The 144,179-nt window shown below is 45.1% G+C and overlaps 1 protein-coding gene across 1 annotated transcript; it reads left to right on the top strand.

Annotated features, from left to right (window-relative positions):
* Window positions 1-3,939: 3,939 nt before the first annotated feature.
* On the top strand, window positions 3,940-117,747 carry LOC309559853 (torsin-1A-like; the record flags this gene model as incomplete). The annotated part of the gene is made up of 6 exons (XM_082263279.1): window positions 3,940-3,961; window positions 4,076-4,318; window positions 17,400-17,665; window positions 41,960-42,135; window positions 72,491-72,609; window positions 117,455-117,747. 6 exons carry the CDS (start codon window positions 3,940-3,942, stop codon window positions 117,709-117,711), a joined length of 1,083 nt encoding a protein of 360 aa, XP_082119405.1. The 3' UTR covers window positions 117,712-117,747.
* Window positions 117,748-144,179: the final 26,432 nt, after the last annotated feature.

A 144,179-nucleotide genomic window follows, 5' to 3' on the forward strand; every position in this document is an offset into this window, starting at 1 on the left:
CCAGTCCTGATCCCTTCCCGGCCCTGCTGACATCCTTCTTTGCTCAAAACCTCCATTCTGTTGATATTAGGGTTGTGTGGGATGCTGCTAAGGCATTTTTGAGGGGGCATTTTATTGATACTATCAATGGGATAAAAACTAAGACGAAGGCATGGGAGGATGCAGTTCTGGCTGAGGTCACGAGGTCTGAGGCTGTTTATGTCGCAGATCCCTCCAAGGCTGCTCGGAGGTCTTGGTCGGCCGCAAACTGATTGCGAGACACTGGATTTCTCCTAGGGTCCCGTCTGTGAAACAGTGGATCACCCAGGTTAACAGTACCTTACTTCGAGAAAAGTTGACCTACCAGCATATAAAGGCACAGAAAAAGTTTTATTCATTATGGCAGCCTTGGTTGGATGATCCGGCCTTGGCTCCCCCTCAATTGGTTATGCAGAGGTTGTTTGAAGTGTAAATATATCTGACTGTATGGTTGCGGGTGATTGTGGATGGTGAAACGCCCCCTTATTTCCCCCCCCCCTTCCCGCCTTCTCCTCCTCCTCCTCCCTCTGTTGTCTATCTCCCTGCTCTCCCTTCCCTTTTGTTCCCTTGCTTTTACCTTACTCCTGAGCTATTGATTACCACTCAGCTCTTTACTAGAGTCCCGGTTATAGTGTCTTGATTTCAGATGTGATGTTTAATGCTTTGTGGTTCTTTTGCAATCATTGTACCACCATTTGTTATCTTATACGTGCCCTTTTTTGTACTTTCCTAGTTGCTTATGGTACAATTTATACTGTTTGTACAATGTTTGCCCTTTTTCCTTGAAAGAAAAAAAAAAAATTTATTCACGAGACATGCAATCACGATAAATGATCAAACTTGAGATGACACAAAAAAATAACTTTACAAAAATACAAACTTCAAACAATAAATGCAATGTGATGTGTAGCTCAATAATGAAAGTGAAAATAAAGCAAGATTACGCTTTCTCCAGGTATAGTATAAACCATAAATGAATGTTCTATATAATCAGACCACAATTGTCTGCTCTGCGCAATGCGCAGCCTGATAGTTACTCCACTGCAGATGAAGCGAGAATAGGCTATGCAAAACATGAGACTAATACGCCAATATGCGCTAAATCTGATATTCATAAAAATGTTATAAAAACAAAAATCAGCTTTTTAGAGAAAAATCTACATATGGTTAATACGGCTGGGATTGTAATCTTGTTACCCTTGAATATGCAATGTAAAACATTTTAAGGAAATACATAAACAATATTGAATAATAATCAAATAATTAGCAAGGCATATTTACCATATTTAAAATGGCCGCTAGCTTAGAATGGTCGTTACCAGAGTCTTTAAGATGGCTGCTTTTCCAAGATGGTGGCCAGGTAGGAAGGAGTTTCGTTTGGCGTCCCTCAAAGGTTCATATACATGATGGAGCGAAATGGAGTCTGTGTAGATGAGTCTATGCATGGCTGTAGTAGCGTGTATGTTGTATGTGTGATGTATGTTGGGCAAATGTCATGTGTGTTGATGTGTGTCCCTCTCTCATCTGGGGTTGCCTTTTTATATGGTATAGAACAAAGGACTATTAAAATTACCATAAGTTAAACCCAGAAGGAGTGACATTATCCCCATTGGCTGGGACATCTTATTCATTAACTGGTGATGTCATTGGGTGACACCTCTTGGTTGACCAGTATATTGAATATTAAATAAAGATTTCTTTAAATTTAAGAATATCATAAAACAACATAAAATCTATCCATACTCTCATCTATTACATGTCCATTTAATAACTCCATATGTATCTAGGTAAGGATGGAATCTGGTAACATCATAATATAATTAATATATCTTATTTAATATATATATATATATATATATATATATTGAAAATAACTTTTTAACCTAAGACTTCAACTAGTAGCAGTCAGCCACCAGAGATGGCAGTATTGTGTTAGGTTCAGTATAACAGCATTATTTGCCTACAAATAAACTTTGAACCTTATATTGACAAAGAGCTTACAATCCAGACCTTCTAAATTAAACACCTGGCAAGGCCAGAACAGATTTATGATGCTTTCTCACTTACAAAGGATTAACATGAAGTCTTTCTTGACATGTAGTCATGAGTCATCAAAATCAGTAAAGTTAGAATTTAGCAAAATACATGAAACAATTATAATATATAACGGTATTCTACATATCTATGTATGTTAGATATATATATATATATATATATACAGGGCTTTTTTTCAGTGGGAACGCGGGGGAACGCAGTTCCGGCACCTCCAGAACTGAATGTATGTAATGGTAAGGGGTGCTGGGGTGTGCTGGAGGGTCTATTGATGCTGGCTAATAGGGAATCTATTGCTGCTTTTTTTGCAGAGGATGGGGGTCTGTTGTTGCTGGGGAGGTCTTCTGTTGCTCATGGGGATTTATTGTTGCTGGGGTGGATCTTTTGTTGCTGGGAGGGATTTATTGTTGAGGGAGGGATCTTTGTTTCTGGCTGCTGGAGGGTCTATTGATGCTGGTTACTGGGGAATCTAGAGTTGCTGGAGGGGATCTATTTGCTGCTGGAGGGGATCTATTGTTGCTGGGGAAGTCTGTTGTTGCTGGTGGGGTATCATGTTGCAGGGAATCAATCATTGCTGGGAGGGATCTACTGTTGATGGAGGAGTCTAATGCTGCTGGAGAGTCTATTGATGCTTGATGTTGGAAGTCCATTGTTGCAGGGGTGGATCTATTGTCGCTGGGGTATCCATTGTTTCTAGATCTTTTATATTGCCTTTCTTATTATCGTTAATTCTCTAAAAGGGGTGGTACTGGGAGGTGGGTAGGAGGTTAAACTAAGAAACGGTGCTCGGGGGTGGGTAGAGAACAGAGTCAAGGGGTGACTCAGAAGGGAGGAGTTCCTGCACCTATTCTCTGAGAAAAAAAGCCCTGTATATATATATTTCATTATTAATATTCTGTTATATAAAAGATTATAACGCATCTGTAAATCTTATTTTTAAATGGGTCTAAAACATAGAAAATACTGACTTGTGTTATGATCCCACACAAACAAGATTACCTTGGTATATCGTCAGCTAGTCTTTGTCTAAAGAAAGTCAACAGACTATTTATTTATTACCTTAGGTCAACACAGCATATCTGTTGAAACTTTTAAACATCTCCTGAAAAGACACATTTCGCCTAAAAGGAGGTTTGAACTTTTAGTGACCTTCTACAACATGGACGCCACTGCTCAAGATTTCTATATATGACATATTTCCATATTTCTTTTATTTAATATCCCCCAAATAATTCTGACATAATAATAATAATAATAAAAAAATTGAAAGTGGTCCTGTCCCCCTCGTGCTAGCGCACAAAGGCGAACACGTGCATCACTCCCGAACACACGCAAACCGCGATCGTCACACACATGTGAAGTTACACCACAGACGTCAGATCATGGGCAGTAATTCTAGTACTGGATCTCCTCTATATATCTAAAGTGGTAACCTGTAAAGGCTTTTAAAGCATCGCCTATGGATAGTAAAATTTATGTCGTTTGTCTCAATTTTGTGCGGGCATACACAATTTTAAAGTGTGACATGTTTGGTATCTAGTTACTCAGCGTCACACCATCTTTTATACTTTATATTATTTGGGTTATGAATTGTGTTTGTTTGCATTACATTTTTAAAAGGTATTTCTTTCCCCAAAAGCTACGTTTGAAAAACTGCTGCGCAAATATCGTGTGACATAAAAAAAATTGCAAACCCACCAATTTATTCTTTGGGGCCTCTGATTTGAAAAAATATATAATGTTTGGGAGTTCTAACTAATTTCCTAGCAAAAAAAACAGAGATTTTCACATGTAAACAAAAATTACCAGAAAATGCCTGGTCTTAAGGTGGTTAATAACAGGTTGGGGTGGATTTAGAAATGTATGGCAATGAGTCATTTCTCAGAAGAAAGTACAACCTGAACTCATAAACTGGGGAGAGTGTGTACTAAAATAAGAAAAAACACTCAGGGAGTGCCCCTATCAGAAGAGAGTTCTTTGCATGCTAAGCTCTTTGTGCAGACAGCCTTGAAGGCACATCAGCTGGTTGGAGCTCCCATGGCCAGAACTCGGCACTCTCTCCTGGGGTCATGGCTGTCTGTGGGGATATTGTTGGGTCCCCTGTTTTCGACTGTGTTGGCCCTGGAGCCCATCACCACAGCTGTCGCCATTGCCACCGCCTCTGCACTGACCGGATACTTTTCCTTCCCCCGCTTCTACTGCGGCCGTCTGGTGGAGTGCTGTGAGAAGAACGCCTATAACAGTACAGGTGAGGGGGGGGGACCTGACCGAGGAACTACACAGCCCAGCATGGGGGATTGATTATCAGCTGTCTCTGATTTCCTGTTATATCCAAGAATCTGATCGTTAATTGGAAGGTATGGACAGACAGAAGTTTTTTTTTACAGGCTGCCCGTACGGGCGGTTGGCAACACTGATGCCAGCCATAGATCTGTCATGTACCTGGTAGGTAGAGCCTGAATGTGTGGAGGAAGGCTTCTCTTACACCTCTAACTCAGAGCCCCTGATAGAGTAAACAGAAAGCACAGAGTGCAGAGTCGCACGAGTGCCGCATAGCTGCTTTCAAGTGCTAAGGGGGGATTTGGGGTCATATAGACCCCCAATCCCGCCATAAGGAGTACCTGTCACGTGCCTATTGCTGTCACATGGATTGTGACAGCAATAAAAGTGAAAAAAAAAATTAAAAGCAACAAATGAATAGTGATAAAAAAGAGAAATTAAAAGTCCCCCTGTCCCCCTCGTGCTAGCATGCAAAGGTGAACGCGTGCGTCACTCCCGAACACATGCAAACCGTGATCGTCCCAGACATGTGAGGTTACACCACAAACGTCCGATCATGGGCAGTAATTCTAGAACTAGACCTCCTCTATATATCTAAAGTGGTAACCTGTAAAGGCTTTTAAAGCGTCGCCTATGGATAGTAAAATTTATGTCGTTTGTCGCCATTGTGCGAGCGTACACAATTTTAAAGTGTGACATGTTTGGTATCTAGTTACTCGGCGTCACACCATCTTTTATACTTTATATTATTTGGGTTATGAATTGTGTTTTTTTGCATTCAAATTTTAAAAAGTCTATTTCTTTCCCCAAAAGCTACGTTTGAAAAACCGCTGCGCAAATATCGTGTGACATAAAAAAATTGCAAACCCACCAATTTATTCTTTGGGGTCTCTGATTTGAAAAAATATATAATGTTTGGGGGTTATAACTAATTTTCTAGCAAAAAAACAAAGAGATTTTCACATGTAAACAAAAAGTGCCAGAAAATGCCTGATCTTAAGGTGGGTAATAGCAGGTAGGGGTGGATTTAGAAATGTATGGCAATGAGTCATTTCTCAGAACAAAGTACTGTACAACCTGAACTCAGAAACGAAACTGGGGAGAGTGTCTTTTTTCAACCTCACTAGCTATGTAACTATGTAAGAGTGTGTACTAAAACAAGAAAAAACTCTCCGGGAGTGCCCCTATCAGAAGAAAGTTCTTTGCATGCTCAGCTCTCAGTGCATATAGTCTTGAAGGCACTTAGGCAGGTTGGAGCTCCCATGGCCAGAACTCGGCACTCTCTCCTGGGGTCATGGCTGTTTGTGGGGGTATTGTTGGGTCCCCTGTTTTCGGCTGTGTTGGCCCTGGAGCCCGTCAACACAGCTGTCACCATTGCCACCGCCTCTGTACTGACCGGATACTTTTCCTTCCCCCGCTTCTACTGCGGCCGTCTGGTGGAGTGCTGTGAGAAGAACGCCTATAATAGTAAAGGTGAGGGGGGGGGGTGGGGACCTGACCGAGGAACTTCACAGCCCAGCATGGGGGATTGATTAGTTATCAGATGTCTCTGATTTCCTGTTATATCCAAGAATCTGATCGTTAATTGGAAGGTATGGACAAACAGAAGTTTTTTTTACAGGCTGCCCGTAAGTCTACGGGCGGTTGGCAACACTGATGCCAGCGATAGATCTGTCGCGTACCTGGTAGGTAGAGCCTGAATGTGTGGAGGAAGGCCTCTCTTACACCTCTGCCTCAGAGCCCCTGATAGAGTAAACAGGAAGCGCAGAGTGCAGAGTCGCACGAGTGCCGCATAGCTGCCAACTGTCCCATTTTTGATGGGACAATTCCGCCAAATAGGACCTTGTCCTGTCTAATTTACTCTGCCGGGCCTTGTCCCGGCCAGTGGGGGAGGCAGGAGGGGCTATTGAGGACCCAGGCTATTCCCTAATGCCTGGGTCCTCAATAGGCGGAAGCCCTTAGATCTGGACCACGGCGATTCGCTGACTATTCCTTTTATCACTGGTTGCTAGATCACCGGCCGCCCGGCGTCTAGCAACCAGTGACGTCACACGCCCACCCGCTACAGTGAGAGAACGGAGCCACTACATCCTTTGTAGTCCCGGGTCATAGGCGGAGTGATATCAAATGCACTCTGCCTGTGAGAGGAGGAGCCGTACAGAGGGAGCAGCGGCTTTGCTCTCTACATCAGCCATCTGCTTTCTCTGTACGGCTCCTCCTCTCACAGGCAGAGTGCATTTGATATCACTCCGTCTGTGAGCCGGGACTATGAAGGAATTAGAGGCGCCATTTTCAGTGACAGCCGTAGCCTGCGGGATATCGCACAGGAGCCCAGCACCACAGAGCCAGCACCACAGATCCAGCACCACAGAGGCAAAACCAGCCAGCACCACAGGTCCAGCACCAGCCAGCACCACAGGTCCAGCACCAGCCAGCACCACAGGTCCAGCACCAGCCAGCACCACAGATCCAGCAGCAGTCAGCACCACAGATCCAGCAGCAGCCAGCACCAGCCACCACAGAAACAGCAGCAGCCAGCACCACAGATCCAGCACCAGCCAGCACCACAGATCCAGCACCAGCCTGCACCACAGAGCCAGCACCACAGATCCAGCACCAGCCAGAACCACAGAGCCAGCAACTGTCAGCACCACAGAGCCAGCACCTGCCAGCACCACAGAGCCAACACCAGCCAGCACCACAGAGCCAGCACCACAGCACAAAGCCCAGCACCACAGCCAACACCCGCCAGCACCACAGAGCCAGCACCAGCCAGCACCAGCCAGCACCACAGAGCCAGCACCAGCCAGCACCACAGAGCAAGCACCAGCCAGCACCACAGAACAAAGCCCAGCACCACAGAGCCAGCACCACAGCACAAAGCCCAGCACCACAGAGTCAGCACCAGCCAGCACCACACCACAGAGCCCAGCACCACCGACACCACAGAGCCATTACCACTGGCACCACGGAGCCCAGCACCACAGAGACCAGCAGCCCTGCCCCAGAAGCCAGACCCCAGGTGCAGCAGCCAGACAGTAACTTTTCCAGACCTCGGACTGAATGGAAAATTGGTAAGTGGACCTTTCAATTTTATATTTGAGTACCCCTGCCCTAATGTCTCTCTCTGCGCTCCAGCCGCCATGATCTTCATGCTCAGGATGGCCGGCGGGCGCCCTGTGATTGGGCGAACATGGCGGGGGCTGGCCTCTGTGCAATGTGGGTGGCGGTTTGGAGTCGGGCCCCACCCTTACAGTGTATCAGAGACCGTCACCAGCACGCACGCTCAGCACACAGCCTAACTTTTCAGCCGCCTGCTGCTCAGCTGCTCCGGACCAACCATTTTAACAGTGAGTTGTTTCCCAGCAGATATTACATTGAATTTACATGTCACCACGGATCATACAGTGTGCCAAAAGGAGGGACAAGGAGAGAGTCAATAGTACTGTTTATAAGAGTGGGGAACAAGATTATACTGGCAAAAATGAGGAGATGTCTGGGATGCTAGGGAGCAAAGTCTCAGCAGTGCCATAAAACAAAAATGATGTCTGGAAGAGAAAGATGGGGAACAGGGAGAGAATACAGAGGCTGCCTCTATTCTCTTTTTGTCCTGTCTTTTGCTGTCTCTGTATTCTCTCCCTGTTCCCTATCTTTCTCATCTAGACAGAATTTTAGTTTTATGGCACTGCTGAGACTATACTCCCTCTAGCATCCAAGGCATCCCCTCATTTTCTCCGATATCTGTCTTTTGTTCCCCACTCTTCTCTAATAAACAACACCCTGCTCTTTTCTTCTAGCAGTCACTTCTGTAAGGGTCCTTTCACGTGGTGCACTGTCCAACGGAGTCCGTTCTGCTCAGTGCGGGATCGATCCGCCAATTCCGGCTGAGCAGGCGGATGACAGCTCCTTCTCCACTCTGTGTGCGCAGACGGAGCTGTCAGATCCCCGCTGTTCTCTATGGGGAGATTGGATGTCCATTCTCATCCGATCCCATCCATCAGATGGATGGAAAATAGGGTTTCCATCTGTCGGATTTCATGAACAGGATCGGATCAAATAGCAGCCTTAAGTGTAAAATTCCCTTTTCAAATTCCTGTAATTCTCTCTTTATTGAGTAGACCCTACACTCTGATAAGTAGGCGGAGATTATGCAGAGTGGGTGGAGCTTTGTGGAAGTGGGTGTGGTAAGTAATTGATAGCTGTGCTGAAAAGTGTCCCTGGGAATTTTTTTCAAATGTTGGCAACTATGGTGCCAGTGGACGTGCAGGCAGCAGGACTGCTGGTAACGTAGAATTCCAGAAGGAGGCAGGTGTCCTGGGAGTAGTTGGACCAATGCAGCAACTAGGGAGCCTCGGGGAATACTGGAAGGTAAGCAGAGTCAGACAAGCCGGGTCATACACAGAGAGGTCAGAACAGGTACAAGTGGAGAGACTGGAGAATGGTCAAAGAACAGGATGGGGTCGGTGCAGGCAGAGAACTGGAGTAGTCAGAGGCAAGCCTGGTCAAGATTTCAGGAACAACACAGGTAACAGGAAGCAGGACTGGCACGGAACGCTGTAGACGAGACAGCACTGACCCTGGGAGCAGTTCCAGCTTAAATAGCCCTTTTGGCGCCTAAACTGTCATGAGGTGCGCCGCTCATATTCGCATCTTGGCGCTTCGCGTTTGCTAATTAGCCAAGTTAGCGAAGTGCACTTCTTCCTTGGGAGATTCGAGGGGCAGGACCTTGCCTGCGGTTGCCAACTTTTCTTCTGGCAGGACCTTCCTGACAAGATCAGTGTTGCCAACCGCCCGTAGATTTACGGGCAGCCCGTAAAAACCGGGGAACTTTTTTCATGCCCGTAAATGCCCTTAAGGTAAAAAGCCTGCCAGTTAAAAAAATAGCCTGTCAGCCTGTGACGCTTTTGTTTTGGAACTGCGCATGCGCAGTTCCGGAGCCTGCCGAGACAGGTCTACAATGATCTTTTTGAGTCAGAGTTCTAATGCTACTTGCACCCTCCCCCCTTCTCCAGCGCGCCTTATTTGACCTAAACCAGAAGAGATGCCGGTGTGGGGGAGAAGTGCACAGTCTGCAGTGGAGGACAGACTTGTTTAGCCCAGCAGATGGTAAGCTGGCTAAACTCAGCAACATGTAATGTCGGTGGCTTGTCTTAAACTGGATACACACTGTGCAACTTTTGTTGGTAGATTTCCTTTAGATTTACCTTCAACTATGTAGTGCAAGGGCCTGCCTGATTGCAAACAAATTAAAAGTGTTTAGATTTGACCTCATATTATATGGTTTTGGTATATCTAAAGGAAAAAATCTAAAGAGAATTGTATAGTGTGTAGGGCCCATTAGTGGGCAGGAGGAGGAGGGGGGGGGGGTGTTGAATGGGCTCTCTGTAGCAGGCTCCTGTCTGTTGGATCATTTTTCTTTTTTTTTTTGGGGGGGAGAACTACTCTGCTTCTGAAGGGAGGATATTTTCTAAATTCTACCCCCAATGTCTAATACACCTCCCTAGAATCCCTATCCATTACCTGCTCATCAGTCCAATTTAGGCACAGACTCCTCTCCTGCATTACCACCTCATGTGTCTGTGGCACTACAAATCCAAGCATGCCAGGAGAGGGGAGGCAGCAGAAATATGACAGATCAGACTGATTTTCAGAAGAAATGTGCATAGTGTATAGTGTGTATGTATGCTGTATGATCATTATATATTTATTTATTGTGCTTGGTGGTCTTAAAGCGGAGTTCCGGCCTCCGGGGTGAATTTTACATAAAAATACCCCCGGACAGTCAGGGCTAGTACATTCCACAATGGATAGCCTCTGAACTGTCCCGGGTCGCACTTACCTTTTAGAAGAAATTGTTACCTTGAAAATTTATTCTCCAGCGCTGCCATCTCAGGTGTGGGCAGCTGAAGCCAACGCGTCCTCTTCTGCGGCCTCTTCGGTGACGTCGGAGTCCCAGAATGCCCTTCACCGGCCCCGCTCGTCACTTCCGGTGCAGGCGCAGCATCCCTGCACAGCTTTTGGGCATGCCCAGAAGCTGTTTAGCAGGGAATGACGCGCCTGCACCGGAAGTGACGAGTGGGGCCGGTGCAGGCCCATTGACTCCTGGGAGTGATGACGTTCAGCTCCCAGGAGTCATGGCAAGCCGGAAGTGACGGCGCGGGCCGCGGCCGCAGAGAGAGGAAGTGGAAGGAAGGTGAGTATATTTTCTTCTATAACAAGGTAAGTGAACAAAAAAAAAATCGGGAGCATCCATTTCTTTTTCAGGTGACCCTTAGCAAGCGGATGGCCCAAAATCGATTTTTTTTTTATTTTGAGGCCGGAACTATGCTTTTAGGTGTTTACTATTCATATACATATCAGAGTAATGGAAGTGCTCTGGAGTATTTTTATTAGTGTATAATGGAAAGACAGAGTGGTGGAGTGATGGGGGAGGGAGATGGACAGAGAGATGGAAAGAGTGAGGAGTGAGTAAGGGATGGAGGTATAGATTGGGTGACAGAGAGACGGATAGATGAAGGGATGGAGCAAGGCATGGAGGGATAGCGAGAGACACAGAGAAATGGAACAATGGAGCAAAGGATATAGGGATGGATGGATGGAGTTATGGAAAGATAGAGTGAGTGACAGAATAATAGAAGGATAAAAGTGATGGTGGGTAGAAAAGGGGGAGGGATATAGGGCACAAGGATTTTTGGATGGACAGTATGATGGAGAGATGGAGCAAGGGGCCTACAAATGAAGCAAGGGACGGATGGAGTAAGAGATAAAACGATGGAGTTATGGAAAAATTAAAATAATGGAGGGTGAAGGGATGTTTGGATGGACAGTTTAATGAAGGGATGGAGACAGAGGGTGATGGAGGGATGGAGACAGAAGGTGATGGAGGGATGGAGACAGGAGGTCATGGAGGGATGGAGACAGGAGGTCATGGAGGGACGGAGACAGGGGGAGATGGAGGGACGGAGACAGGGGGAGATGGATGGACGGAGACAGGAGGTGATGGAGGGACGGAGACAGGAGGTGATGGAGGGACGGAGACAGGAGGTGATGGAGGGAAGGAGACAGAAGGTGATGGGGGGAAGGAGACAGAAGGTGATGGGGGGGATGGAGACAGGAGGTGATGGGGGGGGGATGGAGACAGGAGGTGATGGGGGGTGGGGGGTGGAGACAGGAGGTGATGGGGGGGATGGAGACAGGAGGTGATGGGGGGGATATAGACAGGAGGTGATGGGGGGGATGGAGACAGGAGGTGATTGGGGGGGGATGAAGACAAGAGGTGATGGGGAGATGGAGACAGGAGGTGATGGCGGGGTGGAGACAGGAGGTGATGGGGGGGGGGTGGAGACAGGAGGTGATGGGGAGATGGAGACAGGAGGTGATGGGGGGATGAAGACAGAAGGTGATGGGGGGGTGGAGACAGGAGGTGATGGGGGGGTGGAGACAGGAGGTGATGGGGGGATAGTGTGATGGAGTGATGGAAACAGGAGGTGATGGAGTGATGGAAACAGGAGGTGATGGAGTCAGAAGATGATGGAGTGATGGAGACATGCGGTCCTTAGAATTGGGGACATAATATTTGGGTGATCCTGGTGGCTTCCAGGGATTTCCCCTCACTTTCTGTGATGGCTATGGAACAGAAATTAAGGGGAAATCTCTCTAGTTTGACATAGGTGACAAAATCTGATGGGTTGCACCCAGTAGCGAACTATATCTCCCACAATCCAGTACTTCCACTTCCTGCAAGAAGCCGATCCTCCTTTGCTCGCAGCCATAAAGGGGCACTCTAGCAACATCAACAATAACGGCAGGCCCAAATATAAATACATATACACTTTATATGATGGTAATCCAGTACTGGCTACACTAAATACCTTGGACTATCTGCTTTCCAAAAGGTGGTCATTTCTACTGTCCTGGCATTTTAGAACTTCATGAAATGAGATAGGCAGTCAGTACTTCAGAATTGATCAGTTAAATACACAGATCAGCCATCACAATATGACCACCCACCGAATATCGAGTAGGGCCCCCTTTTGCTAACACAGCCCATCGACACCAAAGTAACATCCACATGAATGGCAGGATCCAAGGTTTTCAAGCAGAACATTGCCCAAAACTGCCTCTGCCGACTTGCCTTCTTATACCGCATCCTGGTGCCATCTCTTCCCCAGGTAAGTGACGCACGCACACCCGGCCATCCATATGATGTAAAATAAAAAGTGATTCATCAGACCAGGCCCCCTTATTCCATATCACCATGGGCTTCCCCTTACACAACAAACTGCAATGCCTATTTTTTTCTACTTTCACCACATCAACTTCATGGACAACATGTTCACTTGCTGCCTAATATATCCCACCAATTTTCAGATGCCATTGTAACGAAGTATTCTCTTTATCTGTCAGTGGTCATAATTTTTTAGCAGCTCGGTGTATACTGTACTTGAAGAGGAACTTCAGTTTGTTTTTCTTTTTTTTTTTTTTTTTGTCAGCATCTGTAAACTGTAGCTGTTGACTTTTAAAGATCAGGTACTTACCAATGCCTGGGGTCCAGCACTGTGTCCCTGCAGCTGGTTCTTCTTAGTGATGCGGGTCCCTGGAACTGCCATCTTGGAAATGGGAGCCAGCTGTGGCTTCCTGATTTCCTTTACCTGTCCGTGGTAATAATGTTATGGCTAATCGGTGTATATACCATAGTTTGTGGACTCTACAACTTTTGCAAAGACCTTCTACGATGAAGTGAGCTGCCACCTAGATAAAGGTAAGCCGGTGGATGTGGTGTATCTGGACTTTGCAAAGGCCTTTGACACCGTTCCCCACAAACGCTTACTGTACAAACTAAGGAAGGTAGGTATGGACCATAAGGTGAGTACCTGGATAGAGAACTGGCTCCAGGGGAGAGTACAGAGGGTGGTGATTAATGGGGAGTACTCTGAGTGGGCGGGTGTGGAAAGTGGGGTCCCCCAGGGTTCTGTCCTGGGACCAATCCTGTTTAATTTATTCATAAATGATCTAGAGGAGGGGATATCTAGTACAATCTCAGTATTTGCCGATGATACTAAACTAAGCATGCCAATATCTTCTATGCAGGATGTGGAAACCTTACAAGCAGACCTGAACAAAATAACGGGGTGGGCAACTACATGGCAGATGAGGTTTAATGTTGAAAAATGTAAAGTAATGCACTTGGGGGCCAGAAACCAGAAAGCAAGCTACTCACTAGGGGGGGGGGGACCTCTGGGTGAGTCTAGGATGGAAAAGGACTTGGGGGTACTGGTAGACTACAGGCTTGGCAGTGGCATGCAATGCCAAGCCGCAGCAAGCAAAGCCAACAGAATACTGGGTTGTATAAAAAAGGGGATTCACTCCAGAAATAAAGAGATTATTCTCCCACTCTACAAGACTCTGGTCCGGCCACATCTGGAGTATGCTGTCCAGTTCTGGGCACCGGTCCTCAGGAAGGATGTGCTGGAATTGGAAAGAGTCCAGAGAAGGGCAACAAAAATAATTAGGGGAATGGAGGACATCAGCTATGAGGAAAGACTACAAGCACTGAACTTATTCTCTCTGGAGAAGAGACGATTGAGGGGGGATATGATATCAATGTACAAATACTGTACTGGCGACCCTAGCATAAGTAAAAAACTATTCAGAGAGAGGAGATACAATAAGACACGTGGCCACTCACTAAAACTAGAGGAAAGGCGGTTTAACCTTAAAATGCGTAAGGGGTTCTTCACTGTAAGAGCGGTAAGGATGTGGAATTCTCTTCCACAAGCAGTCGTATCAGCTGGGAGCATTGATAGTTTCAAAAAACTATTAGATGGGCACCTTAAAGACCACAACATACAGGGGTACACAATGTACGGTTAAAAGCAAATACACACACATTATAGGTTGAACTGGATGGACTGATGTCTTTTTTCAACCTCACACACTATGTAACTATGTAAAGACTAAATAATATACACTGATTTGAGTTATTTTTACCAATGAAATGTATTAGAATACATTTTTGGCCTAAATTTATGAAGAAAGATTATTTATTTGAAAATTTTTATAACAGAAACTAAGAAAAATGCATGTTTTTTCAAAATTTCTGTCTTTTTTCGCTTATATAATAAAAATATGCCAGGCGGTTCATCACAGGCATAATTTACATTTGGGGGTGGTAAAAATAGGCAGACACAGTTTTACCGACCACCAAGCTTCAAATTAACCATATTAGTATACACTGATGTGCAGTGGATTGCTTTTCAGAAGCAAGTCTTATTTGCTTGGGTAATGTGGCGCACTCCACTCCTAACAGTTTTCTGTGCTGTTATAATAGATCAGGAAACTTAGTTATTTCCCTGGTGTGCATGCCAAGGGCTCATGGGAAATGTTGTACTGCAGGACACGCCTACATCAATGGGGGGGGGGCCACCCTGCAGGGTTCTATCTGTACTTTTAGAAGAAGAAAATGTATAAAGCCCAGTTAATCATGGTATGATGCAGAACTTTAGACCAGAACCTTTTTTTCCATCAGGGTGCCTTCTGAGTTCTACAGGGGTGCCTTTTAAAAATGGTTAAAAATTTGCCACAAATTTCCCAAAAATTGTCAACAAGCCAGCGAGTGGACCAAGCCTTTCTTTATGTTATACAAAACCACAGATTTTCACTGTACAGCGTTACAAATGTAGGCACCATGTGGGCCATCCACCGGCATCCATACAACCAATGACTTAATCAACTGAGAAGTAAAATGTCAGACACCTGCACCTGAGTTGTATAAAGTACTCAAAACCCATACTTGAGTACTCGATCAAAAAGTGACTTGAGTAGAAGTGGAAGTGCTCGATCAAAAAGTGACTTGAGTAGAAGTACTAAAGTATTCAACATTTTTTGTACTTAAGTATTGCAAGTAGTTTTTTTTAAAACTTTTGCTACTTAAGTACTGAAAGTAAAAGTACCAGTAGTTTTGAAAAAAAATTGCTACTCAAGTACTGAAAGTAAAAGTACTGTGTTATGTAGTTATTAAAGAAAGAAGTCAAAAGTTTGAACATCATATTGTTTTTTATTATTTCAAATGCAGCTTTTATTTATACATACAGTAGCATTTATTTTCGTATGCACTGATAATACACATGTTTTGAGCTTCATGAAACCTGCCATCTACTGTTCTGGCAGTGGTAATTTTTATAATAGTAACGAGTAACTATGCAGCACACAAAAAAAAATATCAGAGTAGAACTATTGAAATCATCGAAAAAATGTAGTGAAGTAAAAGTGGAAGTAGGAGAAAAAAATTCTACTCTAGGAAAGTACAGATACCGCCTTTCGGTACTTAAAGAGGAAGGTAAACCCTCCTCTGACACTTTTCCCTATAGGTAAGCCTATATTAAGGCTTACCTATAGGTACTGTAAATATCTCCTAAACATGTACCGTTTAGGAGATATTTACCTTACATGCAGCCAGTGACATCACTGGCGCATGCGCTCTGTAGGAACAGCCGCTCGTGCTTCAGAGACCCGTGCCATGACCATCGGGAGTGACGTCACCGCGGCTCCGGCCAATCAGATGGCCGGATGCTGCGATCCCGGAAGATGGGCGACTGGACATGTCGCCCGTCATAGAGGTAAGCGGATGGCACGGCGGGGGCTCATTCTGGTAAGTATTTCATAATGAGCTAGTATGCGGTGCATACTAGCTCATTATGTGTTTCTTTTTCAGGTTGCAAAAAGAAGAGAATTTTTTTTTTCAGGTTTACAACCTCTTTATGTACAGTAGTGAAGTAGTTCTACTTAGTTACTTTACTATACATCTCTGCCTGCACAGCATCCTTGTTTAGCTCTCCCCTGCCCCTCTGTGTCAGCTATAGGGTCAAATTAGCCTAGAGAATGAGGGAAACTGAGAACGACGAGAAATGCTGGAATATTATTAGTCAGTACCAGTTTGCAAAGGTGGAGAAATACATAGCCTCTTATGTTGGGTGGTCTATGTGTGTGAATGCTGGCATGATATGTAAAACTATTAGTTTTGTTTTTTACATTTTAGATTGGGGTGCCTCGAGATTGTGCATCATTTTAAAGGGTGCCTTGACTGATAAAAGGTAAGAAACACCGATCTAGAGGTTCTGTCAGGAAGGCACAAGCCATAGTACAGATGAATCCTCAAGACATACACAGATGTGCAGAAACAGATGAGGGTTGCCCTTTTTTCTGTGCATAACCGCATGCAGACGCGAATGTGTGCGCCCTCCGCTAATATTGGCGCCAATTTGACTATTTAAACTGCAGAAGTTCTATTAGCCACTGCTATTACGTGTACTCCTGTATCTGTTCCTGTGCTCAATTCTGTTATTGACCCGGCTTGCCCCGACCTTGCTTGAGTGCTACCTGCCCTGACCTTGGCCTGTCTCTAGGTTTGCTCTGCCTCCTGCTCATCTGTCTAATACTACGTTGCTGACTTCCGCTTGTATTCTGACCATTCTCTGCCTGCCGTTTATGCCTGTATCTAACCGTCTGTTGCTGACCTGGCATCCAGTTATCCACCTGTCTTGCTCTGCATGCTACCCAGTCCCTGCTGGTCCCTCATCTGCTGAGTGCTGCCAGTTCTTCCGCACCTGCTACCTGCCAGCTGCCTGTCAAGCATCTGCCGTCTGCTGTCTGCCCAATCCAGGGTCTGCTGTTTCTGTTGCCATCAGGTGTTCCAGCTATCTGACCCGTCTCTGACGACACACCTGCTACTCACTGCTGTGACTGACGGATATCATACAGGCACTCATACCTTGCCTCGCTCTTGCGCTCACTGTCGCATCAATAGTCTCAGAGCCAGGGCTGTACGAGGGGTCTCTCTCTACATGTCAGGCTCTGCCACAAGGTACGTGACAGTTTCCATACTGGAGGTAGTGAAAGGAAAGCGGAAAAAAAATCTAAAAAATTATCTTAATAGGTTGGAGGAAAGGGGATTTATAGGAACAAAGATTTACCTGGACTGTTTTCACAAATTATTATTATTGCTTTTAATTATCTTGGTCCTCCACTGTAACACTTCCTATTTTTATCAGCTTTCCAGGAAGACTTGAAAAATAAACTGTTTGGGCAGCACCTGGCCCATGATGTCATCCTCCGAGCAGTCACAGGGTTTATGAACAATAAAAACCCCCAGAAGCCCCTGGCTCTATCTCTGCATGGTTGGAGCGGCACCGGCAAGACCTTCGTTAGTAAACTCATCGCAGAGAACATTTATGAGAAGGGGATGAAGAGCGAAAATGTCCATATTTTCATATCAACTAGGCATTTCCCACACAACAAATACATTGATCTGTACAAGGTACTCTTACCTTTTGTAGAACTTACTCACAAAATATCCCAACTTGAAGAACTCCCCTCTAATAACACGCCTGGTCTTTATAGGGAAGCAGAATGAGTAGATTTGTTTTACATACAGAAGGTTAAAGAAGACATTGTGGCCATCTCTGTAACCTCAAACAACAAACAAACCCTAAATCGTTGTTTTTAAATTTGAGAAAGATAAAAATATCTTATTTGATACAACCAGTCCTGTTGAAAGACTGTTCCTATCACAAGGATAGGTCTGCCCCTGTGTCTAAAAAGCCCCGTACACACGAGTAGAAATTCGGCCGGGAAATTTCATCCGACGACCGATCTGCCGATTTTTGGCTTGTTAGTATGGTGCTTCCCACAACCAACTCCGACTTTTCGGCCAAAAAAATCCTGGTGTGCAGGCTATATAATTTTTGTCGACCGTCAAAACACGTCCGATTTACGTCTCATTAGTACAGATTTCAATGGGGAAAAATCTTATGAGCAAGACTAGGCATGATCAGAGATGAAAGAACACAAAGAAAGCAATCTAACACATGACATCACTTCTGAAGTAGAATTCTGTCGTGCAGGAAAATTCGTGTGCAGTCTAGAACACATTCCAACCAACAGACACGATTCTGGACAAAAGACGAACGACCGGTCGGCGGAAATTCGTTGCGTGTGTACGAGGCTTTAGGCAGATTTTACCATTCAACTGAATGTTCTATATGAGTCATTTTAAATATTTAACACAATAACATCTCCCTACATTCAACTTGAGAGCTAATTCCATTTTGAACCCTTTCCTCGATGAGCCATATTGATCTGCTTTACACCAATTGGTTTCACCACTTCCTTTATGGGATTTTCTGCCCAAAACCGAGTGGAATTTTCAAGATGAGGCTGTACTTACTGACTTCATTTAGTAAATAAGTTCACCTTTTTCTCTTATTTTTTTATTTATTATTATTTTATTTATTCAGTACCATCTTAGCCTCTATTTAGATCTCTAGTTTCCATGGTGCTGCACGTGGTCAGCTAGGACACCAGCTATTTGAGGGCATAGAAGATTGACATTAGCACAGTGACAGATATCACCAGAGGAATGCTTTGAACATAGCACATGCACTAGTAGGCAAAATGTAAATACTGCAGAAAACATTGGTATGTTTGATTGAGGATTTGACATGTATTAAAGTGGTTGTAAACATGGTGGTGATTGTGACATGAAATATGAACAAAGCATATCCGTCTATATTGTGTACTTCATCAGCCTCAATCCAATCAGTTTTGTGATCTGACGCTGAAATTTACTGGGCAAGATGGTCGCCACTCGTCTCTATGCCCTTGGGGGACTGGAGCGATGTCTGACGTCACTTCCGGTTCCCTGGCCATAACAAACTATATATATTTTTTTAGAAATAAAAGTTCAAATACATTTTTTTTCTTTTGCTTTTAAAGGTAAATGAGAGATCAGGGGTCTTTTTGACCCCATGTCTCTCAACATATTGGACCTGTCATCCTTATTTCCATTACAAAGGATGTTTCCATTCCCTTTAATAGGAATAAAAGTGATCAAAAAAAAGGACAGCGTAAAAATAAAAAGTAAAATAAATAAGAAAAAAAAAATTTAAAGAGAACGCATACCTAAGTCGTGCAAACATATGTTAAAAGTGTTGGCACCACACATGTGAGGTATCGCCACGATCGTTGGAGTGAGAGCAATAATTCTAGTGGTAGACCTCCTCTAGAACTCTAAACAGATAACCTATGAAATTTTTTCAAGCATCGCCTTTAGAGATTTTTAAGTATCGTAGTTTTCACCATTCCATGAGCGTGCGCAATTTTAAAACATGACAAGTTAGGTATCTATTTACTTGGCGTAATATCATCTTTCACATTATATAAAAACATTGAGAGTAACTATTGTGTTTTTTTTTTTATTAATTAAACTGTATTTATTGCAAAACAATTGCATACATTGCTGCGCAAATACTGTGTGACATAAAATATTGCAATGATCGCCATTTTATTCTCTAGAGTCTCAGCGAAAAAAAAATATATATAATGTTTGGGGGTTTACAGAAAAAAATACTAATTTAAACTTGTAAGTTAAAAGTTCCAGAAAAGGCCTGGTCTTTAAGCGGCTAGTAATTATGAACAGCTGCTGCTGCAAAGTGAGGAGAGAGACCTGGAGAACTGGAAAGACTTTCAGTTAACAGGGTTGGGCCACATACAGTGGGGATCGAAAGTTTGGGCACTTTGGTAAAAATTTGTATTAATGTGCATAAAGAAACCAAGTAGAGATGGACAAACATTGGCCGAGGCGGTTCGCGAACGTCAGCCGCAAATATTCTCAAAAGTCTGTGAACCGCAAGTTCGCGGTGTGCCCCATTGACTTTAATGGGAGGCGAACTTTAAAAACCTTTAGGTCATGTTTGCAGCCACAAAAGACGTACTAGCTGTGCACAAATAGTCCCAGCACATGGGCAATGTCATAACAGAAGTATTGCAATTGGAAAAGTTGCCCTAAATTTTTTTTTTTTTTTTACAGCAAAAAATATATATATTTTTTTTTTTTTTCATAAATCAGCCAGAATTGACAGCAGCCAGTAAATACATGTCTAATACATATAGGGTCCATTCACACATCTGTAAAATGGGTCCGCATCCGTTCCATAATTTGGCGGAACCTTTACAGACCCATTGATTTTCAATTCCAGTCTGAAAAATTAGGCATTCACAGGATAAAGAAGTAAGTGTTGGCCATTCCAGGCCCCAAAAATTAGCCCACATGCGTTTACTTGACAGCTAAGAACGTAGTATTGTGTGGCTGAAGGTACATTAGGCATTCACACAGGATACAGAAGTAAGTGTCGGCCTGTATAGGCTGCAAAAATTAGCTCACATGGGTTTACCTGACAGCTAAGAGCGTAGTATTCTGTGGCTGAAGGTACATTAGGCATTCACAGGATACAGAAGTAAGTGTCGGCCTGTATAGGCCCCAAAAATTAGCCCACATGGGTTTAACTGACAGCAAAGAATGTAGTATTTGATGGCTAGATGTACATTAGGCATTCACACAGGATACAGAAGTAAGTGTCGGCCTGTATAGGCTGCAAAAATTAGCTCACATGGGTTTACCTGACAGCTAAGAACATAGTATTCTGTGGCTGAAGGTACATTGGGCATTCACAGGATACAGAAGTAAGTGTCGGCCATAAAAGGCCCCAAAAATTAGCCCACATGGGTTTACCTGACAGCTAAGAACGTAGTATTCTGTGGCTGAAGGTACATTAGGCATTCATAGGATACAGAAGTAAGTGTTGGCCATAAAAGGCCCCAAAAATTAGCCCACATGGGTTTACCTGACATCTAAGAATGTAGTATTCTGTGGCTGAAGGTACATTAGGCATTTACAGGATACAGAAGTAAGTGTCGGCCTGTATAGGCTCCAAAAATTAGCTCACATGGGTTTACCTGACAGGTAAGAACGTAGTATTTGGTGGCTGGAGGTACATTAGGCATTCACAGAAAAAATAATTGTCGGCCCTGAAAGGCCCCAAAAATTTGCCATTCAATGGACATGAAATGCCTTTTTTGCCGCTGTATGTTGCGAAGCCAAGGACCAGGAATTGCTGTGGGTGGATGGCGGTCTGGCGGATATTTGTGGCCTGGCATGAGGAATTTCAATGAAACATGGTCTACTGGTCACATGTGTTGAATTCCTCAGAGATCCATGCCTCATTCATTTTTAAAAATGTGAGGTAGTCTACACTGTCATGAACTAGGCGAGTGCGCTTAACGGTCACGATCCCCCCTGCTGCGCTGAATGTCCTTTCGGACAGGACACTGGACGGGGCAAACCAACATTTCCATTGCAAATTGTGCAAGCTCTGGCCAGAGGTCAAGCCTGCCCACCCAGTAGTCCAGGGGTTCATCACTCCTCAGAGCATCCACATCGGCCGTTAACCCGATGTAGTCGGACACCTGTCAGTCTAGACCAGGGGTACTGAATTAAAATTCAAGGAGGTCGGGTCGCTAAAATTTTCTTTGGGCCGAGGTCCGAATCTCAAGTCTGTGCCCATCACAGTACTCCTTTACATCAGGTGTCCCCATGACAGTGCCACCTTTACTTCAGGCATTCCCGTCGGAGTTCCCCCTTACATCAGGTGTCCCCATGACAGTGCTCCTTTACATCAGGTGTCCCCATCACAGTTCCCCTTACATCAGGCATTCCAGTCAGAGTGCCCCCTTACACCAGGTGTCCCCATCACAGTGCTTCTTTACATCAGTTGTCCCCATCACAGTGCCACCTTACTTCAGGCATTCCCATCACAGTGCTTCTTTACATCAGGTGTCCCCATCACAGTGCTTCTTTACATCAGGTGTCCCATCACAGTGCCACCTTACGTCAGGCATTCCCGTCAGAGTGCCCCCTTACATCAGGTGTCCCCATCACAGTGCTCCTTTATGTCAGTTGTCCCCATCACAGTGCCACCTTACGTCAGGCATTACCATCAGAGTGCCCCGACCACCACATACCTTTGGGGCAGGAGTCAGGAGGCTGTGGGGGGCAGAAAATACTAGACATACCGCAATGTGTGAGACAGGAGCCGAGAACAGCAGGGGGCGGGGCGCACATGTCACGCCCCAATTTGCAGCCCGGCTGGGAGTGAGACCCGGGAGCCACAGTGAGGAGCAGGGGGGTGAGGCGGGGCGTGCACGAGACGTCACGCCCCTAACTCGCGGCCTGGCTGGGAGTGAGAGCCGGGAGCCGCAGTGAAGAGCAGGGGGGTGGGGCGTGCACGAGACGTCACGCCCCTAACTCGCGGCACGGCTGGGAGTGAGAGCCGTATACCGCGAGACACAGTCAGAAGCGGAGGGGCGTGGATGTCACTGGTTGCGGGCCGCCATTTAATGACGGCTGGTCTAGGCGTTCCCTCATGCTGGATCCGGAGTACAGCTGTCGATGGTTCGGCTGAAAGAAGGATCTCATATCTGAAGTGACAAAGACATCTTCAAACCGCCCTCTTCTTGCAGGCGCTGTTGGATTGATACCCGCAACTGTCTCTCTGTGACTGGAAATTCCTCTGCCAGAGCACGGAAAAGCAGAATGCAGCATTTCACGCAACAAGGGCTGGAAGCCCTGCATTCTGACCGCCCTCTGTGATTTTGGTAACATTTCCACCATTTTGTGTTTGTAATGGGGGTCTAAGTACGTTGCCACCCAGTACTGCTCCTTGGCCTTTATGTGTTTTATACGGGGGTCCCTCTTAAAACACTGGAGCATGAAGGCCCCCATTGGCACTAAACTGGAAGCGGTGTAGTGGCCTGGCTCCAGCTCATCATCCAGGATAATGTCGTCCTCGTTCTCCTCCCCCCATCCACGGATAACACCAGAGATCCCAGAAAAGTTTAAAGCATGCTCTTCTTGCTCCTCCTCATCCACCCCAGCACCATCCTCCTCTGACTCCTCTTCAGACTCCTGCTGTTGATTTGTCTCAGATGGAGTAGCACCCACTGGGAATTCATCCAACATTGCGACTTCCTCATCTTCCTGCTCCTCGACGGCTTGATCAATGACACGATGCAATGCACGCTCCAGAAAGAAGGCGTAAGGTATGATGTCACTTATGGCGCCCTGGCCGTGACTGACCAGTTTGGTGATCTCATCGAATGGTCGCAGAAGTCTGCATGCGTCCCGCATGAGCAGCCACTGGTGAGGTGAAAAAAAACCCAAGCTCCCTAGAACCTAGAACCTGTCCTGCCGCAGAGTTCGAACAGGTAATCATTAACTGCACGTTTCTGCTCGAGCAGCCTATCAAGCATATGCAGCGTTGAGTTCCATCGCATCGGGCAGTCACAAATAAGACGCCTGACGGGCAGGTTGTGTCGCCGTTGAATCTCAGCAAGGCGAGCCATGGCTGGGTAAGATCTTCGGAAATGGGCCGAGATTTTCCTGGCCTGCCGCAAGACGTCCTGGACCCCAGGGTATTTGCCAACGAATCGCTGCACCACCAAGTTCAGGACGTGTGCCATGCATGGCATGTGTGTTATTTTGCCCTGTTTCAGCGCGCTCAGCAGATTGGCACCATTGTTGCACACCATGTTACCAACTGTCAAATTCAGCGGTGTCAGCCACTGATCTGCCTGTGAACGCAAAGCTGAAAGGAGTGCAGGACCAGTGTGGCTCTTGGCTTCCAGGCACAACAGACACAGCACAGCATGGCAACGTCTCACCTGGCATGTGGAATAGCTTCTGGGGATCTTGGGCGGCACAGTGGAAGAGACGGTAGCAGCGGAAGAGGAGGAGTCAGCCGACGAGTAGAGGGAGGAGGAGGAGCAGAAGAAGAGGCAGGCCTGCTTGCAATCCGTGGCGGTACAACTAAATCTACACGGGTGCCACGGGTTACATGCTTGACGGCCGTCAGAAAGTTCACCCAGTGGGCAGTAAAAGTGATATACCTTCCCTGCCCATGTTTGCTAGACCATGTGTCTGTGGTCAGATGTATCTTGGCACCAACACTGTGTGCCAGAGATCTATTTACTTGCCGCTGAACATGGCCATACAGCTCTGGAATGCCCTTCTGCGAGAAATATTTCCTGCCTGGGACCTTCCATCGTGGTGTTCCAATGGCCACAAATTTACGAAAGGCCTCCAAGTCCACCAGTTGATATAGCAGTAGTTGGCGGGCTATCAGATTTTGCTCCTTGGCCGGCATCAGCACCAACTATACGGTAACTAGAGGAACTCTCTTCCTGCCCCGCATTTGTCCACATCTGCCGTTGCTATTACTGGAACATTATGCTGAACTGAAAGCTAGCCCTGCTTTCTTTATTAATGCCATATTGATTGGGTGCTATTTGATTTGATCTTGTTCCATACCAGTTTATTCTCATCAGATACTTGGATATGTCTTCATCATATTTTGATGTTATTTTTACTTGGGACATTGCTGGTTACGGTTTCTTTATGAACTCAACTTAGTCTCCGATTACACATATTTTGGGACTGAGTATCATCGGATATCCCTATATATCATTGGCCAATGTTATTTTTCTTTCAGCTTCCTTTAGCAATCCAGGAGGATGCTCTTCCATGTGTTACTGTTCAATTGTTTTTAAATTGTTTTATTGTACTTGATGTGTCACATTTTCTCACATGTATACATATATTGTTTTTTTCATGAGTGGCATATGTGCCTCAATAAAGTTTACCAAATTTTTTTTCCCTACTTTAAGCAGTGGTGCCCTTTGTTGATCTCTTTCGTAGAGGATCCTTTACTCTCTGCACAACCCCTTTTTTGGGCTATCCGTTCCGACAATCCAGCAGTCAAACGTTGGGCAAGAGGGTTATCCGGCGTCATGATTTTTTTCCGCTCCAACATTTGGACCACAGAAGCCTGCCCTTTTCCAGAACAATGTGACGATGGCATCATGGAAGGTGGAGAGGAGGGAAAATGTGAGGAAAGAGGAGAAGGAGAAGGGGCTGGACGGTGAGAGCCTGGAGTGTGGCTTTGTGGGTTCTGATGGTGTTGCTCCCACTGGCCTGGGGAAGGGAGTTCAGGTGCCTTCTTAAGGCGGTCGTCCCTAGGTGAGTGTTGGGCTTATCGCGACTTATGCGTTGACTGCAAAGGCTGCAGATGGCAACACTGCTGTCTGCAACGGACACATTGAAAAAAGCCCACACTGCGGAGCCATGTGCCGGCGTCCTGGGAGCGCCAGATGTGACTGTACATGGTTGATGGCTCGCTCCTGATACATTTGCAGTCTGCTTTGTACCTCTTGTGCAATGCAAGTTCTGCCTGCCTCTCCTCCCTATCTGGCGGTCCGTCTCTCCCTCTAAACTTCCTTCCTCTTCCTCTCTTGTGGCCACGTGACCTCCATAGACTCGTCATCATCCACGTCACCTTCCCCACCACTAACATTCGAGATCTCGGAGTAGGCAGCAACAGCGGGGACCAACCTACTTGGGCTGATCTGGGTACTGTCGTCAGACTGCTAAATGCCGGCTGTTGCTACCTCCTCCTGATCCGATTCCAACAATGGCTGCACATCGCAAATGTCTTGTGATGGATCGGAAAATAATTCCAGTGACTCAAGCGGAGGGTATGTGGTGGTGGTGGTGTGGGGGTGCACACAGCAGAGAGTGAAGAGGGTGCAGATAGAGAGGATGAGGAGGGTGCAGAAGAGGAAGGTTAAGTGAGCCACTCAACCAAGTCTGGTGCGTCCTTTGACGTAATTGCATGCGGCTTTTGAAAATTCACAGTTTGGCTCCGGCCTACTGCTCCTGCCCTACCCCACCACCCCTGCGTACGTGTCTGCCTCTTCCTCTGCCTGTCATGTTTTTAATTACCCTGTGACAAAAGTCTCTAGAGAATCGCAGTATATCTGGAAAAAGGTAGATAACACCCCGCTTCAATATGTGGTATTGGGGTGCCACAGGTTTATCACACCAGTTCTACAAATAATTGGCCAGTAACTGTTGTCACTGTGTGTAGCACAGTCAACACAGCAAGAGAGGCCATATTTTTGCAGGACTAAAATACATTCTTAGAAAAGAATACTTTTAAATAACACCCCATTTCAATATATGGTATTGGGGGGCCACTGGTTTATTACAACAGTTCTACAAATAATTGGCTAGTAACTGTTGTCACTGTGTGTAGCACAGTCAACACAGCAAGAGAGGCCAAATTTTTGCAGGACTAAAATACACTCTTAGAAAAGAATACTGTTAAATAACACCCCACTTCAATATGTGGTATTGGGGGGCCACTGGTCTATCACACAAGTTGTTGAAAAAATTGGCCAGGGAGTTTGGCACTGTGTGTATCAGACTTAACTCAGCAAAAGAGTCAATATTGTTGCAGGACACAAATACACTCGTAAAAGTATACTCAGATAACACCCCACTTCAATATGTGGTATTGGGGGGCCACTGGTCTATCACATCAGTTGTTGAAAAAATTGGCCAGGGAGTTTGGCACTGTTTGTTGTATTGCTGCAGCAATGCTCAGTTACCACACCTGTCACAGTGCTACACAGTGCACAATAATACTACTAATCCACTATAATATGCTTTCTACAAAGTATATTATACTGTGGATTATCCCCCCCCCCCTTTTTAGTGCACTGCACAGCAATACCAAAAAATTTGCAGCCCTTTAAATTACTTTTGTGGACATTAACAGAGCGATTTGTGTCACTGCAGATGCCGATCTCTAACTGCCCCTAAAGCACAGACTGGATACCTGACCCTATACTGAAGAGACTGTAATATACCTATACCGACATTGCAGCCCTTTAAATTACTTTTGTGGACATTAACAAAGCGATTTGTGTCACTGCAGATGCCGATTTCTAACTGCCCCTAAAGCACAGAATGGATACCTGCCCCTAACCTGAGAAGATACTAGTAGACCTATACCGAAATACCAGCCCTGAAAAGGACTTTTGTGGATCTTCACAGAGATATTTGTGTCTGGCAATCTCTCCCTGATAAGCACAGCAGACCTCTCCCTACACTGGCAAAAAGCGGAATGTGAAATGGCCGACAGCTCAGGTCTATTTATAGGGTAGGGGGACTGTCCATGTGCTGAAATGTTTTAATTGGCTGTCCCGTTTCACCTGACGGCTGTGTCATGGGTCAAAGTTCTCACCAATGTAAACTAATATGGCCACCGCGAAAAACACCATGTGTTCGCAAATTTGGCGGGTAGCGAATAAGCAAAATTTGCCGTGAACCGAGCGCTGGGCGAACCGCAAGGCCATCCCTAAAGCCAAGGAAAGATGGAAAAATCTCCAAAAGGCATCAAATTACAGATTAGACATTCTTATAATATGTCAACAAAAGTTAGATTTTATTTCCATCATTGACACTTTAAAAATTAGAGAGAAAACAAAAAAATTACATCTGCAAAAGTTTGGGCACCCTGCAGAATTTATAGCATGCACTGCCCCCTTTGCAAGGCTGAGACCTGCCAGTGTCATGGATTGTTCTCAATCATCGTCTGGGAAGACCAGGTGATGTCAATCTCAAAGGTTTTAAATGCCCAGACTCATCTGACCTTGCCCCAACAATCAGCACCATGGGATCTTCTAAGCAGTTGTCTAGAAAACTGAAACTGAAAATAGTTGACGCTCACAAAGCTGGAGAAGGCTATAAGAAGATAGCACAGCGTTTTCAGATGTCAATATCCTCTGTTCGGAATGTAATTAAGAAATGGCAGTCATCAGGAACAGTGGAAGTTAAAGCAAGATCTGGAAGACCAAGAAAAATATCAGACAGAACAGCTCGCAGGATTGTAAGAAAAACAATTCAAAACCCACAAAAACTCGGTCCAATCAACCACACAAACAGCGCTAACAGATGAATGGATAAATATTAGGATCTATATTCTCAACAGGCAAAGGTGTGATAAAACACAAATGTCCGTATAGCAGTCCAAATTGGTTACGGGAAAGGGTGTGAAGGAACTTGGATACACCACAATTCGACCAAACACCGGTGCTCCCCCCCTCTCCTCAGGAACTCACCAGATGATTGGTAAAACAGGGCTTCCTCATAAGTGAATTCAAATCACCAACAGAACCTCTTCACCTTCCACCAACTTGGATCTCCTCTCATATCCTATTAGCCTTCATATGTCACTCCATTCATGATGGCATGTAAAATGAAGAATGAGGGACATATAGTGTAATACCGCAAGGTTTATTGATTAAAAACACACCAATATGGCCCCACTCCCCTCCAGATGTCTACTTACAATTTCATATCTGAATGAAGGCATTCAAAATTTGCATATATAAACGCATGATGACTATTCCTTAATTTAGCCAGGCGTCAATATGTTCACAAGGCAACCGCGCACACATGCCCTGACGTTTCGTCACCAAGACTTCTTCCGAGAAGAAGTGCCTTCATTCAGATATGAAATTGTAAGTAGACATCTGGAGGGGAGTGGGGCCATATTGGTGTGTTTTTAATCAATAAACCTTGCGGTATTACACTATATGTCCCTCATTCTTCATTTTACATGCCATCATGAATGGAGTGACATATGAAGGCTAATAGGATATGAGAGGAGATCCAAGTTGGTGGAAGGTGAAGAGGTTCTGTTGGTGATTTGAATTCACTTATGAGGAAGCCTTGTTTTACCAATCATCTGGTGAGTTTCTGAGGAGAGGGGGGGAGCACCGGTGTTTGGTCGAATTGTGGTGTATCCAAGTTCCTTCACACCCTTTCCCGTAACCAATTTGGACTGCTATACGGACATTTGTGTTTTATCACACCTTTGCCTGTTGAGAATATAGATCCTAATATTTATCCATTCATCTGTTAGCGCTGTTTGTGTGGTTGATTGGACCGAGTTTTTTTGGTTTTTTGATTACACCTTTTATAAATCATTTTTACTAAAACAGCTGCTGAGACCTTTGAGGTCACATTTACTTATCTCCTATATTATCTTGAATTGTGAGTCTAGCGCGGGGTGAGTGTGTGTTTTGTAACCAAGTCGGTATTACAATTATTCTACGCTCCGTGTTATCAATTCAAAACCCACGTTTGACTGTTTGATCCCTGTTGACTGTTTGATCCCTCCAGAAAGATCTGGCAGACACTGGAGTTGTGGTACACTATTCCACTATAAAGAGATACTTTTACAAATATGGTCTTCATGGAAGAGTCATCAGAAGAAAACCTCTTCTACGTCCTCACCACAAAAATCAGCGTTTGAACTTTGCAAATGAACATATAGACAAGCCTGATGCATTTTGGAAACAAGTTCTGTGGATCGATGAGGTTAAAATTGAACTTTGTGACCGAAATGAGCAAAGGTACGTTTGGAGAAGAAGGGGCACAGAATTTAATGAAAAGAACCTCTGTCCAACTGTTAAGCATGGGGGTGGATCAATCATGCTTTGGGGTTGTATTGCAGCCAGTGGAACAGGGAACATCTCACGAGTAGAAGGAAAAATGGATTCAATAAAAATTCAGCAAATTTTGGATGGTAACTTGATGCCATCTGTGAAAAAGCTTAAGTTAAAGAGAGGATGGCTTCTACAAATGGATAATGATCCTAAACACACCTCGAAATCCACCGGGGATTACATCAATAGGCGTAAACTGAAGGTTTTGCCATGGCCTTCACAATCTCCTGACCTCAACATTATTGAAAATCTATGGATAGACCTTAAAAGAGCAGTGTGTGACAGACAGCCCAGAAATCTCAAAGAACTGGAAGACTTTTGTAAGGAAGAATGGGCAAAGATACCTCAAACAAACTCTTGGCTGGCTACAAAGTGTTTACAAGCTGTGATACTTGCCAAAGGGGGCAGTACAAGATATTAAATCTGCAGGGTGCCCAAACTTTTGCAGACACCATTTTTTTGTTTTCTGTTATTTTGAAAGTGTAAATGATGGAAATAAAATCTAACTTTTGTTGACATATTATAAGAATGTCTAATCTGTAATTTGATGCCTTTTGGAGATTTTTCCATTTTTCCTTGGCTTCTTTATGCACATTAATGCAAATTTTTACCTGGAGTGCCCAAACTTTCGATCCCCACTGTATATGTTAATAAAATGGATGCCATTGTCATAATTTTTTTATTTACTGCAAACTGTCCCTTTTGAATTGTCCCCAAGGCCAGGAGAGAGAGGGGGGCGGGGCTAAACGGCAGCTCCATATCTGAATGGACACAGGGAGCTGTGACTCAGCTCGGGTGCCCCCATAGCAAGCTGCTTGCTGTGGGGGAACTCCATAGGAGGGGCCAGGAGTAGAGAAGAGGGACCCGAGAAGAGGAAGATCCAGGACACTCTGTGCAAAACCAACTGCACAGAGGAGATAAGTATAACATAGAGGGTATATATACTTAATAGTATATCCCCCGTGCCAATGGGTTAAAATAGAAGGTATTCAAATTTAAATATACATCAAATGCAGCTGCTATAGAGAGGGTAGGGATATAATTGAATATAGCCACAAATACAGGGGCTAGCTATAGCGCTTGCTGTGAGTATAATTGAGGCTAGATAAAGGTGCAAGATTGCAATACCAAAAGGGTGGGTAGCAGTTGTAATAAATAAGCCTGAGTTACTGTACTGTAGATAATCCTAAAAGTGCTAATAGTGCATAGTTAGATAATTTATAAACACTCTAAAGTGCTGGGTGTGCTAATAGTGAGAAAAATCTATAAAATACAAAATAATCATATGAGATGGGTGCACCTAAACAATAACATGAAATGCAGCACATATGCAATAAATAATAATAGCACATTTTTGGATAACTCTATGGTTCTTGATAAGGTGTTGAATAATAATGAAAACAAGGTGCTCAATAAAACATAAAATTACTACAATAAATAAGGCTGAATAACATATCAGTGCATAGTTCAGAGAAATTCATAAAAAAAGGGCTTGTAAAAATCAAAAAAGCAAAGTTCATCAGTGATTGGAAGTGCAATTATTACTGTAATGAGTATTCAATCAGTGCTCAAAAAGAGTTCATGAAAATCCTCATAAAAATTAGGTTCATGGGTGACTTGAAGTGCAAATTAGGCAGGTATTTCTTGAGTGCAAATAAAGTGCAGGTGCTCTGTGCTCAACTTCCAAACGGTCAGGTGCTGATACTTGTTTCCACCGTGGAAGGTAGCAAAATAACACACTCACCAGATAGAATGGGTCTTATATACCATATAGTATTAAGACCGGGTACCGCTTCTTTGGCCACCTGGACCAGGATAGGTTCCGCTGAGGTAGGTTCAGTTGAGGGATGCAGTGCCCCAATACTCCGGACTGTCACCTCCTAGTTATACCCAGGGTGGGTACGGGGAAAAAATCAAGAGAGCAGCCTAAAAACATCAAAATTACGAGGCTTGTATACCAATGCCAGAAGCCTGGCCAACAAGATGGGAGAGCTGGAGCTGCTGATGTTTGAGGGGGACTTAGATTTTGTGGGGATAACTGAGACTTGGTTTGACAGCTCTCATGACTGGATGGCGACCATTCAGGGGTATTCCCTTTATCGCAGAGATAGAGAGGGTAAAAAAGGGGGAGGGGTATGTTTGTATATTAAGAACAGTATACAGGTAAATATGAGGGATGATATTAATAATGGAGCTATGGACGAGGCAGAATCCCTATGGGTAGAGCTTCAAAGGAAAGGCACGGTGGGGAAGGTAATATTGGGCGTATGCTATAGGCCCCCCAACCAGAGGGAGGAGGGTGAGGCGGACCTCATGTTACAGATAGGATTGGCAGCAAGGATGGGAAATGTCATTATAATGGGGGACTTTAATTATCCTGATATAGACTGGGCAGAAGGAACCGCGCATTCAGCCAAGGCTCGGCAGTTCCTAAATGTTTTGCAGGACAATTTCATGGGTCAGATGGTGAATGCACCGACAAGAAACAATGCGGTACTTGACCTACTGATTACCAACAATACAGACCTGCTCACGTATATAGAAATACGGGACAACTTAGGGAACAGTGACCATAGGTCAATTGGTTTCAGTATTAATTACAGTAATAGGAAACACAAGGGTAATATAAGGACACTGAATTTCAAAAGAGCCAATTTCCCTAAACTGCGCTCGCTGCTAGAAAATATCAAATGGGATAGAACCCTGGGAACAAAGAACACGGAGGAAAAATGGGAGTGCTTCAAGAGCATACTTAACAAGGGGGTGGGCCAGTGCATTCCACAGGGAAATACATTTAAAAGAGCAAAACTAAACCCTGGGTGGCTAAACTCCAACATAAAAATGTATATTAGAGCTAAAGAAAAGGCCTTCAAAAAATACAAGAGTGAGGGGTCATTGACAGCATTTAAGCACTACAAAGAGTGTAATAAGAAATGTAAAGACGAAATCAGGGCGGCTAAAATAGAACACGAGAGACATATAGCGGAGGAGAGTAAAAAGAACCCCAAGAAGTTCTTTAAGTATATAAACAGTAAGAAAGCGAGGCCAGAACACATTGGCCCCATAAAAGATGACAAAGGAAATATGGCCACTGAGGACAGAGAAAAGGCGGAAGTGTTAAATAATTTCTTTTCTTCAGTCTTCACAAAGGAATCGGGGGGCTACACGAACCCCGCTTGTAAGGCCGAACTAAATAATACACCTCAGGAAGTGCTGCCATGGCTAACAGAGGATAGACTTAGAGCTAAACTAGAGAAACTTAACATAAATAAATCCCCGGGACCGGATGGCTTGCACCCAAGGATTCTTAATGAGCTCAGCCAGGTGATTGCCAGACCATTATTCTTGATCTTTAAGGATAGTTTACAGACGGGTATGGTGCCAGCTGATTGGAAAAAAGCCAACGTGGTACCAATATTTAAAAAGGGGCCGAGATATATCCCGGGTAACTATAGGCCGGTCAGCCTAACATCAGTAGTCTGCAAAATTTTGGAGGGGATGATAAGGGACCACATACAAGACTTTAGTAATGAAAACGGTATTATAAGTAGTAATCAGCATGGATTCATGAAAAATCGTTCATGCCAAACCAATCTATTAACCTTCTACGATGAAGTGAGCTGCCACTTAGATAAAGGTAAGCCTGTGGATGTGGTGTATCTGGACTTTGCAAAGGCCTTTGACACCGTTCCCCACAAACGCTTACTGTACAAACTAAGGAAGATAGGTATGGACCATAAGGTGAGTACCTGGATAGAGAACTGGCTCCAGGGTAGAGTACAGAGGGTGGTGATTAATGGGGAGTACTCGGATTGGGTAGGTGTGGAAAGTGGGGTCCCCCAGGGTTCTGTCCTGGGACCAATCCTGTTTAATTTATTCATAAATGATCTTGAGGAGGGGATATCTAGTACAATCTCAGTATTTGCAGATGATACTAAATTAGGCATGCCAATATCTTCTATGCAGGATGTGGAAATCTTGCAAGCAGACCTGAACAAAATAACGGGGTGGGCAACTACATGGCAGATGAGATTTAATGTAGAAAAATGTGAAGTAATGCACTTGGGGGCCAGAAACCAGAAAGCAAGCTACTCACTAGGGGGGGAACCTCTGGGTGAGTCTAGGATGGAAAGGGACCTGGGGGTACTGGTAGACAACAGGCTTGGCAGTGGCATGCAATGCCAAGCCGCCGCAAGCAAAGCCAACAGAATACTGGGTTGTATAAAAAAGGGGATTCACTCCAGAAATAAAGAGATTATTCTTCCACTCTACAAGACTCTGGTCCGGCCACATCTGGAGTATGCTGTCCAGTTCTGGGCACCGGTCCTCAGGAAGGATGTGCTGGAACTGGAGAAAGTCCAGAGAAGGGCAACAAAAATAATTAGGGGAATGGAGGACATCAGCTATGAGGAAAGACTACAAGCACTGAACCTATTCTCTCTGGACAAGAGACGATTGAGGGGGGATATGATATCAATGTACAAATACTGTACTGGCGACCCTAGCATAAGGAACAAACTATTCAGAGAAAGGAGATACAATAAGACACGTGGCCACTCACTAAAACTTGAGGAAAGGCGGTTTAACCTTAAAGTGCGTAAGGGGTTCTTCACTGTAAGAGCGGTAAGTATGTGGAATTCTCTTCCGCAAGCAGTCGTATCAGCGGGGAGCATTGATAGTTTCAAAAAACTATTGGATGGACACCTTAAAGACCACAACATACAGGGGTATACAATGTACGGTTAAAAGCAAACACACACACACATCATAGGTTGAACTGGATGGACTTGTGTCTTTTTTCAGCCTCACTAACTATGTAACTATTGTAAGGGATTAGCTCGGTGGCGGGTGTGGATGACCCCTTGGGGGGTGCGTTTTCCCAGAGAGGTAGCCGACAAGTGCTTGCAAACAAACAGTGTGGTTTATTAAATGGTGTTTTCTTCACCAGGCTGTATGCAGCAAAACATCCAAAATAAAATAAAACAGAAAATAAATCCTTGCCTCTGTGGGCGGCTACCTTCTCACAACTGGAACCTGCCTAAGTGTCTGTCTCCAACCTACCGTCGGGCAGACTTCCTTGTCCTCCAGCGGACACTCAATAGTCCATTTATAATAGCTTCACAGGGCAACACAGTCCTTTGTTTCTTTCACATCAACAGTTCGTCTTCTCACCTTTGAGACGTATTCACCCTTGGTTACCGTCCCGGGCACACATCACTCCGGGGGGTCTTCTCCCAGGCCCACACATCCTGTCGGGAGGCACACGCTGACTGTCCTCCTGCTCCCAGCCCACATGGCTTCAGGACACAGCTTCTGGAGGCAGCAAGGAATAGGACTTTCTCTGAACAAATTATAGAGCCTTAACTCCCTCATTCTGAACAGGTGAAGGCCTTTCAACTTCCTGCTGGCTAGCTCTGTAGCCAACACCCTAAATTAATTAATGGACTTTCTAAGCAGGTGGGAATGTGTCTCCTCTCAGTGACTACATTCCCAGATTTACCTGACTTCCTGTCACACTATGTAACCTCCATCCGTGGGTTATAGAATAAAAGAAGGCTCCAGATGGTGTAATAAAGTTTTTAAGGCTTTGTTTAACTTTTAAAAATATACACGAGTATTAAAAAAACAATAAAACGGCGCATGCGAGGCGCGGGACGGATGGCGGCTTGAACTTGCTGCTCCACTCACTCTGGCCGTGATCCCGGCTACAGGGGCTATATACCACCGCCGAAACTCCTGCAAAGATCACCCCCTGGCAGCCACAGTTCCTGTGCATGTCTTCCTGCAAGAGGAAAAAACGCAAGACTCCTCAGAAGTCCCTCACCCACTACCTCCTAAGAGCCCGGGAGAAGTTTAACATGGAGCAAGATGGCGCTACCCCTCCTCCTCCTCCTGTGCATGTCGGCAGCAACATACAGACCTCAGCTCCTAAGACTTCCTTGACCCCTGCAAACTGTGAGTACCCTGCTCCCCTCACAAAACAAGACCTTGATAATAGCCTTGAAATTATGTGCACTAAGCTGATGGCAAAGTTCCAGGCTGAGCTCCACAAGACAGAGACCACCCTTACACAGGAGATCTCTGCCCTTGGAGGAAGAACAGACAGGCTGGAGGCAAAGCATGATGAGTTGTCCCTAGCTTACAGGGAGCTGAGCAGAGATCATGAGCTGTTAAGCTCAGAATTTAACCAGCTGCGGGCACATGTGGAGGATTTGGACAATCGCAACAGGCGTAATAATTTGAGGTTAAGGGGGATCCCTGAAACCTATACCGATCTCATACCCACAGTAAATCGCCTGTTTAAATCGCTTTTGCCTGAAGTAATGGAGTCCCAGTTCTCTTGTGATAGAATCCACCGTGCCCTCCGTCCAAAACCTCCTGCTGATAAACCACCAAGGGATATTATCTTATGTATGAAGGACTTCCTGACCAAGGAGGAAATCCTCAGGGCTGCGAGGAACACCCCAAATATCCTTATCGACGGCAATAAAATTCAGATTTTCCCGGATATCTCACAGGCTACACTGGAGAGAAGACGCAATCTAAAAGAAATCACGACAATCCTACAAGTTGCACGTATACGTTATAAATGGGGTTTCCCGTTTAAGCTTGTAATCCCTCACAATGGTTCCACGTACGTGGCTACTAATATCCCAGAGGGTCGTGAAGTCCTTATTAAGCTAGGACTGATGGATCCCTCTTCTAACCCCTCACCCCCCCCTGCTCCTAGACCTTCACCGCTTTGGCAAACCCCGGCTTCTAGAAGAGGAAACAGAAGACCACGTAATGACAGGATCTGAGGCTTTCTGCTATTTTTCACATCATCTGATTCTTAGGAATCAAGAATTTTGCGGAATTATACTTGGAGATTCCTCAAAAAAACATTAAGCATGAGATTTATCTGACGTACTTTCTTTATTTTAATCCCTCATATTTTCTCTTTTCTTCCCCGTCCTCTTTTCCCCATTTCCTTTTAATTTTTTCCCATGCAGTACCAATATACTCCACAGCACTATTCACTGTTCAGTGGACAAAGGGAGACACCTAATGGTCAAATCCTGAACTGCAAGGAATCCTCATCTGAAGATCATTGACTCCAATCAATCTTTGCTCCTAACATCTATCAAGATCTTTTGGTGTTCTCATCCTAATCCGCAAGTTATTTTTTCCATTTTTTTTCCTTCTTTTTTTTAATGCTCCTTATATTTTTCCACAAGATCTTGAATTCATATGAAGGAAATATAATTGTTATGGATTTATATACTACCAAAATGTATGCTTTTTGATCCTTTTCCCTCCTTCCCTCCCCCTCCCCCCCTCCCTTCCACACCCGCATCCCTCCCCCCCCAACCCTCTTATTCTCCCTATCTTTGTTGGATTTTTCTCGATGTTGCTCCCTTTAGGTTCTTTTAGAACCACCTATAACCAGACATTGCACTAATTTTGTTCCCTTCTTTCCTCGAAGGGATCCTTCAAGAGGCCTAAATGAGGTCCCGTGCTTGTACATGTTGTACCCACTCAGTCGACCGGTGGCCACTGGTGGTCGCGGGGAGGTCAGGCCCTTTCTGATTTCCGGTTATGGGCCGATTCTCCTTCTGCTCTGCTGCTGGCTCTCGGTCGCCTGTTTAGAAGGAGTTTATCCTTCATTTATGTTACTCTTTTATCAGTACCTTAACGGTTTACTGATCCATGGTTTATCTTACTTGTTAAACTTTGACCTTTATAGTTTTGCTTTTTTGAGTTTTTCATATTTATTAATGTATATCCACAGACATTTCAATACCTACAGTTATCCAGAATGCCTTTTATTAACATGTGCTTGGGTTAACCTTTTCCGGACACAGGATGTCCCTGAGTTACACATCCTAGACCTTCATCCCCCGGGTCCGCCCTCACTTACTCCACGGCCCTTCCAAATTTTGAACTCCACGGATGGGTTCTTAGACACCTCGATCACCCTAAAACCCCACCATAGCAAACTCCACTTTCTCGCCTCAAAATGACCATTAGAATAGTCTCACATAACGTGCAGGGATTTAATTCCCCTAATAAACGCAGGAAAGCTTTTCACCAGTTCAAGCGTTTGGACGCCAAAATCCTGTTGCTCCAAGAGACGCATTTTGCTGAACACAATCACCCCAAATACTTCCATAAGACATATAACCAGGCCTTTTATACCACACACTCCTCTAAAAGTAGAGGTGTAGCAATATTCGTTCATAATTCCTTCCCGCTGGATGTCCAAGAAGTATATAGAGACACAGAAAGTCGCTTTATAATAATTAAGGGACGCATTATGGGAAAGGAATTAACAATAGCTAATATATATGCCCCTAATGGAGCCACAGTTAAATTTTTCTCAGATTTTTTTAACATATTGGAAAGACATCACTCTTCCCACATTATCCTAGGCGGTGACTTCAATATGGTCTCTCATCCCACCATGGATAGGAGCAACCCAAACTCGACTTCCAAGACGTTCCCCAGATCCTTGGAGCGTAGACTCAATAACTTACAGTTAGTAGATACATGGAGGTGTCTTAATATGGGCTCCAAAGAGTTTACGTTCTACTCTAACCCGCACAATTCTTCAGCTAGGACTGACTACATTTATTGCTCACAAGTGGTCTTAGCCAATTCGATCTCTGCTAGCATTGTTCCATGCGTGTGGTCGGACCACCATATGGTACTATATGACACATCAGGAATAGGTCTCTCCCCTACTCCCTTCTCATGGAGACTTAATGACTCCCTATTAGCCAATCCGATAGACTCTCAGGAACTCTCCGATTCCATATCCGAATTTTTTAGATTAAACCCTACTGTGGACACCTCAATCCCAAACACATGGGTTACTCACAAGGCCTATATAAGAGGTAAATTAATCTCGTTAGCAGTTAGAAAAAACCGTGCACGTACCGCTAAGATTCAAGATCTCACCAAGGAATTACAATTATTGTATAGAAATCATATTACATTACATGATCAATCCACCAGGCTATTAATTGACCAAAAGAGAATAGAATTAAATAACATTCTCTCAGATAATGCAGAGAAATCCCTCAGACACTCAAGATCCAAATTCCTACTATATGGTAACACCGCTTCCACAATGCTGGCAAGGAAATTGAACCAAACGTTAAAACCTCCACACGTATATAAATTAAATACATCATCAGGAATGACCACTTCTCATCCTAAGGAGGTTTTGAGCATTTTTGAAAAATTTTATTCTACACTACTTTCCTCCCCCTCTGACGCCACACCAATACACTCTCAAATCTGGTTTGATGAAATCCCTATCCCATCACTCTCTCCCTTGGATATAGAGCAGTTAAATGCCCCCATTACAGAAGCTGAAGTAACTAATATGATTAAATCCCTTCGTAATTCATCTGCACCGGGCCCAGATGGCTTCAGTGCTTCATACTATAAAAAGTTTACTCCTATTCTATCCCCTAAACTTACAATACTCTTTAATCACATACTTAAGGGCAACGACTTCCCAGAAGAAATGTCCCTAGCAAACATGACTCTTCTCCCCAAACCGAACAAGGATCTTTCTAGCCCCCAAAACTTTAGGCCAATTTCGATTATTAATAACGACCTTAAATTATTCAGTAAAATCCTCGCTTCTAGATTATCCCAAATTATCCCAAAACTCATCTCATCATCGCAGTCAGGATTTATCCCCAACCGTCAAATTACGGATAACATTCGACTTGCATGCAACATTATACAAGATGCAAATTTATCTAAAAAACAATTGGTACTATTAGGACTGGACATACACAAAGCTTTTGACAGTGTCACTTGGAGCTATCTTGGAAAATTACTACCCAGATTCGGCTTCTCTAATGAGTTTCTAAATGGCTTTTCTGCTCTATATAAAAATCCTAAAACGAGAATTAAGATCCCGGGCTGTAACTCATCTTTCTTCCCTTTGGGCAGGGGCACAAGACAGGGCTGCCCCTTATCACCACTTCTATTTGCCCTTGCCATCGAACCGCTCTCGATTGCGATTAAAAGACATACTGGAATTTCAGGATATAAAAAGAACTCCGAGACATTCAAACTAAACTTATATGCTGATGACGCTCTCATGTACATACCAGACCCTTTCACCACATTACCCAATCTATTGAATACTTTAGAAAGCTTTGCAGGAATCTCAGGTCTTAGCATCAATTTATCCAAATCGGTAGCCCTACCAATTAACTTCTCAGAGTCCGACACCCTACATCTGAAGACCCTTTTCCCGTTTGTCTGGGCCTCCGAGAAGATTTCATATCTGGGAATACAACTTAATAAACATTACAATTCTATTTTTCAATCCAACTATCCTCCGTTGCTTGCCAAGATACGAGGTATGCTCCAAATGTGGTCCTCATACCAACTATCTTTTCTAGGTAAGATCACAGCGATCAAAATGACCATTCTTCCCAAATTTATATACCTGTTCCGTGCGCTTCCCATTTACCTTACCAAAGCATACATCACCAAGTTACAATCTATAATCAATAAATTCGTTTGGGGCAACAAAAAACCCAGGTATGCAGCGAGCATACTATATCATCACCAACGTACTGGAGGTCTGGGCCTTCCTAATATATGGTTTTACTATATTAGTAGTAGATTGGCCCAAATTGCCCATTGGCACGATCGTTCCTCAGATCTACCTTGGATTAACTTTGAGGAAAACTCAGTCGCTCCATACCACTTAGCAGGGCTACTATGGGACCACACAGTCCCTATACGCAAAATCTCCTCCCGTAATAAAATCGTTTCTGACGCTCTCAGGATGTGGAGACTTGTCATCAAAAAATGGTCCTTCGCATCTCATCCCCCTCTCGGCACCTCCTTTTTGGGAAACCCCAGATTTTCTGAAGCATTTATTTCCCCTGAGAGATTCGCATGGTGGTCCGGTAATAATTTGACTTCATTACTAGACTTATATGATGGTGGGACTTTCCTCTCTTTTGAGTCGTTACTACACACCAAAAATATCCCACTATCGGAAAAGCTCAATTATGACCTTATCAAAAACTTCTTTGAATCACACTACCCTAAGCCTTCAGGATCTCCTCTCAGCACATATGAACATATTTGTCTAAAAGATCTCTCAAGTAGGGGACATATCTCTACAATATATTCCTCACTTAACAATTGTGATCCAGATACAAAACTTGGTTACATGGTTAAATGGGAGTCGGAACTACAGACTGCTATATCAATAGCCGACTGGCGAGACATGTGGATAAATATGTGTAAGACAACCAAATCCCTAGGAGTGAGGGAAACGGCTATTAAAATATTCACAAGATGGTATTATACCCCCAAAAAATTGAATAAATTCTACCCCGAGATCTCCCCAAATTGTTTCAGAGGTTGTAATGAAGTGGGCTCTCTGATACATATTTTCTGGGAATGCCCCAAAATTAAAAATGTCTGGCAGGAAGTATTCAATCTAATAGAGAGAGTTACAGGATGTAAATTTCCACTCTTGCACCTGCAATGTCTACTTTTCAAAAATATTCCAGAAATTACCACAGACCTCACACGCCTAACACATACCATTTGCATCGCAATGCTATGGGTTATCTCCAAACACTGGAAGGAAACTTTCATACCCTTTGATCAGGTCATCAGTAGAATAGAAGATATAAGACTAATGGAACAATACCATCACACCATCACAAACACTAAGATCAAATTTGATCAAAAATGGACTCCTTGGTACATATACAAATGTTCCCTAACCACATGAATATCACATCAACTTAACCAATCAACATATGTTGTCTGTACAATTACTTGATGTCTCTGTTTTCCACCACACCATGTCCATGGTTTCTGTTAGTTGGACGCCTCTCACTGAGGCGAAAGAGGTAATCTACATATTGACGATTTCCCACATATTCTGATAACTTGCTCACTCTACTCTTGGATATTTTATCTTTCTTACAACGCTATATTACCATCAAGAACGGATATACATTTTATATTTTGTTTATTTATTGTTTCTTTTTTATCGTTTGTATGTTTTTTTTTCACATGCCTATTACTTGAAATATTTTATTGATGAAACACCTTTATGTAAATTTTACATTTACTATACTGCTTGTATTGAATATATTTTTCAATAAAAGTTTATAATCAAAAAAAAAACAATAAAACGCATGCAGGAAGGAGCCCATGAGTGGAGAGCGGTGAATGGTAGAACATGTTCGTTATTTTTTTTTTAAACAAGACTTTACAATCACTTTACGATATCTGTAATCCTTACCTATATAGAATTTATATGATACAGCTTTATGTTGATACAGTCCTATATTAATACCCAAGGTCTTTTTTATTCTTTCAGGATCAGATACAGTCATGGATTATTGGAAACGTCACCATCTGTCCTCGATCCATATTCATTTTTGACGAGATGGACAAGTTACATCCAGGACTTATTGACGCAATCAAGCCGTTCCTGGACTATTATGATCAGATTGATGGCGTGTCGTACCGTAAAGCTATCTTCATTTTCCTCAGGTACCAAAGAAAAAGAAAAAAATCTCTTCATACAGAGGATTCTTTTTCAATTTATTTATAATAAGCTACTTAAAGTGGAACTAAAGACACTTTACTTACCTCCTCTCTAACAGTCCGGGAGCTTTGCCGGCATCTTCTCCCTGCATTCTGGTCTTCCGGCATCTCTATTAGCCAGCACGGAATGATGTGATGTGCAGTAGTCCATCATGCTAGCACACAGGGACCGTGCCAGCAATGTAAACTGAACTGCACATGCACAGCTCAGTTTATATGCTACAGAAGACTGCGAGCAGGCAGTTAGTCAAGAAAAACAAAGAGATTTCCAGTCACAACTTACCAACCAGCCAGCTACCAACCGAATTGACCTGTCTAACAGTATGCGTTAAAAACAGGGGTTTGGTTGCACACATTTGCAAATACATGCCTAAGCTGCAGGCCCCGACAAGGCACCCTGTTGTCTGCAGTCCCTAACTCTACAATTTAAAGAGTCTCCGCAATGGGAGCACATGCATTCTAATGGGATAGATGGAGGACAGGTGATTAGAGGGAGCCCACCCCTCCTTAAAGGCACAGGATCACACTGAACACCGAGCACATTGCACAATGGCAGCAAAGGTGTCAGTGCGTTGCCAGGCAGTTAGGTATATTTTATCACAGAACAGACATTGCATGTCTCTTCTGCAATAATAGCCTGCCTGTTTGCAGTCTGTGGAAAAATATTTTAAGTTGCTCTTTAAAGCAGATCAAAAAGTCAAAGCCTAATTTTCGGTCCAACCTACTACCACAATGCTGTTTCAAAACATATATGGGATCGAAGGCATAAGGTAATGACTAGCAAACATGCATAGACTAAAACAACATTTTGGATTAAAACTGGCTATACTCAGCCCAGCCACTCAGATTCAAGATGATTCAGCATTGATCTTTAACCAATTCCTTTAATTTACTATATCAAAGAACCACCACATAAACTGGCCGCGACAGAGGGGGGCGAGGGAGGGGGGTAGGGAGCTCCTTGGGCTGTCTCTTCTCTGGCAACTGGCAGAAAGCCCTGGGAAAGCAGCTCCTTAAATAGGCCTAAAAGGCCTTCCAGATGGTTCTGAAATGTCATCTGACCCTAATTGTCCAATCCCTACCTGACCTACTGACCTTTCCAGAATCTTCTTTGTCACATGACCTTAACTGACCAATTAGAATAAGCCCCTGTAGCACTGCCCCTACAGGGGTTGCTGAGTATGTTCAGATCCTCCTCACTTTGTTGACCCTGAGTTCCTTCCAACCCAACTGACACTATGGGTTCTGACATACTGAGTAAATAGACACTTCCAAGTTTTAATAATAAAAGATCAGTTTTACTGTCTCTAGTTGAGTAAGCAATTGCAAATACAATATAACAAGAAATGTTAAAATTGCTGACGACGCGATCCCATGAGGTAAATGGGGGCCTCGAAAGGCTTCCCCCTTTTTTTCCCACATTCCTAAAGAAAACCTGTGATAAGGAAAACATAGAGATGCCACTGGTGTCACAAACCAGTATGTGAACCCCACTCCCTTCTGTGCAACTTCTTCCCATGTAAGTGGAGTTTTAGAGGTAACTGGTGGTCTGCCAGGGGACCCCTCCTTTGAGTTTGGGCTTAGCAGCTGGCTACCCCCAGGTCACCCAACAGGTACTTGTAAGAGGATTGGTGCCAAGGGGCAGAAGTGCATTTGAAGGATGCAAGTGGTTGAATGCAAGTTATTGGTTGAACTAGATGGACTTGTGTCTTTTCTAAACCAGACTAACTTTGTAACTATGTACGTGCAGGGATGGCTCAGTGGAGACTGGGGCTGCGGGTGCAGAGGTGGCACAGCCGAGGCTGTAATGCAGTGAGAGATGCGAAGGCAGTTGAGGCTGTGGGCACCATGGAGGCTGCAGGGCAGCTGAACAGAAATGGAGGCTCCAGGTGCAGTGGAGGTGCTTTGAAGATTGTGGATGGAGCCAAGGAGCAGCAGACGCTGTGGGTATAGTGGAAACTGAGGCTGTGGGAGTGGCAGTGTCTGTGCTGCAGTTGCTGTGGAGATCAGGCTGGGGTGCATTGCTAAGACAATAACCAAAACAACTTTGATAGCTCAGGGAGCTTATTAAGGCTATGTTTTAACTGTGACATTCTGTACTGTTCAAGTTTAAATAGAAGGAGCTGTTACATGACGTGGCCAAAAAAAGATAAAGGAGGCACTAGAAAGGCACTAGACGCTGGAAGCTGGCAGGTAAGTAACTAGTGAGCTCTATTTCTGAAAATTCTAAACGCTTGGCTGTCATACTTACCCTTTTGTTTGTGTATGAGCCTGTGACCCGGAGCATGTATGCAAATATAGACTTCGGATTACTCTGACTTCACTAATTTGCTTAATTGTTGCACTTCAGTGATTCAAATGGTATTAAAGCCAGTGCATCAGCATAAGAGCTATGGAACTAGAATTTTTAGAAAGAGCAGCTTATGTATATTTTTTATGAAGGGTTTACTTGACTAGCGTAGAACAGATGTCACTATGAACCTGGCTGAAAGGCCAACCCACAACCCACTTACACCCTTTCACCTTTACCTTATCCCAATAATCGAGACGACACCGTAAGTGGAATAAAATTGGCCATAGCAGCCCTTTTATTAACCAATTTCAAAATAAATTAACATAAATTAACATAAAGGAAAAAACATTCCTTAAAACAGAAACGTCAAAACAGTTAAAGCTTTTGTTGGTCTTTGAGGCCCCCCATTTTAATATTCAGATAAATACTACACTGCGGGCCCACTTAAACATACTAGGCCTCCAGCCGCAAAACTCCAGCTCTGAGACAACACTCTACCCGCAGTGTCCCCATTTTACCTTCCAGTCAAACTGAGCTCAACTCTAACGCACCAGAGGGAACCTACCACCAGTGGGTCCCGAACCATTATCTTGACTTAAAGGTTCTTGCAACTGCCAGCAAAGACCAACAAAAAGACGCCACAGCTGCCACGACATCCCAGGCAAACCCGTCAAAAAACAAAGAAAAGAACAAACCCCCACCAAGGACCCAACAAATAGAGTTCAAACAATAGGGAGGGAGGGACGCTTCTTCTGCCGAGTGAGGGGATTTTGGCGCCCCCCAGCAGATCCCACCTCTTCCTGCCTGCCAGCCCCACCTCCCCCTGACTCTAAACTCCACAACTTAGCTCCCCCCCCATGACCCCACTGTCTAACTTGTTCCTGACTTAACCCCTACCACTCCCCTGTCCACCTAGTCATGCTGGCCCTATGCTATTGCTCCACTCCTGCTCCGGGCCTCCCTTTAATAAGAGCCCTCAAATGTTTACCTTCTACACAGAGGTCATGGTCCTCTTCCAACCTCCTGCCACTTTGTTTTATTCTAGCTGTGGCTAGGGGTGGCAATAAATTGCAAAAATTATTTTTCTCTCAGTGTTTAGTTTCCAACATCCCTAAATTTCTCTATGATTAGTGATTATTTTATTTTTTCAAATCTAAATAGCATGAGGTGGGGGAAAGAAAAATGTTTTTGGAGGGCGCATGCGTGCAGTGGCTGCACAGTGTGCAGTACAGAGCAGCAGGCAGAATAGTCAGGTTCAGGCTGGCGTTGGGACTGGTAAGCAGAAGGATCAGGCAGGGATGTGGTCAAAGAGCAAGCTAGGGGTTGGTTCTGGCAGAGTTCAAGTGTGGTCAGATAGCAGGACAGCAAAAGGAGATGAAGCCCAGGAACAAGTAGCAGGTAGCAGAATGTTGTAGACCAGAATGTTGTAGACCAGAATGTTGTAGACCATAAGCCACTGTCCTAGTGCAGCAGAGGTGTTTATGACCTTCGGAAGATTACACTCCCTTCCTGACCAGAGCATTTTTTGCAATTAGGCACTGCGCTACTTTAGCTGGTAATTGCGTGGTCATGCAACTCTGTACCCAAACAAAATGTATGTCCTTTTTTTCCCACAAATAGAGCTTTTTTTTGGTGGTATTTGAGGACCACTGGGATTTTTTTTTTTTTTTTTTGCGAGATAAATGAAAAAAGACCGAAAATTTGAAAAAAAAAAACAATTTCTACTTTTTGTTATAAAAAATATACAATAAACTGAAATTTTGTCATATATGTAGACCAAAATGCTACCAGCTACATGTCTTTAGTAAAAAAAAATACCAATCATATATTTATTGGTTTGCGCAAGTTATAGCGAGTTATATACCAAACTATGGTATATATACTAGAATTTACGCAGCTTTTACTTTCTGACTGCCTATCTCATTTCTTGTGGTGCTAAAATGGCAAGGCAGTACAACCCCCCCCCCCAAAAAAAAATTACCCCTTTTTGGAAAATGGACATCTCAAGGAATTTGCTGAGAGGCATGTTGAGCCCACTGAATGTTTAATTTTTTCGTCACAAGTGTTTGAAAACACTATCAAATTTTCGGAGGCCCTGAAATGCCAAGATAGCACCAACCCCTCCAAATGACCCCTTTTTGGAATGTAGACACCCCAAGCTATTTTTCGAGAGGCATGTTGAGTATTTTGTAGATCTCGCTTGTTGTCACAAGGTTTTGAAAATTGAAAAAGAGAAGAGAAAAAATACATTTTCCTTTTCTTTCTTCATTTTCCCCAAAAAATTGCCAAAAACTGATATCTGCAAAATACTCACCATGCCTCTCAGCAAATATTTGGGGTGTCTACTTTCCGAAAAGGGGTAATTTAAGGAGGGGGGGGGGGGGTTGTGCCATCTTGACATTTCAGGGCCTCCGAAACTGTGATAGGTAGAAAGGAAGTGAAATAAGCAATTTATGCCCTTAGAAAGCCTGAAGGCGGTGATTGGTTTTCGGGGTCCTGTAACGCGGCTAGACTGCCCAAAAGTGGTATCCCCATAATTAGCAGAAGCCAGAGGCGTAATTTGAACCTTCAGAGCCCCAGTGCAAGAAACCATGAAGAGCCCCCCCGGACCTCTGGCTGGGGCCCTTCCCTTCAAGCCTGGGGCTCTTCCCCCTGATCCTGGGGCCCTTTACTCTCGTTGCGGGGCCCTTTATTACGGTCCCGCAATGGGACCCTTTCACAAGTTCTGCAGTGGGCCCAGCTTCCTGCCATCTTGGGGCCCCCCACAGCCAGGGCCCAGTCGCAAGTGTGACCTTTGCGATCCTGGAATTTCACCCACTGGTGTCAGTAGGTTTTATTTTTTGGTACTTTAATTGTATTATTTTTTATTTTATTTTTTTTACTATGTCACTGGCTAAGACTCTGTCCATTCAGAGCTGGTAAATTACATATTTAACGACCCCTTCCTGGTTCTCTATTGTGACACATCCCCTGCAGCAGCCGGCAGGAGAGGGAAGGGAGCACAGTGGGGAGGGGGGGGACCAGGGGAGCACACAGGGGCCCAGAGACAGCAGAACACAAGTGAACTGGATAGGAGGAGTGGTGGGGACAGCATACAGAAGAACCTCCTTCATTTTCCTGCTGCAGCTACAGGAGGAAAAAGGAGAACCGTGATTTCTCTATCTAGCAGACTTCCCAGCCATTGTGCTGGATGTGAGTCTGCCAGGGTTACCGCCAATAACAACAGCACATTTAAGCATGTTCTACAAGTGTGAACACTGAGACAAGAAACAGTCTGGCATCTTTGGTTTTTGTATTTATTTTTGGAACTTGGATGGGAGAAGGGAATGAGTGGGATACGCCTCTGGCTCGACTATACACAATAGAATGGGACTCTGAGAAAAATGCCTCTTGACGCTGACTTAACGCTGGCTGAATGCCGGTCAATGCCCCTTGGCGCAAGTTAACTCTAACTTGCTGTCTGTGGACTTGAACTGACTTCTGACACTTCCTTGTGACTCAAAAGTCCTTTGTACTGCTTCCTTTAGCCTTCCTGGCTGAGGTAGCTACTTGTAAACCTTGCTGCAACTCTTAATACTTCAGGGCCCGCACCGGCAGCCCCTCTCACAGAATTCTCTTCAGGGCTTAGACTCTGGCATCCCCTTTCTAAGCTTCCTCCCGGTTAGCTACCTTCCTGGAGTGGTCTCCTATCCTAGGCAGACCCCGGGGCAGTTTACAGTACTCACGACTCTGCTTTCTTGGAAACTCCGGCCCTAACAGCTCCGCACGGTCCTCAGCACACTGGATCCCTCTCTGCAGCTCAGCTCAACCTTCTGTCCTCTAGGCTGACCGCCAAGGAGGAGAGACAGATGTCACCTTCCTCCCGGGACTCTGCTTCCCGCCAAAACCCCCTGTCATGTGCTCCCCTCAGACTTATACCCCATCCCAGGATGCATTGCGGCATAATCTGCCCTCTGGGATAGATACAAGGCCTGGTGTGCTATTGGTTAGGTTTCCTCCACTGTCCAATGAGAGCCCTCATTGGACACAGTGGGGAGACTCCCAAGCTCAACATGCACACCTGAGAACACATGACAGCCTAGCTGAACAATTAAGGCTCCCCTGATAAGCAGTCAGGGCCACCCATATGCTTTTCACAGCACCCACCTAGGAGGGTGCTACATCTACATGTTGCCTCCGCCGCCCCTCCTATCCAGGTTACAGGGGAGCTGCACAGGCCCCCTGGAGCATGGAGCCCAGTTGCAATTGCAATTGCAACACCTATAGTTGCGCCCCTGGGAGAAGCAGCAGAATGTATTTTGGGTGTAATTCCACATACACCCATAACATGTGTGAGCAACATATCATTTAAGTGACAACTTTGTGTAAAAAGAAAAAAAAATGTTTTTTTCCAGAAACTTGTGGCTAAAGAAATAAATATTCCATGGACTCAAAATGCTTCTCAGCAAATAGCTTGCGGTGTCTACTTTCCTAAAAAGGGGTAATTTGGGGGTTGTTTGAACAGTCCTGGCATTTTATGCCCAACATTAGAAGCTTAAGCCACACATCACCCACTCTTCTAACCATTAGCCTTTTCTGACACTTTTTGTTTACATGAAAAAATTAATTTGTTTTGCTAGAAAATTATTTTGAACCCTGAAACAGTATTTATATTTTTAAAGCAGAGGCCCTGCAGAATAAAGTGGTGGATGTTGCAATTTTTTTTGTCATACGATATTTGCGCAGCGATTTTTTTAAACGCAATTTTTTGGGGAAAAAAAAACTTTTTTGAATTTTAATGCACAAAATCACAATATATTGCCCAATTGTTTGGTAACTTATAAAAGATGACCTTTTGCCAAGTTTTTGTAACTATAAAAACCTTTAAACGTTAAAGGTCTCTCAAAATGCGATAGTCAGTTTCCTAACTAACATCTTTCGAGACCCTATGTGAATGTGAACCCTAGGCTGTGCCCTGCTGTACCCTATACTAATACTTCACTAGTGTGTGGTAGGTAAGGATGGGCAGAACACCCCTTTTCTGGTTCGCAGCAGAACTCCCGAACAGGGGAAATGTTCTAACCTGCCCATAATTATTTAAACTATTGTTTTTGCAGGAGCAGTGATTATTATTATGCATAATGTGCAACAATAAAAATTAAAAATTCCTTTAAATATAGCGCCTGGGCAGTCCTCTTAGTCTGCCTGTAAAGTGACGCATTTGTAGCATGCAAAAAAACATGCTGCAGCAAAAATGAAATTTCCAAAGAAAAACAAAAAACAAGTCAAATCCCATTTAAAATGACTAGCGGGGGGGCTTGGCGCATGGAGCTATAGGACGTGTTCCTCTACAGCTTCCGGTACGGACAGCTTCCATGGGGCTTTACTCTTCTCCACCGGACTCCCAAACCACATAACATGGGCAGGATCCAACCCAAGGACCCGAAGAAGACTGGAGGGGGCCACCCTGGTACTTATCTGTGCTACTTCTTCATCCGATCCTCGGTCTCGGGCAGACAGCAGTCGACATCCAAAATGGCGCCGGAGCCTTCCTCTCTGGCCTGCTCTGACTCAGCAACCACACTACAGTGGAGCACCCGCGGCCGTTCTCCGTCTTCAGAGGGTGCAGCAGGGCTCACTTGCAGATCCCAGAGCCTAACCCAGACCTCACTATGCTCCGGGTAAGGATGGGACATAGAATCACACATGCGGTCCCTCCAGGCCTACATGAAGTCTCTACCTACAAAAGATGATTTTGAACACTATGTTAAAGGCATAGAAAAGACATATAAGCATAAAAAAGACCTGGGGGTCTGCATGGAGGATATTTAGAATACCACTGATGGTCTTTGTAATGCCATCCAATCAGATGAGGAGACTAAATTCCCACACTATCATATTACAACAACTCATGTACCAACAAGATGATATTGAGAATAGGACTCGCCGCAATAGCATAAGGATCCGAGGTATTTCAGAATCCATTGATCCAAAGATCTTACTGCGGCTGTTACCGCCATCTTCAGCCAAGTACTACAGCAACCCAAAGATGCTCCCATTGAGTTATATTGAGTGCATAGGACCTCGGGCCAGAGGAATACAGACTCCTCCTTTCTACGTGACACCCTGTGCAGGGCGCACTTCTACAAAATCAAGGAAAGTATCATGCGGGCGGCTTGCACCCAAGACACCATCATGCTAAACGACACCCCTGTCATGCTCAGGCCGGATCTTTCATGTCAAACACTGGCAATGCAGCGAGCTTTGAAACCGCTTACACAGATATTACAGGAATGACACATCAAATACCAGTGGCGGTTCCCCTTTCACTTGCGGGTCCACCATGAAGAGAAGACTGCAATAATCCACACACTAGGTGACCTACCGAATTTCCTTGGTGCATTGGAGTTACCCTAAGTGTCCCTGCCAGATTGGCCCTTCACACCGACGACTCCGGGTCTACCACTACTACCTCAGTGGCAATGCCAAGGCAAGAAAGAAGTGTTCCAGATCCTCCTCTCCGAATGATTGACTACCCCATACCCCACTTTCTTGTTTTACTATATCCCTTTGTTTGGACAGGAACATTCTTTGCCCTTAACTGGAGCTTGTGCCCCTTTATTGTGATTCTCTGGGGTCTCTTCATCCAGTTTTTGATGCTGATATAATTATTTGCTTTAATATTTCAAACTGACAGTTCATACTTATTGTTACGTTTATTGCTTACCCTTCTTCCAGTGTAGGCTATGGATTTAGGTCAGTTAGCTTTGCCACCAGCATTGCTCATTAGTCAACCACTGTTTTATCATTCTTACTATAGAGATTTTTTTTTCCTTCTTTCTGATGATCTGTGTTTTTTTTTTTTTTTACCAGGGTGACCTTTATCCATAGCCCATTGTGGTTTAGGGAGTTGACCCTACCTTGTTTGCTGGACTGGGGGCTGTCATATGTGCCTTTCACGACATCCCACCTAGGCCTCTCAGTGCTTTCTTATGCACTGCTTTCTATGTAGACAGTTAAGTAACTTCTGGATACACACATTTTTTGGTATTGCACTATTGCCACTTAGTGGCCTGACGTTTTTTTTTATTTTAGGGTGGATCGCCTCCTCCATGGCTGTGCTATCTCAGTCCTCCAGTGCATGGAGAGGGTGGCTCCACCTACTTGTCTTCTTATTGCTTCTCCCTTTCTCTTTCTACTTCTATACTTTATCCCCATCTCTTCTTTTTCTTCTCTCTTCTTTATAAACTCCTAACTTGAGTACCTCTATGACTAAACGTTGTGTAGCTTAGATTAACAACATACACTGAACAAAATTATAAACGCAACACTTTTGTTTTTGCCCCCATTTTTCATGAGCTGAACTCAAAGATCTAAGACTTTTTCTATGTACACAAAAGGCCTATTTATCTCAAATATTGTCCACAAATCTGTCTTAATCTGTGTTAGTGAGCACTTCTCCTTTGCTGAGATCCATCCACCTCACAGGTGTGGCATATCAAGATGCCGATTAGACAGCATGATTATTGCACGGGTGTGCCTTAGGCTGGCCACAATAAAAGGCCACTCTGAAATGTTCAGTTTTATCACACAGCACAATGCCACAAATGTCACAAGTTTTGAGGGAGAGTGCAAATGGCATGCTGACTGCAGGAATGTCCACCAGAGCTGTTGCCCGTGAATTAAATGTTCATTTCTCTACCATAAGCCATCTCCAAAGGTGTTTCAGAGAATTTGGCAGTACATCCAACCGGCCTCACAATCGCAGACCACGTGTAACCACAACAGCCCAGGACCTCCACATCCAACATCTTCACCTCCAAGATCGTCTGAGACCAGCCACCCGGACAGCTGCTGCAAAAATCGGTTTACATAACCTAAGAATTTCTGCACAAACTGTCAGAAATCGTCTCAGGGAAGCTCATCTACATGCTCGTCGTCCTCTTCGGAGTCTCGACCTGACTGCAGTTCGTTATAGTAAACCGACTTGAGTGGGCAAATGCTCAGGTTGAATGCCATCTGGCACTTTGGAGAGGTGTTCTCTTCATGGATGAATCCCGGTTTTCTTAGACCTTTGAGTTCAGCTCATGAAAAATGGGGGCAACAACAAGTGTTGCGTTTATAATTTTGTTCAGTATATATTACACTTTGCTCCTTTTTTTTATTGACATGATGATATCTGACCCAATAACACTATCCTCCTTTAGGGGCTTGTATATACCAGAAAAGTGGAGTCAGATACCGTATTACTTCCATAAACAGCGGACTAAGATTTTGCCCTTACAGGAAACCCACTTCCGCAGAGACAATGTCCCTGCTATCCATAATCAATACTACCGCTCCTGGTATCATAGTACAAACCCACAGGCTAAGTCCAGAGGGGTGTTTGTAGCATTTCACAAATCCTTTGACCCAGAGGTCTTGAGAACATTGATTGATTCCTCAGGTCATTTCATTTTTTTTTAAATTAAAATTGAAATCCTTTTTTCACAGTAGTGAACGTTTATGGCCCTAATCAAGACCAAGGCAGTTTTCTGTCTTCAGTCCTTGACAGATTGACATCTTTTGGTGGCCCCTGTATCATCTTGGGCAGCAACTTCAACATTGCTTTGACCCCATCCGCAGACACATCGTCTGGTAAGTCCTCTGTTCCACGCTCCACCCTAACAAAAATCAAAACACTTTTACACTCTACTCAGTTAGTGGATGCCTGGCCGACACTACACCCCACAAAGAGAGACTATAGCTATTATTCAGTTGCCCATAACTCTTACAGCCGTATTGATTATTTTTTTATATCCCAATCCCTTTTAGATTTGCCTAACCAATCTTCTTTGGGTAATCTAAGTCTTGCTTGTTTGCCCACACCCCGTAAGGGATTCCCTTGGCGACTGAATGATAACTTACTCAAGGATTCTTCCTGCATCTCTAAAGTCAAACAAGCCATTCAGAACTTTGTCCTGGATCATTGGTCTGATGACACAGGACCACTGACCCAATGGGAGGCTTTGAAATGCGTGATACGCAGGATTTTCATTAATCACGGTTCCCGCCTAAGGAAAGCCCGCACCTTAGAAATGAATAAGCTACTTTCTATCATAGCCGCTCTTAAAACCACACACAAAGTCTAAACACTTCTACTTATGTAAATCTCTCCAACGCAAGATGTGACTTACTTCAATTGCTTGACTCACGCTCCCTCATAGCTAGGGACAAGGCCCGCAACCATTACTATTCTCTTGCCATTAAATGTGGCCAACCCCTAGCAAGGGTTATCCACCCACGCCCACCCTGCTAGCCCATCTAACTCATTTATGACCCTCAGGACAATTGGATTTGTAACACCCAAGGCGTCTCAGCAGCCTTCCGGCAGTACTATTCCCAATTATATAACCTACCTTTAGCCCCCCCCCCACTGAAAACTTTGTCCCCACAATCAGACATGGTGTATATTTCGGAAATAGCGTTACCCACTCTTGAGTAGGGATGAGTTTTGAGTTCAAGTCCATGCCCCACACTATACAAAGACTGCTTAAATGGCAGCCGTGTGTAGTGTGTTAGGAGGAAAGATTCCGGGCTGACGGCATGCGTTCCACCTAAACCGACTCTGGTGGAACGCACGCTGTCAGCCCGGAAGTCACGTGGAACGCAATCCGGTAGCTACCGCTCTCCACGCTACAGACATCATAACAGCGGGCGCGGATATACTGAATTTTATCTTCATTTTGCAATTGTTTGATCAATAACTTCAATAAAAACCTTTTAAACGGTACTGCACCATCTGGAGCTTTATGTTCTTTTCCCTAACCGGACTTGGAGGACCTTATCTGTTCAGGAAGGGGATTTCGGTCTATGGGGAAAACAGCCCAGCAGTTACCACTCCTTTGACCTGGAAGGTCATAAAGCGTTATCAGTCTCTCTGCCGTAAGGTGATTGAGACCCACCATTTCTGGTGAGTTTACATCTTATCCTTTCTTGAAGTCACTTCTCGTGATTGGTTTTTTGGACCATTGGAGGATCCAACACTGAGCACCTGCACTTTCTCTCTGCACTCAAGTGGATTATTCGTCACTAAGTCACTCATTAACTTTTTATGGACTTTATTTGGCACTTATATGCACTTTTATGACACTTTTGTTATTTATTAATATATTCAACACTGTGTGTTTATTTTATGAGTTATAATTTACATAATTTATGCTAATAGCATTTTTAACTATATTCCATCACCGATTTTATATTCTTATATGATCCTGATCCTACCAGCAAGTGCTATTTAATCCCATCTACTTTGTTTTTTTTTTTATTCATTTCCTCTATATTCTATAGCAGCTGCTAACTTAATTTTAATTTTAATATTATATATATTTATTAGTGAATCTATCTGCTTAATTAGGCTTTCCTAGGCGCGAAGAATATATTCTTTTGAATATATATATATCTTTATTATCAGGTTCTGTTGCTGCAATATTAGTATTCCCCCCTGTTTTTTGCAGGTGGTAGTGCGTCCTGTGATAGCAGCGATTTTTTTTTTTTTTTTTTTTTGTGCAGCAACACTAATAATATTAAGGGCATAATTGCTGCTCCACTTGTGCATCTCAAACGCTCTTCCTTCATCTCCAGAAGTGGATGTTTCTCTATCGCTCATTGACAGACGTAGTCTTCTTGATTCTCAAGAGCTGGGTTATGTTGTCTCCGCAGGAGTAGGACTAGGCAGAAAGACAAAACGTTCTGGCTCCACCTTAGGGGCAGTCCCTGAGGGTATATCCTCCCTCTCTCTGCTACATGGAATCAGTTTTTTTCTGTCTAGTCAGGAGTAAGGACCTAAGTTCCTTGCTGGGATCTTTTGGTCCTGGCAAGATTTTTTTCTTTAGAAAAAACATTTTTTAGGTAGTTTTTCTCCAGTGTTTTTTTCCTGTGAGATCTTCAAGCAAAAACGCCGGACTGGGCGACACTTGTGGTCACCCCAGCCGGCCTACGAGCGCGCGCAGACCATTGCATTGCGCTTGGTCGGCCGCGACACATTCAAGTAAGTATGCGGGGCTGGGCGACGGGCTGGATGTTGAGATCCAGTGGTCACCCCGGTTTCTGCCTACGAGCGCGTGCAGACCAGAGCTCCGCGCTGGGTCGGCCGCGACGGAGTCCCAGTGGAGGGACTGACCTTGCGAGTTAAAAGTCTCGCTTGGACGCCAGGAACCAGAGAGTCGAGGCGTCCGGAGTGGTCCACAACCCCCCACCCCGGTGGAGAGGGTATTGTGAAGAGAGGGTGCCTGTCGGTTTGGTATGGTGAGTAAACGTTCCCTTTTTTCTTTCCTCGTTATGAGGCAGTATGAATTATGGGCCCCTCCATACATGGTCAGTATATATCTGACACTAAGAAGTCCCCCTTGTAAATACAGTATGTGTTTGTGGAAGTGGACTTGGTTTGAGAGCTAACACTCTACCCAGCAGACTGTAACATTACAGCAGACATAGGAGGTATAATCCTACCTTATTTGTAGTGTATCTCCTGTAGATCCATATATCGCCACTTAGCAGAGATGCAGGTGGATGTGCTGGGAAAACGATTTCGGCGGTCCGCCGCCATTTTGCCGTAGACCAAGTGCATGTATGTCCTCAGGTCACGCCGGCCTCCATGTTTTTGGAGTCTTATGTCTCTTGTATGGGGGCGGCCATGTTTCATGAGCCCAGCTACCTCGTGGAGAGCTGGGAACGCCGGAAGGCGTACACAGGGGGCGGAGCCACGTCCTTCTACCCGGGAAAAGCAAACAGCTCCTTCCAGTCTGTAAAAGACAGACGCTGACTGCAGTTGGTTGGAAACTTCACTGCATCGGTTGGTGAGCCTTGGGGGTCCCTCTCTCTCTCTGTGGGGATCGAGAAGCAGGTACTCTGAGGGGCGCTATTGCGCTAGGGGGAGACACATAAAAAAAAAAGTTTTTTTGTTTTTCTGGCAAAGGTGTCCTGAATTAACATGGACCCTGCCACTCATGTATCTCCTCCGGATCCCCTCGAGGGGTCTGCAGGATCCTCCAGCACCCCACTGACGATTGAATCATTGTCAGCTATTATGGAAACTTTTGTGTCCCGGGTGGAAGTGGCTTGTCAGGGACAGGGCGCAAGAAAGCGACCCCCGCCTAACCCCTTATTATCTGAAACCTCAGATTCAGACTCTGAGCCTATTTCTGCAGTTGCAGGTACTTCATCTGGGATTGGTGTCTCGGGTACTGTCTCTTCAGACAGTGAGGAGGATGTTTCGGCATCAGCCATAGCCAGAGAGGAAGCGTTGGTAAACGCACTCATTGTATCTGTTCAAGAAACTTTAAGATTACAGGGTATTCCGTCGGAAATAGCTGAAACTGAAATCCCTTTTGGGACTAAAAAACGCATCAAAGCGGCGAAGGTTTTTCCATTGCCCAAATGTTTTGGCAATCCAATCGAAGAAGAATGGCGTCTGCCAAAACGCACTTTTACTATTTCTAAACGCATTAACAGACGTTATCCGTTTGAGGAAACCCTCATTAAGAAATGGACAGAACCACCTGTGGTGGATTCACCAATTGCTAGATTGAATAAAGCCACGGTTATTCCTCTAGAAGACGCTCCGTCTTTTAAAGATCCAGTGGATCGCAAGATAGAAGCTATGTCTCGCACCATGTTTTCCTTGATTGGATCAGCTTTCAGACCTATAATAGCTATTGGTCTGGTTTCGCAGGCTGTAACTGAATGGACCAAGTGGTTACGCCGGGACTTAGAAGAGGTCCCTCAGGCGGTATCAGATTTGTTGGAACAAATGATACAGGGGTTACAGTTTGTGTGTGATGCGGCGTTAGACGCCACTCCATTATTGGCGGGAGCATCAGTCTCAGCAGTGGTTCTCAGGCGTACACTGTGGCTAAAAGGTTGGTTAGCCGACCAAGGTTCCAAAAAAGCATTGGCTAATATCCCCTTTTTAGGAGAGCGTCTATTTGGAGCCAACTTAGATGAGATCATTAAGGATCTCACGGGTGGAAAGAGCACCTTTTTACCGCAAAATTTTAAAGGTAAAGGAACTCGTCAAAGACGAGGGCCTTCTTTTTCTGCTCACAAGAGGTTTTTTCGTCCCGCGGGTGAAAAAATTAAGTCCTCCAAAGCTCCTTCAGGAGGCGTCAGGGGTCGTTGGTTGGGCAAGCAAAAGCCCGCCCCCGCCAGACCTGAAGATAAATCGTCCAAAGCCTGAAGGTGCGCCCCCACCCATAACTGGGGTGGGGGGACGTCTTCGCCGGTTCCCGGATCCATGGCTTTCCAGAATCCCGGACAAGTGGGTTTGCGAAGTCATAAGTTCAGGGTACAAGATCGAGTTTCGATCTCTCCCACCGGCGCGATTCTTCCCTTCCAATATTCGATTATCCCCGGATCGTTTAGAAGATCTGCGGAGAGCAGTCACGGATTTACTACAACAAGGAGTGGTAGTCCACGTTCCTTGGACAGAACGGTTTCAAGGGTTTTATTCAAACCTATTTACAATACCCAGGAAAGAGGGCAAAGTGCGTCCAATTCTGGACTTAAGGGCACTCAATTCTTTTGTCAACATAAGAAGATTCAGAATGGAGTCCATTCGCACAGTAGCAGCCTTCCTGCATCCAGGGGATGTCCTAGCGTCCATAGACATCAAGGACGCATATCTTCACATTCCCATTTTCGCAGGACATCAGCGGTTTCTACGCTTTTCCGTAGAAAAGAACCACTATCAGTTTGTGGCGTTACCTTTCGGTCTCGCCACGGCTCCTCGGGTCTTCACGAAGATGTTGGCCCCAATGTTGGCACTACTGCGCCAAAGAGGCATATCGATTCTTGGTTACCTAGACGATCTTCTGCTTCATGCAGAGTCTCCTCAGACCTTGCTACAAAACATAGAAATTACTATGATTTCTTTACAGGAATTCGGGTGGCTGGTGAACCAGCAAAAGTCATTTCTGGTTCCCACCCAGAGGCTCGAATATCTGGGTCTAATTCTAGACACAGTCAGGACAAGAGTTTTTCTTCCGGTAGGGAAACTCCGAAAGATTCAATCAGCAGTCCAGTTGTTACTATCCAACAGCTGGTCTTCCCTTCGGACTTGCATGAGGGTTCTGGGGTTGATGGTGGCTTCCTTCGAAGCAGTCCCATTTGCCCAGTCCCATACCCGAATTCTTCAGCAAGAGATTCTTCTCAGATGGAATCGGAATCCGGAATCCCTGGACAATCAGATCTGATTGAGCAAACAGACCAGAGAGTCTCTGGTCTGGTGGCTTCGGTCTCCGATGCTCAGCCAGGGAAAGTCATTTCTGCCAATATATTGGACGATAGTGACCACGGATGCCAGCCTATCCGGATGGGGAGGAATTCTCGGTCAGTTATCTGTCCAGGGACTTTGGTCCCCGGAAGAATCCAGGTTGCCGATAAATGTATTGGAACTGAGAGCGATCAGACTTTGTCTGATTCACTGGACCGAGCAGCTCCAGGGCAGCCCGGTTCGGATCCAGTCGGACAATGCCACGGCTGTGGCTTATGTCAATCACCAGGGGGGCACCAAGAGTGTCCGAGCGGCCAAAGAAGTGGCTTGCATTCTTCGCTGGGCGGAACGATTTGTTCCAGCGATCTCTGCGGTGTTCATTCCGGGGGTGGAGAATTGGCAGGCAGATTATCTCAGCCGTCAGACTCTGGATCAGGGGGAATGGTCCCTCCATCCAGACGTTTTCCACCAGTTGTGCCTACGGTGGGGCACCCCGGATGTGGATCTGTTGGCATCACGATTCAACAGGAAAGTTCAGAGATTCGTGGCTCGCTCCCGCGATCCTCTAGCAGAGACCGCAGATGCACTGATCGCCCCGTGGGGGCAATACCAGCTAATGTATGCATTCCCTCCTCTCGCGTTACTGCCAAGACTTCTTCGCAGGATAGAGGAGGAAGGAATTCCAGTAATTCTGGTAGCTCCGGACTGGCCTCGTCGAGCTTGGTACGCCGACGTGGTCAGACTGGTGGCAGACGTCCGGTGGAGACTTCCTCTCAGGGAGGACCTACTGTCTCAGGGACCGATCTTCCATCCTGCTTTACGGCCTGGCTATTGAGACCCAGGTGCTGAAGGACAAAGGTTTGTCAACTTCAGTTATTCCTACTCTAGTTGAAGCAAGGAAAGCGACTTCCAGAAAGATTTATCATCGTACATGGAAGTCCTACATTGCATGGTGTGAACCTCTGGGGTTCCGTCCACGGTCTTATTCGATTAGTCGAATATTAGCTTTTCTGCAACAAGGGGTTGAGCAGAAACTGGCCTTGAGTACTATCAAGGGTCAGGTCTCAGCATTAGCTATCTTCTTTCAGAAGCCTTTGGCTACTCATTCCTTGGTGCGGAATTTCATCCAGGGGGTGCGACATCTGGCTCCGCCAGTGCGCGCGCCGTTACCACCCTGGGATCTTAATTTAGTGTTGTCGGTTCTTCAGAAACCTCCCTTTGAAGATATTAGGGAGATTCCTCTACCTACGTTGTCCCAGAAGGTGGCCTTCTTGGTGGCTATTACTTCTGCACGCAGGGTGTCAGAACTGGCCGCATTATCTTGTCGTTCACCATATCTGGTGGTTCATAGAGATAAGGTGGTTCTTCGTCCGAATCCATCTTTCCTACCAAAAGTGGTTTCAGAATTTCATCTGAATGAAGAAATTGTATTACCTTCCCTGTGTCCTAAGCCCAGTCATCCTCGGGAGTTTGCTTTGCACTCCTTGGATGTGGTCCGGGCGATCAGGGTATACTTGAAAACGACAGACTCGTTTCGCAAGACGGATTCACTTTTTGTGATCCCGGATGGACCCAAAAAGGGGTTGCCTGCATCTGCCGCGACCATTTCCAAATGGATCAGACAGACGGTGGTACAGGCTTATTCTATTAAGGGTCGGGAGCCCCCGTTCCCTGTTAAGGCGCACTCCACTCGGGCGCTTAGTGCGTCATGGGCCTTTCGCCATCAGGCGTCAGTGGTCCAGGTGTGCAAGGCGGCTACCTGGTCGTCGGTGCATACCTTTACAAAACATTATAAAGTTGATGTAATGGCATCGTCTGATGCCTCGTTTGGCCGCAAGGTTTTGCAGGCCGCAATTTGAGGAGACCAGTGGTCTACCTCGAGGGTTTTTTCCGTTGGAAATTTTCATTTGAGTCTCATTCTTTGTTTATAATGAGCCTTTAAAACTTCTAGTTTGGCACCGGTTGGGCCTTCTAGTTTGGATTTTGATTTTTGTCAATCCCACCCCTCATTTGTGGCACTGCTTCTGGATGTCCCAGCTCTTGAGAATCAAGAAGACTACGTCTGTCAATGAGCGATAGAGAAAAATGGATTTTTGTAAGATCTTACCGTAAAATCCTTTTCTATTAAGCTCATTGACAGACGTAGTACCCGCCCCTCTATCATTGAGTTGGGTTGGGTTAAATTCTCTGTTACTGCTTTAGAACAGAACTGATTCCATGTAGCAGAGAGAGGGAGGATATACCCTCAGGGACTGCCCCTAAGGTGGAGCCAGAACGTTTTGTCTTTCTGCCTAGTCCTACTCCTGCGGAGACAACATAACCCAGCTCTTGAGAATCAAGAAGACTACGTCTGTCAATGAGCTTAAGAGAAAAGGATTTTACGGTAGGATCTTACAAAAATCCATTTTTTTTTTGGTGGTCGACCAGCAACAATAATATTAGGGCCATAATTGCTGTACCACCTTGTGCATCTCAGGTGCTCTTCCTTCTGCTCCAGACGTGGGTGTATTTTGGTGGGTGGTGAACCAGCAACAATAATATTAGGGCCATAATTGCTGTACCCCCTTGTGCATCTCAGACGCTCTTCCTTCTGCTCCAGAATTGGGTGTTTTTTGGTGAGTGGTTAACCAGCAACAATAATATTAGGGCCATAAATGCTGTACCCCCTTATGCATCTCAGGTGCTCTTCCTTCTGCTCCAGATGTGGGTGTTTATTTTGGTGGTGAACCAGCAACAATAATATTAGGGCCATAATTGCTGTACCCTCTTGTACATCTCAGATGCTCTTCCTTCTGCTCCAGACGTGGGTGTTTCTGTTGTTGGCGCACCAGCACCAATAATATTAAGGGCATAATTGCTATACCCCTTGTGCATCTCAGGCGCTATTCCTTCTGCCTCAGCAGGGGTTTTATTTTTTTGGGCTTTATAATTATTTTTTCTTTATTACTAAAAAAACTAGAATAAAACGGTTTATAGTGCACCAAGCACAAAAGTATTGCACCCAAGCATCATATTTCCATCACACATTCTATAATAATCAGTTATAAAAAACCACCCCAAAATCCACATCATGTCCGAAAGACCAAAAAGGAGAGGAAGATGCTCACAGGCCACTAAAAGAGGGTAAGCAGCCTCTGTGTCCACAGTGAAAAGTGGTGGCCATGGACATGGTGCATCCTCTGCAGGCAGGGCACTCTTGTCCTTTTTTCCTGGTGCAGGCCATGTTATTGAGCCACAACATGCAGAAGAGTTGGTGGAGTGGATAACTAAGCCGTCCTCATCCTCCTCTTGCTCTGTCACACAGGCTCATACTAGATTGAGTGCAAGTATCTGTGGCACTCATTGCTATACCATCATCCCTCTCAGTCAAGCATGTGGTGCCCAAGTGGCTGGTGTTCTAGCCACGCTTGATCCGCTTCAGACAGAGATTGCAAACAGCAACGCTGCGGTCTACTTCACGTGTTGAAAAGAGCCCACACCAATGAATTTTTGGAACTGGGAGTTTGCAGCGCCCTGCACCTGTGGAGCTCTGTGGCGTGATGCAATAGGGTGGCTGCCTTTAAGGCAGCCCCTGGAGCACATCCTGCCTCGTTGGATTTGTGCCACCTCCTCACTTTCCTCCTCTATTCTCTCAGGCACCCAAGTAAAGTCAGTGACCTCATCATCCCCTCCCTCCTCGTCACTAGAGCAAACTTGGCAGTATGCTGCAGCTGTAGGAACATGACTGCTAGTTTCTTATCCGTCATTGTCACCTTCTCTTTCTAAGCTCACGTTCTTCCTTTCCACAACCTGGGAACCAACATGGGAGCATTCATATTGCTGCACATCCTCCAGCATCATGTAACTGACACTATGATTAAATAATTCAGGTGACTCCTTCGTGCATGATGGTGAGGCTACAGAATGAGTAGCTGTAGACAAGGAGCCTGTGGAACAGGCAGAAAAGTCTGTGGCCTTTTCCGGCGGTCGTACAATGCCAATGCTCGGCTATCTGACATTCAACGGGAATTCAACCTGCCCACCAACCACCTCATTGTGACATGCCCACTAAGTGAACTCAGAGGACTAACATCAATGAGTACCTGTGTGAGTATGGCACAAGGACAGGCTCAGGGGAGCTTGGCTTCTTTTCGCCATGCCAGTGGCTGCTGATAAAGGATGCATGCACTGTCCTGTCACCATTTTAGGAGGCCACAAGGATGGTGAGCCAGGATGATGCATGCATCAGTGACACTATCCCTCTAGTCTTCCTGCTGGAGCACACGCTTCATGGAATCATGGACACGGCACTTGAGGCAGAACAGCGGGAGGAAGAGGAGGGCTTCCTTTCCTCACAAGGCCCCCTTTATGCAGATGTCATTCCTGTGGGGCGACAAAACACACAGGAGCAAGAGGAGGAGGATTGTGGCAGCATGGATGTAGAGGATAACATACAGAAGTCTTCAAGGGATGGTTGTCATTCCCCAGAAACCCAAGGAGTTGTATGTAGACGGGGAGAGGTTGCTCCTGACAATGTCATCCTTAGTGACCCAGAGGACTCAGAATCTCATGCCTCCTCAAAATTACGCTGCATGGGCTCCCTGGTTCTGCAAAGCCTGCGAAAGGACCAGAGGTTTCGTGGTATCAAGGAGAGGGATTATTACTGGTTGGCAACCCTTCTTGATCCACGTTACAAGGGTAAAGTTGCAGAGCTCATCCTGCCTTCACAGAGGGAGCAGTGGATGAAACATCTTGGGGACGCCTTGAAGAAAAATTTGTGTAACACCTTTCCAGACACTGGGAGGTTAACATTCTCTGGACATGTTTCTGAGGCATCGTTCAGCCAAAGGAGGAGAGGTGGAGAAGGCGACCAGCTGACCGATGCCTTTAACCAATTCTTTAGTCCTCAGCACCCAGGGCTGTTAGGTTTAAGCAACCACCGGCAGCGTCTCCATCATATGGTGCAGGATTATCTAGGGGCAAGAGCAGACTTGATGACCTTTCCAACTGAGCATCCACTGGGTTACTGGGTCACGAGGATGGACCACTGGCCAGGACTTGCTCAATATGCAATGGAGCTACTGGCCTGTCCTGCTTCCAGCATGCTTTCCGAATGGACATTCAGTGCTGCTGGAGGTTTTGTGACTGACAAAAGAGTGCGTCTGTCCACAGACTCCGTTGACCAGCTGACTTTTATTAAAATGAATCAGTCCTGGATCAACAGCAGCTATCAAGCACCTGATGCTGATGTAACTGATTGAATTTGCTAGGGGTCTGCCATCCCTTGAAAACTGCATATGCTGCCTATCCTATTCCTCAATCTTCGTAATGCTAGCTTCCGACAATGTTTTTGGTTTAGGGCACCACCAACACCCAAGGCCTAATTTTTCTGCACTTGTATGACAGGTGCATGCAATTTAAATTTTGTATCTGAGTTTTTAAAGCAGGGCTCGTTCCTGCGCCCAGCAAGAGTAACTTGAAATTAGGTAATTGCTCCGGCCAAGATGGCTTCACATCTAGATTCTATAAGACCTTTGCTCTACTTCTTGCCCCCTTACTGACTTCAGCTTTCAATTCAGTCGACAACTTCCACTTCGCCTCCATAGACCAATTATCCACCAATATCTCCATCATCTCAAAACCAGGGAAAGATCCCTCCCAATGTAGGAGCTATTGCCTGAACTCCCTCCTCAATTTAGACATGAAACTCTTTGCCAAAGTCTTGGCCAACCGCCTATCTCACCTCCTACCTACAATTATATACAAGAACCAGGTGGGGTTTGTCCCTGGATGGGAGGCCAGAGACAATACCATCAAATTCTCTACCTTATCTCTTATATTGAAAAACACAAACTGAAAGCATGCCTTCTCTCATTTGACGCTGAAAAGGCGTTTGACCAAGTGAACTGGCAGTTCTTTCGTCTATCCCTGGAACAGCTTGGCATTGAATAGACATTTATCACCAAGGTCATGTCACTCTATACTCGGCCCTCTGCGTCTGTTTTGGTCAATGGTACATCTTCTAAACCATTTTCCATTTCCAATGTGACATGACAGGGCTGCCCACTGTCTCCCTTACTTTTCGTTTTGGTTATGGAACACTTGGCTTGCGCTATAAGACAGAATGACTCCATTGTAGGTATACAAACTCCCTCCCTACATTAAAAACTTTCCCTATATGCAGATGATCTGTTTGTATATATACAACAGCCCCATACTTCCCTACCCTCCTTATTGCATGAATTCCGTAAGTTTGGGGAATTCAGCAATTTGAAATTAAACATTTAAAAAAGGGAGGCCCTTAATATATCCCTATGATTGTCCACTGTTGCTCATTTACACTCTATTTTGTCCTTCCAATGCAGCACTTAAAGGCATTTCTTATCTTGGTATTACCATTCCTTCCAATCTTTCTGATCTCTATGCTTTAAACGATACGCCCATGTTAACCTGCATTCGGAAGGATTTAGAATCCTGAAATTCATCCCAACTACTGTGGTTCGACTGCATAAATACTTTAAAGATGGACACCCTTCCTAAACTACTTTATCTGTTCCAGACAGTTCCTATTGCTGTCCCCAAACAATTTTTCGCCTCATTACCCTCCTTATCGATAGGCTTCGTATGGAATCGGGTTTTATCCCGCTTGAGATTTAAACTTCTTACTCTTCCTAAACTTCAAGGGGGTGTAGGGTTACCAGATTATGAACTGTATCACAAAGCAGCTGTGTTGGCATGTATGTTGGAATGGTTCCCTCATCCCTTTCAAAAGGCCTCTTCTATGGCTGAACAGGACCTTTCCCCTATAGATCCCAAAAGGGTTCCGTGGGGTCACAAACGAGATTTCCACAAACTTACCTCCGTTTCCCCTCTAACCCATGCTGCATTACATCTATGGAATAAACGAGGACTGGGTACCCTATTGTCCTCTTACATAGTTACATAGTTAGTGAGGTTGAAAAAAGACATCAGTCCATCCAGTTCAACCTATGATGTGTGTGTGTGTTTGCTTTTAACCGTACATTGTATACCCCTGTATGTTGTGGTCTTTAAGGTGTCCATCCAATAGTTTTTTGAAACTATCAATGCTTCCCGCTGATACGACTGCTTGTGGAAGAGAATTCCACATCCTTACCGCTCTTACAGTGAAGAACCCCTTACGCACTTTAAGGTTAAACCGCCTTTCCTCAAGTTTTAGTGAGTGGCCACGTGTCTTATTGTATCTCCTTTCTCTGAATAGTTTGTTCCTTATGCTAGGGTCGCCAGTACAGTATTTGTACATTGATATCATATCCCCCCTCAATCGTCTCTTCTCCAGAGAGAATAGGTTCAGTGCTTGTAGTCTTTCCTCATAGCTGATGTCCTCCATTCCCCTAATTATTTTTGTTGCCCTTTTTTGGACTTTCTCCAGTTCCAGCACATCCTTCCTGAGGACCGGTGCCCAGAACTGGACAGCATACTCCAGATGTGGCCGGACCAGAGTCTTGTAGAGTGGAAGAATAATCTCTTTATTTCTGGAGTGAATCCCCTTTTTTATACAACCCAGTATTCTGTTGGCTTTGCTTGCGGCGGCTTGGCATTGCATGCCACTGCCAAGCCTGTTGTCTACCAGTACCCCCAGGTCCCTTTCCATCCTAGACTCACCCAGAGGTTCCCCCCCTAGTGAGTAGCTTGCTTTCTGGTTTCTGGCCCCCAAGTGCATTACTTTACATTTTTCTACATTAAATCTCATCTGCCATGTAGTTGCCCACCCCGTTATTTTGTTCAGGTCTGCTTGCAAGATTTCCACATCCTGCATAGAAGATATTGGCATGCCTAATTTAGTATCATCTGCAAATACTGAGATTGTACTAGATATCCCCTCCTCTAGATCATTTATGAATAAATTAAACAGGATTGGTCCCAGGACAGAACCCTGGGGGACCCCACTTTCCACACCCGCCCAATCCGAGTACTCCCCATTAATCACCACCCTCTGTACTCTCCCCTGGAGCCAGTTCTCTATCCAGGTACTCACCTTATGGTCCATACCTACCTTCCTTAGTTTGTACAGTAAGCGTTTGTGGGGAACGGTGTCAAAGGCCTTTGCAAAGTCCAGATACACCACATCCACAGGCTTACCTTTATCTAAGTGGCAGCTCACTTCATCGTAGAAGGTTAATAGATTGGTTTGGCACGAACGATTTTTCATGAATCCATGCTGATTACTACTTATAATACCGTTTCATTACTAAAGTCTTGTATGTGGTCCCTTATCATCCCCTCCAAAATTTTGCAGACTACTGATGTTAGGCTGACCGGCCTATAGTTACCCGGGATATATCTCGGCCCCTTTTTAAATATTGGTACCACGTTGGCTTTTTTCCAATCAGCTGGCACCATACCCGTCTGTAAACTATCCTTAAAGATCAAGAATAATGGTCTGGCAATCACCTGGCTGAGCTCATTAAGAACAATTGGGTGCAAGCCATCCGGTCCCGGGGATTTATTTATGTTAAGTTTCTCTAGTTTAGCTCTAAGTCTATCCTCTGTTAGCCATGGCGGCACTTCCTGAGGTGTATTATTTAGTTCGGCCTTACAAGCGGGGTTCGTGTAGCCCCCCGATTCCTTTGTGAAGACTGAAGAAAAGAAATTATTTAACACTTCCGCCTTTTCTCTGTCCTCTGTGGCCATTTTTCCTTTATCATCTTTTATGGGGCCAATGTGCTCTGATCCATCACCCCTCACCGCCTTGTTTGACAACCCTTCCTTACCACAGGGTATGGGATCTCCCTCAGTGGTCCTTTTTCCTGCATCACTTGGCCTGTGGCACGCACTTTCATACATCCTCATTCTCATGATGGGAGGCCTGCTGTCCCTGTGGGTGGGAGTGACTGACTTACTTTGCTTCACCTGTCTTCTTTTTGTACCAACTTATTTACCTTTTCACATACCCTTAACTGAATATGAACGGCTATGCACCCAGACATTTACTCTTCTCAAGTTATAAATCACTACACACTTTATTACACTCAGCTACCTACTTACACTAGGCGGCGATCCGTGGATTTGGGCAGCTTTGAGGGTGTCACATGAGGAAACTAGTAGGGCGGGACTAGGAAGTTTGAACGTAATGCGCATGTCCGTTTCGAGCTCACAGCTGGGAACACAGTAGCCGGAGACAAACGATTTTAACACAGAGTGTCTACATAGATTGTTTCCTATTACAGTATCCATGCTGGAACCCTTAGTGTCGGGATGAATTGTGGAATGTGAGTTGTAATTCTACTAAATAAAAGTTTATGTATTGTACGGAATTACGCTATGTTAGTTCATCTTTTTTCCTAAAGACTGACTGACTACATGTAGTTGTCTGTCTGAGGAGGATCTATTGGAGTGAATTATTAACCTGCATATTGGATATAAAAAACAAGCTGAACTGCTGGTTTATAATCTTACCAGCTACTCCATCTGGTGAGTCAGTTTGGGGTGACTGGTGGAAGCAGCACATAGGGTGATTTTCGGCACACACCTTTCGTTCAGGATTTGTCACAACAGATATTTATTTGCACTTTTTTGCACATTTTCTTGCATCCTTTTTGCACTTTATTGGACTTTTCTTGGGATTTTTAATGATCACTAATGATTTATATTTGTGAGTTTTTTGTATGATTTTAGCATTGAATTTGTCACAGATATGAATTGTTGATAATTTATTTAGATTGTTTACATATATTTGCACATAGATTTTGGTCATATGGCATGAATATTTGATTGTGATTTAGTAGTGTCACATGTAAATTTTAGAAGTTATGCAGATTTAGTCACTTTCTTCAGCACTGTGCCTTTTTTATAATGAATATTATATTTTATTATATATTATATAATTGGTGATGCACATATCACTTTATGACACGCACTTTTTTATTTTTGCGCTAATTTTTTATCTGTTTTTCATCCTGCTGCTGCATCCATTTGCAGTTAATTGGCAGCAATTATACTCTTAATTGTTTTTTTTATACAGCCTTGGATTGTCCTGGTGCTAGATCATAATAATTTTATTTTTGAGAAATATAAACTCTTTTGGTTTACCTGGCTTGACTTTTCTAATGCTGATGTTTTGAAGACCATGTTATGCTCGGGATAGAATATTCCAATACAGTAACGTAGCTCATTACCAACGAGGCTCAAAGGTTATATCACCTGTGATGTATTTCAGTTTTCTTGCAAACCTGGCCTGTTATTGTGCCCTGAGGCCTGGAGTTGAGAAACACTGCAGTAATAGGACTCCCTCTTTTGAGCCCACCCTCTTTAGGGGAATTGAGGCACAGAAAAGAAACGGTGGGTACACTGATGGTTACTTCTTCTGTACTAATGCAAACAGATGTATGTTTTCCCAATGGACAATTCTTACGTGAATTAAATGTAATATGGTACATGCACATGGTACTGTCAATTATTATAGTGAGGACATATTGCATAATACACCCTGGTACAGATAGGGTTTGATGATTGTTCTTTTGTAAATTGGATCTCTGAATTACATACACATTTATGATGTCTGAAGGGCGGGACCGACCAGTGAGGGAGGTCCAGTATGCTGCTCTATAGATGTGTAGTGGGTCATTTGTGTCTTTGGCTCTGAGGAAGAGGGTTCTCCCTTTGAACGCGTCAGCCTTACCATTACTGACGCCATACAGGACTTCCGGCAGCACTGGAAGAATCCATGTCCTGGAGGTCACCTGTTCAGACCTTCTCAAACGTTAATTGTGTATCACACAGTTACACTAACGATTCTTTCATTAAGCATTATCTAGGTTGATTTACGCTTTATCAAACAGAGATCAACCACTGTGCCCTTCCAGGCAGTGGCTATCGTTATCTTAGCGACTAGAAACATATAGTAAATCAATGTCTGAGTATGCCAGGGAAGATTATCAACTAGTTCATTAGGAGCAAATATTACAAAGAGCGCTAGGGTTGCACAATAGTGACTTATTTTATTATTATACATAGCTTAGAAGGGAGAACAAGTTCAGGAGAGTAGTATGTGGGGAAGTAATAAATAGTAATAAGTCATCAGCAAACAAGATGCATTTGTGAAACCTATTCCCACTTACTACACCAAGAATAGTGGGATCAGAGTTGATAGCAATAGCTAGTCTCAGGAGCGATAATAAATAGGTGGTGGAAAGGGGCCACCCCTGTCTGGTTCCCGCCACAATGGTAAAAGAGCCGGATTTGTAGTCCCTCATCAATATTTGGGCTGTTGTAGGGGCATAGCTACAGGAGTCACAGGGGTCACCAACTCGACACCTGGTTACAATATAGGCCGACACATCGAACAGCAGTGGCCTGAACCCTGCTGAAAGCATTGATAACCAGGGCTTTTTTTCAGCCAGCCCTGTGCTAGCCGCTCGCTGCTGTCACTTTTAAACAAAGAAGCATGGCTTCTGTCTTCACATGACAGCGATCCTCTCCTGGTGTTCTACAGAAAACTCCAACTTGTCAAAATCTCCAACCACATCACTTCCAGTGACTTTACAGCAGGAATAATTGGAGATTTAGTCGGGTTGCTGTTTTCACAGACCATCGGCAGCCAATACACCCTGATACACGACCAGTTGCCTCTTTTCACAGAATATCGGGTAAGGAGTACAAAAGTTGTCTCCGCCTCGGAGGTGGCCATGTTGTTGGTTAATAGCGGCTGTTACTAACAATGTCCAAGCATTATAGCCACCGTCGGGGAGCCCCAAGACAGCAGGAAGGGGGCCCACTGCAGAACACATGAAAGGAGTCAGCTGTGGGACTGTAATAAATGGCCCCACAATGGGAGTAAAGGGCTGGGATCAGTGGGAAACGCCCTGGCTGCGGGTGAGGTGTCATAAGTGCCATAACAGTACATAGAAAAGAGAGGCATTTGGGACCAAAATTCCATCTGGAAAAACTTGCAAGACGTAGATCCAGGAAACTGTGTCAGACACTTTGCGTATATCTAATGATAATGATATCTAATGATAATAGCTCCTTGATAATACCTTTTCAGAGGCCTTTCCCCATCCCAGGAAGAATCAAATCTATAGACTAGGGATGGGCGAACTGCCGACCGAGCACTGGTTCGGCCCTGAACAGCACCCCTGTTCGGGTGTTTGCTGAACACCCGAATTTGCGGTGTGCTCGCTGGGATGTCCCCCCCCCCCCCCCCACCGAGTGTACAGCAGTGAATAGGTTAAGGAGCCAGCCGGGAAGCTGGCTGCCGCTTTCCCCACTGACAGCTGAGTGTAAAAAAAAAGAAAAAAAATGCCCAAAAAAAAAAATAAAAAATACACTTTGGGCCTGATACTGATTTTAAAGAGGAGTTTCAGTTTCCTGTTAAAAAAAATAAAAGTCAGTAGCTACAAAAACTGTAGCTGCTGTCTTTTAAAAAACACTTTCCTGTCACTTACCTGTCTCTAGATCCAGCGGTGTTCACCCGCTGTCTTCTTTCTTCAGCGCCGGCATCTTCATTATGGGCACCTGGCTCTGACAACTTGCGCAGTGCTGCGCATTGTGAATGGTAGATGCAGTCTTCTGGGACCTGTCAGTGTCCCAGAAGACTGCAGGGAGGAGGAGAGCTTCAGTTTCCGACCTTCCTAGGCAGTGGGAGCGGGTACCTGTCAAAATTGGGTACCTGGTTCCTCCCTGCTCCTCAAAAGTAACAGTTCTTCAAGAGGAGCAGGGGACGAGTTGACAACTTCCCCTTTTGGTTGGAGCTCCGCTTTAAGGGAAACCCAATGCCAAATTTTATTTCAAAACAGCGTAGGTTCTCTCCCAAAATCCATACCAGACCCTTAGGTCTGGTATGGATTTTAAGGGAAACCCCCCATGCCAAAATTAAAAAAAAAAAAATGGCATGGGGTCCCCTTGCAAATCTATACCAGACCCTTATCCTAGCATGCAGCCTGGCAGGCCAGAAAAGGAGGGGGGAACGAGAGAGCCTGGGCCACAGGCCTCAACATGCATGCTTGGTCGGTGACGTCACATGGGGGTGGTGCCACCAGGTGATGTCGCCAGGGTGTCCCGCCCCTTACCTATGTAAGAACTGTCAAATGGTGGAACAGGCAGTCGGTGGTTAGCCTTCGTCGCAGGAGGAGCTTTTTTTTTCTTTTTTCAGGTCCGGCAGTGCGGCAGGCGTCATGATTGAGGAGGGATCTACATCAGGGGACATTGTTTTTTTTTTTTTTTTTAAAAAAGGAATGTCTGTCTGTGTTTTTCTTTCTTTTTGAACTTTTTTGGTGAATGAGTAGGGGTACAATACCCCCCATACTTAGTTACATTAGGAACAGCAGAGATCTTGTTAAAAGGGGCTTCCAGATTCCAATAAGCCCCCACCCGCAGATCCACATAACCACTGCCCATTGTTGTGGAGACGAGGGCCTTGGTCCCATCAACATGGGGACAAGGTTCTTTGGAGTGGGGGGCGCAGAGTCCCCCTGCCCCAAAGCACCCCTCCTTGTTGAGGGCATGTGGTCTGGTTTTTTTCAGGAGGGGGGGGCACTCGCTCCCCCTCCCCCTTTTCCTGGCCTGCCAGGCTGCATGCTCAGATAAGATTCTGGAATGGATTTTAATGCAGTTCAGTCTGGTACCGTAAATTTTGGTTCGCAATTTTAGATTGCAGTTTTAAAGAGATCGGTCTATAATTTGTGATACCACCAGAGTTTTTATATGGCTTCTCCTGAAAAGAATCTGTTACTTTGTCTACTCGTCAGGTTTTATTTTCTAGCTTTGGCTGTGTTAGAATAAAAAACACTGCATCACATTATTTCCTTTGTTTCCATTAGCAATGCAGGGGGCAAATTGATCAACAGATTGGTGCTGGAATCCAAAAAGAGGAGAGAGGATCTGGAGCTGCAAGATCTGGAGTCTGTGCTTTTTGTTGAATTATTCAACAACAAAAAAAGTAAGTGCTATTGGGTCAGAGCTGAACATTGTAATGTAGAATTTGGTCAGTTCAGTCTGATTTGTATTGGTCACCTGTCTCCTGGGATTTGTTCTGTCCTGTGCTGGAGGCTGCAGGCAAAGCACATAATTCAGTAATAAATGAGTACGTTGTACGTTGGATAGCTATTTAGTACTTGCAGTTTTGAATTTTTGGGTGCTTTGTTTGAAATAAAAAGTGTTCCATAAGGAATGTGTGCATTAAAATGGTTAAGTCAACACAATAAAAACATGTGTCTGTGTTATATAAAAAAATCTGCCGATCTGTACCTATATCAAAGCGTCTCCCAGCACTCACGTGACTCCTCAGCTTTCTCCTCTCTCCGGACTGACAGCTATAGCGGGCAGGGCAGAGCACTCCCGCTGATATCAGCCAGGGAGGAGAGAGAAGAGAAAGCCAAGAAGTCACGTGAGCACCAGAAGACGCTATGATATAGGTGCAGATCAGTAACTTTTATATATAACATTGTTACAGAGGGGATGGGATTTTTTTATTGTACTTATCATAGCAGCAGGAGGGGAGGAGGCAAGCACTGACACAGAGCAGACTGGAAGGGAGGGAGGGAGAGGAGGACAGAGAAGGACAGAGCAGAGCTGCGGATGACGGAGGCACGTAGACTGACCATGGTTTTTGTGGTCAGCACCCATGATAAACCATGGTCAGTTTGCAGCGAGGAGGGTATAACCAGGCAGGATTAGCCAGGTATTTTAGGTGATACAAGGGGCCAAATTACACAGCACAAGCACTGTGCTGTTATTCATGCTTTAGGGGGAACAAGATCTGTTTTTTTTTTTTTTTGGTAACAAAAACAAACAGTTTAAGACAGGAAGTGTCCAAGGAGACACAGGCAACATATTCTGGAACATTGAGTTGCTTTTTGTTTCATGAGATGGTACGCGCTCCTTCCATTATGTCTCAGTTTTTTTCTAGTATCCTTAGGAAAACAGACATTTTCTCTATACCCTGAGGGAAGCAAACCATTTCCTATGTCAATTTTTGTTTTTATCAGTATTTTTTTCTCACATTCTTTGATCAAAATTCTTTGATGCGCAGCACATGAACACTGCCAGGAAGAAGAAGCAGGGCCCGCCTGTAATGTTGCCTTCTAAACACTGGACTCTGCGCTAGGTTCTCACCTAGGCAGGCAGTCAGACAACACCATAGCCGTGGCTTACATCAGCCACCAGGGAGGAACCAGATGTCTCTCCACTCAAAGAGAAGCAAATCTGATTCTGGTTTTGGTGAAACTACACATTCCAGCTCTGACTGCCATGTACATTCCTGGTGTTGAAAATTGGCAGGTGGACTTCCTTAGTCATCATGGTCTGAACTCCACAGAGTGGTCTTTTTCACCTCAAAGTGTTTCTGGACTTCGGTTGCAAATGGGGGGCATGGGACATGGACCTCTTTGGCTTCCTGGTTCAACAGCAACCAGAACAGGTTTGTCTCAAATTCCATTGATCCTTTAGCCTTTGCTGTAGATGGTCTGGTGTCTCTGTGGGATCAGGTAAAGTGGTATTGAACCCAAAAGCAAACCTTTATTATATTGCAATATGATCCAAAAAGCCTGTGTGTAAACATAAAAAGTGAAATAAAGTCAAATAAGGTAAACCTGATAGCTTATGCTCGTCAAACAATTCAGACTCGGGGCTAATTCAGACACAAGCTGGTATTCTACATTGTGGATAGAAATGTTAAGAGCCTACTAGGCTTACCAGACAGCATGCGCCTAAATCTAATCCAACTCAGTCCAGAAGTACATGCATTACAACAACAGGCTCCTGAGATGACCGATTTATGAGGACTTATTTCGAACAGACACTGTTGGTAAGCTTTCAGTCATGTATCACATGTGCTTAGATGAAATGGTACAGCCTATTGTGTGTGACCCTCTAAAGAATCCCACTAGCTATAAAAGACAAAGTCTTGCAAGAGTCGGCAAAGATGACTAGACTGGGCATTAATGCACCAGTGCAGGAGGCTACCCCCTGGTTTTCTGCCATGGCAGCAGTAGTCAAGAAAGATGGCACTGTCTGCATATGCATTGATCCTGTGGACCTCAATAAGGCTCTCCTGAGGCCTTATCACCCATTAAAGACTGTAGAGCAAGTGATCGCTGATATGCCACAGGCAAAGGTCTTTAGCATTCTAGATACAAAATGTAGATTCTGGCAAATCCCTCTGGATGAGGAATCCTCATTACTCACAACATTTATGACCCCATTTGGGAGATACAACTGCTTTTAGATGCCATATAGAAATTTCAACTGGAAACAAAGTCTTTCAGAAATGTATGGAACAGCTCTTTGCTGGACAGGCATGTGAAATAGTAGTTGATGATATCTTGATTTGGGGATCCTCCATTGAGGAACATGACGGACGACTTAAATGCGTACTAGACCGTGTCAGAGCCATCAGTATGAAGCTCAACCCTACCAAATATCACTTCAGGGTCTCAGAGGTGCAAGATGTTGGACACCTTCCCACGGAGAAAGGTGTCAAGCCTGACCCAGAAAAAACCAAAGCCATCTATCAAATGCCTGCTCCAGGCGACAAACATGGATGGCAAAGGTTTCTTGGCATGACCAATTATCTCTCGAAGTTCATTCATCACTACAGTGAGATAACATCTCCACTTCCTCAGCTTCTGCACCAAGATGCCAACCGGTGTTGGACTGAACAACATGCTGTTGCTGTGGACAATTAACTAGTCCACCTGTCGTACAGTATTTTGATGTGCATAATCCAGTGGTATTGTCTGCTGATGCTTCCCAGCATGGTCTTGGTGCAGTCTGTCTTCAAGTTGGGAGGTCTGTGGCTTTTGCATCAAGAGCCCTCACTGAGACTGAAGCATGCTATGCACAAATTGAGAAGGAATTATTGGGACCAGTTTTTGCCTGTGTAAAATTCTATGTTTATATCTATGGCCACCCTGTGACTGTGGAGACAGATCATCGGTCACTCATAATCATACTGAAAGAAACCGTGTACACAGCATCTGCACGCATCCAGCGAATGATGCTAAAGCTTCAATGCTACCACCTGAATGTAATCTATAAACGGGGCCGTAAACTGTTTGTTGCAGATGCTCTTTCACCCGCACATGTGCCCACTTCTGATAACTCTGGAGCTATTGAGGATTATGATGTGTTGGCTCTGGATGGGGTGTTGGGGTGATTCAAGAACTAAAGCAAGTAACACAGGCAGATGCCACCTGTCAGCGCCTCATGGACATTATTCTCAATGGGTGGCCTTGCTCCTTTAAGGAAATCCCCCATGATATCCGACCATTCTACTCTATTGGGGATGAATTGACAGTGGATGATGGATTAATCCTGCATGGTTAGAGATATCTAATATCTCACTCTCTCCAGAAATACTACTTGACACAGCTCCATCAAGGTCATCCTGGCATTCATTCCACTAAGCAAAGGGCACGTTAAACCATGTTTTGGCCCACTATATACACTGATATTGAAAGAGAAGTTTCCAGATGTGCCCCATGCAATGCTCTATGACCGCACCAGATGAGAGAACCTTTAACTCTTCACTAAATACCTGACAGACCATGGTCTATTACAGCAGCTGACATATTTGGGTGATCAAACAAGTATTACCTGTTCTTGGTAGATTCGTACTCTGGCTGGTGGGAATTTGATGTCCTCCCAAACACGTCCAGTAATATAGTGATAAGGACATTAAAGCGGATTTTCTCCACACATGGAATTCCCTATCAATTGATAACTGACAATGCAACATCATATTCAAGCAGATGATTCAAGACTTTGCTCACCAATGGGATTTTCAGCACTTCACTAGCAGTCCCAATTACCCTAGATCCTATAGGCTTCCAGAGCGTAGTGTAAGTTCGGCCAAGCATCTACTAAAGGAATCTGCACATAATGGTTCTGACGTTTATGTAGCCCTACTCAACCTCCGCAACACACCTAGGGATGGCATGCCTTCTCCGGCACAACGTTTACCATCATGAAAAACCAGGACTCTGATTCCCATGCTCCCATCCCAGCTCCTGCCACAAGTTTAGAGTGATGTTCAGGCTGCTTTATTTACACTCAGGCAAAAAGAAAAGATGAGCCATGACAAATCGGCCAGATGCCTTTCTCCTCTGGAGCCTGGGCAGGTGGTAAGGATGGAGACAGCCCGTGGGTTTGACAAACTGGCCACGGTTCATGGAAAGGCCTGGCAACCAAACAGCTATGTTGTCCATCCTGATGGTAAGACCTATGTAAGGAACCGCCATCACCTCCTACAGATACCTGCATCATATGGTACTGCCGCTGCCCATGTGCCTATGATCACTTCAGGACCCCAAGCACAGTCATATGCCGCTGTGCCATTTGACACTTTGAAAAATGGATGTAACACACAACCACAACAAAATGATGATGGTGACAGGCAAAAGGTTTCAGACTTGCAAGCCCCACAAGTTGTTACTCGATCTGGAAGAGTGCGTAAACCCAATCCAACGTTCCAAAACTTTATCACACACTGATTCTTACTCACCATTTTGCTTTTTATATTGTAGTTTGTTATTGTTCCTTGCTAGGTTGCACTTCTTGTTGGTTCTATATTACAGTTTATTTACATATGCACATCTTTTCTTTAAAAGGGGAAAGATGTAGACTATGTATGTGTTGCATATTTACATAGATGTGTGAGGACCTGGGGGTGGGAACAGGAAGTAGGAAGTGATGAAATAAAACTAAAAAAAAGGTTTACACGTGGCTCAGGAGTAAATAAAGCGCATGCATGCAAAACATGTCAAGGCAATGTCTCCATGCGTTCCAGGCTGGTTCACAGTTCCGGGTTTGAGACTTCTGCCTTGACTTCGAGTCGCAGTCACGTCAGGCTCGTACACGGCTTTCACACAGCCCTTCTGGATTGCTGTCCATCTTCAGTCCATCCACAGGGGTTCGGCCACAGCTCACCCAGTAGACCAGCAGTCATTACCGATCACCATCTGAACAGACCGGTCTGGTACAGCATTGGTTTTTATATTGACCTTTATTGTATTTTAAACTTTGACATTCTTCAATAAATGTTTTTTTTACATCCATCAGCTTGTTTAACAGCACTTTGATAACACCAATATCTGGACAGTGCTGTTCTCTTCTTTTGGTTACTTTTTGACTTTCTTTCAGCACTTATTTGGCAGCAGCACCGATTTGGCCTGAAACTTCTCACAGTATAGGTGCTGCAGGGACAGTGCTGGAACTTTTGGTGTAATTACACGCGGCTCATGGCTGGCTGGAAATAAACAAGTTCTTTACAAGGTTCGTCTGAGGACTCATCATTGCTTCTACAAAATCTATAACCACCTAACACCCAGGGCCAATCATAGGGTCACAGACACCTGGGTGCAGAAATATTTCTGGCACCCCCACATGGGTGTGGCCATCTTAATTCCCTCCCCCCCTTACAAATGTTTCTTTGGCAATAAATGCAGCCTCATCAGTGCCATTCAATGCACCCTTAGCAGTGCCCATCAATGCAGCCTCACCAGTCCTCCATCTCATTTTTTGAGTCCCTAAAATGTAAGGTCAGTACAAATACCCCCAAAGGGGCCCCTTTTTAGAAAGTAGACAGTCTGAGGTATTTAGTAAGAGGCATGGTGAGTTTTTTTAAGTTGTAATTTTTTTTGCCAATTTTATTTGGAAAATGATTAAAGTAAATATACAGTATATATACATATATATATGAAATGCATACAGGTGCATCTCATAAAATTAAAATATCATCAAAAAGTTAATTTATTTCAGTAATTCAATTCAAATAGTGAAACCCCTATATTTTATATAGATGTGTTACACACAGAGTGATATATTTCAAGCAATTCTTTCTTTTAATTTTGATGATTACAGTTTTACAGCTACTGAAAACCCAAAATCTCAGAAAATTAAAATATTACATAAGACCATAAAAAAATAAGGATTTTAATACAGAAATGTTAGCTTACTGAAAAGTTATGTACAGTATAGTATGCACTCAATACTTGGTCGGGGCCCCTTTTGCATGAATTACTGCATCAATGCCACGTGGAATGGAGGTGATGAGCTTGTGGCACTTCTGAGGTGTTATGGAGGCCCAGGTTGCTTTGATAGCGACCTTCAGCCTGTCTGCATTGTTGGGTCTGGTGTCTCTCATCTTCCTCTTGACAATACCCCACAGATTCTCTATGGGGTTTAGGTCAGGCAAGTTTTCTGGCCAATCAAGCACAGTGATACCATGATCATTAAACCAGGTATTGGTACTTTTGTCAGTGTGGACAGGTGCCAGGTCCTGCTGGAAAATGAAATCAGCATCTCCATAAAGCTGGTCAGCAGAGGGAAGCATGAAGTGTTCTAGAATTTCCTGGTAAAATCCTTTGCTTTGCTGGAGTACATTACAGGACACAGGTTGTCGCCTCTTTTCTCACAATCTACTCCTGTTATCGCTTGCTACAAAACTGAGGCTTGCTGGGAGTTGGAGGGGTTTTACAGAGCTGTATTTACAGTTCTTGTTTGCCAGTGTTCAATTTACCAAAAGCAGCAGCCTAACCCATTGTTCTGAATATTTCTGTGTCCAGTAATGTGCTCCAAGAAAATTATTTTTGGTAAGGCAAAAATCCTATTTAAAAAAAAAAAAGCAGTTGTTTATGATGATGCCATTCAGTAATGCCCCATACACACGTGCAGATTATCTGCAGACTTACCTTTTCTATGTAGTGCAAGGGCCTGCCGGATTGCATACAAATTGAAAGTGTTTAGGTTTGACCTCATATTATATGATTTTGGTAAGTCTGCAGACAATCTGCACGTGTGTATGGGGCATTAGTGATTACATCTACATAGAGTCCTGCCAACAAGTGTAAAGGCCTATTCATCCTATGACTACCCAATGAGAGTTCCCATATTGGCTTCTGTGTGCTGTCATTGGGGCTTAGTTATGTTGGCAGGTTTTTCACCAAAGTTGCTGAAATCCAGGCCTCTGGTGACAGGGAGTCTTTTGTGGTGGCTGCTCTGAGTTTAAAAATGATAAACACATTTGGTTCACGTAGGTTTTACTAAAAAAAAGGTCACTGTTCATTTCAGGTGGAGGAGAAGCATACGTAACATCAAGAAACAGAAAGCTCAGACTATTTCATAAAGCAGTTGATACTTTAAATTATTCTTCAAAGAGGGGAAGTCCTGGGCTGCAGAGCAAAGCAGCCACCATGCATAAAACTTTGGCAGAGCCAGATTTAACAGGGAAACAGCATACACTATTATTACTTTATGGATTTGAGAACTGCTTTAATGGAACTCTGTCACTTTAAGAAAACTGAAAACTACTCATAGGCAGTGTTGGGGTAGTTACTCAAAAAATGTAATTAGTTACTAGTTACTTCTGTAAATTGTAACGAGATTACTTTACTAGTTACTGCATTTGAAAAGTAACTTCACTACTTATTACTTTACTTTCCTCTTTCTTAATTGACCGTGTAGAAGAAGATACATGACACTCTTTCTGCATAGAGTTTATTGTATAAACACAGGCTTTGGGAAACATGAGAACAAAACCTGAAAAAAAACAGAATAAAACATAAAGTGCAACAAAAAGTCATAAACTTCATCCCTCTCTATTCTTCGAAATAACGATTGTATCGCACGGCTTGGGTAACGCAGGAAAGCGCGTTCCTATAGCCTAGTAAAGTAGTGTAGTTACCTCCTATAGCCTAGTAAAGTAGTGTAGTTACCAATATTAGTATTGTAACTAGTTACGTTACTTCGTTACCAAAAAAAGTAATGTAGTTACTGTAATCCGTTACTTTGTAACTCGTTACCCCCAACACTGCTCATAGGTATGGAATACAGTCACTTAGGAGTGCCCATACCTTCCCATGCTTACCTGCATTCCTGCTGCAGTTTTCAATTTTGTATGCTTTGCCTGAATACTAAGCTGTGCTTTAGCATTTCCTCATTGTACTTGAGCTTGCCCACCCTCTCCCTCCTTTCACATATTCCTGGAAGCCAGTGAGACTGCCTATCATGCTTTTTAGCAAACTCTCTGGTGCCATATTTGGCACCTTTTAGGGGGGGAGGGGGGAACAGGTACCCGTTTTTGACAGGTACCTGTCTCAATTTCCGTGAGAACCGACTGCAGCGAGGTCCCTTGGAAGTTCTTGCCCCCTCCTCCTTCCTCCGCTGCCAGGCCAGTTTAAAACGCAGCGCACTTTGCGCATGCGCAGTAGGGAACCGGCTGTGAAGCCGAAAGGCTTCTATCACGTACCTTGAGATGGGCCTGACACTGTGAGGAAGGCCTCCCTTGCGCCTCCGACTCGGGACCCCTGATAGTGCAAACAGGGGACACCGGGTGTAGAGTAGCACGAGCGCCTGGAGTTTTGCTTGAAGCGGACGATTGCTACTGGTGAAGGTTGCCAGAGAAGTCCGATGAGCAGGGTGTTGTGCAGGCAGCAGGTGCTGGAAGCAGGGTTTCCTGGATAACAGGAGGAGCTTCCCAGGCAGGATGGACGGATCTGGGAATGACAGAAGCGTAGTAAGACAAGCCGGGTCAGGAGCCAATCGGTAACGTATAAGCCAGTAGGAGCAGACAGGAAGAGTGGTCACGGGACAAGCCAAGGTTGGTGCAGGTGGAGATCAGAGAATCGTCAGGACAAGCCGGGTCTGGAACTAGGAACAAGTGCAGGTAAACAGGTAACAGGTATCCAAGGCTGAAGACAAAGCAGCACTGAACCTGTGTGCTGATCCAGCTTAAATAGTGCTCTTCCTTGATGAGAAGGGTGGAGCCAGGATTAGGCTGTGGGTTTAACTCATCCTCTGCCAGAGCCTTCCTGACATGCCCCCCCCCCCCCAATGGGCAGCCTCCGGATGCCCAACTGGGCCATTCTTGCTGGGTGGGCCCGGTTGAAAGCCTGTATGAGTCTTTTGGCATGGATGTTTTCTTCAGGTTCCCAGGAATTGTCTTCAGGACCATACTCCTTCCATTTAATCAGGTACTGTACCTGATTCCTCCTTTTCCTGCAACCCACAATTGCTTCGACCTCAAATTCCTCTTCACTGTCCACCATTACTGGCTCGGGGGGACCTGTATTTCACTCCGGAAAAGGATCAGGGATGGCAGGTTTTAGCAGGGTAACATGGAAAACCGGGTGGATTTTAAAGGAAGCTGGTAGTTCCAATTCATAAGAGACGTCATTGATTCTTCTTTTAATAGTAAAGGGACCCAAAAATTTAGGTCCAAGTTTTCTTGAGGGACAGGTAAGCTTCAAATTGGTTGTGGCCAACCATACCTGATCACCTGGTTCCAATATCAGCTCTCCCCTTCTTTTCCTGTCAAATAATTTTTTATTATTTTCCTGAGCCTTAGCCATGGTTTCCTGAAGTAACTTAGTGTTGGATGCAAAAAAGTTTACTGTGTCCTGGACAGCAGGGACAGGACATTCGGGTACTGTGGTGATCAGAAAAGAAGGATGGTAACCATAATTGGCAAAGAATGGAGTCTGCTTGGTAGCCGAATGTTCAGAGTTGTTGTATGCGAACTCCCGCTAGTGGCAATAGCGTCACCCAATCATCCCGGGAAAAGGACGAAAAACAGCGTAGATACTGTTCCAGTGTCTGATTGGTCCTTTCTGTTTGACCGTTGGTCTGTGAGTGATATGCTGAAGAAAAGGACAGTTCAATATCCAATTTCTCACAAAGGGATTTCCAAAATCTGGAGGTGAACTGGACTCCGCGGTCGGATACTATGTTGGCAGGAAGTCCATGCAGTCTCACAATCTCTTTGATGAACAACTTGGCTGTATCCATGGCCGAGGGAGTGCCCTTCATGGGTAAGAAATGCGCCATCTTGGATAGCCGGTCTACCACCAGATGGTAGTGTAGCCTTCAGATGGCAGGAGTTCAACGATAAAGTCCATTGAAATAATTTTCCATGCTCTGTCAGGGACTGGTAAGGGTTTGAGCAACCCCCAAGATTTAGACCTGGGGGTCTTGTTCCGGATACATGTAACACAGGTTTCAATGTACCTTTTACAATCCTTCTGTAGATCAGGCCACCAAAAGGTGCGTTGAAGTAGCTCAGAGGACTTATGGACTCCAAAATGTCCTGCAAGGGAATGGTCATGGCAGAGACCCAAGACAGGGACCCGCAAATTCTCAGGTACAAATATTTTGTTATTATGCCATAAAAGTCCGTCCTTAACCTGTAAGGAAACTCCGGGAAGTGGGGAAATATCCTTAGAGGCCTGTTTGAGCTGTAGCAGTAAGTCGTCTTGCAGTAACAGGAAGTTTCCTGATGACAGAATTGTATCTGGGACTGCAGATCTCTCAGCATCAGAAAACATACGGGATAATGCATCCGGTTCTGTTTTCTTTGATCCCGGCCTGTAAGTGACATGAAAGGAAAATCTGGAGAAAAAGTGAGCCCACCTGGCCTGGCGGGGTTTTAAGCGTCTAGCTGCTTGCAAGTATTCTAGATTCTTGTGGTCTGTGTACACTAGAATTGGATGGGCTGCCCCTTCTAAGAAATATCTCCACTCTTCCAAGGCAGCCTTAATTCCCAAGAGCTCTCGATCACCGACGTCATAATTTCTCTCTGCCGAAGATAACTTGCGTGAGACGAAGGCAACAGGGTGTAACAGAGCTTTGGCTCCTGCCCGCTGCGACAATACTGCTCCTACAGCCGACTCAGATGTGTCTACTTCTAGGACGTAAGGCAGGCCAGGATCTGGGTGTCGAAGGACTGGTGCAGAGGTGAAGAAATCCTTTAGGGTTTCAAATGCGGTCTGCGCCTCAGGAGTCCACAGGAAACGGATACCTTGTCTGGTTAACTGAGTGATGGGGGAGATGATTGCGGAGAAATTCTTGATAAACTTCCGATAAAAGTTTGAGAACCCTACGAACCGTTGCACCCCTTTTTTATCAGAGGGAACCGGCCAGTGTAAAATAGCAGAAACCTTTTGAGGATCCATTTTAATACCTTCTGTGGAAAGAATCAGACCCAGGAATTGGATACTCTGTCGACTGAACTCACACTTCTCAGGTTTTGCGTATAAGCCATGCTGTCTGAGACGGGCAAGGACATTTCTTACGTGTTCATGATGGTCTTCTATGGTGGAGGAAAAAATCTAAATATCATCAAGATAAACAATAACAAACAAGTCCAGAAAATCTCGGAAAATGTCATTAACAAAGTGCTGGAAGGTGGCTGGGGTGTTGCAAAGCCCAAAGGGCATCACTAGGTACTCATAGTGCCCGAAACGGGTGCGAAATGCTGTTTTCCACTCATCACCTTCCCTGATTCGCACTAGATTATATGACCCCCGTAAGTCCAATTTAGTAAAATTGGTGGCACAGCGGAGTCTCTGGAATAGTTCCGGCACTAATGGTAACGGGTAACGATTCTTAATCGTAATTTTATTTAGATCACGATAGTCCACACAGGGGCGGAGCGAGTGGTCTTTTTTTTCTACAAAGAAAATCCCAGCTCCTGCCGGGGATGTGGAAGGGCGGATAAACCCCTTTCTCAGGCTATCATCAAGGTATTCCTTTAGTGCGGAAAGTTCAAGTTCAGTGAGTGGGAAAATCCGTCCGAAGGGTATTTCGGCTCCGGGAAGAAGCTCGATAGGGCAATCGTATGGTCTGTGAGGGGGAAGAGTCTCTGCTCCCTTCTTGCTGAAGACGTCTAAGAAATCGTGGTAGATTGCAGGCACAGAAGAGCACGATTCGGTATCAGAGTCCATACACAGTAATGGAGACAGGGGGTCTTGTGGCTGGAAGAGGCAGAGTTGTTGACAGTAAGAGGACTGGAATTTAATCTCTCCCATTTTCCAATTAATGCAGGGATTGTGTGCCTGCAGCCAAGGCATGCCCAGAATGATGGGGAACAGTGGTGAGGTGATAACATCTAGGCGTAGTAACTCTTTGTGGTTACCCGATATGGTAGCATGCAAGGGAAGAGTCTCTTGTGTGACAGGTCCAGATCTGATACGAGATCCGTCAGCCAAATGGATAGTCAGTCCCTGTGATCTGGGCCTTAGGGGAACCTTTAGCTGAGTCGCAAATTTCAGGACGATAAAACAGCTACAGGCTCCTGAATCAATAATGGCGGGTGCCTGGATAGCCCCTTCTGGAAGCTGTAATGAAATAAGCACAGTCAAGTGAGATGAATTGTGGAGGCTCAACCCTTGGTTGGTAGAAGAAAGGGTTAGACACTTACGGCTTTTAGCTGGACAAGACCTCACATAGTGTCCATCTTCTCCACAGTACAGGCACAAGTTATTCAGACGCCGGCGTTGACGTTCTTCTGGGGTGAGGGAAGGACGGATTATGCCAAGCTGCATTGGTTCAGAAGAGTCAGTGGTGGGAGGAGCGGATGCTGGGAATGTCGGACCAGAAGGTCTGAAGACTCGAGGCATCATCCATACGGGTCGGGATTGATCCGATGATCTTTCTGCACGACGCTCTCTTAGGCGTCTATCGATCTGGATCGCCAGGTGTATCAGGGCTTCCAGAGTATCTGGCACCCCTACACGGGCCAATTCGTCTTTCAGACAGTCAGATAGTCCCATACGAAATTGGTGGCGGAGGGCAGCATCATTCCAGTTAGTATCAGCACTCCACCTTCTTAAGTCAGTTACATAGTCCTCTGCTGCTCTGCGGCCTTGCTGAAGGGTGTAGAGGGCCGCCTCAGCAGTAGTGGTTTTCTGGGGGTCCTCATATAACTGGGCCATAGCTCCAAAGAACAAGTTTAAACTGGATAAGCAGGGATCCTTTTGTTCAAGTAAACGGTGGGCCCAGGACTGGGGTTCGCCTTGTAGAAGGGAAATGACGAAGCCTACTTTAGTGGCCTCGAGTGAAAAAGTCCGGGGTTGTAATGCAAAATAAAGTTTGCAGGCATTATGGAAGGACCTAAACTTGCTGCGATCTCCAGAGAACTTTTCCGGAGTAGGTACACGAGGTTCTGGAGGCAAAACCATGACTGTAGGTGTAGCAGGAGATCCCCCCTGGGCGTTTGGAGAGGAGGCTGGCGGGGTAAGTAACTGGACCCGTTCTTCAAGTCGGTTATAGCCTTCTTGTAAGTCTTTGACTGATCGGGTCAGTGCCGCCAGGTGATGACATAACTCGTCCATAGGGGAGGTTCCTCGGTCAGGCTCAGACATCTGGCTGCTTTGTACTATCACGTACCTGGAGATGGGCCTGACACTGTGAGGAAGGCCTCCCTTGCACCTCCGACTCGGGACCCCTGATAGTGCAAACAGGGGACACCGGAGTGTAGAGTAGCACGAGCGCCTGGAGTTTTGCTTGAAGCGGACGATGGCTACTGGTGAAGGTTGCCAGAGAAGTCCGATGAGCAGGGTGTTGTGCAGGCAGCAGGGTTTCCTGGATAACAGGAGGAGCTTCCCAGGCAGGATGGACGGATCTGGAAATGACAGAAGCGTAGTAAGACAAGCCGGGTCAGGAGCCAATCGGTAACGTATAGACCAGTAGGAGCAGACAGGAAGAGTGGTCACGGGACAAGCCAAGGTTGGTGCAGGTGGAGATCAGAGAATCGTCAGGACAAGCCGGGTCTGGAACTAGGAACAAGTGCAGGTAACAGGTATCCAAGGCTGAAGACAAAGCAGCACTGAACCTGTGTGCTGATCCAGCTTAAATAGTGCTCTTCCTTGATGAGAAGGGTGGAGCCAGGATTAGGCTGTGGGTTTAACTCATCCTCTGCTAGAGCCTTCCTGACAGCTTCACTGCCAGTTTTGCTTACCATGAATGGTGGGAGCAGCACCAGAGAACTGATCCAAAAATCGTCTGGGGTGCTGACATTGCAGGATCCCTGGACAGGTAAGCATCCTAATATTAAAAGTTAGCAGCTACAGTATTTGTAGCTGCTGACTTTTATTTTTTTTGTGGGGGGGGGGGGCGGAACTCCGCTTTAAGTATTCTTCATCAGAGCACCTGGCATTTAGTATAGAAAGCTTCTGAAGTTGTGTGTGCCTCAGAGTGCCTGCCCTTTATTGTATACCTGTGAGCTGCTTTAATTTTTCAGGCAGTCGCTGTGTTCACACATGTCCAGTGCAAATTGTATGTCTGTTTTCACTGTGAATAAAGAAAGCATTTGTTCAGCAGTTGGGGTGTGTTTCTTATACGGTTCTGCAAGGCTCAGGGCCAGCTTTTTGTCACAGCTGCAATTTCAATGCTGGCCAATACATAGTATGTAGTACCCTCTAGTGTGCTTCTAATGTTAGTGCAGGATAATTTATGCTATGACTCATGGTTAGTTTGTGAGTCTAAAATTGGGTCAGGGTTTACTGCAGGTCAGGCTGGATGACTCACAGAGGCAGATCTCTGGTACCTCCCCCTGGATCTGAAAGTTTGGAGAAATTTCTAGAAGTTAATGGGTGGAGTCTGGGGGAACTGATCTGCATACTTGAGGGATTTGGCCAATCCCCAGGCAGAATGTCCTGGCAGGGTGTTTGAGTCCGCCCTTAAATATGAGGGAGCCATGCCAGAAGGGAGGTTGGGTGGAAGATGGAGTGCTGAGGAGTCTGTCGTGGCCTAGTAGGGACCCCTGTGTCTGGAGGGGGGGGGGCTCTACCTCCAGGCTGTGCTCGGGCTGGTTTAGGAAGATCCTGACAGCATTGCGGTTTGAAAGGAATCCTGCCTAGGGAGCAAGGAGGACACACCCAGGGATTTACAAGGAAAGAGACTGCCATATTTGGCAAGCGTGCTTAACCCTTCCCATCCCTTGCCTTGGGAGATCTTTGGAGCAGCCAGGCGGGCTGGTGGACAGAGCAGCCAGGAGGGCTGGTAGTTCTTGCAGGCACTAGAGCTGTGAGCAGTTCTACAGAAGAGAAGAGACACTCATGTAAGCAGCTTACAACATACTGTGCTATTTTCTAAAGAGTCTGAGAGCTTCTAGTCCTCAGGGGACTTTTGCTTTTGATCACTAAAGACTGTTGGAGGCCAGGAGGGTGAACAGTCCAGGATTTGTTTTTACATAGGGAGGAAGTTGTTCCCATTCATCATTTTCAGTCAAGTCGGGCATCCCATAACCCCTTTACCCCATCCAAGTTATTACCCCTAATAAAACAACAAAACCAAGCCCCCAAACTGTTTCTTATGTCTGGATGTGAGTAAGAAAATACTTGTTGCCTGGCTATGCAGGAATAGGGTAACCATTTACCAGCAGCTCCTGTGGGGGTAAAGTAGATAAAGGGTGTCAACTCCTGTAGTAGGAAAGCCATCCATGCTGAAATGCTGAACTGAATCGTGCATATACTGAACTGAATCCTGAACACGTGTACGATTCAGATGCGTTCCCAAAGAACTCAATGAGCCTGGATTTCAAATCTTCAATCTGGTGCTCATGGCTGTCGTCCCAGAAGGAAGCCTCTTCTAAACATGATGCACAAGAAAGCCTGTAAACAGTTTGATGAAGACAAGCAGACTAATGCCCCATACACACGTGCAGATTATCTGAAGACTTTTGTCTGCAGACTTACCTTTTCTATGTAGTGCAAGGGCCTGCCGGATTGCATACAAATTGAAAGTGTTTAGGTTTGACCTCATATTATATGGTTTTGGTAAGTCTGCAGACAATCTGCACGTGTGTATGGGGCATAAGGACCTGGATTACTGGAACCATGTCCTGTGGTCTGACAAGACCAAGATAAACTTATTTGGTTCAGATGGTGTCAAGCATGTGTGGCAGCAACCAGGTGAGGAGTACAAAGACAAGTGTGTCTTGCCTACAGTCAAGCATGGTGGTGGGAGTGTCATGGTCTGGGGCTGCATGAGTGCTGCCGGCACTGGGGAGCTACAGTTTATTGAGGGAACCATGAATGCCAACATGTACTGTGACATACTGAAGCAGAGCATGATCCCCTCCCTTCGGAGACTGGGCTGCAGGGCAGTATTCCAACATGATAACGACCCCAAAAACACCTCCAAGACGACCACTGCCTTGTTACAGAAGCTGAAGGAAAAGGTGATAGACTGGCCAAGCATGTCTCCAGACCTAAACCCTATTGAGCATCTGTGGGGCATCCTCAAACAGAAGGTGGAGTAGCGCAAGGTCTCTAACATCCACCAGCTCCGTGATGTCTTCATGGAGGAGTGGAAGAGGACTCCAGTGGCAACCTATGAAGCTCTGGTGAACTCCATGCCCAAGCGGGTTAAGGCAGTGCTGGAAAATAATGGTGGCCACACAAAATATTGACACTTTGGGCCCAATTTGGACATTGTCCTTTAGGGGTGTACTCACTTTTGTTGCCAGTGGTTTAGACATTAATGGCTGTGTGTTGAGTTATTTTGAGGGGACATAAAATGTACACTTTCTTTATCAAACATCACGGGATACTGAGCAGGTAATAATGGCTATCTGGGTTATACGCTACCTTTAGGTGAATGGACACTGGCAATCAATAGACAGGATGTTCCTCCCATATAACCCCTCCCATACAGGAAGAACCTCAGTTTTTTCGCCAGTGTCTTAAAAGGTGGTGGTCATGGCCAGGGCCGCTTATAAGGCAGTACAACTAGCCCTGATGTATCAGTCCAGCAGGGGGGCCCGGGCAGCTTTATAGTTATTTCTGCCAAAATAAATAAAAAGTTTTTTCTAAACCATACCCTCTTCAACTTGCTTATCAGAGGGTATTTTCCTGGGCCCCATCGGGTTAACATAGGGGCCCAGGAGATGTCAGTAAAGGAGGAACTTTTTTTCCTTTTTCTGGGCGCAGGGAGACAAGCACATGCGCTACCCATATCATAGTTCCGGTCGTGGCCACCCACTGCCTATGTTTTCACTGGCGGAGTGGTTTATTTCTACACTGCTCCCTCAGTAAGTTCCACGGACAGAGGGAGAGACTGATGTGAGGCGGGCTGGAGGCTGAGAAGGCACTGCAGGCCTTTTCTGATGGCGGGTGGCGCTGCACAGCCTCACACAATGACCCTGACTACTAAGGAAGGAAGGTAAACTCTCTGACTGCCCACTGTGTGCCTACCATCATTATGACGATCTGAGCACAGCAGCTGCTCTGTTGCTCTGTCACAGTGTCACATTGCTGTTGGGTGCTGATTATGTTAACTTTATGGCTGTACTGTATGTTACAGATTGTAACATACAGTACAACCATAACAAAATCAGCAACCAACAGTGACACTGTGACAGAGCAACAGAGCAGCTGCTGTGCTCAGATCGTCATAATGATGGTAATCATAAGCATGAGATGCTTGGTTACATTTCTGTTTGAAGGGCAGTAAATGGCTGAGCTGTGTTTTTAGGGCCCCCAAGAACTCCCCATAATAAATATTTGCCCAAGCTTTCCACTTAGATCTGCCAGTCAATTTTTTGTACAGACCTCTATGTAGATCTACAGAAGTCTGGATGTAAATGAACTGCTGTCTGTTTGCATCCACCTCCCTCGGGATCTGTTCAGTTCCTGAAAAAAATGGAAACATGACAGATCAAACAAGGCTAATGTAAATGGACACATTTCCATTTACAAGTGGCCACCCTTAGAGCCATCACAAGTCAAACCTATCCACTGTGTGGTGTATGCGGTCACAGACTGAACTGGCACAGATGTTTTAACACTGACATCTATGCCGATAAGCTTCAGTTCAGCAGGGAATCCACTCACGGATCCCTTGCTAAGCAGAGAATCTTTGTTTGAAAGAGCTCTTATGCTGGAAAGGTGGCAGCATGGAAAGTACATATGTCACAACCATAAAGCTTTTTGCACAGCAAAAATTATCCCCACTGGACCATCTACCATGTTGCCTGCTGGCCACAATCCTATTCAACTGTTATCAGGATTTTTAAGTGGTTAAAACAGGTGCAGAAAAGGTGATGCAATGCCTCCTTCCCACCAGCCAAATGCTCTCGGAAGAGTGATCTGGATGCAGATCACTCTTCAAAGAGCAATGCTAGTGTGAAAAAGCTCAAAGATTTTTAAATAATTATTGGAGTGTATGCTTCAAGGATAAGTTCACCTATTAAAAAAAATAATAAATGCACATTTTTTTGCAGGTAAAAAAAATGTGCATTTATTATATTTCTCTTTTGTAGCCTGTAAAGCATTGCACATGTGATCAGCAGATCCCTGGTGCCATGCAGGTCTTCTTCAGATCTGTCAGTATATCTGTGTACCTGTACATCCTTTACAGGCTTGCAGATACACTGACAAGAAATCAATGAACTACCACGGCACTCCACAGCACCATTGTAGGTCTTTGAGAACTATAAGCCGACAGCCACAAAGGATGTCGGGCCTTGTAGTTCATTCACACACTGAATGAACGACAAGGTAGGTGTGTGAATGAATGACGTGGCCATGCGTAGTTGATTTTAAAAAAAGTGATAGCTAGTATGGGAAAGGTCTTCCCATACTGCTGCCACAGGGTGGAGGGGGGGGGGGGGCAGTGAGTGGCGGCTGCAGGATTTGGAACATGTTACATGTTCCATCCTAAGTTTGGGTGGAACATGTAACATGTTCCCAAAGGTCATCTTTTGCTTTAAAGAAAATGTATGTCTTAAAGTCAGCGGCAACATTCTCATTAAAAAGGGATGATCTCAGGTGTGTTTGAAGCCTAGTCTAATCAAATTTATAACAGGCAGGAGAAAAACAAATATCACTTGAGGACAAGGCTGCATTTTGTTGAGGTGGGCGGGGTCGGGGGGGCCCCCTTAGGTAGGCTGTACGGGGCCCCATGATTTCTAACAGCGGCCCTGGTCATGGCTGTTAAACCTCTTCAAAATCTCAAGAGATGTTCCAGTAATTGGGCGTTCTATCGGATCCATTCAAATGGCTAAGCGCTAAAAGAGTGATACCCGAGCCTCGGCTAGAGAAGATCCGAGATTTTGCCTGTAATGTGACCCATTTGGATGCTGGACCATAGTAATGAAACCCTGTTTTTTTTATTATCCCAGGGAGTTTTAAGTAGGGTACTCTACAGGGCCAAGGGAGTGGACCCCATTAAAATGGGGGACCCGGACCTTGAAGGTTGGATTGACCAAGCTCGCCGTGATGAGTGAAGATTGGGTCCTGCTGAGGATCCTGTGGCGGGACTGGCAAGTTATTCCTTTTCTTTCTCTGATAAAGAGGTTTAAGGGAAGGAATAACGCACATTTTTGAGAGTGGCACTTGCTGATGACATCACAGACCGGCATGTGAATGTGTTCACATCCTTTTAAACATCCTGAGTGGATCACACTAGAACAAGCTGCTGGAAGCTGCTGACCGGGATCTGTTGGGACACAGAGTAGGTGGGTCAGACTGGGCATGTGAGTGACCGCGGGACAGCTTAGAAGAATGGTAGTCTGTGATAGCTGTTTAGTGCTGGATCACAGTATAATCTACCCTTGTGCAACAGAGCCTCACTTCTGGGTCTTACTTTACTAAAAGCAATGTCTTCCAGAAAGAGAAGTGGGGGGGGGGGCACAGCAGGGAAGGGGCCTAGTGTCCCCACATCAAGATTGAACAGTCCTAGTTTGATTCCCGCTGTACTCTCCCCCCCTGATAGACCTGAAGCTACTGGCCAGTCTCAGCCTTTGCGCTTGTCAGGTATGGTTGCTACCTCCAATCCCTCTGTATCTGCTTATGTTACTAAGGACGATTTGGCATTTGCCTTGGCTGGCCTAGAAGGTAATATAGCCTGCATGATTGCTTCTGTTTCACAGGGCAGGAACAAGCAGGGTAAATCTCCCTCTCCTGTACCCGGGCCCAGCAAGGGTACAGCAGGGCTTCTGTGCTCTCAAAACCTTGCAGGGGCTTCTGGTCTACAGCCAGATTGGGCAGAAGACATTGAGGAGGTAGCTATGGGTAACTTGGAGGTGGAGCAGGCTGAAGATGGTGCATCTTCTGAATATTCAGATTCTGAGGTACTGTTTGCGGCGTCTCACTCTGAGGCTACTATTCCAGTCCCTTACTGAAATGCTGCGGACTGAGTTTAAATTACCTCCCCTACAGGTATCAGCAAACATGTAAGGTTCCCCTAAATTGGGACTTTTTAGGCACATAAAGTTGAAAGGATAGATGAATAATATTAATGAAAAAATGATAAATTTTATTAAATACAAATACAAATCATGAATAAAAACAATGTGCAAGCAAAAAACGGACAGAAAGGAAATAACTCATAACGCTAGAACATAACCCGACATGTTTCGGAGCTAAAGATGCTTGCTCCTTCTTCAGGGGAGGTTCAAAGCGGTACTCTGGTGATATAAAGATATGGGCGTGTAAAAAACCAACATTTGTAAAGATTTTTTCATAATACAGGGTGACTAATACAGTTCACATAGTATAAGGCATGTATAATGAGTACTTACAGAGTTAAATCATAGCTGAGTTTAGGTGGCCTGCACAAGGGTTAAAAACAACTGGTGATGTGGATAAATCTGGCAAACACGTGCAGCAATATGGATTGTAAATTGATGTTGATATTTAGAAGGAAAGCCACAGCTGTTGGGCCAGGGAAGTGATCACAATTAAACTGGGCATCTGAAGTCCTCAGAAAAAGGGGGGAAGCCAGGTGCAGTCTCCTAGATGGGATAAGTGTCCAGTATAAGTGCTGCCGGTCTGAAAGATAGGCAGACAACAACTGATTAGCTTGAGGATTTGGTTCAGGCATATCAAGGAAACTGTATAGAAAACAGTGTATGTTTAAAAGGAAAGCCCACACATGGGGCTGCAAAATATCAAAAGGTTAAGGAATTAATTAAAAAATCAATTAAATAAGTAGATATGTTCCTTTGAAACATAAGGTAAAGGCAGAGTATTAAATATACCTTGATGTTAAACCAGATTGGAATGGCGGCGACCTCTCCACACTGCAGCCAGCAAACAAGAGGCTGGTTGAGTGTTAGGAGAAGTGCACTATATATGTGCTGGCCGATAGATTGGGATACAATTCAGCTGGCCTCACAGGGAGGACTCCCTGGAGCGCTGATGCCGGGCCCGCCCCCGTATGTCATGTAGCGGCGTGACGTGGTGTGGGCGGAGCCGGCACTTGCGCTCCACCGACACGGAGATCGCAACCGGAAGTGGAAAGGAACCACCGCGGCTGCTCATTGGTCAGCACTGGACCAACAGGGAACAGAGTAGATGGCAAGAAGACCAAAGAAACACACAGCTGGACGCGGTGTGTGTCTCACCGTGCCGGGATGCACAGAAAAAAAGGGGGACACGATTCGGGACAGAACACGCTGGGAAATTAAATTGCAAATAGATAAATTAAAAAAATTGAGTATTGAAGCTACATGTGCCGATGTCAGGGAAAGACAACGGAGAAGGGGGAAAATTTTTTATAATATATAATAATAAGCAGCCACATGTTGCCAGACAGAAGATCGATCACCAGGTGTGATTAAGGTGCTAGTCACTGACAATGAACAACCATATATTTCCAAAAGATGTTAAAGGGAAAGGGGGGAGGGAGAAAAAAACCAAATTGTAATAAATATAATACAATCAATGTATGAATATACAAAAAGCAATAATAATAATATAAGATAACATAATATGCATATGTAACAAACAAATACTGAATAAATTAGTGCAACAAAACAAGGTTGAAGCAAAATGGTCAAACAATGACATAACAATAGTACAGCATATGGAATTCCATACAAACAATCAAAAAAAAAAAAAAATTGATGATGAAAAATAATAATAATGAATAACAGAATTGCAACAGGCATGGGACAGAGGAAAGCATAAATGGGAACAGGGATAACAATGAATGCAAAACAAACACCGATAATAATGTGGGAGATAACATGTATGAAATTGACAGGTTTGGAAAGCTGCTGTATTTTAGGTTTCCATCCCACCGGAATTGAAACCTTCAAGATATGGTTTAAATGATAAGGTCCCATTAAGTCCCGGTGGTTCGGTGGCCTTTAAAAGATAAATCCACCTAAGCTCAAGCTGGAGGAGGGCCTTATTCCAGTCCCCTCCTCTAGGGCCAGGGTGGATTCGATCTAAGACCAAAAACTTGATCCTGGGCATTTTACCTGCATGTACCGTGGCCACATGTCTACCCAAGGGTAAATCTGGGTCTGATTTTCGCATGCTCAGAATGTGGCGGTATGCACGTTGCCAAAATTCTTGTTTGGTCTTGCCAATGTAGAAACATTGGCAAGTACAGAGTAGAAGGTAGACTACGCCAACAGTCCGGCAATTAGCAAAATGTTTCGCTTGATGGATATTTCCATTGGGTAGTACAGGACATTTTTGTGTAAGCATGTAGCCACAGTATTTGCAACTGCCACACATAAAAGTCCCCTTGTACTTGCAGCAGGTAGACAGTGAGGTATCAATAAATTCACTACGAACAATCTTATCTCTCAAGGCTGGGGCCCTTTTAAAAGTAAAATTAGGGGAGTCAGACACATATTGGCCAAGCACTGGATCCGAAGATAGAAGATGCCAGTGCTTGGACACAATACGTCTTACCTTGTGGTGTTGCTGCATAAAGGGGGTGATAATCCTTAGAGTATCCTTGGTGTCAAATGTGTTAGCTCTTTTTGGGGCCAATAATTTGTTCCTATCACTTAACAGAGCTCTCTGGTAGGCTTGTTTGAGAGATTTATTAGAATAGCCTCTACGTTGGAGTCGTTTTTGAAGTGCATTGGCAGCCACTTGAAAAGATTTGAGGTCAGAACAATTGCGTCTGAGCCTCAAGTACTGGCTAGTGGGAATGGACCGAAGTAAGGGAGTAGGATGGAAACTTGACCCATGCAGGATGGTATTTCCCGCTGTGGGCTTACGGTATAAATTACTCTGAAGGGTACCATTCTCACTACGCGTGATTTCAACATCCAAGAAGGTAATGTTTTGAGAGTCAAAGTTCATGGTAAATGAAAGATTGAAATCATTTTTATTCATGTGGGCCAAGCAAGCTTCAAGGGATTCCAAAGGGCCATCCCAAATAAGGAATACATCATCGATGTATCTAGTCCAAAAAATGATATGATCAGTGTATACTGACAATGCGTCATCAGTCAAGAAAATTTGCTCCCACTCCCCCAGGTACAGGTTAGCGTAGGAAGGGGCACAACATGTGCCCATCGCCACTCCCTGTACCTGGAGGTAGTGGGACCCATTGAACGTGAACACATTGTGAGTAAGGATATGTAACAAAAGATCCAAAATGAATTCGCCATAGGCATCAAGTAGGTTTTGACGGGACATGATATGTTTGACAGCTGCAATTCCCCTGGAATGGGGAATTGAGCTGTAAAGGGCCTCAACGTCGATGGTTACCAAGGACGCAGTCGGAGGGACCCACAAATCCTCAATTTTGTTTAAGAAGTGAATAGTATCCTTAGTGAATGAAGGTAACCTATGGACTAGAGGTTGGAGATTGGCATCCACAAGTTTGCTTGCATTATCCGTCATTGCCCCACACCCCGAAATAATGGGTCTTCCAGGTGGATCTGTGGTGCTTTTGTGCACTTTGGGAAGCCCATAAAAAGTCGGGGTGATGGGGAATTTAGTGCGGATGTAGTCCCATGTTTGCTTAGAGAAGACATTATTTAAATAGGCCGTGTCAACCAGCTGATAGAACTCCAAATTATATTTGGTGACTATATCCGGAGTGATACGCCTATACCAATTGGTATTATTTAGGATGTTATTGCACATTCGTATATGGAGTTGTCCATTATCACAATGTTGCCACCTTTATCAGCCTGCTTGATGGTGATAAGTTTATTGGTGGCTAATTTGTTTATTGCCTCTCTTTGTGCTTGGGAGATGTTAGATTGGGACATAGAGCGTGGATTTAACTTTTCAATATCATGGGATACAACTTTAAGGAATGCATTGATGTTCGCATTCTGGATTGAAGGATAAGCATCTGATTTTTTACGAAGATCAGTACCTGCTGTTTTTTGCTGCTCTAATGGTTCAGGGGAAATACCCGCCAGTAGAGAAGTGAGGTCAACGCGATCTATGAGATCTTCGTTCTCCTCAAGTAGGGAGATCAAAGTCTCTAAAACTGGATCGTGTTTATCCATTTTTTTGTTGTCTTTGTGATATATGTATTTAAAGTTAAGTTTTCGGGCAAACAAGGGGAGGTCTTTAATGAAATCTAATTTTTTAATGTTGGATGAAGGACAAAAGTTTAGGCCTTTTTGTAAAATAGATAGTTCCACGTCCGATAACTTATATTGAGATAAATTAATGATGGAGAAGTCAGTAGTATCCTGTACCAGGGTAGAAGACGGATCAATTAAGTGGGGGGAGGGAGTGATGATGGTGCTGGTGTGAGTTGCAGGGCTCGTTGGTGGATGAGGTCTAAAAAAGTTTGACCTTGTAGATCAGTGATGGAGGAGTGATGTGTGGGCAAATTAGAAGGGTTGGTGGGAAGTGGTACTAACTGTGATGTAGGTGTGCTGGGGGGTGGAAAATCTGTGGATGGTGGAAAAAGGGAGAGCCCTTCTTTATGTGAAGGTTTAACATTGGACTTTGATCCATTCCAGGAATCAGAGGCCTCTTTTGCCTCTCTGGGATCTTTGCATCCTCAGCAGGGTTCCCAGGCTTTTCCCTTACACCCTCTACTAGAGCAACTGATGTATGAGGATTGGGATCACCCTGACGGGTTGTTTATGCCTTCAAAGAGATTTTCTTTGCTACATCCTGTGGAGGAGAAATTCAAAAGGAAATGGGGTATGCTGTCTGTTGATGCTGCTATTTCTTCTTTGAATAAAAATGTCCGGTGGACAATGCCCATTTATTGACCCAGCTGATAAAAAGCTGGAGTCCTTGCTTAAAGCTTCTTTTTATGTTGCCGGGTCTGCTGTGGCAGCTATAGGAATCTGTCAGTTTTTAAAAGACCATATTAAAAAAACTGACTAAAGGTTCTATCCAAAAGGAATCTGTGGAAGAATTGGCAGAAATTGCTGTTTTGCAATTGACGCCCTCAAAGATTCCATCCATCAGATTTCCCGGGTAGCCTTTCTCTCTGTCCATATGCGCAGAGTTCTGTGGCTTACAAATTGGTCAGCAGAATTACCTTGTAAAAAACTGCTGACATCCCCTTCCATGGGGAACCACTCTTCCCCATCAGGATCTGGATAAATACATCCAAAAGATCTCAGGGGGGAAAAGTGCCCTGTTGCCGGTAAAAAGGAGGAATAAAAGTCCATCCTATAAAAAGTAAACCCTCCTCTGCAACTTGCACCTATAGGTAAGCCTATATTAAGGCTAACCTATAGGTACTGTAAATATCTCCTAAACATGTACCGTTTAGGAGATATTTACTTTGCATGCAGCCAGTGACATCACTGGCGCATGCGCTCTGAAGGAACGGCCGCTCGTGCCGTTCCTTCAGAGCCCCGTGCCGTTACCGTCGGCTCCCGTGCGCATGCGCGGGAGTGGCGTCATCGCGGCTCCAGCCAACCAGATGGCCGGATGCCGCAAACCCGGAAGAGGGGTGACAGAACATGTCGCCCATGAGACAGGTAAGCGGTCGTGACTGCGGGGCTTCGGTAAGTATTTCATAATGAGCTAGTATTCGATGCATACTAGCTCATTATGTGTTTTTCTTTCAGGTATTTGTTTTTGTTTTTTTTTTAATCGGAGGTTTACAACCTCTTTAAGGCTCCTAGCGTTACTGTTCCCTCTAACGTATCAGTATCTAAGCAGTTTTGATGGCGTAAGTCGCCAGGTTTCAGGAAAATTCAGGGTCAAGTTCAGAAAAGACCCTGGGTCCAAAAGCCTGGTAAAACAGGCTCCAAGTCTACCTTATGAAGAGGTCCCCCACTCACTCGGGTGGGGGGAAGACTTTTGCTCTTCTCAAGAGCTTGGGAAAAGGTGGTTCAGGACAAATGGGTCTTATCCACTTTAACTCAGGGCTACATGATCGAATTCAGGGAGTTTCCTCCTTTTCGGTTTCTCGGTTCAAATATCCCTGTGTGCCTGGTAAAAAGGGGTACCCTTACTCTGGAACATCTGTGGGTACACGGTGTAATTGTGGAGGTTCCAACCAGCGAAAGGTTTACTGGGTTTTACTCATACAGTACCTCTTTACAGTGCCAAAACTAAATGGGGAGGTAAGACCCATTCTGGATCTCAAAGCACCGAACCAATACCTCACCGTTCAATCGTGGACAGTGCCATTTTTCAGTTCGTAGCTCTACTGTTTAGTCTGGCTAAGGCTCCCCGGGTGTTTACGAAAATCTTGGCCCCGGTGTAAGCTTTTCTAAGGTCCCGAGGCATCTCTGTCATGGGTTACCTGCACCACCTACTGTTAAAGAATTGTTTAAGCTTAGGACTGACTCAAGACTAGGGTTGAGCGAACACCTAGATGTCCGTGTTCGACGGGTTCGGCCGAACTTTAAAAAAAAGTCCGGGTCCGTGTCCCGGACTTTTACCGAACTTTTCCCGGACACCGAACCCCATTGAAGTCAATGGGGACCCGAACTTTAAGGCACTAAAATGGCTCTAAAACACCAAAGGAAAGGGCTAGAGTGCTGAAAATGGCAGCAAAACGTAATTAAGAGCATGGCAAGTGCTCTGCAAACAAATGTGGATAGGGAAATAACTTAAAACAACAAAAAAAAAACAGAAAAATAAAACAATGTTCTTCTTCATCTCTGAAGGACGAGGCCCATATGGAGTAGGAGGGAGGTTGAGGTGGTGGTGGATGTGGCGGTGACATAGGCGTGCGCACAGGGTGTGCTGGGTGTGCCTGGGCACACCCTAATCACCTAGGGCACATAGCATTGCCAGTGAGGAGATGGGAAAGATCTCCCTGGGACCTGCTCTGCTCTATTTCTCCTTGCCTACAGGTACATGGCCCCGATACATTACTCTCCCTGCTGGCAAACACATGCATGTGTATTTCAACTTTGGGGTGCACACCTTAATGCAATAGGCTGCGCACACCTATGGGCGGTGTAGGTGGAAGCGGCGGTGGAGGAGGACCAGGGCCGGATTAACAGCATCATGGGCTTGGTGCTGAGGATTTTGAAGGGCCTTAAGGGCCGTGCCTTGCCATGCACCCAGAGGAGGAAGGGTGCAGCCATGCATGCCTAATTCAACATGGGATGCTGTCTCTGAAGCCCATAAACACATCCATGCATCGCCAACTGTCCCTCCTTGTCCGGCCTTCACGCTGTGTGGGGAGGTTCTGAGGGTGCTGCCTGGGGAAGCGAGCATAGAAGCCAGACTTCTGTGTTTACAAGTGACAGAAGAGCGGTAACAGTGAATATGGCCAACCCGGGGCCTATATAAAAGGTAGGGGCCTGGAGCTGCAGCTCCAATAGCCCCTACATTAATCTGGCCCTGAGGAGGAGGACGAGGTAGCCAACACTGCTTCTTTTCAAAAATTTTAAATGAGGGTACACCCCAAAAGAGTGAGAAAGAGCAAAAATGGAACAATGGGTGGGTAAGGTCGGTATCCATTGCTATTCTGCATAAGGTACGGAAAAGTCCCGTGGGATCCATGCCTGGTTCATTTTAATGAACGTGAGCTTGTCCACATTGTCTCTGGACAGGCGGCTGCGCTTGTCTGTTATAACGCCCCCAGCCGTGCTAAATACCCGTTCAGATAATACACTGGCTGCAGGGCACGCCAGCACCTCCAAGGCGTAAAGGGCAAGCTCAGGCCATGTGCCCAATTTGGAGACCCAGAAGTTGAAGGGGGCAGACCCGTCATTCACTACATGTAGGCGTGTGCACACATACTGCTCCACCATGTTGGTAAAATGCTGCCTCCTGCTAAGACGTTCCATCTGAGCTGCTGGTGCTGCTGTTTGTTGTGGCGTGCTGACAAAGCTTTTCCACATTTCGGCCATGCTAACCCTGCCTTCTGAGGTGCTGGCGGTGCCCTGGTTGCGTTGGCGACCTCCTCCTCCTCCTCCTCTGCCTTGTGCTTCCACTGTGGCCCCGCTGTCAGATGGGAATGCCAGCAGCATGGCGTCTACCAGCGTGCGCTTGTACTCGCGCATCTTGCGATCGCGCTCCAGTGAGTGAATTAAGGACGGTACGTTGTCCTTGTAACGGGGATCCAGCAGCGTGGCCACCCAGTAATCAGCACAAGTTAGAATGTGGGCAACTCGGCGGTCGTTGTGGAGACACTGCAGCATGTAATCGCTCATGTGTGCCAGGCTGCCCAGAGGCGACGAAAGGCTGTCCTCTGTGGGAGGTGTATCGTCCGTGTCCTCTGTATCCCCCCAGCCACGCACCAGTGATGGCCATGAGCTGGCCTGGGTGCCACCCTGCTGTGAACATGGTTCCATCTCCTCCTCCAGCTCCTCCTCCTCCTCATCCTCCTCATCCTCCAGAACTGTGCCCCTGCTGGACAATTGCGTCCCTGGCGTTTGCGTGTGCAGGAACCCACCCTCGGAGCCCCTTGCGAATGACTGCCCTGAAAGCCTTGGAAATGTTACCTCTTCATCCTCCTCCTCCTCCTCATCCTGTGCCACATCCTCTTCCATCATCGCCCGAATTGTTTTTTCAAGGAGGCATAGAAGTGGGATAATTAAGCTGAGAACGGCGTCATTGCCACTGGCCATGTTGGTGGAGTACTCAAAACAGCGCAACAAGGCACACAGGTCTCGCATGGAGGCCCAGTTATTGGTGGTGAAGTGGTGCTGTTCCGCAGAGCGACTCACGCGTGCGTGCTGCAGCTGAAACTCCACTATGGCCTGCTGCTGCTCGCACAGTCTTTCCAGCATGTGCAAGGTGGAGTTCCACCTTGTGGGCACGTCACATATGAGGCGGTGAGCGGGAAGGCCGAAGTTACGCTGCAGCGCTGCCAGGCGAGCAGCAGCAGGGTGAGAACGCCGAAAGTGCGCACAAACGGCCCGCACTTTCTGCAGCAGCTCTGACATATCGGGGTAGTTTTTAAGGAACCTCTGCACCACCAAATTCAGCACATGCGCCAGGCAAGGGATGTGCGTCAAACCGGCTAGGCCCAGAGCTGCTATGAGATTTCGCCCGTTATCACACACCACCAGGCCGGGCTTGAGGCTCGCTGGCAGCAACCACTCATTTGTCTGCTGTTCCATGCTCCTCCACAACTCCTGCGCGGTGTGTGGTTTGTCCCCCAAACAGGCAAGTTGTAAAACTGCCTGCTGTCGTTTACCCCTGGCCGTGCTGAAGTTGGTGGTGAAGGTGTTACGCTGTCCGGATGAGGAGGCGGTAGAGGATGAGGAAGCGGAGTAGGAGGAGTTACGAACAGGAGGCAAACTGAAGCGCCCTGCAATCCTCGGTGGTGGAAGGACATGCGCCAAATTGCTATCCGCCTCAGGCCCATCCGCCACTGCATTTACCCAGTGTGCCGTTAGGGAGATATAACGCCCCTGACCGTGCTTACTGGTCCACGTATCCGTAGTTAGGTGGACCTTGGCACAGATGGCGTTGCGCAGTGCACACCTGATATTTTCCCCCACTTGGTTGTGCAGGGAAGGGATGGCTTGCCTGGAAAAGTAGTGGCGGCTGGGCACGACGTACTGTGGGACAGCCACCGACATAAGGTTTTTAAAACTGTGCGTCTCCACCAGACGGAATGACAGCATTTTAAAGGCCAATAATTTTGAAATGCTGGCATTCAGGGCCAGGGATCGCGGGTGGGTAGGGGGGTACTTCCTCTTCCTCTCAAGTGTTTGGGAGATGGAAAGCTGAACGCTTCCACGGGACATTGTGGAGATGGTTGTTGGTGACCCAGGTGGTGGTGTTGCTGACAGATCGTCTGTTTGCGGGGTGGCAGGTGCCGGTATCACTACAGATGTGGCTGGAGCGGCCGAGACTGCAGCAGAAGAGGAAGCAGGATGAGCCAGAGACGTTTCTTGGTTTTGAAGGTGTGTACTCCACTGCAGCTCGTGCTTTGCACTTAGATGCCTGATCATGCAGGTTGTGCTCAGGTTGAGAAGGTTCATGCCTCGCTTCAAGCTCTGATTGCACAGGGTGCAAACCACTCGTGTCCTGTCATCAGCACATTTTCTAAAGAACTTCCACGCTAGAGAACTCCTTTGAGCTGACTTTGGTGCGCTCGTTCCCTTGCTGCGTTGGGCAGTAGCGGGCGTAGTGTCTAGGGCACGGCCGCTCCGCTTCTGCACCCTGCTCCCTCTTCTGCTGTGCTGGTGGCTCTGTGCGACCACCGCCTCTTCCTCCAAACTACTCAGGTCACCTGCATGACGTTCATTCCATGTGGGGTCGAGGACCTCATCGTCCTCCACATCATCTTCCACCCAGTCTTCACCCCTGCCCTCCTTGTCGGTCTCCACAATGCTGAACGCCGCAGCAGTTGGCACCTGCGTTTCGTCATCATCGGAGACGTGCTGCGATGATCCTTGCATGTACTCATCTTGAGAAATAAGTGGTTGGGCATCGCTGCACTCAATCTCTTCCACTTCTGGGGCAGGGCTAGGTGGATGGCCCTGGGAAACCCTGCTGACAGAGTCCTCAAAAAGAATAAGAGACTGCTGTATGGCTTGGGGCTCAGACTGCTGGCCTGATTTGCAAGGGGGTGAGGTGAAAGACGGTTGGACATTGGCTGCAGGTGCCAACTCTGACCTTTCTGCAGTAGACTGGGTGGGAGACAATGTGAAGGAACTGGAGGCACTGTCAGCAGCAAACCAATCTACTATCGCCTCAACTTGTTCTGGCCTCATCACTTCTAGGGGCGTTTGATGCCCTACCAAATACTGATGCAGGTTCTGTCGCCTACTCACACTTGAGGAAGGTGTTTCACTTGTGCGTGTAGCTGGCACAGATCGACCATGTCCTCTCCTTGCAACAGGAGCTCTACCAGCAGCACCACGACCCAGGCCACGGCCCTTATTTGACGGTCTCCTCATATTTCTGTAATTTAAGATCTTGCCCTAGAAAGGTTTTTATTGAATAGCGGAATAGAAAATATGATCCAAAAAAAGTGTATGTATATCACACGTACACAACCACACTAGGCCCCAATTACTATTGTTTGTACCCCTAAAAGGCTAGATGAGGAGTAGGGGGAGTATGGAACAGGCAGCACCCTCAAACCTTCAGAAGTATGAGATGAACCCCAACAACTTGGAAAGGTGGATCTCTCTCACACGTACCGACACAGACTATCCCGCAATTCAATTGATCCTCAAAGGTTTTTATTGAATAGCGGAATAGGAAATATGATCAAAAAAAGTGTATGTATCTCGCACGTACACAACCACACTAGGCCCCAATTACTATTGTTTGTACCCCTAAAAGGCTAGATGAGGAGTAGGGGGGAGTATGGAACAGGCAGCACCCTCAAACCTTCAGAAGTATGAGATGAACCCCAACAACTTGGAAAGGTGGATCTCTCTCACACGTACCAACACAGACTATCCCCCAATTTAACTGATCCCCAAAGGTTTTTGATTAAATAGCGGAATAGAAAATATGATCCCAAAAAAGTGTATGTATATCACACGTACACAACCACACTAGGCCCCAATTACTATTGTTTGTACCCCTAAAAGGCTAGGAGTAGGGGGAGTATGGAACAGGCAGCACCCTCAAACCTTCAGAAGTATGAGATGAACCCCAACAACTTGGAAAGGTGGATCTCTCTCACACGTACCAACACAGACTATCCCCCAATTTAACTGATCCCCAAAGGTTTTTGATTAAATAGCGGAATAGAAAATATGATCCCAAAAAAGTGTATGTATATCACACGTACACAACCACACTAGGCCCCAATTACTATTGTTTGTACCCCTAAAAGGCTAGGAGTAGGGGGAGTATGGAACAGGCAGCACCCTCAAACCTTCAGAAGTATGAGATGAACCCCAACAACTTGGAAAGGTGGATCTCTCTCACACGTACCAACACAGACTATCCCCCAATTTAACTGATCCCCAAAGGTTTTTGATTAAATAGCGGAATAGAAAATATGATCCCAAAAAAGTGTATGTATATCACACGTACACAACCACACTAGGCCCCAATTACTATTGTTTGTACCCCTAAAAGGCTAGGAGTAGGGGGAGTATGGAACAGGCAGCACCCTCAAACCTTCAGAAGTATGAGATGAACCCCAACAACTTGGAAAGGTGGATCTCTCTCACACGTACCAACACAGACTATCCCCCAATTTAACTGATCCCCAAAGGTTTTTGATTAAATAGCGGAATAGAAAATATGATCCCAAAAAAGTGTATGTATATCACACGTACACAACCACACTAGGCCCCAATTACTATTGTTTGTACCCCTAAAAGGCTAGGAGTAGGGGGAGTATGGAACAGGCAGCACCCTCAAACCTTCAGAAGTATGAGATGAACCCCAACAACTTGGAAAGGTGGATCTCTCTCACACGTACCAACACAGACTATCCCCCAATTTAACTGATCCCCAAAGGTTTTTGATTAAATAGCGGAATAGAAAATATGATCCCAAAAAAGTGTATGTATATCACACGTACACAACCACACTAGGCCCCAATTACTATTGTTTGTACCCCTAAAAGGCTAGGAGTAGGGGGAGTATGGAACAGGCAGCACCCTCAAACCTTCAGAAGTATGAGATGAACCCCAACAACTTGGAAAGGTGGATCTCTCTCACACGTACCAACACAGACTATCCCCCAATTTAACTGATCCCCAAAGGTTTTTGATTAAATAGCGGAATAGAAAATATGATCCCAAAAAAGTGTATGTATATCACACGTACACAACCACACTAGGCCCCAATTACTATTGTTTGTACCCCTAAAAGGCTAGATGAGGAGTAGGGGGAGTATGGAACAGGCAGCACCCTCAAACCTTCAGAAGTATGAGATTGTGTTCACTGTACCCCACAAAGATTGAGTTCACTGCACCCCACAATGATTGTGTTCACTGCACCCCACAAAGATTGTGTTCACTGCACCTCACAAAGATTGTGTTCACTGTACCCCCCAAAGATTGTGTTCACTGCACCCCACAAAGATTCTGTTCACTGTACCCCACAAAGATTGTGTTCACTGCACCCCAAAAAGATTGTGTTCACTGCACCCCAAAAAGGATGTTGTTCACTGCACCCCAAAAAGGATGTTGTTCACTCCACCCCAAAAAGATTGTGTTCACTGCACCCCACAAAGATTGTGTTCACTGCACCCCAAAAAGATTGTGTTCACTGCACCCCAAAAATGATTTTGTTCACTGCACCCCAAAAAGGATTTTGTTCACTGCACCCCAAAAAGGATGTTGTTCACTCCACCCCAAAAAGATTGTGTTCACTGCACCCCAAAAAGATTGTGTTCACTGCACCCCACAAAGGATTTTGTTCACTGCACCCCAAAAAGATTGTGTTCACTGCACCCCAAAAAGGATGTTGTTCACTGCACCCCAAAAAGGATTTTGTTCACTGCACCCCAAAAAGATTGTGTTCACTGCACCCCACAAAGGATTTTGTTCACTGCACCCCACAAAGATTGTGTTCACTGCACACCAAAAAGGATTGTGTTCACTGCACCCCAAAAAGATTTTGTTCACTGCACCCCAAAAAGATTGTGTTCACTGCAGCCCAAAAAGATTGTGTTCACTGCAGCCCAAAAAGATTGTGTTCACTGCAGCCCAAAAAGATTGTGTTCACTGCAGCCCAAAAAGATTGTGTTCACTGCAGCTCACACACAGAAAAATGGATGTGGATCACTGACACCTGCCTATCTCCAATCCCACACCACACAGCAATATCGATTGTAGTTTGTAGAACACAGTTTCCCTAAAATTCAGCAGACTCTGTCCCTAACAGGATTGAGAAGAGATCGTAGATCAGGATTGAGTGCAGACCCCACCCCCCACACAGCAATATCGATTGTAGTTTGTAGAAGACACTGACCCTATAATTCAGCAGACTCTATCCCTAAAATGCCTACAACTCGCCCTGCCTAAACACTCCGACCTGTCCCTCAATTCTATCCGGACACAAATGGTTTTTTCCTGCCTATCTTTCCCTAATCAGCAGCCAGCACGTTGATGTGTGCTCTGTCCCTGAATCTAAGCAGCATAATGACGCCGCTGCGGCTGCCTCGAACTTATAAAGACTTGGTCACATGCTTCAGACGGCCAATCACAGCTACTGAGACATTTGCAGGCATGGCTGGGATGGCTTAAGGCACACCAGTTAAACGATTGTTGATTGGCTGTTGAAAGCCCGCCATGAAAAGAGCGCCAAAGCATGCAAAACCCGGAAATAAAACGACCGAACACGGATTTTTACCCGAACATACAGTAAAGTGTCCGTGTCCGTGTTCGGGTACAAAAAATCCAATTATTCGGTACGAACACGAATAATACAGTCCGTGTTCGCTCAACACTACTCAAGACGTGTCCCGAACTATCCAGTTTCTAGAGGGTCTGGGGTGGATTATCAATCTAGAAAAATCTACCTTAAAGCCTGTTCAAGTCTTAGAATATCTGGGTCTGGGTCTGGTTCTCGACACAGTTCAGGCTAAAGGTTTTTGCCCTCAAAAAAGGTTGTGGCCTTAAGAAGCTTGGTTTGGTTCGTAGAGAGAAAAAGGTTTCCCTCCTTACGACTATGCATGAGGCTGTTGGGCAAAATGGTAGTCCCTTATGCTTAATTCCACTCCAGACTGTTTGAGAACAGTATTCAAGGTTCAAGTGTTGGATTTCCCTATGTCTCTTCCCCTGAGTGTCAGGAAGGATCTGTCTTGGTGGATGATTCTTGTCAAGCTAAGCAAGGGAAAATCTTTTTTGCCAGTAACCTTGAAGGTTGTGACCACAGAAGCCAGTCTAAGCAGCTGGGGAGCTGACTGGAGGGTCTTTCTGCCCAAGGGACTTGGTCTCGGGTGGAGAGATTCTTGTCCATCAACATCTTGGAAACCAGGGCGGCCCATTTGGCGCTGTGTCATTGGACAACCAGGTTGCAGGGGTGTCCTGTCAGGATTCAGTCAGACAATGCGACCCTGGTGGCTAATATAAACCATCAGGGGGGCACCAGAAGCCAATTGGTTCAGAAAGAAGTGAACCACGTTCTGACATGGGCAGAGAGGTATGTTTCCTGTCTGTCAGCAGTATTTATCCCGGATGTGAACAATTAACAGGCAGACTTTCTAAGTCGCCAGCAATTGTGTTCAGGGGAATGGTCCCTGCATCCCGAGGTGTTTCAGCTGATCTGTAAACTTTGGGGTACCCCTGACGTAGATCTAGTGGCATCCAGGTTCAACAACAAGCTGAACAACTTTGTGTCCAGAACCAAGGATCCGATCGCTGTCGGAACAGATGCATTAGTGACCCCTTGGTCAAATTTCAGCCTGATGTATGCATTTCCTCTGATACAACTTCTGCCACGATTGTTGAGCAGAATTCAGGTGGAAGAGAAGCCGGTGATCCTGGCTGCTCTTGCGTGGCCCAGGAGGCCTTGGTTCGCAGAGGTTGTGAGGTTAGCCTCGGGAGAGCCATGGTTGCTTCCATATCGTCCAGATCTGCTCCCCAAGGTCCCATATCACATCCTGCTTTACGATCAATGAATTTTACGGCCTGGCTATTGAAACCAGAATCTTGAAGGATCGGGGGATTTCGGGCTCGGTTTTGGCTACATTGATTAATGCCAGGAAGCCTGTCTCTAGGAGAATTTATTATAGAGTTTGGAAATCCTATATCTCTTGGTGTGAATCCAAAAAATGTCATCCTTGTCATTGGTAGAATTCTTGCTTTTCTTCAGGTAGGGGTGCTCCTAAAATTGTCATTAGGGACCATTAAAGGTCAGGTTTTTTTCCCGGGACCTTTAGCGATGTACTCTTTACTGCGGACATTTATGCAAGGTGTGATTCGCATGGTTCCACCAATTAAGCCACCCCTGCATCCTTGGGACCTGAATCTTGTACTCTTTGTGCTGCAGAGGCAGACATTTGAACCTATCAGGCAGATTCCCTTGAAATTGTTGGTAAGGAAATTGTTTTTTTTTTGGTTGCTATAACCTGGCCCAGGAGGGTCTCAGATTTCGCAGCTGTTTCCTGTGGGGAGCCAATTTTGATCATTCATCAGGATAAGGTCGTTTTTTTGGCATCATCCATCGTTTCTGCCAAAAGTGGTATCAAGGTTTCACCTAAATCAGGATATAGAACTGCCTTCCTTTTTTCAAAATCCTCAGATTCCAGCTGAAAGATTATTGCATTTACTAGATGTGGTTCGTGCAGTTAAAGTCTATTTGAAGTCATCTGCACTAATCCATAGTACCAATGCTTTTTTTGTGTTGCCAGAAGGGCCTAGGAAAGGCCAAGTGGCAACTACTTCCACTATCTTTAGGTGGATATGTGAAGTCATTGCTCAAGCTTATGGCTTAAAGGGTAAGTTTCAACCTTTTAAGTTAAAAGGGCATTCTACCAGGAGGGTGAGCGCTTCTTGGGCAGTGCATCATCAAGTATCTATGGCTCAGATTTGCAAAGCTGCTACTTGGTCTTCAGTTCATACATTTCAAAAGGTTTTATCAAGTGGATGTTAGAGCCAGAGAAGGGGCTCAGTTTGGTATTAGCGTGTTGCAAGCAGCACTATAAGTTCCTATTGTTTTTTGCCCAGGGGCAGTTATGGGATTCTGTGTCCCCTCCCCTCATGGGCATTGCTTTAGGACATCCCAGATAGTCATTATTGCCTGCTCTGTGTCCCGTGATGTACGATAAAGAAAATAGATAAAATATTTACAAACATGTGAGGGGTGTACTCACTTTTGTGAGATACTGTATGTGAACAGCTTTAATAGAAGTCAATGTTATGTCAGGTCATGAGAATCAGATGCGTTTCAAAATGCATCCAATTCTCACACTGTATATGTAAACTGAGCCTAAACCCTTGACCAACAAGGCATGTTAATAAAAGTCCTGGTAATCAGTGGGTAAAGAAAAGCTCATCTGAGGGGGTCCCTCACCTGTGGTGCTAAAAGTGATCTCCTGTTTCTCTGGGGAGCCCAGGACCACAGTAAAGTGCTAAGTCATTGACAGCAAGTTGTTCGCCAATTTCTCCCGAAAGAAACATGAATTACACTATATTACCAAAAGTATTGGTACGCCTGCCTTTACACACACACATGAACTTTAATGGCACCCCAGTCTTAGTCTGTAGGGTTCAATATTAATTTGGCCCGACCTTTGCAGCTAAAACAGCTTCAACTCTTCTGGGAAGGCTGTACACAAGGTTTAGGAGTGTGTCTATGGCAATGTTTGACCATTCTTCCAGAAGTGCGATTGTGAAGTCATGCACAATAGACGAGAAGGCTTGGCTCGCAGACTGAGCTCTAATTCATTCCAAAGGTGTTCTATCAGGTTGAGGTCAGGACTCTGTGCAGTCCAGTCAAGTTCCTCCACCCCAAACTCACTCATCCATGTCTTTATGGACCTTGCTTTGTGCACTGGTCCAAATCATTTGGTGAAGATGGGATTATGATGTGGGGTTGTTTTTCAGGAGTTAGGCTTGGACCCTTAGTTCCAGTGAAGGGAACTCTTAAGGCGTCAGCATACCAAGACATTTTGGACAATTTCATGCACCCAACTTTGTGGGAACAGTTTGGGGGTTGGCCCCTCCAGTTAAAAGATGACTGCGCACCAGTATACAAAGCAAGCTCCATAAAGACACGGATGAGCAAGTTTGGGGTGGAGGAACTTGACTGGCCTGCACAGACTCCTGACCTTAACCCCATAGAACACCTTTGGGATGATTTAGAGCAGAGACTGTGACCCAGGCCTTCTCATTCACATCAGTACCTGACCTCACAAATGCTCTTCTGGAAGAATGGTCAAACATTCCCATAGACACACTCCTAAACCTTGTGGACAGCCTTCCCAGAAGAGTTGAAGCTGTTATAGCTACAAAGGGTGGGCCAACTCAATATTGAACCCTATGAAGACTGGGATGCCATTAAAGTTCACGTGAGTGTAAAGGCAGGCATCACAATTCTTTTGGCAATATAGTGTACTTTACTCCCAGGTACAGAGCTGTCATTCCCTGGCTACTTCAGCTTGAGATGTCTCCATAAAGAGGACCTGTCACCTGCCCATGCTATCCTATAGGGGGCCTGTTAGCCCCCTTGTGATAGGAATACTTTTAAAGTGTAAGTTCACCTTTTCAGAAAAAATGAAAAGGTGAACTAACACTGTACACCCTCCCATCCCCACAGTCCCCGCTGTACTTACCTCTGTGGATGATGGGCTGTCTATGCCCATGCAGCTGGTGATGTAATTCAGAGATTTGAAATCCCCACTCTTTCATTCTTCTTTCTACAGTGCTTCCGGAAGAATCGGAGCAATGCTCTGGGCCGGTGCTGACCAATCAGAATCAATCTGATCTGTCCCAGAAGCGCTGTAGAAAGAAGAACAGGGATTTCAAATCCACAGACTGTTGCACTGGCTGCATAGGAACTGGCAACTCATCACCCATGGAGGTAAGTACATTTAGTACTTGGGAAGTCAGGGTGGGGGAGGGTGTACGGAGTTAGTTAAACTTTTCAATTTTCCCCTTAACCACTTGGCGACCAGCCGCCACACTTTTACTGCAGCAGGTCGGCTCTATTTTGCGAAACAATGTACCTGTACGTCGTTTCGTGTAATAGCCAGTGGGGACACGCACATGCGTTGATTGGCAAGAGGGGGAGCTAATCAGCGAGTCCGGCGGACGGGATGTCCGCCACCACGTGCATAGGGACAGAACAGTGGTCTGCTGATGTAAACATGGAAACCGGATCTCTATGTTCATCTAGTGAGTCCATCCCTCACACAGTTAGAAAGCACTCCCTAGGAACACATTTAACCCTTTGAGCGCCTCTGGTGTTAACCCCTTCCCTGCCTGTGTCATTAGTACAGTAACAGTGCATATTTTTAGCACCTATTACAGTAGTAATGTCACTGGTCTATCTCAAAAGTGTCAGTTGGGTGACCGATCTGTGCCTCGCAATGTTGCAGTTCTGTTAAAAATCGCTGATCGCCACCATTACTAGTAAAAAATAAAAAAAAATGCCATAAATCTATCCCCTAGTTTGTAGACGCGATAACTTTTGCGCAAACTAATCAATACACACTTATTGGGATTTTTTTTTACCAAAAATGTGTGGCAGAATACAAATTGGCCTAAAATGATGAAAAAGTTAGATTTTTTTTAGCTGTGTTTTTGTAGCAAAAAGTAAAATATATTGTTTTTTTTTTTTTAAGAATTGTTGCTAATTTTTGTGTCTATAGCGCAAAAAAAGAATACCACAGAGGTGATCAAATACCTCCAAAAGAAAGCTCTGTTTGTGGGAAAAAAAGGACATCAATTTTATTTGGGTACGGCGTCGCATGGTCACGCAATTGTCAGTTTAAGTAGCGCAGTGCAGTATCGCAAAAAATGGCCTGGTCATTAAGGGGGTAAAACCTTCCGGTCCAGAAGTGGTTAAATTAAGAAAAATAAAATTAAAGAAAAAGTGTTTCAAATAAATGATAATAAATAAGAGTAAAAAATATATATTGAAAACTCCTGTTTCCTGACAGACTCCATGGCAGCATACGTTTGGGTAGCCCCGCCTCCACTCCTACCCCATAGGACCCCACTCCCATAAATCCTTGCTCCCTTTCAGCATCCGTGTTCTTTTTTTGTCCTCCTCCTGCACCTGTTTGGTGCTAAATTCCTACATTTTTTCTTTTTTTGATTGTTTTTAAAAGAAGACAGAGACGCAGGGACAATGAAGTCAGCAAGATTTGAGTCCCCGATAAGCCCTTGCTGCTGCGGGGTATGGGGTGGGCAAGCTGAAGAGGAGCCCAAGATGCCTGACAGGCCGTATGGCATGGCCGATTAGCCCTGCTGCTGCGGGTGGTCGTTTGTATTGCCCCAACGATGGAGTCTGTATCCTGGCTGCTGACTGATATCTTCCCTGGTGTCTAGTGGTAAGCGCCCTGGATGGGTAAGTACCTTTATCATTATTTATCCCCCTTTTCTTTTACCTCTTAGTGGTGCGGTCTCCCTGGTGGTCTAGTGTGCGGCTGCTCTCTTTCCGCGGGCTTCCTGGTGGTCCGGGAGGCTCTCTGGGCGCTGTGGAACGCTATGCGTTCCATCCTCGGTGATTCTCGGCCGCTCTGCGCATGCGCGCCAACCGGCCGGGAGTGAGGCTTGGTTCGCGCATGCACAGTAGCAGCGATTGCCATGATTCGCGCATGCGCAGTTGACGCGGCCGTGACGTCACGGCCGGCGCCAAATTTAAAGAGCTGTCAGTCCCACAATCGGTGGGACTGACTGTAGATTCGGCGTTCCCACGTCTGCTTGACTATACTTACAGGTATGTGGGTCTGCACAAAGGGGGGGGGGGGGGCTTGCTTTGTATAAATACATTAGCTTTGTGCTGGCTGTTAGCATGTCATTGCATCGCTCTCTTCCAGTGTATTTGCTGTTTGTCAAATGGACACTTCACCGCTCCCCTGCGACCAGCCCTCTCTTAGGTAAGCACAGGGCTGGAATGGGGGGGGGGGGGAGCAGGACATTTGTCAGTTTATTCTGTATTCCCTATATGTTTTCTTTGCAGCTCCTCCTCTAGGTCCGAACAAACTCAGGGCACGCGGGAAGATCGCCATGCTAAAACGCAGCATCATCGCTCTTCCTCCAGACATGGCTCATCCAAGTCCAGATACCGTAGTCAGTGTTGGGGTAGTTACTCAAAAAATTTAACTAGTTACCAGTTACTAGTTACTTCTGTAAATTGTAATGAGATTACTTTACTAGTTACTGCATTTGAAAAGTAACTTCACTACTTATTACTTTACCTTCCTCTTTCTTAATTGACCGTGTAGAAGAAGATACATGACACTCTTTCTGCATAGAGTTTATTGTATAAACACAGGCTTTGGGAAACATGAGAACAAAACCTGAAAAAAAACAGAATAAAACATAAAGTGCAACAAAAAGTCATAAACTTCATCCCTCTCTATTCTTCGAAATAACGATTGTATCGCACGGCTTGGGTAACGCAGGAAAACGAGTTCCTATAGCCCAGTAAAGTAGTGTAGTTACCTCCTATAGCCTAGTAAAGTAGTGTAGTTACCAATATTAGTATTGTAACTAGTTACTTTACTTAGTTACCAAAAAAAGTAATGTAGTTACTGTAATTAGTTACTTTGTAACTAGTTACCCCCAACACTGACCGTAGTAAAGACCGGTCACCTCCTAGGTCTTCACGCCAATCCAGCGAGACAAAGTGCTGGGGCTGTGGTATCCGATTACTGGACGGAAAATCGCTATGCGACTCCTGTTATTCCCGGGCAGTGGGTGAAAGAGGAAGTTCTGACCAGCATCTTAAATCCATGGTCAAACGCATAGTCAAAGACTCCCTGGTTTGGGCCCACTCAGGCCGGTCAGGTGGGGGGTCGTCTCTTTCACTTTCGGCAGGTCTGGGCGGCCTCAGTCCGGGATGCTTGGGTCGTCAACACGGTCTCTGCAGGTCATTCTTGGACCTTCACCAGTATTCTCGTAGACAGATTTGTTCCTACCTCCCTTCCGCGGTCAGGAGACAAGAGAGAGATTCTCTTATCCTACGTAGACTCGCTAGTCACTCAAGGAACAGTGGTTCCAGTGCAAAAATCAGAAAGAAGACTCGGAGTGTACTCCCCTCTTTTCATGGTGCGCAAGAAGAGCGGCGCCTGGAGACCAGTGATAGATCTGACGCACTTGAATCGCTTCATCAAAGGAGAAAAATTCAAGATGGAGACTCTATTCTCCATTCAGCAAGCCGTTCAACCGGGAGATTGGATGGTCTCAGTAGACCTGAAGGATGCATACTTCCACGTGCCAGTGGCAACAGAGTTTCAGCAATATCTAAGATTCTCGGTCGGCCAGCGTCATCTGCAATTTGTATGTCTCCCCTTCGGGCTTTCCACGTCGCCTCGTACCTTTTCGAAGGTCTTGTTAGCGGTGGTAGCCTTGATAAGACTGAGAGAGGTCCTTCTTTATCACTATCTGGACGACCTTCTCCTACTGGCCCAAGACAAGTCTGTTATCCTGGAACATCAAGCTCTGGTCATCTCGTCTCTAGAGAGGTTCGGATGGATCCTGAACAGAGAAAAGAGCCATCTGATTCCCACTCAGTCCCTGGTCTTTTTGGGCGCACTGTTCGACACCAAAAACAGTACCATCTCTCTGCCAGAAGAAAAGATTCCGGTAATCAGGGACAGAGTGTCTCTGGCTTTGTCAGCATCCCGTCTCACAGCCAAACAATGCCTAAGGGTAATTGGCACCATGGTGTCAACAGCCCCTATGGTGAAGTGGGCTCTCTGGAAGGTTTTCTTCAGCAGTGGAACGGAATCAGCAATTCTCAGCGAATAGTGATAACCGCAACCATGAAGAGCTTGCTTCCTTGGTGGCTACAGCTGAAGAATTTGCGCAATTGTCACTCCATAGCCCCCATATCTTGGGTGATAGTGACATCAGACGCCAGCAGCACCGGCTGGGGCGGTCATTGCGGGACAGAGGTGGCACAAGGGAGATGGGACTTTTGGTCTCGCCAGACGGTGTCCAACATCTTGGAACTGCGAGCGGCCTTTCAGGTGTTACTAGCCTTCGGCCACCTTATTCGGGGTACCTCAGTCATGTTGAGGTTAGACAACACGACCGCAGTAGCTTATGTGAGGAGACAAGGCGGAACTCGCAGCGCATCCCTGCTTCGGGAAGTAGAGCCAATAATGACATGGGCTCAGGGGAACCTGGTCAATCTGTCGGCAGTTTACATACCAGGGGCTCAGAACACACAGGCGGATTTCCTCTCGAGAACACAACTCAACAACAACGAGTGGTCTCTCCACGAGGATGTGTTCAACTGGATCCTGTCCTTGGGGTTCATCCCAGAGGTAGATCTATTTGCCTCCTTCAACAACAGGAAGTTGCAGAAGTTTTACTCGAGGAACAGAGACCCCAGAGCATTCGGGGTGGATGCCTTGACAGATTGCTGGAAGTTTCACAAGGCTTACGCCTTTCCCCCAGTACCAGTCATCTTTCAATTCCTGAGGAGAGTCAAGATGGAGTCAGTCAAAGTGGTTGCAGTAATCCCGTTCTGGCCCAACAGACCGTGGTTTCCCCTACTATTCCAGCTGAGCTACCGCGACCCAGTCCCTCTTCCTCTCAGGGCGGATCTGCTGTCCCAGGGCTCCATCCTTCACCCATGCCCAGCCCGTCTGCACCTTCGGGTCTGGTTTTTGAGAGGGGAAGGCTGGAAGCGTTAGGTTGTCCGGAAGTAGCCATACCTACTCTTTTGAGTGCTAGAAGACAAAGCACAAATAAAACCTATGAAAGGATTTGGGCTAGGTTTACTTATTTCCTGGAGTCCAAGGGAAAGTCCTGGTCATCTCCTTCCATGCAAGATATCCTGTCTTTTCTTCAGTCTGGATTGGAGTTGCCTCTTTCATTGAGTGCCTTGCGAGTTCAAGTCTCAGCCATATCCGCTTTCACAGGCATTTCCTGGGCTGCACATCCTTTGATCAGGCAATTTTTCAAAGGGGCAGTAAGGCTAAGGCCACAGAAGAAGCTGAGATTCCCCAAGTGGGACATGCCTTTGGTTCTTGATTTTCTGTCCTCAGTTGGCACGAACCCAGAAGAGCCTATATCAGTGAAACATCTCACCCTCAAAATAGTCTTTCTAGTGGCTATTACATCTGCAAAAAGGGTGTCTGAGATTCAAAGTCTGGGAAGTAAGGAACCCTTTCTGACCTTTTTCCCGGATAGAGTTGTCCTTATTCCAATGCTGGGAGCAAGGCCTAAAGTCACTTCGGTCTTTCACGAGAACCAAGAAATTGTTCTCCCTACTTTCAACTCATCGGCCGAACCTCCGGAAGTTCATCCACTGGATGTAGGCAACACGCTCAGACAGTATTTGGAAGCTACAGCCTCTTTTCGAAAGACAGATTATCTCTTTGTCCTATTGTCTGGGAAGAACAAAGGTATGCGTGCCTCTTCAAGATCAATTGCCTCCTGGATAGTAGAGGCGATTCAGTGGGCTTATAGAGAGAAAGGCTTGGTCCCTCCTAAAGCGGTGACTGCGCATTCTACTCGTGGTGTCGCTACTTCATGGGCAGCTTCAAGACATGTCGCTCCGGATGTGGTCTGCAGAGCAGCGTCTTGGTCGTCCATTCATACATTTATGTCACATTATTGTGTTGAGCCGGCGGCTCTCTCTTCTGTTGGTTTTGGTGCTCAAGTGTTATCTGTTGCAGGTGTTAATTAAAATTTATCAGCATCTGCCCACCCAATTGTGTTTTGGCGAGTTATTTCCCAAACGTATGCTGCCATGGAGTCTGTCAGGAAAATGCAAAATTTATATCAAATACTTACCATAATTTTCCTTTCCTGATGGACTCCATGGCAGCAGGAGTCCCCTCCCAGTTCCTGAGTAGGCTAGTTACAGAACACGGATGCTGAAAGGGAGCAAGGATTTATGGGAGTGGGGTCCTATGGGGTAGGAGTGGAGGCGGGGCTACCCAAAAGTATGCTGCCATGGAGTCCATCAGGAAAGGAAAATTACGGTAAGTATTTGATATAAATTTTCCATTATGACGAATATTGATGCAACCCCTTCTTTTATATTTTACCAAAAAATAGATACAATATTGTGATATTTTGCACTAAAACACAAGTGTATTTATTTAGAAAATATGCATTTGACAAACAGCTGTACAAATATCGTGTTACAAAAAAAAATTGCAAATGCTACTATTTTATTGTCAGAAATTTGTTTGTGGGTTTTAAAGTCTTTTTCTAGCAAAAATATTTTAACATGTGCAAAAAAACGTAAAAATTCCCCAGTAGAAAGGTGGTTAAAGAAGATTATATTTTGATTGAATATGGTTGATCAGATGATTTATTTAACTGTTTTCCACCATGTTTTTTTCCCCAGGTGGCTTTTGGCACAGCAGCCTGATTGACGATAATTTGATAGACTTCTATGTCCCTTTTCTACCGCTGGAGTACAAACACGTAAAGCAGTGCGTCATGGCAGCGCTAAGACATCGCGAGTTAAAGCCTAATGAAGAGCTGGCATCCCGTGTGGCCAGTGAGATGACTTATTTTCCCGAGGAAACTCGAATGTTCTCCGATAAAGGTTGTAAAGCTGTCGCAGCAAAACTGGACTTTCATCTCAGGCTCAGCTGCTAGTCAGTGCAGGCACAATCCTCTTCGCTTTATCCTTGTACTGGGTGTGCAAGATTTGGGTATTTCATGAATGACTGGTAAAAAAAATTCCAAGGAAAACAGAAAAAAGCTAGCAAGTGTGCTGATCAGAAGAAGGATCCTCTGGCTGGCTGATATTTGTAGTTCATTAGGAATGATGGATCATAACCTGACAGGGTTCTGCAGCTCCCTAGAATTCCACTGGGTGGCCGGAACATATCTAAGAAAAAACAAAAAGAGTGTGTGTTCGCCCTAGTGTAACACAGCTTTAATACATGATTTAATAAAACGACTAACTATTGCACTCACATTTAATGAATTTGGCACATACAATTTTGTAACAGTGGTTTTTATAATGCGCTTATTGTGAAAACTGATTTTTTTTATCCATTAAGTGTAGTTCTTTTTTGCTCTTGTTTTTATACACTGCTCAAAAAATTGAAAGGAACACTTTTTCTCAGAGTAAAGCATCAAGCCAGTGGTATATTGATCTGGACAGTTAAGTAGCAGAGGGGGTTGTTAGTCAGTTTCAGCTGCTTTGGTGTTAATAGAATTACCAACAGGTGCACTAGATGGGCAACAATGAGAAGACCTCCAAAACAGGAATGGTTTTACAGGTGGAGGCCACCAACATTTTTTTCCCTATTCATCTTTTCTGACTGTTTTTCACTAGTTTTCCATTTGGCTAGGGTCATTGTCACTACTGGTAGCATGAGGCGATACCTGGACCCTATGGAGGTTGCACAGGCAGTGCAACTCCTCCAGGATGGTACATTATTATGTGCCACTGCCAGAAGGTCCCAAGCACATGGAGGAGATTCCAGGAGACAGGCAGTTACTCTAGGAGAGCTGGACAGGGCTGTAGAAGGTCCTTAACCCATCAGTAGGACCGGTATCTGCTCCTTTGTGCAAGAAGAAACAGGATGAGCACTGCCAGAGCCCTACAAAATGACCTCCAGAAGGCCACTGGTGTGAATGTCTCTGATTGTTTAATCAAAAACAGATTTTTTGAGGGTGGCCTGAGGGCACAAAGTCCTCTAGTGCTCACTGCCTGGCACCTTGGAGCTTGATTGGCATTTTCCATTGAACACCAGAATTGTCAGGTCCGCCACTGGCACACTGTGCTTTTCACAGATGAGAGCAGGTTCACCCTGAGCTTGCGACAGACATGAAAGGGTCTGGAGAAGCTGTAGAGAACGTTAGAACGTTATGCTGCCTGTAACGTTGTTCAGTATGACTGGTTTGGTGGTGGGTCAGTGATGGTCTGGGGAGGCATATCCATGGAGGGACGTACAGACCTCTGCAGGCTAGACAATGGCATGGCACCCTGACTGCCATTAGGTATCGGGATGAAATCCTTGGACCCATTGTCAGACCCTATGCTGGTGCATCGGGTCCTGGGTTCCTCCTGGTGCACGACAATCCCCGGCCTCATGTGGTGAGAGTATGCAGCCAGTTCCTGGAGGATGAAGGAATTGATACCATTGAATGGCCCCCATGCTTGCCTGACATAAATTCCAATAGAACACCTCTGGGACATTCTGTTTCGGTCCATCTGACACTGCCAGGTTGCACCTCAGTCTGTTCAGGAGCTCAGTGATGCGCTGGTCCAGATCTGGGAGGAAATACCCCAGGACACCATCCATCGTTTCATCATGCCCCAACGTTGTCAGGCATGCATACAAGCATGTGGGGACCATACAAACTACTGAGTACCATTTTGAGTTGCTGCAATGAAATTTCAGCAAAATGGACTAGCCTGGTGAAACATTTTTACACTTTTATTTTCGGGGTGTCATTGAATTCAGCCCTCTGTAGGGTGATAATTTTCATTTCCATCAAACGATGTGGCATCCTTTCCTTCCTAACACATTACCCCGTCCATATCAGTACAGATATCCAGTATTATATTGAGATCTGATGTGTTATCAAAGGGTTCCTTCCCAGTTCCTGAGTAGGCTAGTTACAGAACACGGATGCTGAAAGGGAGCAAGGATTTATGGGAGTGGGGTCCTATGGGGTAGGAGTGGAGGCGGGGCTACCCAAAAGTATGCTGCCATGGAGTCCATCAGGAAAGGAAAATTACGGTAAGTATTTGATATAAATTTTCCATTATGATGAATATTGATGCAACCCCTTCTTTTATATTTTACCAAAAATTTGATATAATATTGTGATATTTTGCACTAAAACACAAGTGTATTTATTTAGAAAATATGCATTTGACAAACAGCTGTACAAATATCGTGTTACAAAAAAAAATTGCAAATGCTACTATTTTATTGTCAGAAATTTGTTTGTGGGTTTTAAAGTCTTTTTCTAGCAAAAATATTTTAACATGTGCAAAAAAACGTAAAAATTCCCCAGTAGAAAGGTGGTTAAAGATTATACTTTGATTGAATATGGTTGATCAGATGATTTATTTAACTGTTTTCCACCATGTTTTTTTTTTCCCAGGTGACTTGTTCACTTATTTTTATTGTGCTTATCTGTTTCATGATATACTGATTTTTTTCCATCACAGACATCCAGCCTGGGTGTTGATATTTTTATTTGTTTTTTATTGGTTGTTTGCACTACTGGTGATACACCTGTATGTGGTGTTTCACAGGTTTGTATTTCACTATATTATGTTTTTTCGATTCTGTAGATTTTAAGTGGCAGCATGAATTGTTAATTTTATTTTATTTTGATTCACCTTTGATTTTGCTTTAGCATGGGGGATTATTATCTTCATTTTACCACATTATTATACATATACAAATTTAGTCTTTTTTGCAATTTAACAGACTCTGTGTCATGGATGCATCTTATGTTCTTTATATGTGAGGTATGGATTTTATACAAGTAATTACAAAGAAAACACCAGTTTGCAAATTTAAATGCTAAAAAAATGGCCTCAGACCAAGAAACTGTCATGGAAGAATCACAAAGGCTGCCGTTGCGCTTCTCGTTTTGGCTGTGATGAAGATCCTTTGGCTTCATTACTTTCCAATCACTGACTGGAGAGGGGTATGCAGAGATCTGACTTCATATGCCAGTGAAAACTTTAATGTTCAGGAGGTCAGAAATTGCAGCCTAAATAGAAACCAAAAATGGTTTGGGGGTCCGTTCTTTAACGTTTTTTTAATCAGATATTTAGAGATAAATCATAATCAGATATTTAGAGATAATGATTTATATTTTTATCTGCACAATATTTGTTTTATAATTAAAGAAATTTTAGATAAAATGAAATAAAAAAAAAGAGATAGAACAGAGTAGACACTCTTCACTTGTCTTTGATTGAAATTTTGGTGTGAACGGAGGGAAGTGGGAGGATCTGTGTATGTACATTGCAGATGTAAGCTACAGTTTTAATAGGTAAAGGAAAATTGGAAAATATGAGTTCCACCTGATGGCTGCTTGCAAGAATAAATGATATTATATATTTTACAGTGGATATAAAAAAAGTCTACAAACCACTGTTAAAATGTCAGGTTTCTGTGATGTAAAAAAAATGAGATAAATATATATTATTTCAGAACTTTTTCCCCCTTTTACGTGACCTATAAACTGTACAACTCCGTTGAACAACAAACAGAAATCCTTTAGATGGAAGTAAAACAAAAAAATAAATAAAATAATATGGTTAATTAGTGTGCACACCCTTAAACTAATACTTTGTTGAAGCACCTTTTGATTTTTTTACAGCACTCAGTCTTTTTGGGTATGAGTCTATCAGCATGGCACATTTTGTACTCACTTTTGTGAGATACTCTATGTACATCATTGTTAAACAGGTCAGTCAGCATAGGTATTAGGAGGGGGGGGGGGGGGGGGGGTGGAAGAATTCCCGGACCGGCAATAAAACAACTAGATCCTAACCACTAAACCAATGGTCTCCAAACTATGCTTGCCTTTATCTGGCCCTTGATGCATTATTCCTTCCACCGACACCAACAGTGGGGCACTATTCCTTTCACTGACACCAACAATGGGCGCTATTCCTCCCACTGGCACCAACAGTGGGGCACTATTCCTCCCACTGACACCAACAGTGCGGCAATATTCCTCCTACCGACACCAAAGATGGAGCATTATTCCTTCCACGGACACCAACAATGGGGCACTATTCCTCCCACTGACACCAACAGTGTGGCACTATTCCTTCTACCGACACCAATGATGGGACACTATTCCTTCCACGGACACCAACAATAGGGCACTATTCCTACCACGACACCATGAGTGGGGCACTGTTCCTCCCACTGACACCAACGATTGAGCATTATTCTTCCCACTAATGCTAACTATTTCTCTCCCTAATACCAAAGATGGGGCATTGTTTACTCCCACTGGGCACAGTCTGGCCCCCCTAAAGACTGAAGGAAAGTAAACTGGTCCTTTCTTTAGAAAGTTCAGAGTCCCCCTGCCCTAGACTGTTCATTGAGCCAGAAGAGTGACGGTTTTTGTGTGCCTGGCTTCTATTGCACTAATCTGGGAAAGGAACCTGGGACAAATCAGCGTGCCCTTTTGGGGGAAGCACTACAATAACATGCAGGCTGAGAGGGCAAGAATAACAGTCTTCTCACAAAGGTGTATATATATATATATATATATATATATATATATATTTTTTTTTTAACAAAGTCCTTTTTTAAAAGCAAGCCTGTCTTTTGATGATCGTGTGTAAGTGAGAAAGGAACCTAAAAGTACAAACTTCAAGATGCTTATATGTAGCCTTAAGGCCCGTACACACGTACCGATCGTCGGCATACAAACGTCGTCGGACGAAAGATCTGCCGATTGTACGCTTGTTAGTATGGTGCCTCCGACAGCCGTCAGCGCACATTCTGCCGACAAGAGTCTGTCTTGCAAGCATTAAAATTTTTGTATGCTGACACCAGAGCGGCCGATTGTTCGCCAGTCAGTACAGAATTCGGACGACAGACCGCAGATTTGCAAGACTGGGCATGCTCAGAAAAGAAAAAACACAGGGAAAGTTAACCATTACATGACATCACTTCTGCAGTCGGCTGTAGTCGGCGGACAAAATTCTTGTGCTGTCTTTGCACTTTTCAACCGACACCGACAGCCCAGGGACAAAAGACGGCCGATCGTTCGCTGACGATCGGTACGTGTGTACGGGCCTTTAGTTCTGAAGTGCTCCATGGGGTCCCTGTACTTAGTATATAGTGCCTTCATCTGGCTTCAGAATGGGAGCTTCACTGCACATTCTCCAAATCAGTGGTATAGTTGATATTTGCATATTGTGTAACCTGGGATCAGAGGCTTAAATATTGCTCAACTTTACAGCATTGGCAAAGCACAGACTATCAGATTGGAAAGCCTATATGTTCATCAGGCATTGCAGAGTGCTGTGTTAATCTGAACTTCACATGCATTTATTAGCCTGGGCTAGGCACTCATGCCAATAGCTTCCTGCCAGGGGAGTAATAGCAACTCAGTCTGGTTGTTGGACAAAATAAACTCAACTTCTGGATGTGCTTTGCATTCTGTCTATGTCGATGCTTTCTAACTGAGCCTGTACCCATAAAAATAACCTGCCAGGATTAATAAAAAAATGGTAGCCACCACTGGCGTCTAATTTTGAAAGCCGTAACCCCTACCTTTTGCTTTACTGCTTAGTGAATATCTAACCTAGCACTGATTTGTGCCCAGCACTGCATTTATTAAGTGCCGGAAAATAGAAAGGTGACTGTACTCTAGATGTAGCTCAATGTGTAGAGTGTATGCTTTGTAGGTTAAAGGTTGTGTGTTCAAATATGCAGAAAACCCAGTTTTGTGTTTCATGAGCCATCAAATGTTTTTTAATTGTTCTCATTAAGTCGTATTTGGTACAGTATCTCACGAAAGTGAGTACACCCCTCATTTTTTTAAATATTTTATTATATCTTTTCATGTGACAACACTGAAGAAATGACACTTTGCTACAATGTAAAGTAGTGAGTGTACAGCTTGTACAAGTGTCGGTTCACACTAATCCGACTCGAAGTCGCCCCGACTTCGGGCAACTAATGAAATCGCCTGTGCACCGCGACTTCGGCGCGGCTTGCAACGACTTCTCATAATGGAAGTCAATGCAAGTCGCTCCGACTTTGCAAAAAAAAGGTGCTGATTAGAACAGTTCCATTGCACAGCATGGACCGCTACTTGTCAGGCGACAAAGTCGCCTGACAAGTCGGATCAGTGTGAACCAGCACTAACAGTGTAAATTTGCTGTCCCCTCAAAATAACTCAACCTGAAAAAAAATGATTCATTGGGAATCAGAAGGATACAGATCAAGAAGGTTAAAAACCTGGTATAGGAAACCGATTCTCATCCTTGCATAAACAGCAAGCGGAGAATGTGTAAACAGTAACTAACGGTCTGGTGTGGACCGGGAACCTTGGGCAACCAAATATAATGAAGTCAATCAAGAAGATGAGGTGGTACAGACCATCTCAGAAAGGTTGCAAAACAACGGGCTCACAAGGTATCACTGTGCAAAAATCAATTTATTGGTGTTGACTAGGGTTGAGCGAACACGGACTGTATTATTCGTGTTCGTACCGAATAATTGGATTTTTGTTACCCGAACACGGACCCGAAAACTTTACTGTATATTCGGGTAAAAATCCATGTTCGGTCATTTTATTTCCGGGTTTTGTATGCATTGGCGCGATTTTCATGGCGGGCTTTCAACAGCCAATCAACAAGCGTTTAACTGGTGTGCCTTAAGCCATCCCAGCCATGCCTACAAATGTATTAGTAGCTGTGATTGGCCATCTGAAGCATGTGACCAAGTCTTTATAAGTTCGAGCCAGCGCCGCTGCGTCATTCTGCTGTGTAGTTCAGGGACAGAGCACACATCATACGTGCTGGCTGCTGATTAGGGACAGACAGGCAAAAATCATTTGTGTCCGGATAGAATTGAGGGACAGGTCGGAGTGTGTTAGGCAGGGCGAGTTGTAGGGCATTTTAGGGCGAGGCTGCTGATTTTTAGGGTCAGTGTTCTACAATCGATATTGCTGTGTGGGGGGGGGTTTTCAGTGACCGATCTTATCAATCCTTTTAGGGAGAGGCTGGAGATAGGCAGGTGTCAGTGGTCCACATGGATTTTGCTGTGTGTGGGGTGCAGTGAACACAATCTTTTTTGCCCACTGAGGAGGAGGGTCACTGTGTGCAGCGTTTTTCCTTCAGTGCTGTGCTGTGCTGTGCTGACTGTGATCATACACTGCTGTGTTCAGTGTTCACATGTGCTATTATTGAGAGATTTCAAAAGTTATACACTTTTTTCTATTCCACTATTCAATATACACCCTTGGGTTAAAAAAATTAAATCGTGGCATAGTCTGTACTAATCTAGTTAAAAATTACAAACTTAAAAGGGGAATTTTTTTTTTCCCTCCATAGCCTGCAGCAGAGCTAGTCCACATCGATTTTGCTGTGTGTGGGGTGCAGTGAAAACAATCTTTCTCTTACGTCCTCCGACAGTCGCCGCCCACTCACAAGTCTTCACCAATGGGTATTGACCTTTGCTCCGTAGGAGTAGCTTGGCAACAACAATTGTTAATACAAAAGCTTTTAGCATAGACACACCCCTAGGGGCTGTCCCCTCAGTCAATACCTCCCTGCACCAGCATTCCCAACTCAGTTTGATCTTGCCTAGCTTAGGAGTAGCTGGCTATCCTGTGCTGGGGCTCAGTCTCAGCCTTCTACCCTTTCTTTGATTTTATTTCGAGTATTTTTCTCTTTTCCTTGCTAGCTGTTATTTTGTCAGCCTTAGTTTAGGGATCTTCTGATGAAGAATCATCATGCGGAGCTGGGTCTCGGACTGGCCGCCCTGGTTACCAGGGCTGAGAGCCAGATGGATCCCCAGCCTGCCATCGAGCGTTCAGCTTAGGTTTTACCCTGGCACATTGAACGACCCATCCCTGTTCGCTGCAGGGATGCTGCCTGTGAGGTGGCTACCTCACTGGACGCCATGACTGCGGTCCACAAGCGTCCTGGCTGCTGCACTCCCTGTCTGCCTTGATAGCGGTTTGTCGCTGGAGACGGCTCCCCATGCCATCTGGTACGGTAAGCACCTTCTGTGTGGGGACCTTCTGTATGGGTGTCAGTCTGTGGCTCTGTATTACCCTCCGTGTCTGTGTAACTGCGGGCTCCCTGTCAGATCCCTGTGTGGCTGCACTGCCTGTGGGCTGCGGGGGGGGGGGGGCCATCCTGCTCTGCTGTTTATTATGCTTTGGGTGCAGTTTTGTGTGCAGACGTGTGTGTGCGGCGGTCCGCCATTTTATTTGCCTGAATACTGTGACCGGCCCTGTCCCTATGCAGCGCTGTGTTTCGGCGCCATTCGCCGCCATTTTGGCGGGCGGTACTCGTCCATGCACATGACGGCGCCATTTTCTTGTAGCCTTCTCCCCCGGCCGAGCGGCCATTTTGCCGGAGCCTTCAATAATCAGTCAGCCAGAATTGCATCACTTCCTCTTTCTCTGGGAACAGCGATCGGTGGCAGCAGTCTGGTGTGCTCTCTCCAGGTTTTTACCTTCTTGTCCTGTCATTCCTTGCTCAGTATTGTCTATCCCTGCGGGTCTGTGCATACAGCAGTGTGCGGTGGGCTGCGCTCGCCGTGGTATTAAAGGGCCAGTACCTTTATACTTTTCTGTACTGGGGCATGGATTCTCAGGATAGCAAGTTTCCCCCCGCCCTGGTGGGGGACCAGGGGGCTGCTGCACCCCCCGAGGTGGCCGATCTAACCACTGTAGTGGCTTCCTTAGTGTCTCAGGTGCAGATGCTGCTGGCTGAACGATCCGCAAAAAGGGCCAGGTTATCCATTTCCTCTGATTCAGAGGGCGATGTGGCTGCTGTGGCTGGCGTACCCTTCTCGGGGTCCCGCTCATCTTTGCACCTTGTGGGGTCCGAGGGGGAGCCTGAGGTGGAGGGGGTTGATGTTTCTCCCCCTGGCTCGCCTGAAGAGCTTGCACTCATGAATGAGCTGATTGCTTCCATAAAGGACACCTTGCACCTGGAGGATAAGCCTACTCCTCCTGCTAGGGTGTCTTCTTTTGGAACACAGAGGGCTCGCAAATCGGCGCAGGTTTTTCCCTGCCCTGCTGAATTTCACCATACGGTTAATGAACAGTGGCGTAATTTAAAGAAGCCCTTTACTGTGCCAAATAAGTTTAAATTGCTTTATCCGTTTGCGCCTGCCACCGACGAGCGTTGGTGTGTGGCGCCTCCGGTGGATCACGCGGTGGCCGTGTTGAACAAAGCTACTGCGGTGCCTTCTAAGGATACCCCGGGTTTCCGGGACCCTACGGACAGGAGAATAGAGTCTCTTGCCCGTCATGCCTATATGGTGGCTGGTTCTATGCTGAAGCCTATTTTTGCTTCCATTATGGCGGCACAGGCTGTTGCTGATTGGACTAAGATGCTCAGGCGCACCTTGGTGGCTGATTCAGCTTCACCTACCACGTTGGCTATGGTGGACCAGATCCATCAGGGTGTCATGTACTTGTGCGATGCGGATTTGAATTTAGCTCCCTTGGCTGCACGCCTGTCCAGCGTGGCGATACTGAATCGTCGTCTGATTTGGCTGAAGAATTGGTCGGTCGACGCTGGCGGATTTTCCCTACGCGGGGTCTCGCCTTTTTGGCGAGGCTTTGGATACCCTGATAAAAGGGGTTACGGGGGGCAAGAGTACTCTCCTGCCTCAGTCCTACAAGCATAAGTCCTTCCGTGGTAAACGGAATTCCTCGTCTAGGCCCTCTCAGGGGTCCTTTTGTGCCTTTCGGTCACAGTCCAAGGGCAAGCCCTTCAAGGGCCAAGGCTCCCAGAAGAAGACGTGGGCGGGGAAACAGAAGTCCGGCCAGTCCGGTTCCACTTCCCATACCACTTCCGCCTGAAGGGGCGCCCTCACTCGTTTCTGGGGTGGGGGGATGTCTGCGCGGTTTTCTACAACCTTGGCTGACCCGCGTTCGGGACAGATGGGTTCAGGAAATCGTTCGATCTGGTTACAAGATCGAATTTCTCTCTCGGCCGGCGGGCAGATTTTTTCCCTCAAATCTTCAGCTGTCTCCGGAGTGCTTGCAGGATTTGCACCTGGCGGTGCGGGACCTGCGGGCCCAGGGGGTGGTGGTCCCGGTGCCTCATCGGGACAGATTTGGGGGGTTTTACTCCAATCTGTTCACTGTGCCCAGAAAGGAGGGCAAGGTGCGTCCGATTCTGGACTTGAAGGCTCTGAACCGCTTTGTGCGGGTTCGCAAGTTTCGCATGGAATCCCTGCGCTCAGTGGTGGCTGCCCTGAGTCCGGGGGAATTCATGGCCTGAAGGATGCGTACCCACACATCCCCATTTTCGAGGGTCACCAGAGGTACCTTCGATTCGCCATTGCGGAGGATCACTACCAATTCGTGGCGTTACCTTTCGGTCTCACTTCGGCTCCGCGGGTTTTTAACAAGGTGCTGGCACCGGTTCTGGCTCTGTTGCGAGCACAGGGCATTGCTGTCTTGGGGTATCTGGACGATATCCTGATAAGGTCAAACGCCAGTCAGAGCCTGGTGACCGACCTGTCCACCACGATGCGGACACTGCAGGAGTTCGGTTGGACTATAAACATTCCGAAGTCAACTCTGTGTCCTTCGGTTCGTCTTCCCTACCTGGGAATGATTCTGGACTCTGTCCAAGCGAAGGTCTTCCTGCCGGAGGACAAGCTTCGGACTCTTCGGGACGAGGTCGGGTCCCTCAGGGACAACCGGAACTCGTCTCTCCGGACATGCATGAGATGTCTAGGTTTAATGGTCTCGTCTTTCGAGGCGATCCCCTTTGCCCGGTTTCACACGCGGAGTCTCCAAGCGGAGATTCTGACCGAGTGGGACGGGCGGCCGTAATCCTTGGATCTGCGGATCTCATTGAGCCACAGCACCAGAAGGGATCTTCTGTGGTGGCTCCAGTCCCCGGCGGTGTCGGGGGGCAAGTCTTTTCGTCCATTATCATGGACGGTGCTCACCACGGATGCCAGCCTGTCGGGCTGGGGTGGTGTTCTGGGCGTTCTGTCCGCCCAGGGGACTTGGTCGGTGGAGGAGTCCTCCCTTCCGATCAACATTCTGGAATTGTGGGCGATAAAGCTTTGCCTTCTGAGATGGACGGACCGGCTTCGGGGCCGTCCAGTTCGGGTTCAGACGGACAATGCCACCGCGGTGGCCTACATCAACCATCAAGGGGGCACCAGGAGTGCCCGAGCGGCTCAGGAAGTAGCCGACATTCTGTCTTGGGCCGAGACGCACGTCCCGGCGATAACGGCAGTTCACATTCCGGGGGTGGAGAACTGGCAGGCGGACTATCTGAGTCGCCAGACCCTGGACCAGGGAGAATGGTCCCTTCACCCGGATGTCTTCCAGATGTTGTGCGCGAAGTGGGGTTCCCCGGATGTGGACCTGTTCGCGTCTCGTCTGAACAACAAGGTGGAAAGGTTCGTGGCAAGGACGCGCGATCCTCGGGCAGATGCCTCAGACGCGTTAGTGGCGCCCTGGCATCAGTATCGTCTGATGTATGCCTTTCCACCGATTCAACTGCTGTCCAGGCTTCTTCGCAGGTTAGCCTTGGAACCGCACACGGTGATTCTGGTGGCGCCGGACTGGCCTCGCCTGTCTTGGTACGCAGACCTCGTGAATCTGGCAGTCGACGCTCCGTGGCGTCTGCCACTTCGAGAAGACCTCCTGTCTCAAGGGCCAATATTCCATCCTGCTTTACAGTCACTGGCTTTAACGGCTTTAACGGCAAGGCTAGAAAAGCCTCTTCGGGGAAGATTTACTACCGTACTTGGAAGGCGTATTTTGCCTGGTGTGAGTCCAGGGGGTATTCCCCTCGCTCATACTTGGTGTCGAGAGTGTTGGCTTTCCTTCAAACGGCAGCGTTTGGCGGTGGCCACGATTAAGGGTCAGATTTCTGTGCTGGCCGTTCTTTTTCAACGCCCTGTGGCGTCTAATTCATTGGTCAGCACCTTTGTTCAGGGGGTGCGACATTTGGCCCCCTCCTAGGAGGGAACCTTTACCTCCATGGGACTTGAACTTGGTTCTGTCCGTGTTGCAACAGGCTCCCTTTGAAAAGATCAGGGAGATCTCGTTGTCTTTGTTGTCCAAGAAGGTTGCCTTCTTGGTGGCGATCACTTCGGCTCGCAGGGTGTCGGAGCTGGCGGCTTTGTCCTGCAACTCTCCCTACCTGGTGGTCCACAAGGATAAGGTAGTCCTGCGGCCTAACCCATCTTTTCTTCCGAAAAGGATCTCGGAATTTCACCTAAATGAAGACATTGTCTTGCCTTCGCTCTACGCGAAGCCTAAGCATCCGAAGGAGGTTGCCTTGCATTCCTTGGATGTTGTCCGGGCGATCAGGGTTTACCTGTCGTCCACTAAATCTTTTCGCAAGTCGGATTCCCTCTTTGTCCTTCCTGAGGGACCTCGGAAGGGCATGGCGGCGTTGGCTGCGACCATCGTCAAATGGATCAGACAGATTATTGAACAAGCCTATGCCTTGAAGGGGAAGGTTCCTCCCTTCCCTGTGAAGGCGCACTCTACCAGGTCTTTGAGTACGTCTTGGGCTTTCCGTCATCAGGCTTCTGTGGCCCAGGTGTGTAAGGCGGCGACTTGGTCGTCCGTTCACACCTTCTCAAAGTTTTATAAGGTGAATGTTCAGGCATCGGCTGATGCCTCCTTTGGCCGTAAAGTTCTCAGTGCGGCAGTTTCCTATTGACCCTTGTTTTTGTGGGCCCTTGGCTATTGGGGTGTTTTACCCCTGGGTTACTTGTTTTCCTGGGTTGTTGCTCCTGTTGAGCATGTTTTCCTGTTGCACAGTTGGTTCTCTTACTGTGGTAAGGTTCCTTTCTCTGTTGTGGGTACTGCGTTGCCTTTCTACGGTTGCGTCTCCCACCCCTCATGTCTGCACTGCTTTGGGACATCCCATTGGTGAAGACTTGTGAGTGGGCGGCGACTGTCGGAGGACATAAGAGAAAACTGAATTTTTGTAAAATCTTACCGTAAAATTCCTTTCTCTGAGTCCTCTGATAGTCGCCGCCCCCCGCCCCTCTTTTGGGGTTTTTGTGTACTCTACTGCTATGCTACCAAACTGAGTTGGGAATGCTGGTGCAGGGAGGTATTGACTGAAGGAACAGCCCCTAGGGGTGTGTCTATGCTAAAAGCTTTTGTATTAACAATTCTTGTTGCCTAGCTACTCCTACGGAGCAAAGGTCAATACCCATTGGTGAAGACTTGTGAGTGGGCGGCGACTGTCGGAGGACTCAGAGAAAGGAATTTTACGGTAAGATTTTACAAAAATTCAGTTTTTTTGCCCACTGAGGAGGAGGGAGAAAAGTCTTTTTCTATCAGTCACTGTGTGCAGCATTTTTCCTTCAGTGCTGCTGTGCTGACAGTGATAATACACTGCTGTGTGTGTTCACATGTGCTATTATTGAGTGGTTTCAAAAATCATACACTTTTTTCTATTCCACTATTCAATATACAGCCTTGGGTTAAAAAAATTTAATTGTGGCATAGTCTGTACTAATCTAGTTAAAAATTAGAAACTTAAAAGGGGAATTTTTTTTTCCCTCCATAGCCTGCAGCAGAGCTAAATGATATAAGACACTGCTGTTCACATGTGCTATTGATAAATCACACCAATTTTATATCATATTTTCTATTCCGCTATTCAATAAAAACCTTTGGGTATAAACAATTAAATTGCGGGATAGTCTGTGTTGCTACGTGTGAGATACACCTTTCCAATTTTTGGGGTGCATCTCATACTTCCGAGGATTTGAGGGTGCTGCCTGTTCCGAACTCCTCCTACTCCTCATCCTGCCTTTGGGGGTACAAAAAATAGTAATTGGGGCCTAGTCTGGTTCTGTACGTGTGAGATACATACACTTTTTTTGATAATATTTTCTATTCCGCTATTCAATAAAAAGCTTTGGGTATAAACAATTAAATTGCGGGATAGTCTGTGTTGGTACGTGTGAGATACACCTTTCCAATTTTTGGGGTGCATCTCATACTTCTGAGGATTTGAGGGTGCTGCCTGTTCCGAACTCCTACTCCTCATCCTGCCTTTGGGGGTACAAAAAATAGTAATTGGGGCCTAGTCTGGTTCTGTACGTGTGAGATACATACACTTTTTTTGATAATATTTTCTATTCCGCTATTCAATAAAAACCTTTGGGTATAAACAATTAAATTGCGGGATAGTCTGTGTCGGTACGTGTGAGATACATACACCTTTTGATATCATATTTTCTATTCCGCTATTCAATCTACACCTTTGGGTATAAACAATTGAATTGCGGGATAGTCTGTGTTGGTATGTGTGAGATACACCTTTCCAATTTTTGGGGTGCATCTCATACTTCTGAAGATTTGAGGGTGCTGCCTGTTCCGTACTCCTCCTACTCCTCATCCTGCCTTTGGGGGTACAAAAAATAGTAATTGGGGCCTAGTCTGGTTCTGTACTTGTGAGATACATACACCGTTTTTTGATAATATTTTCTATTCCGCTATTCAATAAAAACCTTTGGGTATAAACAATTAAATTGCGGGATAGTCTGTGTTGGTACGTGTGAGATACACCTTTCCAATTTTTGGGGTTCATCTCATACTTCTGAAGATTTGAGGGTGCTGCCTGTTCTGTACTCCTCCTACTCCTCATCCTGCCTTTGGGGGTACAAAAAATAGTAATTGGGGCCTAGTCTGGTTCTGTACTTGTGAGATACATACACCGTTTTTTGATAATATTTTCTATTCCGCTATTCAATAAAAACCTTTGGGTATAAACAATTAAATTGCGGGATAGTCTGTGTTGGTACGTGTGAGATACACCTTTCCAATTTTTGGGGTTCATCTCATACTTCTGAAGATTTGAGGGTGCTGCCTGTTCTGTACTCCTCCTACTCCTCATCCTGCCTTTGGGGGTACAAAATATAGTAATTGGGGCCTAGTCTGGTTCTGTACGTGTGAGATACATACACTTCTTTTGATAATATTTTCTATTCCGCTATTCAATAAAAACCTTTGGGTATAAACAATTAAATTGCGGGATAGTCTGTGTTGGTACGTGTGAGATACACCTTTCCAATTTTTGGGGTTCATCTCATACTTCTGAAGATTTGAGGGTGCTGCCTGTTCCATACTCCTCCTACTCCTCATCCTGTAAGATCCTGGCACTCTCAGTGCCTTTCTATCATCTCACTTCCGGGTTGCGTTCCACCACTCAGGTAGGTGGAACGCATATAAGGTGTGTATTCCTTTAACAGTGCTGACGTCATCATCAGGCGCCGCACTGAGCGGCTATTTCAACTGACAGTCTGCACTCACACATTGTTCGTGCAACCGCTCCTGATACCTGCCTAACCTGACGCTGCCGAATCTTCCAGCTACATACCCTATACCTGGATTGACCGGAGCTTCGCTACCTTGTCCTACACTCCCTCACTACTGGCTATTGATAAGTACCCCACAGGGGACCCCCTCTTATCAACAACGCTTGCTATCTATACCTGCATTATAAGAACTATTGCTAGCTCTAGGATACATGCTCTCCAGTATCTACCATCTGCATTTCTAAACCTAGATCGCTAGCTCTTGTGCCTATTATTTGTTACAACCTGCATTACCGAACTAAGCTTAGCAACACCTGTATATCTTGCTTGCTATTATCTATCACCTATTGATTATACTAGATTGCTAGCTCTTGTGATTGCTATCTATCATCATCTACTATCCTTCCTGTAACATCACTATCTGAGTGCTTATCATCATCTACTATCACTCCTAAGAGCCTATACCTTCAGTGTAACATTTCACTGCTACTTGCATAATTACTATCACTCCTGCAACATCATTATCTGAGTGTTTGTATATGTGCATACTGAATCAGGCTGAACCACTATGATGAGTCAAGAGAGTTGGATCAGGTGATTTAACAAGATCTCTACAAGACTACTGAGTGGAATTCTGCATCTGCAAATCCAGTATCCTTGAGCTAAAACCCAGAGCGTTACACATCCTGCCTTTGGGGGTACAAAAAATAGTAATTGGGGCCTAGTCTGGTTCTGTACGTGTGAGATACATACACCTTTTTTTGATAATATTTTTTATTCCGCTATTCAATAAAAACCTTTGGGTATAAACAATTAAATTGCGGGATAGTCTGTGTTGGTACGTGTGAGATACATACACCTTTTGATATCATATTTTCTATTCCGCTATTCAATCTACACCTTTGGGTAAAAACAATTAAATTGCGGAATAGTCTGTGTCGGTACGTGTGAGATACACCTTTCCAATTTTTGGGGCGCATCTCATACTTCTGAAGATTTGAGGGTGCTGCCTGTTCCGAACTCCTCCTACTCCTCATCCTGCCTTTGGGTGTACAAAAAATAGTAATTATGGCCTAGTCAGGTTCTGTACGTGTGAGATACATACACCTTTTTTTGATAATATTTTCTATTCCGCTATTCAATAAAAACCTTTGGGTATAAACAATTAAATTGCGGGATAGTCTCTGTTGGTACGTGTGAGATTGTAACGTTCATGCGTTTTTGTTAATGGATGGATTTTCAGCTGCAGAATTATCACACTCAGCAGTCTTGCAGAGATAATGTTGAATAAACCTATCCAACTCTCAGGACTTCATCACGGTGTACAGCCTGTTATGCAATATACATATACTCAATCAGATGTTTAATGGAGGGACAGAACATATGAGAATGTATAGATGAGAGACAGGTTTGTAGGGCGATTACTAGGAGTAGTATAGGAGAGTTGCAGATGATGGTAATGCAGATAGGTTCTGATGTCTAGTATAGTGCAGATGGTAAGAGGACACAGATGGAGTATACTTTAGACAGAGTAACCTAGTGCAAGGATAGTTCAAGGTAGTCCCAAGAGCTAGCAATCTATGCAGATGGTATGGAATAGATAGATAGATAGTCCAGGTAATTGTAGTAGATGACAGTAGGAGATTGGTTAGTAAGGAATCCCCTGTGGGGTACTTATCACTTAGATAGTTAGTAGTACTAATGTCCAGAGAGTAAGAGATGATCCCGTAGCGAGATACGGATCAGCGGCAAGGTTCCGGCGTCAGTTCAGCAAAAGGGAAGGTCAGCAGCTCCGACTTCACAGGAGAAGATGCGGTGAACATGTGGGTTTGAACGAGCGATGAGTGAGAGAAAGCCGGCGATTGAAGTAGCCGCTCATAGCGGCGCTCGGCAATTATGTCATCGCTCTTAAAGGTATATGCGTCTCATATGTAAGAAGATGGGACGCAATTTAGTAAGGAGAACTTATGGAATAAGGGTACCAGAGGTACCAGAGCATTACAGTACCCCCCCCTTAAGGCCGGCTCCGGAAGGCCTCTAGAGCTGGTTTTTCTGGATATTTCGAGTGGAAATTGCGAATTAGCCTAGGGGCATGTATATCGGAGGTATCCAGCCAGGTGTCATCTTGGGGCCCATAGTTCTTCCATCGTACAAGATACTGGAGTCTTCTTCTATTAAAACGGGAATCCAAAATTTCTTTTATCTCAAATTCCTCTCCACCTTCCACTTGTACAGGAGGTGGAGGTGAGATAGTAGGCCTTATTCCTTGGTTAGGAACATGGGGCTTCAGTAGAGACACATGGAAGATAGGATGTATCTTTAGGTCTGCTGGCAATGTGAGTTGCACTGCAGCTTTTCCAATAAGCTTCTCTATTGGGAAAGGTCCCAGAAATAGCGGTCCAAGTTTTTTACTAGGGATTTTTAATCTCAGATTTTTTGTAGAAAGCCAAACAAGATCCCCAATGGTATATTGGGGAGAGGGTTTCCTACGAAGGTCGTAGTACCTCTTTTGTTGGCTATGAGCATGTGATATAGTATTGTTGAGTAATCCCAGAGAATCCTTTATCTGGTCAAGATAATCAGATGCCACTGGATTACTGGATGGTAAGATACGTGGTGGAAGGAGTGTGGGATGAAACCCGTAATTTAGGTAAAATGGACTTTGTTTAGTAGTGCTATGAGTCGCGTTGTTATAGGCGAATTCCGCCAGTGGGAGGAGATCTGCCCAATCGTCCTGTAGATACGAAGTATAGCAACGCAGATACTGTTCAATGCACTGGTTAACTCTCTCTGTCTGTCCGTTGCTTTGGGGGTGGTATGCAGAAGTAAGTTTACGCTCTATTCGTAGTATCTGACATAGAGCTAACCAAAACTTTGAGATAAATTGTGAACCACGGTCAGACAGCAGTGTTTTTGGAATACCATGTAACTTAAAGACATGTTTCACAAGTAATTCCGCTGTTTGTTTGGATGAAGGTAGTTTTCGGATAGGAGTAAAATGTGCCATCTTGGTCAGATGGTCCACTGATACCAAGATGGTGTTGAATCCTTTGGAAGGTGGTAATTCCACTATAAAATCTAAGGATACCACTTCCCACGGAACCTGGGGTATCGGTAAACTACAAAGTAGCCCCGATGGTTTCGTGTTGTCGATTTTAGACCTTGCACAGATATCACAAGATGAAACTAACTTTTTTACGGTTGTCTTCATGTCTGGCCACCAAAACTGCCTAGTAAGCAGATTTAAGGTTTTAGTCATACCCATATGTCCTGCCATAGGTACGTCATGCGACAATTCCAAGATCTTGGTTCGCATAGTAGGGGGTATGTATAATTTATCGTTGTAATAGAGGAAGCCTTCTGCGTCGGTAGTTAGTTGTGGTGGAGGTGAGTCCAGTCCTATGCTGTGCAAAATTTCTTCCTTCAGGGAGCGAATGACACCGATAATACGTTCAAGTGGTATTATAGGAACTGAGGAAACCTCGGTAGAATCCTTCTCGGTTAGTCGTGAAAGTGCATCCGCTTTTTTATTTTTGTCTGCGGGCGTATAAGTCACTAAAAAATTAAATCTCAGAAAGAATAACGACCACCGAACCTGTCGGTGGGAAAGAGTTCTATTAGTCTGAAGGTATTGAAGGTTTTTGTGATCAGTATATATCAGAATTGGCAATTGAGTGCCCTCAAGTAGATGTCGCCAATTCTCCAATGCTAGTTTTATGGCTAATAGCTCCTTCTCTCCTACTGGGTAGTTCACCTCGGGGCTGCTTAATGACTTTGAGAAGAAAGCAACTGGGTGAAGAGGTGAGGTGTTTGTTGGTCGTTGTGAGAGAACTGCTCCTACTGCCATATTTGACGCATCTACCTCCAAGATGTATTGAAGGGATGGGTCTGGATGGCATAGTATGGGGGCAGTAGTGAAGTTTGATTTCAGCAGACAGAACGCTTTATCTGCTTCTTTTGACCAATTAAATGGTTTCTTCGTGCTTGTAAGTTGTGTGAGGGGTTTTACAATCGCAGAAAAGTTTTTAATGAATTTCCTATAATAGTTGGAGAATCCTAGGAACCTTTGCAATGCTTTGCGAGTGGTTGGCACAGGCCAATCTAGAATGCAGGATATTTTGCTCATGTCCATCTTGATTCCATTTTTTGATATAATATATCCTAGGAATAGTACCTCCTCTTTATGGAACAAACATTTTTTTGATTTAACATATAAGTTATGTGCAAGTAGTCTTGATAACACAAGTCTCACATGTTTTATGTGCTCAGATAAGGAATGAGAATAGATGAGTATATCGTCCAAATATACTACAACACAAACGTCAAGCAAGTCTCTGAATATCTCATTTATAAACCGTTGGAAGGCTGCGGGAGCATTACATAGCCCAAAAGGCATTACAAGGTACTCAAACAGTCCGTATCTGGTTCTGAATGCCGTCTTCCATTCATCGCCTTTACGGATTCGAATTAAATTGTATGCCCCTTTTAGATCCAATTTTGAAAAAAGAGAAGCTCCACGCACCTGTTCGATAAGTTCAGGAATAAGAGGCAAAGGATAACGATCCTTTATTGTAATGGCATTTAATTGTCTGAAATCAATGATAGGCCTAAGGCTAGAATCCTTATTGCGGACAAAGAAAAGTCCAGCAGCAGTTGAGGAAGTAGAAGGTCGGATGAATCCTTTTGCTAGGTTCTCATCCAGATACTCCTTAAGATGAGAGAGTTCATCCTGTGAGAGAGGATAAACATGTCCGAAGGGCAACTTGCTATTAGGGAGTAGATCGATACAACAATCATAGTCCCTATGAGGAGGTAGCATTTGAGCGTTTTTTTCCAGGAAAACCTCCGATAAGTCCTGATAACACTTGGGTATAATGTCATCCGACACTACTGACAGGATCCTATCATGTGTGGGAAGATTACACGTCGTTTCACAATAGTGAGAAGAGAAGGCTAGCGTTCTCGTTTTCCAATCGATAATTGGTTGATGTAAGTGTAACCAGGGAAGTCCCAAAAGGATTGGGAAATGTGGTGATGTTAACACATCAAAGGTGGTTGTCTCCACATGACACTCTTCCGCAGTTACAAGGAGTGCCTGTGTCTGACTGGTGATAGGACCAGAGGATAAGGGGGTGCCGTTAATAAAACTAACGGAGACAGGTTTGGGTTTAGAAACAATAGGTATTTTATTAAGGGAGACAAAACAAATGTCAATGTAGTTTCCACAAGATCCTGTGTCGATCATGGCCTGGGTGGTAATCCTAGTTTGGTCCCACTGCAATGTTAAATGAACAAAAAGATAAGGATTAGAAAAGGAAGTTGTAAATCCGCCTAACAGGACATTTGAACACTCACCCTCTTTTCTGCGGACAAGGGGACAGCCGTTTATCAAATGATTCGGGGATGCGCAGTACATGCAGAGATGTTCGGTCTTCCTTCTGGCACGTTCAGGAAGGGTCAGAGGTGGGCATATCATTCCTACCTCCATAGGAGTAGGGTCAACAGGCAACATCCGGGAAGGACTGGAAAATGGTGAGCCCATCTTCTCAGCCTTTCTTTCTCGTAGTCGTCTGTCAATATTGATACTGGTCTGTATCAGTCCCTCTAGAGTGCCAGGTAAATCCGCTCGGGCGAGCTCGTCTTTAACGGCCTCAGACAGGCCGAGTCTAAACTGCGTTTTCAAAGATGTGTCGTTCCACCCTGAATCAGGTGACCATCTTTTAAAATTTGCCACAAAATCTTCAACGGGTCTCCTTCCTTGTTTCAAGGCCCGTAACTGGGTATCAGCGGTACTTTGCTTATTGGGGTCTTCATATAAGCTAGCAAGTTGTGCTAGGAATAGAGGGTAAGAATTAAGAAGTGGATCATCCTTTTCAAAGAGGGCGTCTGCCCAGGCCCGGGGTTCACCCGTTAAATAAGAGATGGTTGTGCAAACTTTAATTTGCTCAGTAGTGTAGGTTAAAGGTTTTAACAGAAAAAGTAAACGACATGCGTTTTTAAATTCACGAAACTTGCACTGATCACCAGAAAACACTAGAGGAGGGTTTATCTTAGGCTCACGGGGCTGAGTAGCAGTAAGCTGTGTGAGACGGCCAACCTGCTGTCTCAAGGTCTGATTTTCATTTTGTACCTCTGCAAGAGCAAGGATCAATGCATCTACTTGCTGTTTTAATTGACGTACATGAGTGGGTAATTCTGCTGAATCCATATTTTTTTTTAAGGCTCGTTCAATCTGTAACGTTCATGGGTTTTTGTTAATGGATGGATTTTCAGCTGCAGAATTATCACACTCAGCAGTCTTGCAGAGATAATGTTGAATAAACCTATCCAACTCTCAGGACTTCATCACGGTGTACAGCCTGTTATGCAATATACATATACTCAATCAGATGTTTAATGGAGGGACAGAACATATGAGAATGTATAGATGAGAGACAGGTTTGTAGGGTGATTACTAGGAGTAGTATAGGAGAGTTGCAGATGATGGTAATGCAGATAGGTTCTGATGTCTAGTATAGTGCAGATGGTAAGAGGACACAGATGGAGTATACTTTAGACAGAGTAACCTAGTGCAAGGATAGTTCAAGGTAGTCCCAAGAGCTAGCAATCTATGCAGATGGTATGGAATAGATAGATAGATAGTCCAGGTAATTGTAGTAGATGACAGTAGGAGATTGGTTAGTAAGGAATCCCCTGTGGGGTACTTATCACTTAGATAGTTAGTAGTACTAATGTCCAGAGAGTAAGAGATGATCCCGTAGCGAGATACGGATCAGCGGCAAGGTTCCGGCGTCAGTTCAGCAAAAGGGAAGGTCAGCAGCTCCGACTTCACAGGAGAAGATGCGGTGAACATGTGGGTTTGAACGAGCGATGAGTGAGAGAAAGCCGGCGATTGAAGTAGCCGCTCATAGCGGCGCTCGGCAATGATGTCATCGCTCTTAAAGGTATATGCGTCTCATATGTAAGAAGATGGGACGCAATTTAGTAAGGAGGACTTATGGAATAAGGGTACCAGAGGTACCAGAACATTACAGAGATACACCTTTCCAATTTTTGGGGTGCATCTCATACTTCTGAAGATTTGAGGGTGCTGCCTGTTCCGTACTCCTCCTACTCCTCATCCTGCCTTTGGGGGTACAAAAAATAGTAATTAGGGCCTAGTCTGGTTCTGTACGTGTGAGATACATACACTTTTTTTGATAATATTTTCTATTCCGCTATTCAATAAAAACCTTTGGGTATGAACAATTAAATTGCGGGACAGTCTGTGTTGGTACGGGTGAGATACACCTTTCCAATTTTTGGGGTGCATCTCATACTTCTGAAGATTTGAGGGTGCTGCCTGTTCCGTACTCCTCCTACTCCTCATCCTGCCTTTGGGGGTACAAAAAATAGTAATTGGGGCCTTGTCTGGTTCTGTACGTGTGAGATACATACACTTTTTTTGATAATATTTTCTATTCCGCTATTCAATAAAAACCTTTGGGTATAAACAATTAAATGGCGGGATAGTCTGTGTTGGTACGTGTGAGATACACCTTTCCAATTTTTGGGGTTCATCTCATACTTCTGAAGATTTGAGGGTGCTGCCTGTTCCGTACTCCTCCTACTCCTCATCCTGCCTTTGGGGGTACAAAAAATAGTAATTGGGGCCTAGTCTGGTTCTGTACGTGTGAGATACATACACCGTTTTTTGATATTATTTTCTATTCCGCTATTCAATAAAAACCTTTGGGTATAAACAATTAAATTGCGGGATAGTCTGTGTTGGTACGTGTGAGATACACCTTTCCAATTTTTGGGGTGCATCTCACACTTCTGAGGATTTGAGGGTGCTGCCTGTTCCGAACTCCTCCTACTCCTCATCCTGCCTTTGGGGGTACAAAAATAGTAATTGGGGTCTAGTCTGGTTCTGTATGTGTGAGATACATACACTTTTTTTGATAATATTTTCTATTCCGCTATTTAATCAAAACCTTTGGATATAAACAATTAAATTGCGGGATAGTCTGTGTTGGTACGTGTGAGATACACCTTTCCAATTTTTGGGGTTCATCTCATACTTCCGAGGATTTGAGGGTGCTGCCTGTTCCGAACTCCTCCTACTCCTCATCCTGCCTTTGGGGGTACAAAAAATAGTAATTGGGGCCTAGTCTGGTTCTGTACGTGTGAGATACATACACTTTTTTTGATAATATTTTCTATTCCGCTATTCAATAAAAACCTTTGGGTATAAACAATTAAATTGCGGGATAGTCTGTGTTGCTACGTGTGAGATACACCTTTCCAATTTTTGGGGTGCATCTCATACTTCCGAGGATTTGAGGGTGCTGCCTGTTCCGAACTCCTCCTACTCCTCATCCTGCCTTTGGGGGTACAAAAAATAGTAATTGGGGCCTAGTCTGGTTCTGTACGTGTGAGATACATACACTTTTTTTGATAATATTTTCTATTCCGCTATTCAATAAAAACCTTTGGGTATAAACAATTAAATTGCGGGATAGTCTGTGTTGGTACGTGTGAGATACACCTTTCCAATTTTTGGGGTGCATCTCATACTTCTGAGGATTTGAGGGTGCTGCCTGTTCCGAACTCCTACTCCTCATCCTGCCTTTGGGGGTACAAAAAATAGTAATTGGGGCCTAGTCTGGTTCTGTACGTGTGAGATACATACACTTTTTTTGATAATATTTTCTATTCCGCTATTCAATAAAAACCTTTGGGTATAAACAATTAAATTGCGGGATAGTCTGTGTCGGTACGTGTGAGATACATACACCTTTTGATATCATATTTTCTATTCCGCTATTCAATCTACACCTTTGGGTAAAAACAAATTGCGGGATAGTCTGTGTCGGTACGTGTGAGATACACCTTTCCAATTTTTGGGGCGCATCTCATACTTCTGAAGATTTGAGGGTGCTGCCTGTTCCGAACTCCTCCTACTCCTCATCCTGCCTTTGGGGGTACAAAAAATAGTAATTGGGGCCTAGTCAGGTTCTGTACGTGTGAGATACATACACCTTTTTTTGATAATATTTTCTATTCCGCTATTCAATAAAAACCTTTGGGTATAAACAATTAAATTGCGGGATAGTCTGTGTTGGTACGTGTGAGATACACCTTTCCAATTTTTGGGGTGCATCTCATACTTCTGAGGATTTGAGGGTGCTGCCTGTTCCGAACTCCTACTCCTCATCCTGCCTTTGGGGGTACAAAAAATAGTAATTGGGGCCTAGTCTGGTTCTGTACGTGTGAGATACATACACTTTTTTTGATAATATTTTCTATTCCGCTATTCAATAAAAACCTTTGGGTATAAACAATTAAATTGCGGGATAGTCTGTGTCGGTACGTGTGAGATACATACACCTTTTGATATCATATTTTCTATTCCGCTATTCAATCTACACCTTTGGGTAAAAACAAATTGCGGGATAGTCTGTGTCGGTACGTGTGAGATACACCTTTCCAATTTTTGGGGCGCATCTCATACTTCTGAAGATTTGAGGGTGCTGCCTGTTCCAAACTCCTCCTACTCCTCATCCTGCCTTTGGGGGTACAAAAAATAGTAATTGGGGCCTAGTCAGGTTCTGTACGTGTGAGATACATACACCTTTTTTTGATAATATTTTCTATTCCGCTATTCAATAAAAACCTTTGGGTATAAACAATTAAATTGCGGGATAGTCTGTGTTGGTACGTGTGAGATACACCTTTCCAATTTTTGGGGTGCATCTCATACTTCTGAGGATTTGAGGGTGCTGCCTGTTCCGAACTCCTACTCCTCATCCTGCCTTTGGGGGTACAAAAAATAGTAATTGGGGCCTAGTCTGGTTCTGTACGTGTGAGATACATACACTTTTTTTGATAATATTTTCTATTCCGCTATTCAATAAAAACCTTTGGGTATAAACAATTAAATTGCGGGATAGTCTGTGTCGGTACGTGTGAGATACATACACCTTTTGATATCATATTTTCTATTCCGCTATTCAATCTACACCTTTGGGTAAAAACAAATTGCGGGATAGTCTGTGTCGGTACGTGTGAGATACACCTTTCCAATTTTTGGGGCGCATCTCATACTTCTGAAGATTTGAGGGTGCTGCCTGTTCCGAACTCCTCCTACTCCTCATCCTGCCTTTGGGGGTACAAAAAATAGTAATTGGGGCCTAGTCAGGTTCTGTACGTGTGAGATACATACACCTTTTTTTGATAATATTTTCTATTCCGCTATTCAATAAAAACCTTTGGGTATAAACAATTAAATTGCGGGATAGTCTGTGTTGGTACGTGTGAGTTACACCTTTCCAATTTTTGGGGTGCATCTCATACTTCTGAAGATTTGAGGGTGCTGCCTGTTCCATACTCCTCCTACTCCTCATCCTGCCTTTGGGGGTACAAAAAATAAATAGTAATTGGGGCCTAGTCTGTTTCTGTACGTGTGGGATACATACACTTTTTTTGATAATATTTTCTATTCCGCTATTCAATAAAAACCTTTGGGTATAAACAATTAAATTGCGGGATAGTCTGTGTTGGTACGTGTGAGATACACCTTTCCAATTTTTGGGGTTCATCTCATACTTCTGAAGATTTGAGTGTGCTGCCTGTTCCGAACTCCTCCTACTCCTCATCCTGCCTTTGGGGGTACAAAAAATAGTAATTGGGGCCTAGTCTGGTTCTGTACGTGTGAGATACATACACCGTTTTTTGATAATATTTTCTATTCCGCTATTCAATAAAAACCTTTGGGTATAAATAATTAAATTGCGGGATAGTCTGTGTTGGTACGGGTGAGATACACCTTTCCAATTTTTGGGGTTCATCTCATTCTTCTGAGGATTTGAGGGTGCTGCCTGTTCCGAACTCCTCCTACTCCTCATCCTGCCTTTGGGGGTACAAAAAAGAGTAATTGGGGTCTAGTCTGGTTCTGTACGTGTGAGATACATACACTTTTTTTGATAATATTTTCTATTCCGCTATTTAATCAAAACCTTTTGGTATAAACAATTAAATTGCGGGATAGTCTGTGTTGGTACGTGTGAGATACACCTTTCCAATTTTTGGGGTTCATCTCATACTTCTGAAGATTTGAGG

This window comes from Pelophylax lessonae (assembly GCF_965119305.1).
Source record: "Pelophylax lessonae genome assembly, chromosome: 7".
Taxonomy (NCBI): Eukaryota; Metazoa; Chordata; class Amphibia; order Anura; family Ranidae; genus Pelophylax; species Pelophylax lessonae.